Source organism: Schistocerca cancellata, chromosome 2 (assembly GCF_023864275.1).
Source record: "Schistocerca cancellata isolate TAMUIC-IGC-003103 chromosome 2, iqSchCanc2.1, whole genome shotgun sequence".
NCBI lineage: Eukaryota > Metazoa > Arthropoda > Insecta > Orthoptera > Acrididae > Schistocerca > Schistocerca cancellata.
Window position 1 is genome coordinate 558,102,622 of NC_064627.1, and position 144,179 is coordinate 558,246,800.

The following is a 144,179-nucleotide window of genomic DNA, read 5'->3' on the forward strand; positions in this document are numbered from 1 at the left end:
TACAGATATTCGGATTTAGATCATGATATGTTTGATGTGACTGCCATCATTGGCGATGATGTGGGGAAGACGAATAGCAAAATTCTGCATGACCCGCTGAAGTATCTGAATCTCCTGAATGACTATTTACAGCTCAGCTTTAGGGTTATTTATGTACACCTTATCTTTAATATAGCCCCATAAAAACAAATCGCACGTGTTCAGATACGGAGAATATGGCTGCCAATCGAGACCCTTGCCAGTGGCATCTGGATACCACGGAGTAAGCATGCGGTTCCCAAAGTGCTCCTCCAGGATACCAAACATTCTCCTGCTTCGTTGGGGTATAGCTCCGTCTTGCATGAACCACATCTTGTCGAAATCAGGGTCACTTTGGATTATCGGGATGAAATCTTCTTCCAAAACCTTCACGTACCGTTCAGTAATCATCGTGCCATCAAGAGATATCGCATCGACTATTCCGTGACTGGACATTGCACACCACACAGTCACCCGATGAGGGTGAAGAGGCTTATCAATTGCGAAATGCGGATTGTCAGTCCGCAAATGCGCCAATTTTTGTTATTGACGAACCCATCAAAATGAAAGTCGGCTTCGGCGCTAAACCAAACCATACATGCGCATACTAATTCCCATCATACCTCGCGGCCAACCGTGCAGCTTGAACGTCCTAACGCAAACCGTTCAGAAGCTATGACGATTTTATTTCATATAGTTCAATAATAGTCGCCCTGTAAGTTTAATTAATAAATGGCATTTTACGACAACCATAAGCTCGAATTAGCTTCAATTGGTTTTCTGCAAGTAATCCTTATCATGATGCATTCAGGGCCATTAATCACATCCAATGTAATTTTCTTGGTAATGGATAGTTTCCAAACGTCGACTGAAGAATATAAAAATTTATACGCACCGTAATGGGACGTTTGTCTGTCAAAAGAGTCATTTGCGAAAGAAATTACTTTCGTTTAGTGACGATTGTTGTTGTTATTTTCTAATCGGAAACATACACAGACTGACAATCAATTCAGGAAAGTAGGCATTTGTTGAACCTGAATCTTCATGTCGCATATACCAACAACTTCGCAGCCTCCACGGCGCTCGGAATCGCGTGAATGAAATCGTCTTCTGTGCATAATGTTTGACAGATGAACTTCTAAATCCAATTTCTTCGTATTGTCTTTGGATCACTCCATGTCAGATTGTAATACAGTTCAGCTACCTTGATACGTAGAATCCAGGCAGTTGTCATCCACCTGCGGAGTTCTCTCCTACAACAGCTCAAGTCTCGCCCTGTCGGTAGTCACGGTAAGCTTTTTAGGCGGTCTTAGAATGCTCTTCCTGGACCTGTGTTGTTTCGGAGCAGGGTACGTCTGTTCAAAGGGTGGGCACTGTTCTTCTCCTCTTTAAACCTCTAACAGTAGCCTCTTCTCTGTGTACGGATAGAGGGGGTATTGTAGTCGCACCCTCAGACGACGGTCTTCTCGGACTCTGAAGGGGTTATTTTTGTATCCCGCCTGGAAGGAGGCGCTTCAGTCTGCTCCTGTAAACTGAAGGGTAGGCTGAATATAGGAAGCTAGGAGGAGCAGCTGAGGTAGAACTCTCGGCACTGCAGTGTGAAGTCACCTTTACTTAACTTTGCGTACAGATGAGCACGTAGGTGCGAAGCCGTACATCCAGTTCCTAAGTTACAAGTAGTGGTTAGCCCACTGTGAAATAGAAACAATGTTGCTACGGCGTCTCCTCGGAATCAAATGGGGAGAATCTGCAGCGGCGCTCGTAGAGCTGCACAGCGCCGGCTAGAGGCAACACCGACTCAAAGGAAGGCCTCGGCGCTTGTTCGTGACGTCACGTCAGCTAGGCACGGAGAGCGCCAGGTCTGTTGCAGGCATACTCATAATGGTGGTGTCTCCCTCTCTGACACAGGAAAATGTGAAACTATTGGCGGTAGTTGACCAACACACATTGTTCTGAGAGACTTCTTCAATCAATTAATTGTGCAATTCGTTACACTTCTTAACAAATAGTGTGCTCCAAAACTTAAATTTCCACCTGTTTTAAGGATTGACGTACAAAAACATCTTCATGGTCCAGCAGCAACAGAATTCGTGCTTCTTTACCTTATTTGTAAATCTGAGGAAGTTACGTTTGTACTCGGTTCCTTTTACAAGAAACTGTAAACATATTGGTGCTCTTCTTTAGGTATCTTGGTTGACTATAGGGTGAGGAGCACTGAATGTTAATGAAATATTTTGCGATTGTACTCGTTGGGGCACGGGGTGGGGCACAGAAGAAGAGGCAAAAGAGATATGCTTGTTTCATCAAATAAAGTTGTATAATCTTATAAAGTTTGTCCTTTCAGTTGCAAGAGGGGAATATTTATCTTTTCTAAAGTGCGTGTTTAAAAAAGTTTAAGCTCAGCAGTATTTTCGATGTATGAAGCTATTTTGTTTCCTGTTTAGAATTCCTTTCGTTGAAAACGACTGTAATCTAACGACTGGCAACAGTTGGACATTTACACATATAAATTAGTTCACATTTCCGGTGACGATGTCAAACGAAAATAAATAAATAAAATAAACGAGTTCATTGTAAGGGGGTTGGGGTAAGTTTCGATAACAAAATGAATCAAGTAAATATAGTTTCTTGAATGTAAAATTTCCGAATCTTGCAATGGGGCAAAGCATCTTCTCATATTGATCTACGTTTGTTTCGACAGGATTCAGTAACAAAGAACTATGATCTTCATCTGTAGCTTTACGATAGTAAGAAAATCTTTCATCTAAATAAAACTGCAGAATCCAAAACAATACCAAACAGTTTGTCCAAAAATAAGAGATTTATAGTGATAAGCACGCCCAGGCGTTTCTGCCTGCAACAGACCTGGCGTTCGCCGTGCCTAGCTGACGTGACGTCACCAACAAGCGCCAAGGCCTTCCTTTGAGTCGGTGTTGCTAGAGGGCGCTGTCGTCTGTGTCGGTGTCGTAGTGCCAACGTACGAACTTGCACCTACTCCGTGGCATCGTAGCTATCGACACCACAGTTATTCTGTTTGTTGTCCTCCCTCGTGGTACAGCGATCAACCCTCAAGTTTATAGTGCTACCCTCAGGAAGAAACGGCTTCAGCGTGTCCGTCGCCACAAAAATGTAAATGAGCTCCTCCTCCAAGACAAAGCAAGACCGCACACAGGTCTACGCGTCCGAGAGGAGATCACAAAACTTCATTGAACTGTTCTTCCTCATCCACCCGACATCTGGGATCTCGCTCCTTCTGAATTCCATCTACTTGGACCAGTAAAGGATGCCCTCCGCAGGAAACAGTGCGTGGGTGATTTTTTTTTAAATGCCTTTCCTGTGCTAACCTCTTCATCTCAGAGTAGCACTTGCAACCTACGTCCTCGATTATTTGCTTGACGTATTCCAATCTCTGTCTTCCTCTACAGTTTTTGCCCTCTACAGCTCCCTCTAGTATCATGGAAGTCAAGCAGATGTCCTATCATCCTGTCCCTTTTCCGACAGTCCATGTTTCACTACCATACAATGCTGTTCTCCAGACGTACATCCTCAGAAATTTCTTCCTCAAATTAAGGCCGGTATTTGATATTAGTAGACTTCTCTTGGCCAGAAATGCCTCTTTTGCCATAGCGAGTCTGCTTTTGATGTCCTCCTTGCTCCGTCCGTCATTGGTTATTTTGCTGCCTAGGTAGCAGAATTCCTTAACTTCATTGACTTCGTGACCATCAAACCTGATGTTAAGTTTCTCGCTGTTCTCATTTCTACTACTTCTCATTACATTCGTCTTTCTCCGATTTACTCTCAAACCATACTGTGTACTCATTAGACTGTTCATTCCGTTCAGCAGATCATTTAATTCTTCTTCACTTTCACTCAAGATAGCAATGTCATCAGCGAATCGTATCATTGATATCCTTTCACCTCGTATTTTAATTCCATTCCTGAACCTTTCTTTTATTTCCATCATTGCTTCCTCGATGTACAGATTGAAGAGTAGGTGCGAAAGGCTACAGCCTTGTCTTACACCCTTCTTAATACGAGCACTTCGTTCTTGATCGTCCACTCTTATTATTCCCTCTTGGTTGTTGTACATATTGTATATGATCCGTCTCTCCCTATAGCTTACCCCTACTTTTTTCAGAATCTCGAACAGCTTGCACCATTTTCTATTGTCGAACGCTTTTTCCAGTTCGAGAAATCCTACGAAAGTGTCTTGATTTTTCTTTAACCTTGCTTCCATTATTAGACGTAACGTCAGAATTGCCTCACTCGTCCCTTTACTTTTCCTAAAGCCAAACTGATCGTCACCTAGCGCATTCTCAATTTTCTTTTCCATTCTTCTGTATATTATTCTTGTAAGCAGCTTCGATGCATGAGCTGTTAAGCTGATTGTGCGATAATTCTCGCACTTGTCAGCTCTTGCCGTCTTCGGAACTGTGTGGATGATGCTTTTCCGAAAGTCAGATGTTACATCGCCAGACTCATATATTCTACACACCAACGTGAATAGTCGTTTTGTTGCCACTTCCCCCAATGATTTTAGAAATTCTGATGGTATGATATCTATCCCTTCTGCCTTATTTGACCGTAAGACCTCCAAGCTCTTTTAAATTCCGATTCTAATACTGGATCCCCTATCTCTTCTAAATCGACTCCTGTTTCTTCTTCTATCACATCAGACAAATCTTCGCCCTCGTAGAGGCTTTCAATGTATTCTTTCCACCTATCTGCTCTTTCCTCTGCATTTAACAGTGGAATTCCCGTTGCACTCTTAATGTTACCACCGTTGCTTTTAATGTCACCAAATGTTGTTTTTTTTGACTTTCCTGTATGCTGAGTCTGTACTTCCGACAATCATATCTTTTTCGATGTCTTCACATTTTTCCTGCAGCCAATTCGTCTCAGCTTCCCTGCACTTCCTATTGATTTCATTCCTCAGCGACTTGTATTTCTGTATTTCTGATTTTCCCGGAACATGTTTGTACTTCCTCCTTTCATCAATCAACTGAAGTATTTCTTCTGTTACCCATGGTTTCTTCGCAGCTACCTTCTTTGTACCTATGTTTTCCTTCCCAACTTCTGCGATGGCCCTTTTTAGAGATGTCCATTCCTCTTCAACTGTACTGCCTACTGCGCTATTCCTTATTGCTGTATCTATAGCGTTAGAGAACTTCAAACGTATCTCGTCATTCCTTCGTACTTCCATATCCCACTTCTTTGCGTATTGATTCTTCCTGACTAATGTCTTGAACTTCAGCCTACTCTTCATCACTACTATATTGTGATCTGAGTCTATATCTGCTCCTGGGTACGCCTTACAATCCAGTATCTGATTTCGGAATCTCTGTCTGACCATGATGTAATCTAATTGAAATCTTCCCGTATCTCCCGGCCTTTTCCAAGTATACCTCCTCCTCTTGTGATTCTTGAACAGGGTATTCGCTAATACTAGCTGAAATTAGTTAAAGAACTCAATTAGTCTTTCTCCTCTTTCATTCCTTGTCCCAAGCCCATATTCTCCTGTAACCTTTTCTTCTACTCCTTCCCCTACAACTGCATTCCAGTCGCCCATGACTATTAGATTTTCGTCCCCCTTTACATACTGCATTACCCTTTCAATATCCTCTTACACTTTCTCTATCTGTTCATCTTCAGCTTGCGACGTCGGCATGTATACCTGAACTATCGTCGTCGGTGTTGGTCTGCTGTCCATTCTGATTAGAACAATCCGGTCACTGAACTGTTCACAGTAACACACCCTCTGCCCTACCTTCCTATTCATAACGAATCCTACACCTGTTATACCATTTTCTGCTGCTGTTGATATTACCCGATACTCATCTGACCAGAAATCCTTGTCTTCCTTCCACTTCACTTCACTGACCCCTACTATATCTAGATTGAGCCTTTGCATTTCCCTTTTCAGATTTTCTAGTTTCCCTACCACGTTCAAGCTTCTGACATTCCACGCCCCGATTCGTAGAACGTTATCCTTTCGTTGATTATTCAATCTTTTTCTCCTGGTAACCTCCCCCTTGGCAGTCCCCTCCCGGAGATCCGAATGGGGGACTACTCCGGAATCTTTTGCCAATGGAGAGATCATCATGACACTTATTCAATTACCGGCCACATGTCCTGTGGATACACGTTACGTGTCTTTAATGCAGTGGTTTCCATTGCCTTCTGCTTCCTCATGTCGTTGATCATTGCTGATTATTCCGCCTTTAGAGGCAATTTCCCACGCCTAAGACAAGAGAGTGCCCTGAACCTCTATCCGCTCCTCCGCCCTCTTTGACAAGGCCGTTGGCAGAATGAGGCTGACTTCTTATGCCGGAAGTCTTCGGCCGCCAATGCTGATTATTTATCAAAATTTAGGCAGTGGCGGGGATCGAACCCGGGACCGAAGACGTTTTGATTATGAATCAAAGACGCTACCCCTAGACCACGAGTGCGTGGGTGATATTGAGGTTACAAATGCAGCCAGACGTTGGCTCCGATGCGGGCATACAGGACCTCACAGTAAGGTGGCGTAAGGCAGTCGCATTGAACAGAGATTATGATGAAAAATAGGATTTTTCAGATCCTGTGTATGAAATCTTATGGGACTTAACTGCTAAGGTCATCACATCAGTCCCTAAGCTTACACACTACTTAACCTAAATTATCCTAAGGACAAACACACACACATGCCCGAGGGAGGACTCGAACCTCCACCGGGACCAGCCTCACAGCCCATGACTGCAGCCCCTTAGACCGCTCGGCTAATTCCGCGTGGTAATAGGATTTTTTGGACCAAGGAATGGGGAATAATGTGGTGTATGGGAATCGTGTATAGAGCTTTCAGAAAAAAGGTGCTGCTTTACTTTTTGAACCCCCCCTCGTAGGTACAAAAGTAAACCAATACGCTACAACTGGTTACGTGTTCAAATAAATTAAAATTTGATTAAAACTGTGAACCCTACAATTTATTTAAAAATCTAGGTGACAAGTCTCCTCCAGTGGTCAAAGACATCTCATTTCAAGTTCGTTTTCTTTGACCTGAAGACACAAGTTACTTCAGGAGTGTAGTAATTCCGAAATTTAATGCTCTATGCGCAATATTAAACAAAAACTTCTTATGTATGTCGTCTGACCGACGAGATAATCTTCGAAGACGAATCACAAGCTCGGAAAATGGGATCAGCTCTGGTTCTGACCGACACACGAAAATCACCTCCTGCACCTCCCAACTGGGATTCCCTCTGTCTCTTATAGCTCACTTGATGTTGTTGTTGTTGTGGTCTTCAGTCCTGAGACTGGTTTGATGCAGCTCTCCATGCTACTCTATCCTGTGCAAGCTTCTTCATCTCCCAGTACCTACTGCAACCTACATCCTTCTGAATCTGCTTAGTGTATTCATCTCTTGGTCTCCCCCTACGATTTTTACCCTCCACGCTGCCCTCCAATACTAAATTGGTGATCCCTTGATGCCTCAGAACATGTCCTACCAACCGATCCCTTCTTCTGGTCAAGTTGTGCCACAAACTTCTCTTCTCCCCAATCCTATTCAATACTTCCTCATTACTTATGTGATCTACCCATCTAATCTTCAGCATTCTTCTGTAGCACCACATTTCGAAAGCTTCTATTCTCTTCTTGTCCAAACTATTTATCGTCCATGTTTCACTTCCATACATGGCTACACTCCATACAAATACTTTCAGAAATGACTTCCTGACACTTAAATCTATACTCGATGTAAACAAATTTCTCTTCTTCAGAAACGCTTTCCTTGCCATTGCCAGTCTACATTTTATATCCTCTCTACTTCGACCATCATCAGTTATTTTGCTCCCCAAATAGCAAAACTCCTTTATTAATTTAAGTGTCTCATTTCCTAATCTAATACCCTCAACATCACCCGACTTAATTCGACTACATTCCATTATTCTCGTTTTGTTTTTGTTGATGTTCATCTTATATCCTCCCTTCAAGACACCATCCATTCCGTTCAACTGCTCTTCCAAGTCCTTTGCTGTCTCTGAAAGAATTACAATGTCATCGGCGAACCTCAAAGTTTTTATTTCTTCTCCATGGATTTTAATACCTACCCCGAATTTTTCTTTTGTCTCCTTTACTGCTTGCTCAATATACAGATTGAACAATATCGGGGAGAGGCTACAACCCTGTCTCACTCCCTTCCCAACCACTGCTTCCCTATCATGCCCCACGACTCTTATAACTGCCATCTGGTTTCTGTACAAATTGTAAATAGCCTTTCGCTCCCTGTATTTTACCCCTGCCACCTTTAGAATTTGAAAGAGAGTATTCCAGTCAACATTGTCAAAAGCTTTCTCTAAGTCTACAAATGCTAGAAACGTAGGTTTGCCTTTCCTTAACCTTTCTTCTAAGATAAGTCGTAAGGTCAGTATTGCATCACAAGTTCCAGTATTTCTACGGAATCCAAACTGATCTTCCCCGAGGTCGGCTTCTTCTAGTTTTTCCGTTCGTCTGTAAAGATTTCGTGTTAGTATTTTGCAGCTGTGGCTTATTAAACTGATTGTTCGGTAATTTTCACATCTGTCAACTCCTGCTTTCTTTGGGATTGGAATTATTATATTCTTCTTGAAGTCTGAGGGTATTTCGCCTGTTTCATACATCTTGCTCACCATATGGTAGAGTTTTGTCAGGACTGGCTCTCCCAAGGCCGTCAGTAGTTCCAATGGAATGTTGTCTACTCCCGGGGCCTTGTTTCGACTCAGGTCTTTCAGTGCTCTGTCAAACTCTTCACGCAGTATCGTATCTCCCATTTCATCTTCATCTACATCCTCTTCCATTTCCATAATATTGTCCTCCAGTGCATCGCCCTTGTATAGACCCTCTATAGACTCCTTCCACCTTTCTGCTTTCCCTTCTTTGCTTAGAACTGGGTTTCCATCTGAGCTCTTGATGTTCATACAAGTGGTTCTCTTATCTCCAAAAGTCTCTTTAATTTTCCTGTAGGCAGTATCTATCTTACCCCTAGTGAGATACGCCTCTACATCCTTACGTTTGTCCTCTAGCCATCCCTGCTTAGCCATTTTGCACTTCCAGTCGATCTCATTTTTGAGACGTTTGTATTCCTTTTTGCCTGCTTCATTTACTGCATTTTTATATTTTCTCCTTTCATCAATTAAATTCAATATTTCTTCTGTTACCCAAGGATTTCTACTAGCCCTCGTCTTTTTACCTACTTGATCCTCTGCTGCCTTCACTACTTCATCCCTCAAAGCTACCCATTCTTCTTCTACTGTATTTCTTTCCCCCATTCCTGTCAATTGTTCCCTTATGCTCTCCCTGAAACTCTGTACAACCTCTGGTTCTTTCAGTTTATCCAGGTCCCATCTCCTTAAGTTCCCATCTTTTTGCAGTTTCTTCAGTTTTAATCTACAGGTCATAACCAATAGATTGTGGTCAGAGTCCACATCTGCCCCTGGAAATGCCTTACAATTTAAAACCTGGTTCCTAAATCTCTGTCTTACCATTATATAATCTATCTGATACCTTTTAGTGTCTCCAGGGTTCTTCCATGTATACAACCTTCTATCATGATTCTTAAACCAAGTGTTAGCTATGATTAAGTTGTGCTCTGTGCAAAATTCTACCAGGCGGCTTCCTCTTTCATTTCTTAGCCCCAATCCATATTCACCTACTACGTTTCCTTCTCTCCCTTTTCCTACACTCGAATTACAGTCACCAATTACTATTAAATTTTCGTCTCCCTTCACTGTCTGAATAATTTCTTTTATTTCATCATACATTTCTTCAATTTCTTCGTCATCTGCAGAGCTAGTTGGCATATAAACTTGTACTACTGTCGTAGGTGTGGGCTTCGTATCTATCTTGGCCACAATAATGCGTTCACTATGCTGTTTGTAGTAGCTTACCCGCATTCCTATTTTCCTATTCATTATTAAACCTACTCCTGCATTACCCCTATTTGACTTTGTGTTTATAACCCTGTAGTCACCTGACCAGAAGTCTTGTTCCTCCTGCCACCGAACTTCACTAATTCCCACTATATCTAACTTTAACCTATCCATTTCCCTTTTTAAATTTTCTAACCTACCTGCCCGATTAAGGGATCTGACATTCCACGCTCCGATCCGTAGAACGCCAGTTTTCTTTCTGCTGATAACGACATCCTCTTGCGTAGTCCCCGCCCGGAGATCCGAATGGGGGACTATTTTACCTCCAGAATATTTTACCCAAGAGGACGCCATCATCATTTAATCATACAGTAAAGCTGCATGCCCTCGGGAAAAATTACGGCCGTAGTTTCCCCTTGCTTTCAGCCGTTCGCAGTACCAGCACAGCAAGGCCGTTTTGGTTATTGTTACAAGGCCAGATCAGTCAATCATCCAGACTGTTGCCCTTGCAACTACTGAAAAGGCTGCTGCCCCTCTGCAGGAACCACACGTTTGTCTGGCCTCTCAACAGATACCCCTCCGTTGTGGTTGTACCTACGGTACGGCTATCTGTATCGCTGAGGCACGCAAGCCTCCCCACCAACGGCAAGGTCCATGGTTCATGGGGGGGAGCTCACTTGATATTTGGTCGAAAAGATCCTCATTCTGCGATGTAGCGGTACTTGCGCCACCAACTGGTAGAAAAAAAAGCATAGTAGCTAAAACGAATGTGAAATAGAACTTTTTATTCTCCTCCCGCTTTCCTAACATTTGAATTTGGAGAAAGAAGTTAGTTTCAGGGATGTTTCAAGTTATGTCAAGTGTTAAAAACTTCTTTTATTCTTTCTTGCCCTTTACCCGATCGAGGAGATGCAGCAATTGACCCACTGCATTCGTATTCTGAAGGTGTAGGATTCAAACCCCTTTTAGCCACACAAGTTAACTTATTTCGTAGTTTCTCCAAACCACTTAAAGTGAATAGTGGGATATTGTTCTTTTGATAAGGACACTCGGTGGGGTTTCCTTTCCAATTTTGTGATCGGTCACTACCTTTTTTCCGACGGATCGTGAAGCACTAATCTTCAATTGCTCCTTTCTTTCTTGCAGTAATAAGCAGCAAATCGAAACAGGATGGAGCGTAATGCAGCTTTTAAGTATCCTGGTTTGCGCACGGAGTTTCTTTTGATGTAATATTGCACATGAAATACTCTTTCCTACACTCCTTCTAGCGGCTTTATGTGTCGCCCTGCTTACAGTTTCCGAAATCTAAGCAAAGGAGACCTTGCTATCTTAAGGCATTTCGATACACCTCGATGCTCGATGAAATAGAGGACAAGCAGCCAGGGTCGAGGGCTCTCGAAGCTCTTGACATACTGTAGTGTACCGAATATCGAGTGTGGGTAGCCTTTTGTCGTTTCACAAAGGCAAGACTCGGAAGTCTGCTGAGATAAGATGTAAGTACCTCACGGCTGTCAGCAGAACGGCATACGTTTTTCTACATGGCTGTGTAAACCATTGATTTCAATTTATTTTTCTAATTCTGAATACTGAATGAATAATATAAATAACACCTGCACTGTGCTAAGTAACCAGAATTATCAACATAATGATAACATTCACACTATCTTTTACGAAGAAATACCGGATTTGGCTATTAGTCCTGTCGACGAAGCAACACAGAACAGACTGCTGGTGGGGGGGGGGGGGGGGGAGGAAGAAACAGTTCATCTGTAGGGGCAGGGAAGAAATCGTCCATGTCGTTTTTTAAGGAACCATCCTACAGTTCGCCTAAATCGTTTTAGGGAAACCAAGAAAAACCAATATGTGACGAGAATTTCAATATCATGCCTCCCAATTCGGGATCTAGTGTCGTAAAAAGTGTAAAAGTGTTTTACCTGACTCGCAGCTTAGACTTCTATGTTATTGATCTTGTTGTCTCCAGTCTGAATGCTGGTTTGATGCAGCTGTCATCTGTACTAGTCTATCCTGTGTCTTGTGCAAGCCTCTTCATCTCTGCATAACTACCGCAACCTGCATCCATTTGAACCTGTTTACTGTATCCAAGTCTTGGTCTACCTCGGCTTCACCTCTTAAACCCTCCCCCTTCCCCACACTTACTTCAATTACCAAACTGGCAATCCTTTAAACCCTCAGTATGTGACCTATCAAAGGATCCCTTCTTTTAGTCAAGTTGTGCCATAAATTCCTTTTCTCCCCAACTCAATTCATTACCTCCTCATTTGTCATTCGATCAACCCCTTTAATCTTCTGCATTTTTCTACAGCATCACATTTCAAAAACTTCTATCGTCTTCTTGTCTGACCCACCTATTGTCCACATTTCGCTTCCATACAAGGCTACATTCCAGATACTTTCAGAAAAGATTTCCTAAGGCTGAAATTGATGTTAGACTTTAATAAATTGCTGTTTTTCCATAAATGCGTTTCATTCTATTGGCATTCTGCATTTTATATCCTCTCTACCTCGACTATCATTAGTTATTTTGTTGCTTAAATAATAAACTCATCTTCTACTTTCAATTTCTCGTTTCCTGATCTGATTCAATCAGTATCGCCTAATTTACGTCGACTGCATTCCATTACCCTTGTTTCACTTTTTTTGGTGTTCTCAAGAATAAAAGCTCTTCTGGTTTTGATGGTGTCTCCAATAGATTACAAAAGATTTGTTCCCATACAATAAGTCCGTTACTGTTCGAAATATGTAATGCATCACTAACTCAAGGCATTTTTCCAGAGAGACTAAAATATGCCACTGCTAAACCCCTCTTTAAAAAAGGTGATAAGAGAGACGTCAGTAACTACCGACCTATTTCACCGCTGACATCATTTTCCAAAATTTTTGAGAAATTGAAGTTTTATGGGATTGATGGTATAGCCAATGGATCATGTCATACCTAACGAAACGAAAGCAGAAAGTTGTACTTAGTAGTATTTAGTAGTAATCCAACCAACAGAATCCAGGGACATAATTCTGACTGGGGAGAAATTACGTATGGGATTCCCCAAGGCTCAATCTCAGGTCCACTACTGTTTCTCATATATGTAAATGGTCTAGCGTCTAACGTACAACATGCAGAATTAGTTCTTTTGCAGATGACACCAGTATTGTAATCACTCCCAGAATACGTACAGAAATGGAAGAAATGGTGAACAAAGTTCTCAAAAGTATCAGTGAATAGTTTTCTGCGAATGGTCTCACCCCGAATTTCACAAAAACACATCATATTCAGTTCTGCACCTCTAGGGGTACTACACCAGTGATAAGTGTAACACATGGCGATGAAACAATACATAGGCTGGAAACTTCAAAATTCTTAGATGTCCATATTGATAACAATTTAAATAGGAGAAAACACATTTTGGAACTCCCCAAACAACTTAGTTCAGCCACATTTGCACTTAGAATCATAGTAAATTTTGGGGAGAGAGAAATCAGTAAGTTTACATATTTGCTTATTTTCATTCAGTAATGTCATATGGAATAATGTTCTGGGGTAAATCATCTTTAAGAAAGAAGGTCTTCATTGCCCAAAAACGTGTTGTATTATATGTGGTGCTCACTCGTGATCATCTTATAGACATCTGATTAAGGAGTTTGGCATTCTGACTACTGTTCCACAGTATATTTATTACCTCATGAAGTTTTCTGTAATAATTCACTACAGTTCAAAAAGAACAATGAGGTACATAATTACAATGCTAGAAGAAGAAAAATGACATTCATTACTCAACATTAAGGTTGTCTTTAGCACAGGAAGGCGTGCATAATGCTGCAACAAAGATATTTGACCACTTACCCAGTGATATAAAATGTCTAACAGACAGGAAGGTACATTTTGAAAATAAATTGAAAAAGTTTCTGCTAGACAACTCCTTATATTCTGTAGAATTGCTATGTATGTAATGTGTGGTGGGTAGGAATTTCTAACTCATTGTTTATATCTTGTTTACATTTCGGGAAAAAGTTATATATGGTGAATTTAGAATACAAATAGATGTAAAAATTAATTTGCAATATGAATTTAAAATGACTCGTTCCACATCATGACGACTTATCGTGCAAACTAATCCATGGAACATGAAATTAACTAACTAACCCCTTATGAAAAGACTGCTCCTTGCGGATGACATAGTAATTCTATTTCCTCTCTCAGAATTTTGATTTCCTTTCCAAATTTCCTCTTGGTTTCCTACACAGTTCGCTCAGTGGATAGAAAGAACAACATCGATGATAAGGCTCAGCCTTGTCTCTCTCCTTTCTCAACCATGGCTTTCCCTTCTTGCTCTCGACTCTTATAACAGCAGTCTGCTTTCTGTGTGAACTCTTAATAACCTTTCGGTGGCAGTATTTTATCCACGTCACCTTCAAAATTTCGAAGACTGTAGTCCAGTCCACGTTGTCAAAAGCTTACTCTGATTCTAAAAAGGCTCTCGTAGCTCTAGATTTCTTCAACCAGTCTTCTAAGATATGTCATATGGTCACTATTGTCGCTCATGTTCCTACATTTCTCGGGAAAACAAAATGATTTCTCGAAGGTCGGCCTCTACAAGCTTTTCCATTCTTCTGTAAGCAACTAGTGCCAATATTTGAAATAATAATTTATTAAACCGATAGTCCGGCAGTTTTCGCACATGTAAACATCTGCCATATTTTCAGTCTGCATTCTGCAGTCTTCTTGAAATCCGAGGGTACTTCGCCCTTCTTGTATACTTCGCACACCAGGTAGAATAATTTTTCGAGGCTGGCCCTCCCAAGGATCTCGATAATTCAGAGAATGTGGTTTACTCCGGGAACTTGTTTCCTCTTAGAGCTTTCAGTGTTCGGTCATACTCCTCTCGTAGTATCATATATCTCATCGCATCTTCCCCTATTCCTTCTTCTCTTCCGGTAATATTATCTTTAGTATTGTTTCCCTTATTATATGGTTACAAAGTTAGACGAAATTTGGGTAAGGAGACTCGTAGTTACGAGAGCGTGTTAGCTGCAAGAAAGGAAGAATAACTAAAGCTTAACGTCACATTTAAGACATGTACATCCATACATATACTCCTAAAAACACCTTAAGCCCCCCCTACCATCTTTAATTTGTCTGAATTTGTTGTGGTCATTTCGCGAGAAGCATTTGGGACGCTGTGGTCCGTAGAGGCGGAACATTTGCTTGGTCTGGGTAACACCAGGTCATGAAGCTAGCCATTACCTTTTTGCCGATCTTAGAAATAAGCTTAAGTAAAGAGAAAAATCAGCGGAAAATAAAAATCTGGATGTCTGAATGGACGTATGAACGTCCTTCTTCCAAGTGAGTCAACAGTGCCTCAATCACAGCATTGCCCTGGTAGGTGGTAACTGCTGTCACGCATCATAGCTGCAGATGGCCAGATTAGGTCTGAAATATTAGGATGTTCCATTAACTTCTTAATCAACTCAAGCCTTTGATTTACTTCGGGCTCAGAGATGATCATGTTTCAGAGACAAATTTCCTAGATATTGATAATAATTAAAACCATGAATCCTTGCGATGTGACACTTTTGAGGAAAATTAATATTAAGGGGAGCCGGAGGTGCCTATGCTGCCCATGTTAAAATCACTAAGTTTGAGGAACATTTATGAATAAACTACCAAATAGAAAAATTTGAATTTTTTTTACATATAGAGTGGTTTAGTATTGCAGTTATGACAGAGGGATTTTGGAGTATCTTTTCTAGCTTCCTTCCAATTATTTTTTTATTAATGACCCAAATTTTTTTACAAATAATTGCTTTATAATTAAACTGAAATGAAACTACTGAACATATTGCCAAATGGCTGTGTTACAATGTAAGTTTGACCACTAGGAGTACTGTATAAAAATTTCATCTTTCTAGCTTGAGTGGATTTTGAGAAAATGTTCTTTATATTCGAAAAATTCTAATTTACGGGAAATGGCTATCAAAGTTTCTCAATACATTCCTGCACTATAGGATGGATTATCAGGGTCTTCTTCTTCATCCTCCAAAAGCTTCCTCTTCTGTTTTCTTTTCTGGTCTGTTGTTCCATCATACTTCATATGCCTTTCTCTTCTTTCTGCTCCTCTTATCTTTTCTCTGTCAATATTTCTTAGTGCTCGTACAGTGTTCACCCCAGCTAATGCCTTCAGAACTTCACACTTCACACTGTTCCCTTGGTTGTAGGTTGCTATTGCATCATAAATGCCAAATTGCAGTGTTTTTATGCTTACAAACACCCTTTTAGGAATCACTTTCCAAATCAAATTGTTTACACTCTCATTAGGATTCTGCGTCTTTCCGTGTAGACATTTGTGTAACAATTCTGACTGTGCTAAGTCATGAAAAATTGGTTTTATTGCATTTATCACAGCTGCTGGCAAACCATGTTTGTGATCATAGTCCTTTTTTGCATTATATTTGCACCAGGAATCTTTTGGGCACAGGCTGTGTTAAGGGTATCCATTGGAAGAGGCAGTATGAAGGAACAATGCCCACACTGCTTTTCGCATGTCACTAACATTACTAGTATTTTGCCTTGTAGCATACCCATAGTATCTCTGTAGACATTCAATCACCTCATCAGTAAGCCTGCCTCTCCCTCCTATTGTCTTTCCATCACTGAGCTTACTTGAACCCAAAGTTTGTTTGAGCCTTCGAAGCCATGCACCCATACGCTTTTGCACATGCCCAATGCATTCCAACTTTTCAACTACAAATTCATTTCCATATGGTTTCAGTTCCTCCATAGACTTGAAACCTTTGGAGTCACCATTCCCAAGGTAGTATTTGTACCTAACGTTGTATCTGGGAACTGAACGTTCAAAAATTTGTTTCACACCATCCACTTCCATTGCTCCACTTGATCCACTAAAATTTGCCTCACAGGTTCCACTGTGCTCTCCTTTGATTTTATTTTTGCACCTAAAATGTTTTAATAATATTGCAACATCTATCACTTTTGCACTATCACCACAAGTAGCAGTTACAACCCCATTCAGGGATTTATGACTCCTCTTTTGCCAGCAACCATCTAATGCCACTACCAAATCCCTAGAACCACCGTTCATTTCTACAGATTCCTCCACTGCTTCCTTCATGGTTTTCAAAGCCACATCTTCAACAGAGGATCCTACCAGTTCACATTAGTACCCAAATTTGCTTGGAGGTGATGGCAAGTTCGTAATACCACAAAACGGTTTACCAGCAGAAGACTCTTTTCCAATGGATCGAAGACCATACACAAGTCCAACATTCACATCAAACACTCTAGATCGTCCATTTTCACCAAAGAGACTGGCGTGTGAATTGTAGAAAGTCACTTGATACTTGCAACATGCACATATTATCTTCATCTCACAAGCTAAACCAAAGTGCTTTGTTATCTCTAGTCCCACTCCTACACTTGAACAAATTTTGCACCGAACACTTTCTTTCAGCACAGAAGATAATAATCCAATATTCAGTACTTCATTAATATCATCACTGTCACTAACATATTCACGAAATCTGTCACTTCCACCAGTCAGCTTCTTGTTAGAAGATGTCACAGGGCTATGGCTGGCCATGTGTTGCTTAGCAGAAGAACACACTGCTTCAGTAATCGCAACTTGTTATTGGTGTTAATTTTCTTTTCCCTACGTTCTTCCTCTTCTTATATACACGGTTACTAAAACGTGGCATCGTAACCAGAACAACGCTTTACACAGGAAGTATAATACTACCAACAACAGGCGCAACACTGAACTAATTCGAAACGGTAAACAGCAGAGAGACGATGTTCCGCGCTCTTAGCGCTTCATTTGTCACAGATTACAATGTAGCCAACCCTTGCACATTCGCTGTATGCGTAACATAAGGCGCTGTATGCGTAACAGGCCGAGAAAATCCCAAGCAGTTCGCCAGGAAGTCACGAGAGGGTGTTAGATGCATTCAGCGGCCGCCCATTTCCTCTGCAGGCGTGGGGGAAAATGGTAATAACTCCACTTCTAGGGCGAGTAGAACAATAATTCAAAGTTTACATTAAAGAGGAATGTTCCAATTAATTTTCGGTAGCAAAAAAGCTCCCCTTAAAGCATATAATGACTGGCCAGTTTTAGCGCTGTAAGTCATTTTCAGATTAGACATGTGACTTTGAAGAAAGCCATCGCTCCACCAGTCTGTATCTTAAAACAGTTCTTAATCAAGCGATGCTGCTTTGGAGGTTTGCTCATTCTCAAGAACATCTATAATACAGTAGATGTGGATACTCGTCCTTGTCAAACAGAAATCGCATGCCATGCCTAGTTCTGCATAGCACATTCGACATAGTGCTCGATTTTATGATGATTGGTAGTTATTTTGGAAAATTAAAATAAGCTGAACAGAGCTGAAAAAATTTCCTAAAACGCTTTGTCCGAGGTAAAGAACTGTAATGGGATTACCCGAGAAACGTACGTACGCACTGCTCACAGTTTCCTACAACGCAGGGGAAATCCAGACAACAGCAGCGTACGCCGGTGTCGTACACTGTTCGTAACTCATGCAGGTAATGCAAATGAGCTGCCACATGTGGTGTCGCTGGCGCACGAGGTCGTCTGTGACGTAAAGGAAATGGCACGCAGCGTGTCAGTGACGTAGCGAGTGGGGGCAGCTACGTGCTGTGTTCTTCGTGAAAGCTGATCAAATGACGTCTTGTCTTCTCAAAGCTAACTGTGCTGTAGTTCGCTGATGTCAGTAATAGCAGAGGGCACAGTCCGTTTTTTCGTTAACAGCTGTCGTCTGCATCCTTAACAAATGTGTCACGCTCTTCGCTATGTTGAACGCATATTTCTAAATCTTTCCGTGTACTTAGGGCTACAGTACAGTAGACACGTATAAACATACTTTTGATGGAAGTTCCAGTTAACGCATCGTTTTCAGAACGAAGACGGGTATATAATTTTTAAGACAGAACTTTCGGTCTGTATCGTTGGTTCAAATGGTTCAAATGGCTCTGAGCATTATGGGACTTAACTTCTGAGGTCATCAGTTCCCTAGAACTTAGAACTACTTAAACCTAACTAACGTAAGGACACCACACACATCCATGCCCGAGGCAGGATTCGAACCTGCGACGTAGCAGTCGCGCGGTTCAGGACTCAAGCGCCTAGGACCGCTCGGCCGCCAAGGCCAGATATATTGTTGTTTGGATTGAAGAAGAGGCTTTTGAAAACGAGTAACTTGAAACTTCTTGTGATAATCCAATAGACCAAAACGAAAGTGAAATTTAAGACCGATTAGGCGCGGAGATAATCAAAATGTATACAGTGCTTTATACTGAATTCATTGGAGGCTTGTAACCACACATTCGGAATTATCTCGACAACTGTTTGTTCGCGGACCCATGTTTATTAGAACGTTTATGCTTCTGTTATCTAATACTTTTAAAGTGTCAAAAAAATGGTTCAAATGGCTCTGAGCACTATGGGACTTAACTTCTGAGGTCATCAGTCCCCTAGAACTTAGAACTACTTAAACCTAACTAACCTAAGGACATCACACACATCCATGCCCGAGACAGGATTCGAACCTGCGACCGTAGCGGTCGCGCGGCTCCAGACTGTAGCGCCTAGAACCGCTCGGCCACTCCGGCCGGCTTTAAAGTGTCAGTTTTGACTGTTAACTGAAGGGTTACCATGCTGAAGGGACTAAGCAACAGTTTTGCGTAAGCTGTGGTTTCTATTTTGTTAGATGGTATGTGAACAGGACTTTTACATACTAAAAGGGCCATCTGCAGTGATAGCTACTTTAGATGCTACCGAGATCAGTATACTGCATGTGACGTGACTCTTACAAACTTTTCATGCTAAATGGGGGATGTGCAGAATGTGTCACACGAGCTTCTGCTTGTTCCTGGCCTTTTGTAGTCTGTCTCTTGCTAGTCTTCGTTGGTGGTGCAATAGATAGTGGAAACAATATGAATAATTCAGAAGAGGGAAGTAATATAAAAACTGGTAGCTCTTAGAGAGTTCAAATTATTAAAAAAGAGCAAAAGTGAGGAAGCTTTTTGTTCCTGAAGATTTAATGAACACCATAGCAACAAATGCAATAAGCAACCACTTAAAGTTATTCAGAGGAGAGGCAGTTGTTTTGTGGACTTTCAGCAAGAAGCTGATATGATCGTTAGCACAATTAAAGTTAATATAAGTTCTGCCTCATGGATTAAAATGACCGTGCATGGGGTAATTCAGATAAAAAAGACATTTGGTGAAACAGGGGATGGAAATGATAAGTGTGTTGAGAAAGGAAATCGAAGAGGAGATTCCAAAATTATCACATTCAGTGAGGTCGTTGCTGCAAAAGGATTGTCTTCTGAGAAAGAAAGAAAAAAACAAAAAACAAACAAACAGAACTCAAAAGTATCATGGAATACTTATATGAAGTACTAAAATAGTTTTACTGTGAATTATACCAAGACTGAATAGTAAAGTGATTACTAGAGGTAGAAATAGTACAAAAATTGCTTGGTGGACTTAGACCGCTTAGCATTTCATTGCAAATGTATTTAGAAAAGTCAGTGGTTACTTATAATTTTTTGGTCTTTCCAAGTGATTACTTGCTTTCCAAAAGTCAATGGACAAGAGTAAATGTGGATTTAATACATATTTATGTTCAAGTTATTTGTATAACGTTTATTCTGAGTAACCAAGAAAACACATTTTGTTACTCAGTCCCTTTAACATGATCATCCTCAGTTCTGTTCCACACAGTATCTACGACACACAGTATCTATCTCGTACAATAACAATTTTTTCACAACAGCTTTTAGAGACATCATAAATTATCTTAAATATAAGTGAACTGCGGGACGATATAACCGTCATTTGACTGTACAATATAGTACACGATCTAGGTTTCAGCCTCAGGCCATTTTCAAGTGTTGCAACTGGAATAAATGAATACACAATAAAAGCATAAATAGCAGAAAAGTAGGGCAAAAAAAAATTAATATGTCAACGACATGCCTTGTGTTCTTGCTTACATGTCAAAAATTATCGGAGTAAATATTATATGACTGTTGCTCCACATGGAGGAAATGTCTTCAGACGTGAATTGGTTCTTCGCCTAATATTTAGCAGTGGAATAAGACTTGGAATTTATTTCTGTTATAGAACGTGTATATAAGCCTGCTATTTGTTTTAAAATGGAATTCCAAGGGCACTAGATTAAGATTTATTTTTAAAGGTTTATATCAAGAACCCAAGAAAAGGTTACTTATGTCTGGAAGGTTGGGAGGAGGGTGCCAGACGATATGTCACTTGTGGGGAAAAATGTTGTCGAAATGGCCCTGGTTTCACTACCGGATATATTACAGCATTAAAGTATCTCAAGCTTTTGCGCCTTGTTCGAAAGGATTTTTTTTTCTGGACAAAGCAGACGTAGTCTCTGTCAGCGGAGGATGTCTTTGAAGAGGAGAGGTGGAGGGGAAAGGGTCGATCACTGCACACACAGGCAGCAGTAATACACTGCATGTAGTGGGCTACGAACCCCCCTGAAGATGTCCTCCACAGACGGTAACGAAACGTCGCATTGATCTAGAATGTTCATTCCACCACCCCACATAAAGCGACATATTTTAATAATTGTGATACAATGAAGGACATCCATTAGAAAACATCTTTCAAAGCATTTATCTGTAGCCCAGATATCAGATGCTGGCAAGTTACAAAAACACACTATGCACGGATTTCGTGCGTTATGAGTGCCACACTCTTTGACTACACAGCGAAGGTGCGTCTATACTCCATAATTCTGTGGAGTAGCTGTTTGGTTAATCTGGTGTCAGTGTGGTAGCGTTCGAGTAGTGCATCTCCGTAGATGGTCAGACAAATCACACTTGTGTTCGTGGCAGCACTGGGACTAGATGCATTGCGAAGACGCTGTCTGCAAAGTTTCGTTAACTTGGTCCGATGTTTCATTTCGATCACCATTTTCCTTGCTGCAACCTATTGGTTGTGACTTACACACACTCACTGGTGCAATACTTCATTCACGAGTTTTCACCTTTATATATGTAACGTCTTTCTGACCAAGGTTGCAAGCGGTATGCTGTATTGTAAGAATGAGCTACTATCGTGAGTAATTAAGTATAGCCCTGATCTATAAAGCTATACCGTATATGTGAATGTTTATGGCCTTGTATTCAATTAAAAATGCGTTGTAGCTACAAATGATTAACGAAGTAGTCACATGCACAGAGGTAAAGGAGGTAGACCTCTTTCAAAATTTCAAAAAAACTGTTTTTTGTTTGTTTTTGGGAGGTCTACTTCATCGTAGTGTTCATCCTAAAGGCACCTGATACTCCGTTAACTATTTAGAAGCCCATATGTGAAAAAGTGTTCCCGAAAACCATTCATAGCGGAAAATAAGTTGACATGCAATTTCAGCGATGGCCTAACAGGCATTAACATAATTATAAACGTGCTCGAACTCGAGATCGGACCGGTGTGTTACAACTTCCGCACAAAAACGGCGGAAAAGCGTATCGAGCGGCTAAAGTAGCGGATGTCTCAAGCTACCAAAGACGCCCGCAGGACGGTAAAAACAACTTGAGAATGGTAGATACGATTTGAATCGGAATCCTATGCCGACATTCTAAATTAAATACCTTATTAGCGTACACAGCCATTTTGTGATATCTTCAAAGGTCCATTTTCGGTGCACGCTTGTGGCTCGATTTTGAGAGCGAAGAAAATTGCATATGTTTCAAGACGTCACTATTTTGCTAGAACTTAATATATTTCAGTTATCCTAAGTATACGCATAGAAAAATATTGAAAATTACTTATACAAAATTCTTTTGGTACATGTTCAATAGATGGGCTTCAGTAATTCCCGCTGATGGCCATTGTTTCAGCTGCAAGAGTTCTTTCCACCTGTGCAGAGGTTGCACGGAGACTTCCGATGTAGACACAAAAATGATTTCTTCAAGACGAAAGTGTAAGGAATAAAACTATATCATCAGATTTAACATTAATTTCCATTATACTTGAAAAAAGTCACGAAAATCACCTATTTGTCACGTATTCAAAGAGGGCTAACACCTAAATGTACTGTTGCCCCGTTTTCATTTCATTATACCGAGGTTTACTGTATATTTGCATCAGTATACATATCTGTTCTACACGAATTTCCGTTAATGAAAGGTCTAACACAAGTTCATTTCTTAAAAAGTACGTCACACAAATGGCTTTCATCAAAGCGGTGTGTTACTGAAAACGTTCGCGTAAATTCCTCAGTACTTTCTCAATCATTTTTTGAGAAATGGCCTCTGTCTCTTCCCGGATTGTGACTCTCAGTTCATCAATATTGTGGTGTCTCCGTAAAACTTCGTTCTTGAGATGATACCACAGGAAAAATCATCACGGGCTGAAAGATCAGGTGCCTCGCCGGGCATTCTTTGTGTCCGAAAAATATTACATTTTTTTATTAACAAACCCATTCAGATGAAATATGCCTCTCCAGAAATCACAAGATTTCTCTGAAATGCCTCATCCTGGTTATTTCTGACCAGTAAAGTTGTGCGGAAATTGTGCCTAATCACTTTATCTCCCGGTCGTAACTGTTGAGCCACTTGCAGCTTATGAGGATGAAAGTTTAAATCCCGTTTCACAAGCCTCTGTAAAGACCTGTTAGGGATTTGTAATTTTCCGGAACGGCGATTCGGAGAGATCGCTACGGCGTTCGTTGCAGAGCTGCACGAACTCTTTTTCCGGCGTTCGAACTGTCATTTCAGATTCCTTGTGGTTCACACTGGGTACAGAACCTGTCTCGAACCATTGTATTATCCTCCCGGATACTTTCCTTCTGTCTGGAACACGGAAACTACCGTCCTTCAAGGCGCTTTGTGCGTTGGACAGACGCACTATTCTGCACATAACAGAACTCCTCCACTACTTCAATATGCACCTGCATTGGCCAGGTTCTATACCGGATTGAGTAGCATACTGTGTGGGTGTGATCAGATCTGATAGATAGCGTGAGCTTAAGTACTTGTTAGAATGGTTGCCAACTGAAAATGTTCTATTTCCCGTGGGCTGCCGTGAATAAGCGCAACGATAATTAATATCCATAGCTGTGTTCGCTGCCTCTTGATAGCAGAAAAGCACCCACCAAAAACTTTCCAAAACCATATAATGTGTACACTTTCACCTTATAATCAAAACCACTGCAGTGAGGCTATTTCCTAGTGCCTGTAATCACTGAATTTAGGCTCGGCAAAAGTAGATATTTAAATACTTCATTAAACCAATGAGATCGTAACGTAATCTCCACGTACTATTGGAAATAGGGAGCCCCTCACTACATCGTGTTCCACGAAATATCTCACTGTTGTACAGAAACATAATTCGGAGGTGTCATTTGATTTGTTTAACATATCCCTAAGATGCTACAGATCCAATCTCCAGAAGATTATAAAATGGGATACCGTTGCGCTAAATTTCTCTTGAATTGTTTTGATGCCACAGTCATGAAAATGTTTTCCTTTGATGTTTCCACGTGCTCACATATGTTACCTAAATCAGTAGCTAACCCCAACAGAGTTCGCACGTTCAGCCTTCAGCGGAATCGTTTTTCACATAAGCTACCATCACCAGACGTATTTTTAAATTCTTTGCGTGTATTTTACAGCAGGTATAGGGGAGGATTCTGTTGCTGCGAGCTTCGAAGATTCTTGCAGATCCTGAATATTTTCGGAGTGATAACTGTACTGCATATTCATTGTGAATACGTGTTACGTCACACAAAACGAGGGATTAAATCCTTATTTCACGTACCCTTTCTATAAGAAAGGGAACACATATACTTGCAGGTCGTACCAGGAGACCAAAGAGTGCTGACTGTAATGTTGCATTTGCTTGAGAACCTGTTAAGTTCCTCTTAAATCGCTTGTTGCGCTGCAAAAGTCCTCCCTACTTCTCATTATATCACACTGCAATCAAATCGAAGTACTTTCCTTTCAAGAGTCTAAATTTTGCATAAAAGGGAGAACATTTTCAGAGCATTTTCATTTCAGTCATGCCAGTTATGTACTCAGATTTCTTCAAAAAAAAGAAGTGGGAGTCTTTCAACTTTGCTTTCCTTGTTGTTTTGATCGAAACATGTCTGTAATCGGCACATAAGCACACCACTCGATGGCCACACACGCGAGCGACGTATCGCAGCAGCGATCCGTCGCAGAGATACTCCTGCAGTCAGTGGCTCGCCTCGGCCCTACACACACAAGTGATTTGCTGTGCAGTTTCAACCAGTACCGCGAACGCCACTGTCTCGTGAAGTTCTGCTATGCAAATTGTACTGCTGTATTAATAATGTTCTTCCGATTGTTCGACCGAGTTGTTTCCATTTTGTGCACAATACAAGGACGTGCTGAAAAGCAATGCTTCCGAAATTTTCATTCTCTTCTCAATATCGATTGAGGTATTCCATGTCATGCATATTACTTGGTCGACTTTCCTGCTTTGCTGACGCAAGTTGCAACCCTCTACGCTAGAGGGCTCCGAATTCTAACATGGCGATGTGTACCGCAACCATGGAGCTAAAATTTGGGGAGTTGCTATGATGTCACAAACTTGAAGTAAACATCCGCCATTTAGAAGGGCAAAACGCTAGCTTCTGTAGGGAGTGTTTTTATAAAAAAAATGCTACCTTGCATCATTTACAGGTGTATTAGTAGTTCTGATTATAGCCAAAAAGTGTAAGGGAATTCGTTCAAGCGATATGTTCTTTTATATATATGAATCGTAGTTTCGCTAGTTACTTTTACTGTAGCGGTGTTATTTTTGTCATTTCACTTTAAATGTCCTATAAATACAACTGAAAAAGTGCTCTGAACACTATGAGAAGGGCCGGCCGGTGTGGCCTTGCGGTTCTAGGCGCTTCAGTCGGGAACCGCGTGACCGCTACGGTCGGAGGTTCGAATCCTGCCTTAGGTTAGTTCTAAGTTCTACGGGACTGATGACCTCAGATGTTAAGTCCCATAGTGCTCAGAGCCATTTGAGCCATTTGAACTGTGAGAAGGAAGTATCGCGGACCGTTCAGACGTAGCAAAACATGTTCTCAGAATCTACTGGAATGAGGACCAACACAGAACATCAGTTTCGTCATTCCGTTTTAAGGAAAATGCTGGATTACGAAAGCAGCCTTTTCGCATCACATACTTCGCTTCTTGGTTATTTTAAACGCGTAACAAAATTGAAGTTACATTTACGAGAACAAATGTGTCGTATTAGTGGATCAAATATGCCTTTAACACTAGAAAAACGTCTGAAAATGCCATTCTAACACTGTATTGCTGAGGAAAGCAGTTTAATATTTCCTACATAAAACAAATGTTACCTGGACACGATTGAAATAAAAAACAAGAAGCGACTGTAAACAGTAGTCTGCTAATATTTAGGGGCTACTAACATTGCAACACCGGATCCAAAGTAATGTTCACCGTTACGTCCATAGTGCCATCTCCCCTTATTCTACCTCCGTGAAATTAATTACGTCGGTGAGCGAGAAACTGAAGCTGCGACACCTGCAGAGGTACGACGGCTTGGGTTCACTGTCATCGATCACCCTCCATACAGTTGGCCTCATCCGATTTTAATCTGCTTCCAAAACTTACAGAACACCCTCGAGGACTTCACTTGGATAGTGATGAAGCGGTGCAAACAAATGCGAGGTTCTGGCTCCGTCAATAAGATCAAATCGTTGGGAGAAATATGTCCGCCGCCAGGTTCACTATATTGAGAAATAAGTATATTGACATAAGAATAAAGATGCAGACTTTTAGTTAAGTTTATTTTGTTTAAAAATCTCTAAGAGTTTTCACATAAAAAATTTGGAGGCATTACTTTTCAGGACGCCCTCGAATTTCGACGACCGACCAAGCCTTCTTCTTCAGGTGCTACGACTTTTGCTGTTATGTGCACTCGCTGCATGGACTCCAACCACACTGTGAAATATTGTTGTTCTCATGCCACAGTTTATGGCCTAGTTCGGTTCCCGGGCCCTTTATGCCTTCTGATGCACTTTTGATTTCCAGACTTCAATTCTCTCAGGGTTTTCCAGCTCTAGCTGATCGAAGGCCGGCAACATTTTAAATAAGTGCACGACCTCATCCTTTATTTAAATCGCAACCACTGTCCCTGTTTATTAGGTTTTTTGATTTCTTGATTTCAACAGACTCCCTAATTGTGCTGTTCGAGAAACTTGGTGCAGTGGTTAGCACATTGGAGTCGCATTCGGGAGGACGACGGTTCAAACCCGCGTCCGGGCATCCTGATTTAGGTTTTTCGAGATTTTCCTTACTCGCTTAAGGCAAATGCCCGGATGTTTTCCTTCAAAGGGTACGGCCGTCTTCCTTCCCATTCTTCACTAATCCGAAGGGACCGTTGACCTCACGGTTTGGTCCCCTCCCTCAAATCGAACAACCAACCAAACTTGGCGCTTGCACCGCGACACTGGTCTCATCGTATTTAACTTCATGGATATATTCGAGGCAGTGCTTGGCGACAGCTGATCTGTTCCGCTGTCTTTGTTTGGTACGTCGCTTATGTTCCTTGCATCCCTTGTCGACTATTCTGATAGTCTGCCCCACGTAAGACATGACACATTCGCGTGGAATGCTATATACGCCTGGCTTTCGGAGACCTAGATCATCTCTAACGTTACAATGAATACGTTTAATCTTGGTTAAAGGGAGCAAAATATACTGGATGTTGTGTTTTCGTAGGAGTCTACCTTACCGGATAGTGGGATTTTTGGTTTCTGTTCCTCTGTCTCAGTCTCAGCTTCTTTCTCAGGCGTTCTTGATTTTGACTGCATAGCAAAGTGAATGCTCGAACATAACAATTGAGCGAAACGTGGTGCAACCAGTATCGTGGTGCAAACATCAAATTCATGGGGCAGCATAATTAAAAAGTACGTTAGCTCTTCTAACATGTTCATTTAGATAAACAGGAACAACGGCTTCAATTTAAATAACAGTTGGAGTCCTTCACTCAATTTATCAAAATCTCGGCGGCCATCACATCCACCGGTGTTGGAAAACACTGAGAGAACTTGCGTATCATGGAACATCAGTGCAAGTTGTGGAAAACAGAAGAGAATCAGAAGACACAGTAAGCGTCGGGAATCCAACTCGACTGTAAATAGCGGCGCGAGATCAACAAATACTCGTAATTGAGTATGGTTGAAGTGCAGGCAGTGAGTACACATGACAGAAAAACTTGCAGCACCTGAAGCATGGGTCGGACGTCGAAACATTGTACACAAAATGGAAACAACTACTCCGCAGAACACCCGAAAGCACACTATTAATCAATCGCACCGAGAAAATCTAAGAGATCAATGTACTTCTATGTTTAGCAGTAGTTGTAGGTTGTCTCCGTACCTCCACGAACACTCGCAAAAAATAAATTAAAAAAAACAGGAATTTTTTTTTTTACTAAACTTTCTTTGAAACGCTTTTCTTGGGACCTGCAGGTTACTTTACAGAATATATTAGATTACTCAATGACGCCAAGTGGATTGCACACGTCTCTCATGTGTGCTAATTCAATTTGTTTTTCATCCATTAGTCTTATGGTTTACCTGTAAGTATTTACGCAGTTGCTTTTGCAGACTCAATGTGCCTGGATAAACTGAAAGAACCAGAGGTTGTACAGAGTTTCAGGGAGAGCATAAGGGAACAATTGACAGGAATGGGGCAAAGAAATACAGTAGAAGAACAATGGGTAGCTTTGAGGGATGAAGAAGTGAAGGCAGCAGAGGATCAAGTAGGTAAAAAGACGAGGGCTAGTAGAAATCCTTGGGTAACAGAAGAAATATTGAATTTAATTGATGAAAGGAGAAAATATAAAAATGCAGTAAATGAAGCAGGCAAAAAGGAATACAAACGTCTCAAAAATGAGATCGACAGGAAGTGCAAAATGGCTAAGCAGGGATGGCTAGAGGACAAATGTAAGGATGTAGAGGCGTATCTCACTAGGGGTAAGATAGATACTGCCTACAGGAAAATTAAAGAGACTTTTGGAGATAAGAGAACCACTTGTATGAACATCAAGAGCTCAGATGGAAACCCAGTTCTAAGCAAAGAAGGGAAAGCAGAAAGGTGGAAGGAGTATATAGAGGGTCTATACAAGGGCGATGCACTTGAGGACAATATTATGGAAATGGAAGAGGATGTAGATGAAGATGAAATGGGAGATACGATACTGCGTGAAGAGTTTGACAGAGCACTGAAAGCCCTGAGTCGAAAAAAAGACCCCCGGAGTAGACAACATTCCATTGGAACTACTGACGGCCTTGGGAGAGACAGTCCTGACAAAACTCTACCATCTGGTGAGCAAGATGTATGAAACAGGCGAAATACCCTCAGACTTCAAGAAGAATATAATAATTCCAATCCCAAAGAAAGCAGGTGTTGACAGATGTGAAAATTACCGAACAATCAGTTTAATAAGCCACAGCTGCAAAATACTAACACGAATTCTTTACAGACGAATGGAAAAACTAGTAGAAATCGACCTCGGGGAAGATCAGTTTGGATTCCGTAGAAATACTGGAACACGTGAGGCAATACTGACCTTACGACTTATCTTGGAAGAAAGATTAAGGAAAGGCAAACCTACGTTTCTAGCATTTGTAGACTTAGAAAAATCTTTTGACAATGTTGACTGGAATACTCTCTTTCAAATTCTAAAGGTGGCAGGGGTAAAATACAGGGAGCGAAAGGCTATTTACAATTTGTACAGAAACCAGATGGCAGTTATAAGAGTCGAGGGACATGAAAGGGAAGCAGTGGTTGGGAAGGGAGTGAGACAGGGTTGTAGCCTCTCCCCAATGTTATTCAATCTGTATATTGAGCAAGCAGTAAAGGAAACAAAAGAAAAATTCGGGGTAGGTATTAAAATCCATGGAGAAGAAATAAAAACTTTGAGGTTAGCCGATGACATTGTAATTCTTTCAGAGACAGCAAAGGACTTGGAAGAGCAGTTAAACGGAATGGATGGTGTCTTGAAGGGAGGATATAAGATGAACATCAACAAAAACAAAACGAGAATAATGGAATGTAGTCGAATTAAATCGGGTGATTGTGAGGGTATTAGATTAGGAAATGAGACACTTAAAGTAGTAAAGGAGTTTTGCTGTTTGGGGAGCAAAATAACTGATGATGGTCGAAGTAGAGAGGATATAAAATGTAGACTGGCAATGGCAAGGAAAGCGTTTCTGAAGAAGAGAAATTTGTTAACATCGAGTATAGACTTTAATGTCAGGAAGTCATTTCTGAAAGTATTTGTATGGAAGTGAAACATGGACGATAAATAGTTTGGACAAGAAGAGAATAGAAGCTTTCGAAATGTGGTGCTACAGAAGAATGCTAATGATTAGATGGGTAGATCACATAACTAATGAGGAAGTATTGAATAGGATTGGGGAGAAGAGAAGTTTGTGGCACAACTTGACCAGAAGAAGGGATCGGTTGGTAGGACATGTTATGAGGCATCAAGGGATCACCAATTTAGTATTGGAGGGCAGCGTGGAGGGTAAAAATCGTAGGGGGAGACCAAGAGATGAATACACTAAGCAGATTCAGAAGGATGTAGGTTGCAGTAGGTACTGGGAGATGAAGAAGCTTGCACAGGATAGAGTAGCATGGAGAGCTGCATCAAACCAGTCTCAGGACTGAAGACCACAACAACAACAATGTGCCTATAGAAATATTGTCAATAGCAACATTGCTGATCGCCATAACTCTTTATTGTAAATTGTATGAGAGAGAGTTAGCTCGTATGAAATGACTTAGGACTTGATCATAGCTTTATAACAATTTTCCCTGCACGTTAAAATTACGAGAGGCGTTCAGTAAGTAAGACAACATTTTTGTTTTCTGAAAGCAGGTTGATGTTATTCAGGATTCCATATTATTCTGCGCTCTTTCGGCAACAAAGTCCTATTTCTCAACACAATCCCCATTCAATGCGAGGGTCTTCCACCTCCTTATTGGAAGAGTCTGCATGTCGGTATGGTACCACTCTATTGGTCGGCGTCGGAGCCTACGTCTTCATACTTCAGTAACCTTCCCATCATCCACATACTGCTTCCCGCGCAGTGCATCGTTCATTCGGTCAAACGCATGGTCCTTCGTTACTATTTATGATCTTCTGATAGGCAGTGACGAACCCAGCGGCACCTCTGACAAGGGAACCTCCCCATCGCACCCCCCTCAGATTTAGTTATAAGTTGCCACACTGGATAGGCCTTGAAAAACTGAACACAGATCAATCGAGAAAACAGGAAGAAGTTGTGTGGAACTATGAAAAAAAAAAAGGAAAATATACAAACTGAGTAGTCCATGCGCAAGGTAGGCAACACGAATACCGGCTCCGGAGCGCCGTGGTCACGTGATTCGCGTGAGCAGCTGCGGAATGAGAGGTCCTTGGTTCAAGTCTTCCCTCGAGTCAAAAGTTTACTTTCTTTATTTTCGCAAAGTTATGATATGTCCGTTCGTTCATTGACGTCTCTGTTCACTGTAATAAGTTTAGTGTCTGTATTTTGCGACCGCACCGCAAAACCGTGCGATTAGTAGACGAAAGGACGTGCCTCTCCAATGGGAGCCGAAAACATTTGATCACAATATCATAGGTCAACCGATTCCTGCACAGGAAAACACGTCTGATATATTCTATACGACACTGGTGACGGCATGCGCGTCACATGACAGGAATATGTTGTCGACCCACCTAATGGGTAAAAAGATTTTTCTGTCTTTCCCGATTTAGGTTTTCTTGTGGATGTGATAATCACTCCCAAAAAATTGATGAAAACATAAGAGTTTGTCACATAAACTGCAACAAATGAATGCAACAGTTTCACAGTCGCACAGTTTCCCCTGTACTGTGTCAAAACATATGTTTTTAACGTTTGTTTAGGTGTAGCGTCCCCATACTACGACGCAGTTACCTCGCATCGGACGGACGGACAGATAATAATTGTCTGAAAATAAAAAATTAAACTTTTCACTCTAGGGAAGACTTGAACCAAGGACCCCTCGTTCCGCGGCTACGCACGCTAACTACGGACCATGGCGCTCCTGAGATCTCACTGTCCTTGATGTTGCATATCTACCGCATGGATTACTCAGTTTGTATATTTTGCTTATTTTTTTCATAGTTCCACACAACTTCTTCCTATTTTCTCGCTTGATCTGTGTTCAGTTTTTCAAGACCTATCCACTGTGCCAACTTATAACTAAATCTGAGGGGGGTGCGATGGGGAGGTTCCCTTGCGAGTATCCCAATTGGTGGACGGGAGTGTCAGCACTACCAACAGAGACGTCCAGTTGCGTAACGAGCCGTTTGTGATCCGTCGATCAGCTCGAATGAGAGTGTCCGCACGTTCAAACACTGTAGGATTCACAGTTGTGTGCTGCTGGCTGGCACGTGGGGAACACGACAGGTATAAGGCAGCTTGTTGCGATGATGACAGACGCCTCGGCGGACATGTCACTGACTGCGCGGCCCCTCCCGCCGGAGGTTCGAGTTCTCCCTCGGGCGTGGGTGTGTTTGTGTGTGTGTGTGTGTGTGTGTGTGTGTGTGTGTGTGTGTGTGTGTGTGTTTTGTTATTAGCATAGGTTAGTTTAAGTCTAGGGGCTGACGACCTCTGCAGTTTGGTCCCTTAAGAACTCACACAAATTTGAACATTTTGAACGCCACGCCCAACGACTCACCATGCTTTTATCCACTACCAGGTCTCTGCTTGGAACACATCTCCGTTACCGACGCCATTTTGAAGGTCACATATAGCACCGCCACCAGTTGAAACATCACGAAAACATAGGGACAGAGGCGGGAATATTCCTCAGTGCCGCACAACATATTACGCATTTTTTCAACAGAAAGTGTGGGGGAAAAAGAATGTGCTCCACCCTTATTATGCGCCCCTCATGAAACGTCCAATTAATATTTCGCTGCGACGTTCTATTTAGAAGTCAAAAACCTTAATCATATTTGTAGTTGCTTCATAAAATGAGCTTCCCGTCAATTCTACTTTTACAGCAGAGGCTTCACAATGCTTGTGTTTATATTACTTCTGAATATACACTACTGGCCATTAAAATTACTACACCACGAAGATGACGTGCTACAGTCGCGAAATTTAACCGACAGGAAGAAAATGCTGTGATATGCAATTCATTAGCTTTTCAGAGCATTCACACAAGGTTAGCGCCGGTGGCGACACCTACAACGTGCTGACATGAGCAAAGTTTCCAACCCATTTCTCATACACAAACAGCAGTTGACCGGCGTTGCCTGGTGAAACGTTGTGATGCCTCGTGTAAGGAAGAGAAATGCGTACCGTCACGTTTCCGATTTTGATGAACGTCGGATTGTAGCCTATCACGATTGCGGTTTATCGTATCGCGACATTGCTGCTCGAGTTGGTCGAGATCCAATGACTGTTAGCAGAATATGGAATCGGTGGGTTCAGGAGGGTAATACGGAACGCCATGTTGCATCCCAACGGCCTCGTATCACTAGCAGTCGAGATGACAGGCTTCTTATCCATATGGCTGTAACGGATCGTGCAGCCACGTCTCGATCCCTGAGTCAACAGATGGGGACGTTTGCAAGACAACAACCATCTGCACGAACAGTTCGACGACGTTTGCAGCAGCATGGACTATCAGCTCGGACACCAAGGCTGCGGTTACCGTTGACGCTGCGTCACAGACAGGAGCGCCTGCAGTGGTGTACTCAACGACGAATCTGGGTGCACGAATGGCAAGACGTCATTTTTTCGGATGAATCGAGGTTCTGTTTACAGCATCATGATGGTCACATACGTGTTTGGCGACATCATGGTGAACGCGCAATGGAAGCGTGTATTCGTCATCGCCATACTGGCGTATCACCCGGAGTGATGGTATAGGGTGCCATTGGTTACACGTCTCGGTCACCTCTTCTTCGCATTGACGGCACTTTGAACAGTGGACGTTACATTCCAGATGTGTTACGACCCGTAGCTCTACCGCTCATTCGATCCCTGTGAAACCCTACATTTCAGCAGGATAATGCACGACCGCATGTTGCAGGTCCTGTACTGGACTTTCTGGATACAGAAAATGTTCCACTGCTGCCCTGGCCAGCACATTCTCCAGATCTCTCACCAACTGAAAACGTCTGGTCAATGGTGGCCGAGCAAACTGGCTCGTCACAATACGCCAGTCACTACTCTTGACGTACTGTGGTATCATGTTGAAGCTGCATGGGCAGCTACACCTGTACACGCCATCCAAGCTCTGTTTAACTCAATGCCCAGGCGTATCAAGGCCGTTATTACGGCCAGAGGTCGTCGTTATGGGTACTGATTTTTCAGGATCTATCCACCCAAACTGCGTGAAAATGTAATCACATGTCAGTTCTAGTATAATATGTTTGTCCAATGAATACCCGTTTATCATCTGCATTTCTTCTTGGTGTAGCAATTTTAATGGCCAGTAGAGTAAATTGCCACTCCGGCTTCAACTTTACTTCTCAGAGTGGTTCGTGGTCACTATAAATTTTAAGCGCAATTGTTACTCGAGGAAGCCAAAGTGAAAATAAAAACAACGCAAGCACGCTCAATAAAAGCACAAACGAGCCGCGGCCAGACAGGCACCCTGCTAGGCTGCCACACCATCGCCTGCAGTCCATTAGATAGACTAGAATTTCCAGGCGATCAGCCACCGAACCCCGCGATTTGCAAACACACGTGCGATCGACGAAGTGATCGTGTGCCCATGAGACGGATCGTTGCTATCCGCCGCTCGCGTGTGAAATCCTCTAGACATCAAGCGAGATGCTAGAGAGACTACTTCACTCGACTCGCAGTTGTAGCAGCTGGGTTAAGAACAGCGTGCATGCTGGCTGAAATTTAAACAAACCAGTTTGATGCTCAGATGGTTCCTTCAACAAGGACGCAACCATCTCGTTTTGCCCTGCCGAAGCTAGCGCCCTGAGAGTCTAGTGCTTTCGCCCTCGATGGGACATCGAGTCCTTCCGCTTGCGGAGGTCGCGGTATCGGGCCCTTCCGCTCACGTGCACACGAAACGGTGAACGTGCGCAGCGGCTCGCAGTGCAACCCGATAGGCAGCAGCGACGGCCAGCCTTGTGCCTCGTGGCTCGCGGCTCGTGCATGGCGGTCCTTATCGTGCCTGCCCTCATTAGAGGCTAAGTGCTCCGCTAAGCGAACCGTTTGGCGCGTTCTATCCAATCGCCGCAGCGGCATGCTCAGTCTCTGCCCGTAGCTGTTACAAGCGCTTTTTGCCGCTGCGGTAAAGAACGTCTCGCATTGTACCCCAACCACCTTTCTGTAATCCAGAGGAGCATACATTCTGAGCAGTGATGTGGGAGCTGTGCACTGCAAATCGAGTAAGTGCCTTGTAAAACACCACATCAGTTGCGTGATGTAAAGCGGACCGCAATATTCATGTAACAACGTGTCATTGCAAAGGGTGATAGTATTTGGTGAAGGGTAAAGTGGAAAGAAATCTGTAGTCAGCCTGAAGGTTGTTCTTAACTGACTTTTCCAGAAAGGTACAGAGAGAACTGCAATTTAACGTGGAGTCTGAACAGCAATGGCATTTTTCACACTTACAAATCATTACCACTGGCGAAAGAAGCGATAAGAGCCAAAATTTAGGCACCAACTGAGGATTGAACAAATGGTTCAAATGGCTCTGAGCACTATGCGACTTAACTTCTGAGGTCATCAGTCGCCTAAAATTTAGAACTAATTAAACCTAATTAACCTAAGGACATCACACACATCCATGCCCGAGGCAGGATTCGAACCTGCGACCGTAGCGGTCGCTCGGCTCCAGACTGTAGAGCCTAGAACCGCACGGCCACTCCGGCCGGCGAGGATTGAACACCGGACCTTTGAAACTGAAGCCTGACTTCCCAAGAAACTGTGTGCCGTACAAGAACATGAGCCTGGTACCTTTGTGTTTCGTGGACAAGCACTCTACCGACATTTTTCCTTCTTCTTTTTATCATTTTCTTCGTTGTGTTTTCTTCAGCAGTTCTGTATGGATGTCGCATAAAGTCTTTCATTTTCCATCGACGAAAACTTCACTCACTTTTTTTTTTATTCCACACTGTTGTCGGTCTCCTGAGCGAATACGCTGAGCTTCCACGCCAGCACCGATTGAGCTATACGAGCATGACACACGAGCCGTGCTCACGACTATATTTTCGCCAGTAGTTCTTCTTCTGCCTTCCAAACTTCACAGTATTTCTTTTGCATACCTTGTGAGACCATCACTCCTGGAGGAAACGATTCTACTGAGAAGTGGCTTAGCTACAGCCTAGAGGATTGTTTCCAGAATGCGTTCTCTCTCTGTAGTGCGGTGTGCGCTGATTTGGAACGTCCTGGCGGATTAAAACTGTGCGCCGGACTGAGACTCAAACATCGGGCCTTTATGCGTACTCCGCTGCAGATTGAAAATACAGCTGGAAACAATCCACTAGGTTGTGGCTAACACATTCCTCCAAAATAACCTTTCTTATGAGGGTGTTAGTACCAGAAGGTATGCAGGAAAACTTCGATGAGGTTGCGAAAGTAGTAGAATAGGTAGGGCGGAAGGAAAGCTGTGAGAGAACGTCGTGAGTCGTGCCTGGATAGCTCAGTAGGTAGCAGAGATTCCACGTACGTGTCCCGACTAGACACGCAGGTGAGGCACTGCGGTGTTTTTTAATGGACGCGAGGCCCTACTGACTTGGGGCAGTGAGATAATAACTGAATCAGGCAAAGACAACCAGCCGCGCAGTGGAAAGGCCACCTAAGCACAGCGACCTCCCTGATGAACCGTAGCACATTGAGCTAATGAGAGTATCAATCGCTAGTAGTGAAGAACTAGAAGCTGCAGCTGGTGAAACCGCTTGTCCATCCGTAACTTAGGCGATTGTAACCACACGAAAAGAAGGCCTTCTGCCTCTACATCTACGTGATTACTCTGCTATTCATAATTAAGTACCTGGAAAAGGATTCATTGAACCATCTTCAAGTTATTTCTCTACCGTTTCATTCTCGAGCAGCTCGAGGGAAAAGCGAACACTTTCTCTAACTTTTTTATAATGATCATTTTTCCTAGCGAAAATTTTTACATCCTGAGGGCAAAGTTGGTGATTCAAATTTCACGGCACGATCCTGCTGCAAGGAAGAAAGCCTTTCTTTTAATGATTGCCTCCCCAATTCGTATATCATGTCCGTGTCACCCTCTCCCCTATGTACCTATAATAAAATTACTTCTTTGAACTTTGTCGACGTATTCTGTCAGTCCTATCTGATGCAGATACCAAAAGCACAGACAAGCGTAGTGTAAGCGGTCCCTTTAACAGAGCTTTGCACTTTCTAAGTGTTCTGCCAATAAAGCGGAGCCTTTGGTTTGCTTTGTTATCGTTACAATTTAAGTTATTCGTAGTTGTAATCGCTAAGTACTTAGTTCTATTTACAGGCTCTACGTTTTTGTGTATCGTGTAACAAAAATGTAGCAGAATCCTTTTAGTATTCATATGAATGACTTCACACTTTTCATTATTTAGAGTCAATTGACACTTTTCTTATCATACATATATCTTGTCTAAATAATTTTACAATTCGTTTTGATCATCTGATGACTTTACGAAATGGCAAATGACAGCATCATCTGCAAAAAATCTAGGAGGGCTGCTCAGATTGTCTCCCAAATCGTTTATGTAGCTAAGGAACAGGAGAGGGCCTATAACACTTCCTTGGGCAACGGCAGGAAGTACATCCGTTTTACGCGATGACACTCCGTCAGTTACTACGAACAGTCACCTTTCTGACAGGAAACCATGAATCCAGTCGCACAACTGAAGTCACTTTTGAGGAATGGTATAAAAAATGGCTCAAATGGCTCTGAGCACTATGCGACTCAACTTCTGAGGTCATCAGTCGCCTATAACTTAGAACTAATTAAACCTAACTAACCTAAGGACATCACACACATCCATGCCCGAGGCAGGATTCGAACCTGCGACCGTAACGGTCGCTCGGTTCCAGACTGTAGCGCATAGAACCGCACGGCCACTCCGACCGGCGAAGAATGGTATCAAAAGCTTTTTGCAAATCTAAACATACGGAATCAACATCCCCTGTCGATAGCACTCATTACTTCGTGTGTCTAATTGGGCATGCTCACTGTCATGTAAATCCTTTTTCTGGCGAAAGGGTTCATCAAAGAGCATGCTACTTTTTGGAAGCGGGCATCCACTTTTGCTGTCAGAGCCCTTCATTAATGAGCCTAAAGACTCACCTATTTTAGTTGGCATCACATGGTCAAGCACTTAGTAATAATTCGTAAATTATTTCAGATTTTTTATAACTTATTGGAAAGAAACGCGTAGCTTGCTGATATGACCGGTTATAACACATTAAACTTCATCCTTTTGGAGGTACCTAGAATTTCTACAATTTCTGTGCACTTTCATTTCGTGCATTTCGCAATGTCACTACATTACCTGAGGAGTAGCCCTATGTTCACCATGTCTGTCATTAAGCCGCTGCAAGGTACACGCCGTTATATTGGACTTGTATGGTGATTTGAACACTACACGGCCTCATTAGGCGAGGTTGTACTGGAGGCGGCAAGTAGTTGCTTCCCTCTGACTTCTCAACTGACTCACCCATCCAATTACAAGAGGACCTACTCTGATGAACCAAAATATTGTAACCACCTGCTATTAGCGTGTTTGTCCGTCTTTGTAACGAAATACATCACTGATTCTGTGTATCAGGGATCCGACAGTTTGTTGGTAGGTTTGTGGAGGTATGTGGCATTAGATGTCTACCCACAGGTCATGTAATTCGCGTAAATAACGGTCCGGTGATTTGCGTACACGGTGATGGCCTCCGACAGCTACCCAGATGGGTTCTATAGGATTCACATCAGGCGAATTTGGTCGCCGAGACATCAACGTGAGTTCGCTTTAATGTTCTCAGACCACTGTAGCACTGTCCTGGCTCCGAGATGCACAGTTATGCTGCTGAAAGATGACGTTGCCGTCGGGGAAGACATCAAGTATGGAAGGACGCCGGTAGTTCGCAGCTGTCAGCATGTCTTAGATTACTACCACAGGTCCCGTGCAAGTGCAGGAGAATGTCTCACCCAAAGAGCCTACACGTTTCCATTGATCAACAGTCGAAACCCGATGGTCCCATGCCCGCTGCAGTCCTAATTGACGACGTAGTTGGGTCATCATGTGAACACATAGGGGTGATAAGCTACGGGGCTCCATGTTCAACCATGTACGATGAGCGGTATGCTCCGAAATAACTGTGTGTGCCCCAGCATCGTGCTCTTTCGGCACGTCCACCCGGCCTCCCGCATGCCCACTATACGCCCTCGCTCAAAGTCCGTCAACTGCACATACGGTTCACGTCCACGCTGTCGCGGCATGCTACCAGTGTTAAAGACTGCGATGGAGCTCCGTATGCCACGGCAAACTGGCTGACACTGACGGCGGCGGTGCACAAATGCTGCGCAGCTAGCGCCATTCGACGGCCAACACCGCGGTTCCTGGTGTGTCCGCTGTGCCGTGCGTGTGATCATTGCTTGTACAGCCCTCTCGCAGTGTCCGGAGCAAGTATGGTGGGTCTGACACACCGGTATCAATGTGTTCTTTTTTCCATTTCCAGGAGTGTATGTTCTCGAAGCTTCAACAAAAGCCCGTACCGAGCTACTGAGCGTCTCTCCTGCAGAGTCTTCCACTGGAGTTTATCTATCATCTCCGTAACGCTTTCGCGATTACTAAATGGTCCTGTAACGAAGCGCGCTGCTCTCCGTTGGATCTTCTCTATCTCTTCTATCAACCCTATCTGGTACGGATCCCACACTGCTGAGCAGTATTCAAGCAGTGGGCGAACAAGTGTACTGTAACCTACTTCCTTTGTTTTCGGATTGCATTTCCTTAGGATTCTTCCAATGAATCTCAGTCTGGCATCTACTTTATCTGCGGGCATCTGCGCATCTGGCATCTGCGGGCATCAGATAATTTATGGAATTAACTGCTTCCAGTTGCTGACCTGCTATATTGTAGCTAAATGATAAGGGATCTTTCTTTCTATGTATTCGCAGCACATTACACTTGTCTACATTGATATTCAATTGCCATTCCATGCACCATGCGTCAATTCGCTGCAGATTCTTCTGCATTTCAGCACAATTTTCCATTGTTACAACCTCTCGATATACCACAGCATCATCCGCAAAAAGCCTCAGTAAACTTCCGATGTGATCCACTAGATCATTTATGTATATTGTGAATAGCAACGGTCCTACGACACTCCCCTGCGGCACACCTGAAATCAATCTTACTTCGGAAGACTTCTCTCCATTGAGAAAGACATGCCGCGTTCTGTTATCTAGGAACTCTTCAATCCAATCACACAAATGGTCTGATAGTCCATATGCTCTTACTTTGTTCATTAAACGACTGTGGGGAACTGTATCGAACGCCTTGCGGAAGTCAAGAAACACGGCATCTAACTGGTAACCCGTGTCTACGGCCCTCTGAGTCTCGTGGACGAATAGCGCGAGCTGGGTTTCACACGATCGTCTTTTTCGAAACCCTTGCTGATTCCTACAGAGTAGATTTCTAGTCTCCAGAAAAGCCATAATACTCGACAGTAGCATGTGAACATTCGACCAGCTTCACTGTTTTCTAGCTACTCGTTTACAGGCTCCCCGTAATAATAATCTGCTCTTTGTCAAACTCGCTTATCTTAATGGATTTCCCCATTTGCAGCCTATATTTCCGCTATGGTGATCCCTCGCCCGTGTCTGGTCCTCTTACGTATGTTCGTTGCCGCGTGACGTGCCCGCAGCGCATCCAGGCGGCTTCCAACGTCGCAGTGGGCAGTGATCATAATTTTTCGGCTTATCAGTGTATCGTTTAAAGTATATTTGGAATCTCGGTGTCATGTGGCATTGTCGCCTAAAAAAATCATTGCCAGAAATGAAATAAGTAATAAGTGACAAAAAACATACTCGTGATGACTGACGATCAAATCGCGAGTCTTTGGGTTTGTAGCCTGGCACTTACCTGCTACCTAAATATTTTCATAGTGGTATATTTCCCTTTGGGTAGACCAAATATCTTCAAAGGATGTGTCTAGCATCCCGGACACAATAAATGTGTTTGAATGCGGATCTTTAATTCAGTTACACTTGTCTGCTTTCCCAGACAGTATTCCTCACGTGGTGTGACGTTTCCTACTACAAAGCACAATTCTGCTTTCTTATTCCTAGATCACCCTTTTCAAACACCGTGCAATCTAAAGAACAACATCCACAGCGAGTACACGGGAATCTTGACAAACCTTATGGAAAATCACCATCGTGTAGTCACAACGACGTAACAGATGGATGACAGCTCTTTACATCCCTACAACTTACTGTATGAACAAACTACTAAATACTTCCACAAATTAGTATACAGTCTGTTCAGTAACAATAAACACCTAAATCAGCCTCTTTCAGATAAAACTTTGCCATTGTTTCCCTAATTATTTGTTACTGTAACCTAGGTTTCAGATTATTAGTAGCACATTGCCTAGAGTCACTGGTAAAGATGTTCTGTGCATAATATCGTTTTTACCAGTAGCGCTAGACTGTGGACTAACAACTGAAAGGTAGGTCACAAAAAAAGTGAAACAGTAAAAAAGTATGTTTTTTCGCTGTGCTCAACTTTCACTGTGCACTCAACAGACACTATCACTCTGTTTCAATGGGCTTATGAATTCTTTACAGTACCAAATGTTTGGACATCCAAATACTATTGTCTTTATATTCGATATTTGAAATCAGTTCTCTTTAAAGCTGCTTACACAGTATGATAACATCTGTTCGCTATCGTCTTATTATTTCTAACTACATACCACATATAAAAATCCAGTTTTCATTGCATATATAAATTCTTATATAATATTATTTTATAAAATATTGTTAATAAAGTTGGTTTCAACTAAAGAAAAACATTTCAAATTAATTTTTTTCATCGTCATGTATTTTACTCTTCACAGAAATGTGCGCAGAATATATACATTTGTTTGAATATTTACCTACGCTAGGAATCGAACGTGTCACCCCCATGTGAGGGGCAAGTACTCTGCTACAGCGCCCTGTTGCCTATCGAAAAGTCGATCTTAATTTAGGGTATTGAAGGTGCTCATGAGAAACTTCAAAGGCAATTTTCTCGTAAATATTTTTATAATAGCATGGTCTTGTTTTGTGCGATTGATCTTTAAGTTCTGAACTTCTCGTACCACAAATACATAAACTTCAAAAGTCCAGTTGTCATGTGGTCTCCTCCTTAGCCACCGAGTTACGTGAAATGTGTTAACTGAGACCTAAACTGAAACTTCCTGACATATTAAAACTCTGTGCAGTAACGAGACACGAACCAGGTCCTTCGCTTTCCGTGGACCAGTGCTCTACCGACGGTTTTTTCCTTTAATGCTTCCTGTTTAGATCACCTGGTTTTATAATTTAACTGCAATTAAGAGCACAGTACCATGTACGTTAATAAGTTCAAGATGCAAGCTTTTGGTTATGCCGCTTGATGAACGCCGTTTTACAGTTTCCACTACCGTTGGAATAAATATTTCAGCTGTATTTTAGTCACAACTAATCAGAGTTATTATTTTATCCACTGTGTTTAGAGGACGCTGCACCTGTTCACGTAAGCCACATTATAGGAAATACTACAACCAGCCACAAGTGTTTTCGAGATGATGTTATTGTACCGTTATTAGTTTTGTGCCTGAGCCCCGATTGCATCCTGAATGATTAACCAGAATTACAAAACCAAATGTACCTTACCTCCAAAATTTGATACAACTCCAATTATTTTAAATGATATAAATAATAATTAATTGACAGAGAGAATATTCTTCGTTGGCCATTCCCAGCAGCTTTCAGATCTAATAATTAAGTGTATATGTATAACACTATCATGGCAGTATCTCCAGAAGTGTGCCATATCTGTACACAAATCATGTTCTTTGGCATATCAGATCAGCAGCTGATGTAAACAAATTTATCCACCACCTTTCGTTTAATTTAGCTCATAGGTCAGCGTGGATCGAAAACTAGAATCAAAAATCTCTCTTATAATATCTAAAGGAGATCGTGACAGAAAATAAGTACAATATATAGAACTTATGTACAATTTAAGACATTTTATAAATTATTTAATGACAAAAACTTTGTAACATATTAGGACAAAAATGTAAAACATTTTGTCAACTACATAAGCACAAAAACTTTGTTATATTTTTAGGACAGAAATATAAAACTTGCCAAGGGATCAACTCCACCATCTCAGACACGAAACTAGTAACCGTACAATAAAATAATTTCTAAAAAACTTGTGGCTGTTTGCAGTATTTTGTACAGTGTAATTTAGTCAGAGCCAATGCATTTCTTTCCTCCGGCTTGCGTATATTTGTCACCGTACTGCTCAGCGTATTCAATGGAATATACATTACCTACCTTCAAAGATAACTTACTAAGTAGATTTACAGGTGATACTCTTTGATCTAGTGGCGACCACATTTCCGCACCGTGGCGTAAAATGACAGCGCCCGTTTTGGTTTTGTAAGATGTATTAATTATGAAAGGGTACAGTACCACCCGACATTGAAAATAGGTACAACATACTTCATTATTTTTGTCAGAACAACACTTTTTTTGTAAAATAACTCAATTTCAATTAATACAGCGAAGCCGGATACCAGTGTGGGAAAGAATGACAATTTATTTATTTAATTGATCACATGTGCACTCCCACAAAATAAATCCCTACATCCAGTTTGGTGATATCTGTGAAATGAATGAATGTATGGTCGTCTGCTAACCACAGATAGTGAATATGAATATATGATCATCTTTGAGACGATCCTTTGGCCACCTTTGGTGGGACCAAAGAGGTGAAATTTACCTGAGCTTTGAGCGTGTGAAATGTGGCTGACCAATACGGTAGCAAGGTGCTCCCCCACTTCGGCAGAGGTGCGAGAGGACCTGAAGAACGGCCATGTTTCAGCACTCTGCCACTGGATCTTGTGCTGTTAAGACCTGTCTTAGGTGTGCTCCGTAAAGACAAAAGAGTGGAGACATGGTATGCATGTGGAATATTTAAGAGCAGTTTGAAATAATAATTTCTCTATTTCAGGAACTTTTGTGGGGAGAATTAAATGTCAGGCAGGTAATATTAATGGGATCGTAGTAATCTTCGGAAGTGACCAATGGTCACAATGAAACCACGTATAGCAATAAGTTGAAATACTTCCGTGTGCTTAAGTTAAGCTGAATTACTAGCGTGTGTACTATAAGTTGAAATATTTAAGGAATGGCGTGTGCAGGACTTGAAATTAGAGACGAGTACTTCCACGTGGTGAGTACTGTGTGAGTCTCAATCTGTGTATGAGACAAAGGATAAAGAGAAGTACTCGTCCATGGTATCAGTTGAGGACTCGCTTGTGTGATGAATATGCTCTTAATATTACTTTGCATGTTATGTTTCCGTGTGACGCTTGATTCAAACTATAATACTCTGAGAGAGAAGCAAGGTGAGTCAGCCGTCTATCCAGCAACGCCACTTGGCTTGCATTGCACAAGAAGACGGGCATATATCTCCAGAGTTCATAGTAGGAAAGAAGAATTACGAAGTGGGGCAGTGTCGTGTGAAACTGGGATAAATACTAATTGAAGTGGGAAAGCTGAAAGTGATAGTGTTGTGACTATTTATTGTGTTGTATTCCATGTTGTAGTGTGGTGTATGTCATGTAATTTGGGTATGTGTGGTTTGCATGGGAGAGTAGCTAGGTAGTTGCAGAGGTAGTGGGTTATGTGTGTTCCTTTTGTACCGCTCGGCCTGGAGGAAAGTTTCGTGATGATGGTTGTGAGAGTCGAAGTGTGAGATATAGCAAAAAGATCCACCATGCTATCCAGAAAGTGCACTGTAGCGTTGAATAATTACGAGACCATAAGATAGAGAATCACCAATGTAAAGCCATGCCCACTGGGCGGAATTTCTCATGTGTCATTGTTGTAGGTTATAGAATTTGTGTGTTTAGGTTATAGAATTTATCAGAATAAATAAGATAGTGAAAAGAAAAAGGTTGGTGGCCTTTTCCTTCGAATTGTATGTTGTCATGATATCCAGAATTTATAATGTGTGCGCCACTCATATTCAGTGCGATGGCCACGTGTTGATAAAAGTCGTTAAATAAAAAAAGAAAATGTGGTATTGCCAGTGCGTAGTGAACAGTCAGAGTTCTGTAAATTACTGATAGTCAGATGTGCGTTTCCGTTGCGCATTATTCATACAGGACGATAATTTGTAACTTTATTGTGAGTACTAGAGTTCATGTTACTCGACAGATGAGAATGAATCCACTCGCTTGGCAGACCACTCATCTTGCAGGCCTGACTGCTTGATGCCACAGTATGAGCAAGGCATGTGGGTGCCTCTCAATTAAAATGTATTCGCCTTTCCTTAGTTACTTTTTAACAGCACCGGCCATTTATTTGACAGATTTAAGATCTCCTTACAGTATTGACAGTCGAGTTTCAGCAGAATATAAGATTTTAATTAGTTACTCCCTTGGGTAACTGTTCTTAAACATTCACAGAATCCATAACATCAGAAGCTGCTGATTTATTTCAATGAAAACGTGATAATAAGTCCTATTGCCCCAAAAACAAAGTTCTATAGAAGACAATGCTTTCACTTTCTAAGTGAAATGGTTACCAGACACGCTGTTTTGTTGTTGTCTTAAATTTATCACTATCGCAGTATATACATACGTCTCACTATGTATCAATTTCTGTGCTACACTAGTACTTTTTGTCAGTATGATAGCTTGCAGGAAGGAATCGTTCCCATAAAAAAAATCATTGTCGTATTTACATTCTTTTTAACTGTTCTCACCCAGGAAAAACCGGCCGTACAACAATTGCTACAGCTCGTCCTACAGAAAACATAATTTTTCGTATAACACATGAGTAACACATTTACACTTTAGATACAGATTTTGTTTTCCTGTCCGCCAAAAATCCGGTAATTAATTTTTCTTTCTCATTTTCATGAGCATTAATGACAATGCGTATTAATACGTATTAATTTATCACGGGCACTAATGACTACACCTGTACTACCCCCGCGGCAACAGCATGAAAAAGTCAAATTAGGTTAATTTCTATTCTATTCGGTTCATTTATTCAGGTAAAATATTATCAAACATAAATTACGAAGCTGAAATAAAGAATAATACTTATACAGTAAGCAGGATCAAATGTTAAAATATACTTAAGAACTAAATTTGGGATTAATTAAAATTTTGTGCCACCTTTCTTTGTTGATGCGCGCCCAGAAATCCATTACTTTTTATAAAACGTTAACTGAAAATTTCTCTTGGTTTCAAAAACCTTATTGATGGCTAGGCCTCCAAATTCATTGATTTTGTAAGGAATATAAAGAGTTACTCCGTAGTAATAGACTGCGTTCAGATATCGTGGGACCTATCCAGATGATGACCCACATGCCTGACGTCCGAAAAACTGCTGCTAACAGATGGTAACTCCGGGAAAATACACAGTATGTTAATACGAGATCGACCTTCCCATGGCATAGCTGACGACGTAGGGAAACGAGAACCAAATTAACTATGAGGAAGCTTTATGCAAGATATGAGTTTCGAATGATTACCATAAGGAAATACGAAAATTCTCGGCAGTGTTGTACCACTTCAAAAAGAAGTAACTACTTACACTGATTCATTACAGTACAAAGGAGAGGATCCATCACTTTCATCGCCAAACGCTGAACAATAATAGAAGCAGTGTATGGGTTCCTGTGGTTCTACATCAGAGAAGGCGAGAATACCCTAAGTTCACTCACTGCAGAAAATGTTTAGTAAATCCAGAATGAATGTTCACTCTGCAGTGAAAGGGCGATGATTTGAAATTTCATGCCAAATTAAAACTTTGTGCCGACCTGGGAATCGAACGTGGTACCTTTGCCTTTCAAGTACGGTTAGTGTTTCCCGGGATGCCAAAGCGTTTGTTACTAATTACCTTATGGTAAATGAGGAAACAATAAACAGAGAGTACTAGGCAAGTATTCTAGGTCAAGTGGATGAAAAAATACCCGAGAGAACACAACAGCAGAAAAAAAAGAAAAAAAAGTTGAAGCCACCAGAAATCGAACGCTAAATCCTAGGAATTGTAATTAATAACACCACCAAAAGAGAAGGAAGCTCGTAATGTAAACATAGGTTGTTGTTTTCGTGCGTTTTAAGAGGAAGTAGTGTTTTGTATGTCATCGCCTATTTCTTTTAAGTATCTTATAAATGCAAATGGGAAATGTACTGATATCTGACTTAAATTCACAGATGAAAGTCTTGTAGAAACTAAATCACTAATGCAGACCTCATAAATATTTTACATCTCCTGAAAATAAGAACCTAAGCAAAACGTTCTTGGACATCCCATCTGCTTTTCCTTTACTTTTTATTAGGAGAACGACATTTTTCGTGGACCTAACTGAAATGCAGTGAGACTACAATCTCAAACGGTTTCTTTTGGAGTACTGAGAATAAACCTTCTTCCCTGCAGAAATGTAGGCTTTTCTGTAGTAAACCCAGATACAATTTACAACAAGATTCTGTAGTTCGTTTCGTATTCCTCTACGAAAATTATGATCCTTTTCGCATAGAGTCAGAGCTTGGGTTACTCACCCGTCCAACTCCATGTAAGAATAACATCTGAGCAATATAGAAGGTGAGCGAAACTGATATGTAATGTTTTATATTGTGCGTCCAAGTTATGTTTAATTTATACATCTTACTGGGTGCTGAGTTCCGAGGCTGTGGATTATATTGCTTAAAGACACACCAACCAGCCACTTCTTATGTATTTTTATTTAAATCTATATGCGTTTCGGGCTTTCGTCTATCTTCAGTTGTCGTAATACGTATTTAAATCTTCAACCAGCACATCGTTCCAAACATCGACTGTAGTTCGGTTGTTGCATCTACGTATCTAATCTGTTCGCTCTTGCTCCAGTTTTCCGCATTTATAAGCATAGAACAAACACTTTTTCTTTGTTTGTTGCAGAAAAACAGCGTAGTAGCTGCCATATTGCCGACACTGGCTGATGTATTTCTTCAAGTAATAGAAGCTGTAAACTAGAGTAGTTAATTTCATGATGACGTTCTCTGGAGTCGAGTAAGCAGGTGGTTGTCAAGTCCTCAGCAGGCTGTGTAAAGTACCAGTGAAGTCAGGTTCCTCTTTGGATACTGATGTAAGGCGAGAAGTTAGCTGCCGTTTCGTCCGAAGCGCCTTGGGTGGCCGAGATTCTGCCTTGCTGCCAGTAAACAAAAAAGAGAAAGGGAAACGAAAGCCGCTGGAGCGTCCAGTCCAGTCCAGTCCAGTTCAGAGAGTCTCGGCGGCAGCGGAAGCGGCTGGAACGCGGTGACTCACTGCTCCAGGCCCAGCCACGCCAAGGCCGACCACAGAACGATGTCAGCCGAAGGGCGACGGAGACACACGAGGCGCTGTCACGAGCGCTCTCCGTGGTGAAACTGTTACTCCCAGGAGCCACGAATGGTTTTTCTTTTTTTTTTCATAAAATGGAATGTCCAGTTATTACTGATATTATTCCACTTCATTTTGGCCTGATGCAGCAACGGTGTTTCAGTGTTCCATAAACAGAAAACAGTCTCTGTTGCAAGTGTTTTATTAATAACGAAGCGTTTCGCGTGGTTAGCAGACTTCAAATTATTTGTAATTAGTAATAACAATCTCGTTACATAACAGCTTATTCGTGAACATAACTAGCACTGATCAGTGGGACAGCTATAGGAGAGCAGTAAAGTGATTCATTTGCCTTGAACAGCGGTGTCACATTTAAAAGCTATTAATACGACGGTGTCAAATAAGAACTTAGGAAAGCCTGAAATGTCAGGTGAAAACCTCTACGTTAAAAGCGTAATATTACAACATTAATAAGAAATTAAATCAGCATGAACGCATGATTAAGAACTAGAAACAAACTCACAAACCATAGCCACATGGGGTAAGAAGATGGGTTAGCGATCACAGCCATGAATCATAGCTGTTAACAAATACTGCTCTAGATAACGTATATGATGAAGCAGGTGGTGCGCACAGTAGATTGACGTGAGAACGAAACTTAGTGGAAGCGCCGACAGGTGGCGCTGATAGTAAAAACGGATGGAAATAGAGTAGATGTTGAAGAGAGTCAGTTAAAACGATGGAATGGAATAAAATACTCGTAACAATTAAAAATAGATGAACTAATGGTGATATACAACATAACTATTTCAGTTAACTGACCGAAATGTCAATAGGAAGGAGGAGGAGAGGATGGCATGTATTAGAAAGTATTAGAAAGGGGGGGGGGGAGAAAAAGTTAAAAACCACAAAGGCCTAAAAATGTTTAGCACTTTGATTCATGGTCGTGATCACTAACCTATCTTCGCACGGCATGTTACCATGGTTTGGTGAATTTCTTTTTTCGTACATGCAGATTTAATTTCCTATTAATGTTGCAATTTTATCTTAAAGGTTTGCACTTGCTGTTTCGGACTCTCCTATGTTCTTCTTTGACGATTGCGGTCTTCGCCTTAACGCCTTCGTATCAATGGCTGACTATTGCGGTCTCCACTGTTCAAGGCGAACGAACCACTGTACTTCTCGCCTTTAATTTAGTAATTCCATTGATCGGTGCTAGATAGATTCACGAATAAACTGTTATGTAACAATATTGTCATAACTACTTACAGATAATCTGAAAATGCACTAGCCCTCCGAAAAGCGTCATTGTTAATAAAACACCTGCAACAGAGACTGTTTTCTATTTTTGGCCCAATAATTAGTTAACTTTACAGAGTTTTGAACAAAAAAAGTTGAGAGGAAGACAATACGAGATAGAAAAGCAGATTAGGTAGAGGGAGAACGAACTTCGTTAGCGTTTGTTCGGCAGACAAAGGCGCATACAAGGCCAAAATTTACAAAACAAAAATCGATACTTCTTCATAATTAGCAGCTAGTGCCATATTTTGTTCATATTTTTTATGCGCTAGCTACATCAAAAACCGTGTAAACAAAGACTCAACATACAACCTTCCTTTACGCAAGCAATATACTTTTACCACTAAGCCCTCCGCGATCCTCAATCGCATCTTCAAATCCGTCAATACGTCTCCGCTTTTCAAAATGTTCAAATGGCTCTGAGCACTATTGGACTTAACTTCTGAGGTCATCAGTCCCCTAGAACTTAGAACTACTTAAACCTAACTAACCTAAGGATCCCGAGGGAGGATTCGAACCTGCGACCGTAGCGGCCGCGCGGGTCCAGACTGTAGCGCCTAGAACCGCTCGGCCACCTCGGCCGGCCGCTTTTCAAACTTTACAGAAACTCTCCAGCACATTTTGATTGACTGGATCTGCTGGAAGAAAGGATATAGGGAAGCAACAGCTCAAACAGCTCAGCAAGAATCTAGACGATTGTTTCCAGAACGAATCTTTCACATTGTAGCGGTGTCCACGCTGTTGTGAAACTTGCTGGCAGATTAAAAATGTACCGTGAATCGTACTCGGATGGACGAAAAAATAAGGCCCCTAGTTCGAAAGCCGGCCTGATTCACATCTTTAAACAGCCAAGAAGTTTCAAAACTGCGCACACTCTGCAGAAGAGCGAAAGATTCATTCTGGATATCGATTCTGTTCTTTCCCGCGGTACTGCTTCTAACAAGGAGCTGATGCAGCGGTAATTATTGACTTATTTGCCAATAAAGACCATTATTCTAATGTCGCATGCTCTAATGCCTTGCGATTCGTAACATTAGTCGTTGACAGAAAGCTATATTTCTTCCAAACGCTCTCCAATTACGCACTGTAATTCCGATATTAGTGCTTTGCTAAATTGACCAGCTGTAGCCACTCTATAGCGCTTGCAGTGTCGCAGGTGACAAACGGTGTAAAGCCAGAAGTGCTGATCTGTCACCCACAAGCTTCAGAAGAGCATTTCTGAATGTTTGTGATGCCACTTTACAAGTGGCTGTTATCTTGAAAATTTCTCGGGTTTTCAGCCAGGTAGCATCGTCCTAAAGGCGCGTTATTTCGCCAAGCCGACTTCTTGCCATCTGAAAGGCGTTCTTGGTGTCTGACATCAAGAACGCCTGAAGATGGCACGAAGTCGGTTTGCCGAAATATCGCGCCTTTAGGACGACGCTACCCGGCTGAATACCCGAGAAATTTTCAAGATTTCTGTACGCTGGGAAAACCTCAGATCACACAAGTCGCTGTTACATTTCTGTATTCGGGTTGCCCAATGCTTACCTTAATTGAGGTATGTTAATGAGTGTCCGATGTAGAAGTTAAACAGCGAAAGAAGTGTGAAATATAAGAAGTTTAACAAATTTTTTGACCATTCGTAGAGTAAGGGCTCACAAATTATTCTATTGCTACATCTCTGTTGAAGCCATATGAACAAAATTATGGCAAATATTCTGGATGCACTATAAAATAATCAAACTTATTTTCTAATGTGTTCTTTCAGTGGGTATTAACTGGTAATGCTACTGTCAAGGCTAAGACTCAAGGAAATGCATTTTAAGTGGCACTCTATATGTACATCTACTTTCGGCGCGTGGCGGAGGATACCCTGTATAAATCACTACTGGTCATTTCCTTTCCTGTTCGACTCGCAAATAGAGCGAGGGAAAAACGACTGTCTGTATGCTTCCGTATGAGCTCTAATTTGTCGTAGTTTACCTTAATGGTCCTTACACGTAATGTATCTTGGCGGCAGTAGAATCGTGTGGCAGTCAGCTTCAGTCACCGGTTTTCTAAACTTTCTCAATAGTGTTTTTCGACAAAAGCGTTGCTTTCCCTCCAGAGATTTCCATTTGAGTTCCCGAATCATCTCCGTAACATTTCGTGTTGTTCGAACCAACCGGTAACAAATCTAGCTGCCTGCTTCTGAATTGATTCGATGGCTTCCTTCAATCTGACCTGGTACGGATCCCAAAACTCGAGCTGTAACCAAGAGTACGTCTTACCAGCGTCCTATATTCGGTCTCCTTTACAGGTGAACCACATATACCCAGAATTCTCTCAATGAAACACAACTCGACCATTCGTCTTCCCTATCACAATTTTCACACGTTCGTTCCATTTCATATCATTTTGCAAAGTTACGCCCAGATATCTAAACGACGATCGTGTCACGCAGGACACTAGTAATACTGTATCCAAATATTACAGGTTTCTTCTTCCTACTCATCCCTATTAACTTACATTTTTACACATTTGGAGCTAGCGGCCATTCATCAAGCCAACTAGAAATTATGCCTAAGCCGTCTTGTATCTTCATAATCACTCAACTTCGACACTTTACCGTACACCATAGCGTTATCAGCAAACAACCGCAGGTTGCTGCCCACCCAGTCTGCCAGATCATTTATGTATATAGAAAACAACAGCGGTCCTATTACTCCTTCCTGGAGCGCTCCTGGCGATACCCTTGTCTCTGAAGGACACTCGCCGTCGAGGACAACATACTGGGTTCTATTGCTTAAGAAGTCTTCGAGCCACATCACATCTCTGTAAACTTATTCCATATCTTCGTACCTTCGTTAAAAGCCTGCAATGGGGCACCTTGTCAAATGCCTTCCGGAAATCTAGAAATGTGGAATCTTCCTGTTGCCCTTCATCCGTAGTTCGCAGTATACCAAGTAAGTAAAGGACAAGCTGAGTTTCGCACGAGCGAAGCTTTCTAAAACAATGCTGATTAGTAGACATAAGTTTCTCAGTCCCAAGAGAGTTTAATATATTCGAATTGAGAATATGTTCAAGGTTTCTGCAGAAAACCTAAATTAGGGATTTTGGTCTGTAATTTTGCAGATCCGTTCTTTTACCCTTCTCAAATACTGCAGTCATCTGCCCTTTTTTCCAGTTACTTGGGACTTTGTACTGAACGAAAGATTCACGATAAATGCGGGCTAGGTAGAGGGTCAAGGTCGTAGAGCACTTTTAATAAAACCAAATTGGGATTCTATCCAGACCTGGTGATTTATTTGCTTTCAAATCTTTCAGTTGTTCCTCTGCACCAGTGATGCTTATTACTGTGTCGTCCATACGGGAGTCCGTCCGATGGTCAGATGAGCGTTTGTTTGTACAATTCTCCTGGGTTACAATTTCTTGAACGTGAAATTTAAAACTTCAGCTTTCGTTTTTTTTTCTTCAACTACCACACCAGACTGATCAACAAGGAACTGAATGGAAGCCTTAGACTCGCTTAGCGATTTTACATAGAACCATTGTTCCTGTCATTGGCCAAATATTGGCTACGTGCATTTGACAGCGCCTATGACTGCAGCTCAGTATTCCGTTACCAAGTGGCTCGTATATGGTAGGTGAAAAAAGAACTGTTAGCTCTCGGAAGCTAGTGTCTTTTGCTTTATTTAATCGCGAATGAAGAAAGCTGTAGGCTGTTTGGGTTTTTATGTTGGTAACGCCACGTAGCGCTCTGTATGAAAATCACTGGCTGTGCTGTGTGCAGTCTGTGGCTGGTTTGCATTGTTGTTGGCTATTGTAGTGTTGGGCTGTTGGGTGTTAACAACGTGTAGCGTTGCACAGTTGGAGGTGAGCCGCCAGCAGTGGTGGATGTGGGGAAGTGAGATGGCGCAATTTTACTGTGATGGATGATCAGGACTGTATTTATGGACTGTGAGAAAATTTTAGCTTTTGACCAACATTGTATCAATAAGTGTGTGCATTTGATTTCTTTGTTATTGTAATTATGAAAAATTTTTTCAAATCTGTATTGGCCACTGCCCAAAACAATTTGTAAAATTTTTTTGTGGGGAGCATGGGGGCTATGTAAGTAGGCTGTTTAGGTTTTTATATTGGTAACGCCACGTAGCGCTCTGTATGAAAATCACTGGCTGTGCTGTGTGCAGTCTGTGGCTGGTTTGCATTGTTGTTGGCTACTGTAGTGTTGGGCTGTTGGCTGTTAACAGCGCGTAGCGTTGCGCAGTTGGAGGTGAGCTGCCAGCAGTGGTGGATGTGGGGAAGTGAGATGGCGCATTTTTGAGAGCGGATGATCTGGACGTGTGTCCATCAGAAACAGTACATTTGTAAGAATGGATGTCATGAACTGTTGTATATATATTAACATTTTTGAACGCTATTGAGCTGGCAGTAGTGGCGCTCGCTGTATTGCAGTAGTTCGAGTAACGAAGATTTTTGTGAGGTAAGTGATTTGTGAAACGTATAGGTTAATGTTAGTCAGGGCCATTCTCTTGTAGGGATTACTGAAAGTCGGATTGCGTTGCGCCAAAAATATTGTGTGTCAGTTTAAGCACAGTCTTGTACAATTTTTCTAAGGGGACGTTTCACATGCAGGCTTTGCCAGTTAACTCTTATAGAACAGGTATAGCAGCGTTGACATTGATTTATGCAAAAGTAAAGCAGTATTTTTGGTATTTGAAGGACTTATTAAAGAATTATCAAAATAAATTTCTGCAAATACTTCATTACATTTATTCGAAAAGGAACACTTCAATAATTGTATTCTCAAAATTTTAATGAAACATCAAATAAAATGGAAATAAATGTGGTACCAATAACGACACTCTACGAAAGATATTCCTACTCACTCAGCGACCACAAATATGCCCGAAAATAAAAAGCAAAAATTGCAAGCCGATGGACTTCAGAGAAGAAACTAATCCACAGTCTGAAGTAATCAATAAACTCTTACTTACAATCAAGAAGCCCCATTTACTCTAGAAAGATAGTGCAAATTACTGTTTTCTCAAATTTCTTAAACAGCTCCAAATAAAAAGAAATGATAATAGTAGCAATGAGGACTCCACAGTAAAAAAATATCTTTATATTTAGCCACTAAACACATATAAGCACAAAAATAAACAAATAAAGTTTTTCCTTGAGTCTCGAATTGTTTACTGTCAGCTCCAGCAAGTGGACAGGTTACTTTAATCCGAGTTCAACTGGCTCTGAGCTCTATGGGACTCAACATCTTAGGTCATAAGTCCCCTAGAACTTAGAACTACTTAAACCTAACTAACCTAAGGACATCACACACACCCATGCCCGAGGCAGGATTCGAACCTGCGACCGTAGCAGTCCAGCGGTTCCAGACTGCAGCGCCAGAACCGCTAGACCACCGCGGCCGGCTTTTAATCCGAGTAGCTGCACTGTGTTTTAGTACAGATGAGTCAAAGGAATTTTGTATTATGTTTTTAAGAGCGTTGTGTTTACATGAACAGTGCATTATGACATGTTTTTAACACATCTTGTGGAGTGGATTACTGAATACAAAATATAGGGTGCTAGCTAAAACAGGAATACTGCAGTTCATATCTTCGTAACGAACAATATTATAAGCTGGTTAATGACCCCCTGGTAGCTAAACAACATTTGCTTGATACATTTTTATTTTGCTTCAGGACAAAAGGTTATTTTGAATGGCCAAGATAAACGGATCCATGGACTATATCGACATGTGTCCACTATTTTACAACGTTTCCTATTCAAAGCAACCTAATGAGCTTCATACAGACCACGTATGGGCTACATACAAGAGCCACAGATTAAGAAAGACATTTTCAGATTGGCTCCGATCTTTTTGTCCGCCTCCATAGCTGAGTGGTCAGAGCGGCTGGTTGCCATGCGGGGGATCGGGGTTCGATTCCCAGTACTCTCCTCTCCAAACAAGTGGGCTCGGAACTCCCAGTCGTACCGATCGGCCGCCGTTTCGTCCTCAACTGATAGGCGTCACTGGATACCGATATGGTGGAGCATGGCTACTCTTCAACCAGGTAGCTCCTCAATTGGCCTTACAAGGTTTGAGAGCAACCCGCTTGCCAATGGCGCTTGACAGACGAAGACGGTCACCCATCAAAGTGCTTGCAAAACTCGACAGCGCTTAACTTTGGTGATCTGACGCCTCTTGAGCAGGCGATCCTGGCTCCAGTCCCGAGTTGGTACAAACTTTTGTTTGTCACTTCAGATTGCATTTACATATTATAGATTTTTGGTACTTAAAAAGGTCTTTGGAACCATATGTTTTCATTTACTTAGTATACTTTGTAAGGATTGCGCTGTAGTATACAGGGTGAGTCACCTAACATTACCGCTGGATATATTTCGTAAACCACATCAAATACTGACGAATCGATTCCACAGACCGAACGTGAGGAGAGGGGCTAGTGTAATTGGTTAATACAAACCATAAAAAAATACACGGAAGTATGTTTTTTAACACAAAACTACGTTTTTTTTTAATGGAACCCCCATAGTTTTGTTAGCACATCTGAACATATAAACAAATACGTAATCCGTGCCGTTTGTTGCTTTGTAAAATGTTAATTTCATCGGGAGATATTGTAACCTAAAGTTGACGCTTGAGTACCACTCCTCCGCTGTTCGATCGTGTGTATCGGAGAGCACCGAATTACGTAGGGATCCAAAGGGAACGGCGATGGACCTTAGGTACAGAAGAGACTGGAACAGCACATTATGTCCACATGCTAACACCTTTTCATTGGTATTTTTCACTGACGCATTTGTACATTACCATGAGGGGTGAGGTACATGTTCGACGGGCGCTTCATAGGACGTGAAGGACGCATAAATTGGCCAGCCCGTTCTCCTGATCGTACACCTCTGGACTTCTTTCTGTGGGGTACGTTAAAGGAGAATGTGTACCGTGATGTGCCTACAACCCCAGTGGACATTAAACAACGTATTATGGCAGCCTGCTGCGACATTACACCAGATGTACTGCGGCGTGTATGACATTCATTACGCCAGAGATTGCAATTGTGTGCAGCAAATGATGGCCACCACATTGAACATCTATTGGCCTGACATGTCGGAACAGACTCTATTCCACTTCGAAATTGAAAACGGAAACCACGCGTGTACGTGTACCGCACCCCTCATGGTAATGTACATGTGCGTCAGTGAAAAAGACTAATAAAAAGGTGTTAGCATGTGGACGTAATGTGCTGTTCCAGTCTCTTCTGTATCTAAGGTCCATCACCGTTCCCTTTGGATCCCTACGTAATTCGGTGCTCTCCGATACACACGATCGAACAGCGGAGGAGTGGTACTCAAGCGTTAACTTTAGGTTACAATATCTCCCGATATAACTAACATTTTACAATGCAACAAACGGCACGGATTACGTATTTGTTTATATGTTCAGATGTGCTAACAAAACTAACGGGGTTCCATTTAAAAAAACGTAGGTTTGTGTTAAAAAACATACTTCCGTGCATTTTTTTATGGTTTGTATTAACCAATTACACTAGCCCCTCTCCTCACGTTAGGTCTGTGGAATCGATTCGTCAGTATTTGATGTGGTTTACGAAATATATCCAGCGGTAACGTTAGGTGACTCACCCTGTATACAGAGGCTTTTGTGGCTGAGGTCAGGTCCCATAAAAATGCTGTTGGGAAGATGACGAGAATACTTGACGCCCATTGATGAATGCCATTTTGCAATAACGGCCGAAAAGTGATGCAGTTGCCTACTATGTGAAATTGTGAGAAACTAGTGTTTTACATAAATGTTTATTAAACGATTTTTTGAAGTCTCAGTGGGACCAAATATGGTACAGTGGAGTAGAGTGCAGATCAAGAAATATACATCTCTACCTGTATTCTTCTTGATTAAGGAAAATCGGCTCCTGACAGAATTGTGAGTTCACAGTGTGAACTGTGTAATGTCTCAATTACTTCCTCAGTGCAATACTGCTGCTCCTCAGCTGCAACTGGTACGAATCGAAATAGGATCAAGCAGTTTTCTTCCATTCTGATGAAGATTTGTTAATCAGATGGACAACGAGGGAACAAGGATAACCAAAGCATTCCAAAAGTGTCCACGCGTATTCAAGTTTTGAATAACAATGGAACACGTGGCTAAGCAGATTATCAATATGCTACTGTGCGCTTAAATCGTTTTCCATCAGTGCGCTTTAAAACAACGAAGGTCCTGCTCTGACCTCCAACGTGACGCTTCGAAACGTCTCAGGCAGAGCACGTGTTAAGCACGCTGAAAGTCGTTGGACTAACTGGAAAGAATCACTGACATATTAGTTGTTTAATTTATACGCTTTGTGTGTGTGTGTGTGTGTGTGTGTGTGTGTGTGTGTGTAGCTTCCCACCTGTCTTTATCCAATGTTTGTGTAGTACCATGTAACGGTGTTTAGGGCTACACGAGTTAATCCCCCACAATCCCAGCCAGGAGAGTGTTTTAGATCATAAATGTTACACAATAACAACAATACCTTAAGCGTAGGACACACGATTCAGAGACAAACATCAGAAGGCCGCTGTGTCACTGGATTAACAAGCTAACAGCGCAAGCAAAACAGACGCGCAGCTCTGAGCCCACATGCCTGACAGTGTTCGTATTATCTCGCGCAACGGACAAGGGCACCACTGAATGCGTAACAGGAACAAAGAGACGTACAAACTGACACAACGGTAGGAGATCCTGCAAAGAAGCAACCGCCTCTCACGAAGGAATCCGCCATAGATCGCTCTTTGATATAGTCTAAATTGTCAGGCTGACAGGATGATATTATAATAAATGACACTTTTTTTTGCTTAGATACCAATATGCAATAGCTTCCGAAGAAATGACGGTCAAAGTTTCGACGCGACTATGGGGGCACTCGCGTAATAGGCAAATGCGGATAATATGTGTACAAGAGCCAAGACGGAGCAATAGGAGTGGAAGACCAAGAACGAGGAGCTCGGACTAAAACGGATGTAAGATAGGGATGTAGTCTTTCGCTCCTTTTGTTCAGTCTATACATCAGAGAAGCAATGACGCAAATGTGAGATTAAAATGCACGACGAAAGGATATCAGTGATTAGATTCGTTGATGATTTTGGTATCCTCAGTGAAAGCGAAGAAGAATTATAGAATAACTTGAACGGTATGAACAGTGTAATGAGTACAAATACGGATTGAGGGTGAACCGGAAAAAGACGAAAGTAATCAGAAGAAGCAGAAATGAGAACAGCGAGAAAGGTATCAAGAAAATTGGTGATCACAAAGTAGACGAAGTTAAGACATTCTGCTGCCTTGGAACCAAAATTACCGATGACGGACGAAGCAAGGAGGACGTAAAAAACAGACTAAACAAAGAGGGCATTCTCGGTCAAGAGAAGTCTATAAGTATCAAACATAGCACTTAGTTTGAGAAAGAAATTTCTGAGAATGTACTTTTGGAGCACTGCGTTGTATGGTAGTAGTTCATGAACAGTGGGAAAACCAGAAGAGAATCGAAGAATTGATATGTGGTGTTACAGAAGAACGTTGAAAATTAGGTTGACTGCTTAGATAAAGAATGCGGAGGTTGTCCACAGAATCGATGAAGAAAGGAACATATGGAAAACACTGACGGTAAGTAGGGACAGTATGATAGGAAATCTATTACGACATCATGGAATAATCTCCTTGAGACTAGAGAGAGCTTTAGATAATGAAAATTGAAGGGAAAGATAGAGATTAGAATACATCCAAAAAATAATTGAGGACGTCGGGCGCAAGGCTACTCGGAGATGAAGATGAGGAATTCGTAACGGGTCGCTTTAAACCAGTCAGAAGACTTATGACACAAAAAAAGTAAGTGAGGAATCTAGGCACATTGCGACCGCCTACATACCGTTGCCGTGGTAATCGCGAATACTTGTTTATACAAATTGTGGCGCTTGATTAGATCAATTGTCGCACGCACAGAGGCATGTAAGCAATCATTTTCCCCGCATTCCATGTGTGAATAACACGAGAAGTAATTCTAATACTTCGACTTCACAGAAGTTTGGAGAGCGTAAGTGTAGATGTAGATTTAAATGTAGATGTAGATGTAGATGACGCAGATGATTCGTTCAGATTCTCTGTCGACTCACAGATTTAATGTCGAACGTGCAACTGAATTATCTAAAAAATTTAAAAAATATTGTTAAACTTTTAGATTACAGTTCAAGCTCATCGAAGCATTGTAGTGGGTCCTTAGGTATACAAAAGGCAAGGGATATTAAAATTGGTCATTTAGGAACAGCTCTTGCTATTTGTTTCCATGCATTTAATGCATCTCTATTGGAAGATGTGATGCCAGGAACCAGTTCCCTCAGCCCTAATGTGTCAGATATAGTTTTAAGCGTTTCCCATCTATTACTTCTTCAGGAGTTCTATATCAATATATTTGTTCCAGAGCGGTCTAAAATGCTAGGAAAAGCTTTGAATGTTGATCACTAACAGTGTGCATATTTGCATTACAATCAGACGTTATTAGTTAAGCTGGTGCAGGAGAGTGGAAAAAAAATAGGCCAGATATCTACTGTTCTGAACAAGATATCCTGAAAAATGTTTACCTCAGGAAGTGGCGCAACTGCAAGTCTTTCCAGCACCTATTGTCCCAGACCTTTACACTGTGTTTTGGTCTAAAAGAAAGAATAACTTAAAGACCTGTTGCGTACCCAGCTATGCGTTGATTGTTTGCAAAAAGGTAGTGCCGAATCGCGATTCATAGATGAACACAGCAGGCCATGCTTTCTGGTCAAGGCACTATACCAAACATAGCCCTTTCTGAGGTGGTATTAATGGCTGCCTACGCATGGAACGACAATTCCGTAGTCTGACTGCTGCTACTCTCCGACCAAGGGTGCGGGATGATACAGAATGTGGCAAAGAGAACATTACATTTTCTAGGATGATAGGCACAAATTGAATGGGTTACGATGCGTTTGATGTGCAATACTGCGATTATCCCATGTAGTGGACAGACTGGTATGCCTGCCCTCATGTTGCTATGGCTTCCAACACGAGGCCATTCCCACATCCGAATGTCCCATAAATCTGTATATTACACAATTCGACCAACATGAAAAATAGAGACCCCAGTGAGGCCAATTTCAAAATCTTTCACGTGCTGATAATGCTGTCTCATTCGAGCACCCGGCATGTGCGTGTGTTTCACAGTGATCACTCAAGGCCTGACGCTATTTATTCCAATTATGTGCCGTACTAGGTCTGATAACAACACTAAACACGAACAGCAGAAATTCCGTCACCAGGGAAGTCGAATGTAATATTCCAGAATTTGAAACACGAACGGCTGCTAGCATGAGTTTCTTAGAAGTAGATACCTTAGGGGTTGCGAAGCAACTCAAATTGCTTGATACGGGCAAGTCTTCAGGTCCAGATTGTATACCGATTAGGTTCCTTTCAGATTACGCTGATACAATAGCTCCCTACTTAGCAATCCTATACAACCGCTCGCTCACCGATAGATCTGTACCTACAGATTGGAAAATTGCGCAGGTCGCACCAGTGTTTAGGAAGGGTAGTAGGAGTAATCCATCGAACTACAGACCTATATCATTGACGTCGGTTTGCAGTAGGGTTTTGGAACATATACTGTATTCAAACATTATGAATCACCTCGAAGGGAACGATCTATTGATACGTAATCAGCATGGTTTCGGAAAACATCGATCTTGTGCAACGCAGCTAGCTCTTTATTCGCACGAAGTAATGGCCGCTATCGACAGGGGATCTCAAGTTGATTCCGTATTTCTAGATTTCCGGAAAGCTTTTGACACCGTTCGTCACAAGCGACTTCTAATCAAGCTGGGGGCCTAAGGGGTATCGTCTCAGTTGTGCGGCTGGATTCGTGATTTCCTGTCAGGAAGGTCGCAGTTCGTAGTAATAGACGGCAAATCATCGAGTAAAACTGAAGTGATATCAGGTGTTCTCCAGGGAAGCGTCCTGGGACCTCGGCTGTTCCTGATCTATATAAATGACCTGGGTGACAATCTGAGCAGTTCTCTTAGGTTGCTCGCAGATGATGCTGTAATTTATCGTCTAGTAAGGTCACCCGAAGACCAGTATCAGTTGCAAAGCGATTTAGAAAAGATTGCTGTATGGTATGGCAGGTGGCAGTTGACGCTAAATAACGAAAAGTGTGAGGTAATCCACATGAGTTCCAAAAGAAATCCGTTGGAATTCGATTACTCGATAAATAGTACAATTCTCAAGGCTGTCAATTCAATTAAGTACCTGGGTGTTAAAATTATGAACAACTTCAGTTGGAAAGACCACATATCTAATATTGTGGGGAAGGCGAGCCAAAGGTTGCGTTTCATTGGCAGGACACTTAGAAGATGCAACAAGTCCACTAAAGAGACAGCTTACACTACACTCGTTCATCCTGTGTTAGAATATTGCTGCGCGGTGTGGGATCCTTACCAGGTGGTATTGACGGAGGACGTCGAAAGGGTGCAAAAAAGGGAAGCTCCTTTTGTATTATCACGTAATAGGGGAGAGAGTGTGTCAGATATGATACGCGAGTTGGGATGGAAGTCATTAAAGCAAAGACGTTTTTCGTCGCGGCGAGATCTATTTACTAAATTTCAGTCACCAACTTTCTCTTCCGAATGCGAAAATATTTTGTTGAGCCCAACCTACATAGGTAGGAATGATCATCAAAATAAAATAAGAGAAATCAGAGCTCGAACAGAAAGGTTTAGGTGTTCGTTTTTCCCGCACGCTGTTCGAGAGTGTAATGGTAGAGAGATAGTATGATTGTGGTTCGATGAACCCTCTGCCAAGAACTTAAATGTGAATTGCAGAGTAATCATGTAGATGTAGATGTATTAATAGCTCATGGTATTGCAGAAAAATGATTTTTTCTCAGATATTTACGAGCTGTGGGGCACTGCCTGCACAAAGTATACTCAACTTAAAAGCCTCCATTACTTATTTGTAACGCCATAAATGATGAATATATGACCTATATTCTCGTACTCTTCATACAGTTGCCATCGATTAGGCATAGCTGCGTATCATTTGTGGAAATAACACCTGAATAAAGAGCTGCTTATTAAAATCATCGAGATAGGAGAAGCTGCATATTAAGCATGTTCTTTAGAACAGTGTTCTACGCTAATATCTTTAAAGATTACAGACAAATCGAACAGAAGAAAGTAAATGACTGTCGTAGGGGAAGGCGATTCAGACAGGTCGAAGGACTGAATGTTCTAGCTAACATGGCGCGTGTTCGTCAGGGAGCCGATGACCCCGCAGATATGAAATGCCGTGACGTCACATCCGGCGCCACGCCGGAAGCGGAAGGCGGTGGCGCAGCGGCCATGAATGTTGACGACCGTGTCTAAGTCCCTGTCTGAATGGGCTACATGGGCCGATGTAGGTACCTGGCGCCTCGCAGCTGCTGCAGATGGAAATGGAAGCCGGCAGTGCGCCGTTAATGGACGCGCAACTCCACTGGGAAAGCAAACTAAGCTTTACCTCCAGGTTACAGATTCGCTTCACACATATGTCAAACTTGACAAGCGTTCAGGATTTGAGAGCACTAGAGCTAATAGGTCCGAAATCTGTCGCAAATTTCACATGTCGATGAGTGGTTTAATAGTACTGTCCAACTTCCCCAAAATCTGCTGCTGAGACAATAACTATCGCTCTACATCACAATAAAGTAACACGTTCCAGATAGTTGGAACACGTAAATTTTCTGGATGGAATTTTCTGGGCACTGTGCTTGAAATTCCTCAAAACTATTGCAGGTTAGTGCATGATATTACTGATTTTCATGAACTTGAGTCCACAGATGCGACAAATTGTTTAAATGATTTCATTCCGCCTGCAACTTTCAGTGTTTTTGTTGTTCGTTTCTAGACAACACATTTGCTAAAAATTTCTTAATAATAGTTCTACCGAGGACACTTCTGAATTGAAAGTGAAGAAACCTTGTAGAAATACTACCAAATAGGTATACATTCGTAGACTTACATAGTTAATCAGTTTGATTAAAATCATAATGGCTATGAGACCGAGTCATTATAACCCGTTAAACACTTACAGAAGTCGAAAAGGTTTCTATTCGGTGGTAAAAGGGGTAATGGACAGAATCATCAGAAAATTTGCACGCAGAAAGAAACTGGAGAATATAATAATCCTCCAGGGAGAAGGAAAAGCGCTCTTGGTGTGAGACAAGGAGTTCAACTACCATCACTCACATCCAGCTGCGCCCTAAAGAAGGCAGTGAGAACTTGCAAAGCGAAAGTAACAGAAGATGAGTACTTAGGGAAAAAGTCAGAAGATAATACTTAGCTGTTGCAGATGGGTTTGAAGTATCTTGAGAAAACAAAAAAATCTACCACACGTCTCTTGGTAAAGATCACAACGCTAACAGGCTCAGAATCACAGCAGCAAGTACTAAATTCGTGACAAACGACAAAAACGGGCAAAAATTGAAATGATGAAATACGTCATGACGTTCAAATACCTTGATGAGACAATACAAGAAACCAGATTTTCAAAAATGCCTCATATGGAGCCAGCTGGAGTGGCTGAGCGGTTCTAGGCACTACAGTCTGGACCGCTACGGTCGCAGGTTCGAATCCTGCCTCGGGCATGGATGTGTGTGATGTCCTTAGGTTAGTTAGGTTTAACTAGTTCTGAGTTCTAAGAGGACTGATGACTTCAGAAGTTAAGTCCATAATGCTCAGAGCCATTTGAACCATTTTTGAACCTCATATGGAAGTTGATTCTTAAAAATGAAAACACCATTCAGACTGAGAAAAAATTCTAAAATAATGCGCGCATCTCCTGGAACACCAAAATAATGCATTGTTGCTCCTGTCCAAACAGTACCTTTGCGAAAGTGAATTTGATTTTGAACGTGTAGGTCTCTTAAATCGCCCTAGAAATGTATATTTCATGGTAACACAACGGCCACAAATTGAAAACCTACAAGGAACCCACTAAAACGAAAATCAACATACATGCAACCTCATGCCATCCAAATAAACCAAAGATTTTGGTTCCCTACAGATCAGTGTTGCAGCGAGCATTCATGACGCCTCTGAACGAGGAAGACAAGCAGCAGTAAGCAGATATTAAGCAGATGCAATAGTAACTGTTACTATGAATCCGTGATAATCAAATTAATAGAGACATTAAAGAATGAATAACTTCAAGTTAATTATGGCATCATACTGTACACGAAATAAACAAAAAAATCACGTAAAATTTGCTCAAATCATGTGGCCTGTAAACAACCTTTCCAAGCGCAGTGATCTGTATATAACAATTGCTTACGCAGAAATAAATTCTCAACATCTGGAGTATGAAAATTAATTGTCCAACTTGCTCAATGTTGCATAATTTTAGGAAAGAAGAGAAAAATCAGAAATAAGAAGTGTTTGAGAATATGGAACTCACAAATAAAGCAAACAATTGAAGAAAAATGGAAATCGTACAAGATAAAAACAAAGCAGGTATGTCCTTTGAGGTATGTAAAGAGAAAGGAACAACTGCCAAGGCAAGAACCAGAAAGGATCTCGAGGAAGCATAGGATAAGTTTGTAATTGAGATAGGGTATTATGTACATGGGAGGAAGTTAACTAGATATAAATGATTAATCACATAAATAAATGAGAAAAACAGTACAATGTTAAACCAAATAGGGGAACAGCAAGGGATAAAACCTAATCAAATACAATCATATTAGTGGAAGAGACTTGGACAACCATTCAGTTGACTGGTGTTTCTCTGCTGCTCTGGCACCTGACAGCAGGCAACACCATGTAAGAGGCGTTTAAGGGGTTGCCCGCCCTCAAGTTCCAGAGCAGCAGAGAAGCACCAGTCAACTGAATCGGTGCTGAACTCTGACAGATACATTTTTAACCTGGTCAACATAGGTGTGAGGGTGGCACCTAGGTTGTTGCCAAACTGCAGGAAACTCTAAGAAGAGGAAACGTTTATCGTTTTATTTACGGATGTGTCAGTGTTGTAGCCACCATAATCACGCCACTGATGGGCGTGAAACAGAAGCGCTGAAAAAGCATGAACACCGATTGTTACCGAGCGGTTCTAGGCGCTTCAATCTGGAACCGCGCGACCGCTACGGTCGCAGGTTCGAATCCTTCCTTGGGCATGGATGTGTGTGATGTCCGTAGGTTAGTTATGTTTAAGTAGTTCTAAGTCCAAGGGGACTGATGACCTCAGATGTTAAGTCCCATAGCGCTCAGAGCCATTTTTGTACCGATTGTTAGTTCGGATCACATTTAAATTAAACGATTTTGAACAGTCCCTAGAGTTCCTCCCTGTATACTAGAGCAAAAATTTCTGTCACGCTTCACTCCAAATGGGTGCGACCACGTTCAATAGGCTTGGTCCCCACGATATCCTTACAATAGGACTGAATCGTCCAGGGGAGGGGCGGAGGGGGGGAGGGGTGAGGGGGGGGAGTGTCAACAGTGTGGAACCTTATCAAGAACATCCTCCTGCTGCTCGTCGCACAGCGAACTGGTTTTCGACCGCAGAATCTGTGGGATCAACACCTCAAGGGAAGGTGTGGTTTCATTGAAGTCCTGAGGCTTTTTGTGTCGATACTGAGCGGAGAAATATCTGAAGTGTTTTCCTCTGCCACCGTAAGAAAACCGTGGGACTTAAATGCTGAATGTCGTGGTTCTGCCATCCATCAAAGAGATATCGAAAGAAGGGGTGCAATGTGAGTAAGAGGGGGTGTGACGATCTTCCCATCGTATGACACGTCCACGTGGGCAGAAATGTTGTGAAACTTGGTGTAAATGTGACATCTTTAACACACGTTACAGAAAAACGTCTGATCTGTGACCTTTCCGGAGGTGTGGACACCTTGTTGTCTGAAGCATCGAAGAGTCCGACGGCGACGTCGCAGGGCGATCTATTTTGCACCGTTAAAGAGGAAGGTTGTAGGCAACTTTGAGCCAAATTAAAAAAAAAAAAGGTTCAACTGGCTATGAGCACTATGGGACTTAACTTCTGAGGTCATCAGTCCCCTATAACTACTTAAACCTAACTAACCTAAGGACATCACACACATCCATACCCGAGGAAGGATTCGAACCTGCGACCGTAGTGGTCGCGCGGTTGCAGACTGTAGCGCCTAGAACCGCTCGGCCACTCCGGCCGGCGCCAAATTTCAAACTTACGCGTAGCAATGGGAGAAAAACTGATCATTTAATTGCGTTTCTCAGCGTATATTCTTCTTCAGAGGGGGAATGGGAATGGGGGATAAAGGGATGATTCAGGACAGGACAATTCCATAGCAGATTCCCAGTGCAGTGAATAGCACTGCTTTCTATAGTGTCGGAAGACAAGGTAATTACCGAACTGTGCGGGCTTGTTTTCCTTCACAATGAAACTAGCTTTATCTGCCACCCTTGATGGATATGAAGTATATCTCTCCGTGCTACGTTAGAAGTTGCTAGAGATTCCCACAAACTTAAGTCCACGCCCGCATCTATCTGGACTTCAGTAACTCGGGTCTGATCATGTGCAAACGCGTCTCATTTCAAGTAGGAGTGCAAAACGAGGAAAGCGCCATCTAGTGAAATATTCAAATTTCTCCCACTGTATCTTACGTTACTGGATGGTCGCCATTACAATCCCAAAATCCACACTTTCATAGTTTTGTTGCAGTGGCCAGAGAAACAGTACGGTCTCGCTTTAAACTCTGAGCAAAGACCACAAACCCTCTGAGCTACCGAAATACAGTATATTGTAGTTCTTTTGTATATGCTCACAAGAAGTCCCAGTCACAGATTTATTTCTGTCCTTATGTGTGACGTAAAATTTCCAAAGTCGCTAGTGACCATTCTCAAGTCACTTCATTTGACGTAACGGACCACTTACGTGCCGCGTCTTACTTTATTTCTGCCATCATACGCGAGAGAATACTTTTCATTTTTGTATTACTATCCCTGCGTACCAGTCGGACACAGAGGAAATTATTTCTTAGTTGTACCTGCCTGGCTCATACAAAACGGTAATGATTGTCCTTAAGGAAAACATAACTTTCGTTTGGTATCCACATCTTTCGGTGCAGAGATCAATGCAAAGAAGGTTAGTAAACGAGACATTCCTTCACGTTATATACTGTCAAAAACTGACACTACGAGACGATGGCTACCTGTCGAATACAGATAAGTGCTTTCTGAAATGAAGACAGACGTTATCAGTTTAGTAATTTCAGTTCTTCAGCCGCCACACACTGTGTACAGCAAACAATACTTCCAAAAAAAACGTTACAGTATTACAAATTCTTAATTTCTGGAAAATATGAAACATGAAATGATTACATGGAATTAAGAGCAGGAATTCAACTGGCAAGAAATAAATAATAACATGAAATAATGGGAAAATCCAGAGCTCTCAGAGCATCATATACCCGTACGTAACAATGGACCATTCTTATTTATTTGGATATTTTGTTTTTGAGTTATACATTTACGTTCGCTAGAATAGAATATTTTGTTGTCAGTGTGCGTATTGTGCTACACATCCAGTTGTTTCAATATCTTTACAGATAAATAAGTTGTAACTATTACCCATACAGCAAACTACTCTCCGCACCGCATGATTTCATTTGCCAAAATATTGCTTAGAAGCCTTGAATTCTTTAAGAAATATCAGAGATATATGCATTATATCGAATAATCTCAATACTAGTTTCGTACATCGAGATTGCGATAGAACAATACAACAGCCTGCGTGTGTGTGTGTGTTCCACTTTATAGTCACCGGCAACGGCGTCGAGAATGCAGAACGAAACTCACCGTTTAATTTTAAACATTAGATTACTGATACTAATATCCGTGTCAGGTGTCCGTCAAAATCACAAGAAAGATATCGCACGTTAAGTATCTTTGAAAGAGAGGCTTGATTAATAGTAACGAGAGTAAGTACAGTTGACTGTAAACCAGACATTCATTATTACTAAGTCATAGGCAGCGTCATAACAACCTTAGTGACGCGTTGCACTAGCCTGTTACAGGTTATGTAACCTCAGTTAGTACCTTCGTACATAAATTTCCTTTATAGAGGTGTTCCTTAAAACACTTTTTTATAGCGACGAACGAGGTCGCCAGCGCGTTACGTTGTTTGCGGCGGCGAAAGCCCAGACCTCATCCTTACGTAATGTCTCCGCTGTCTGCACGCCGCGAAACTGATCCGCAGGGCAGGAGCTTCCGGAATACAATCACCGTTTCGTATCTCCCACCTGAGATTGCTTGCGAACAGAAAGGTACTACGGAAGACAACACAGATTACGTTTCTTCTCTTTATTGTAACAAGCACTTACGTAAACAGTACCGACATATTTAGACACGACGTCTTCTCGCTTGGCAGTCTCATTTACTTCCGTCTCAGAGAAGAAGAGTCGTCACGTAATTCTTTTATGTCTTTATGAATCTTGTTTTCCATTCAGCTGTCCTCTTTTTTTCTGTAATGCGCAAATTTCTTTTGAAATGTCGTGTTGCATTACTACATAGCATTCTAGATTATTTCTTTCCCTATTTCATCAGCTTAGAGTTTTTCTAACTTCGCAAGATCTGCTTTTTTTGTCTACGTCTTCTTGGGGAGGCCAACGGTTTTCACGTTCATGTCTGTTACTCACTGCCATCTCTGTTCAGAACGTCGACGCCGATACTTCCTATGTTGCCCCAGTCTTGTCACGGAGAAGGTACAGCACACAGCACTTGCCTGTACCAATGAAGCTCATCTTGCCTCATTTTCTCTGTCATGGAAACATACAGAGACCATAATAATATTATCTTGGAACTCTTCCATAAAGAGCTTCTCATAATGCTTAGCTTTACGAGACGGGGAGCTCGGATGGAATACACACGGCATAAGGACCGATGGCCCGAATATGACTTGTACGCGGTTTTCCACTCTCATTTAGGGAGATGTTGGGTTAGTTTCCAATCTTCGCCTCAGAAAATACGATATATAAGCAGTTAATATACGTCAATACAAACATTATGATCTGTACCGTATCTGGCACAAGGGGTAATGTACCTTTTCTGGAATGTTGCTACTGGATATATAGCATGTGAAAGTCCATCTCCTACAACACTTTCCCGAGTTCTTGGATCACCATGGCACTGCGCATTGCATTTATCTGTCTATGTTCCTTTGCCGTTAGGATGGGAGTTGATTGCAGGTGCTTAGAGATAGCAAACGCTACATGCTGCATCCCCTTCGCAGACGATCTTCTTCTTACAGTGTCTGCCAGCACAAGGGCTAAATTAGTGGAAACAGAAGTTGGAACATAGAAAACAAACTGATAACAGCAGCACGCAGAATTGCTTATGTGCCACTAAAAGGAACATTATCAAGCTTGAGAAACCTCACAATCCGAATAAATGACCATCCTGTGAAAATAAAAGAAGTATATGGGTACATTGCTGCAAACATAGACGACAAACAAAACTTTCATAAAAAATGTTCAAATGCGTGTGAAATCTTATGGGACTTAACTGCTAAGGTCATCAGTCCCTAAGCTTACACACTACTTAACCTAAATTATCCTAAGGACAGACACACACACCCATGCCTGAGGGAGGACTCGAACCTCCGCCGGGACCAGCCGCACAGTCCATGACTGCAGCAAAACTTTCATACACATATATAAGTCATCGGCTAGAAAAGTATTAAAACCCTGAACAAAGAAGTAACAAATGGTCAAAGAAATTTTCAGCTGCCACTAAGTGCAAAACGAACGTACCAAAATGCAATGTCACTCGTTATTGCTCTCATAAAGCCAGAAAAGTAAGGACAGTACAGGCTGTACGGCGAGCACAGAGGAGTGTGCTCCTTAGAGGTAAGAAAGAGAGGTGCTCAAAACTGGTTCGGAAAGAGCGAATATGACAAGGTAAAGGAAATACTGGGCGCAAGAACTACATGGAATTAGCGAATAAAGGCAAACGTTAATAGGGGATGGCAAGAAATCTGGGACAGGGATGAAACAAGAACGAGAACTTAACAGTTCCTTCCTAAAATAAAAGATAACTGAAGAATATGAGCACAAGAGGCACACCGAATAAGCAAATAAAGGCAGACATTAATAGAGAATGGCAAGAGATTTGGGACAGGGAAGAAACAAGAACGAAAACTTACCAATTCCTTTGTAAAATAAAAGAAAGCTCAAGAATGTCATACATCCTTTTGACCGAGGGAAATGGTCCATATCCCACCAGCTTACTGTAAACGGGAGGAAGTTTCACAGACTTGTGAATGTGGAGCAATCGGCACCTCGAACCACATCTCATCTGAGAAAGTGCCGCTAGACAAGATCTTACAGACCAGGGTGGGAATGAGGAGCTGTGGTACAGTCTGGACTCGCTGACAGGCAAAATACGAGTATTAGCTTATGAACTGTGAGCCTACGTGGCTGAGAGAAAACCAAGAAGAGGCCGTACATCATAATAATGAGACGCCCCACGGCAGAACATCCACCTACAGCGTCCTTCCACAAGCAGCGAGATGAGTCTCAAGGAGCACCAGGAAGAATTTCCTGAGACCCTGACAGCCGTCTGCCAGTCTATACGCCTTGTGTGGCACCTGTGAATCCTGAGTTGTGTCTCAGCGTGCCAGGAGCTGACTACCCAGACAAATGAGGGAATGCAGCTTGATTCTAGTACCAAGTACAGCAGTGTAGTGTAAGTGTGCTGTAATATAGTACTGTGTAGTGTTGTACAGTAGCGTACTCTAGAATCTAGAATTATAAATTCAAATTTGTGTTGTAGCACTGTAGGGTAGTTTGTAGTTTAATAAAATAGTAGCATTTGCCTTCTGCATTCCAGATATATATATATATATATATATATATATATAAGTTGCAAAGAAAACTGTAGGAAAGGAAGGCTAGTGCGAAGAAACCATGGATAACACATGAAATGTTTCGGTTGATCGACGAAGAGAGGAAGTACAAAAATGTTTAGGGAAATTCAGGAACACAGACATTCAAGTCACTTGGGAATAAAATAAACAGAAAGCACAAGGAAGATAAGGCAAAATGGGCGCATGAAAAATATGAAGAGATCGAAAAAGAAATTATATGAGGAAGGACGGACTCAGTATATAGAAAAGTCAAAAAAACGTTCGATGAAATTAAAAGCAAGAGCGGTAACATTAAGAGTGCAATGGGTAGTTCACAGTTAAAGCCAGAGAAGTGCGCGGATAGGTGGAAAGAGTACATTGGAGACCTCTACGAGATGGAAGACTTTTCTAGTGACCTTATAAAGAAGAAACAGGAGTTCACATGGATGTATTAGGTGATTATAAGTTTGGCTTTAGGAAAGGTAAAGGCACCATAGAAGCATTTCTGGCGTTACGGTTGGTAACGGAAGAGAGACCAAAGAAAGATCAAGACACTTTCATTGATTCTGTCGACCTGGAAAAGCGTTCGACAATGTGCTAGAGAAGAAAAATAAGGGTAAGTAATTGGGAAAGACGTCTAAGATATAATGTGTACAAGAATCAAGAGAGAACAATAATACTGAAAGACTAAAACAAAGTGTTCAGATTAAAAACGGTGTAAGACAGGGATGTAGTCTTTCGTCCCTACTGTACAATCTATGCATGTAAAAAGCAATTACGGAAATAAAAAAAGGTTCAGGTATAGTATTAAAATTGAAGGTGAATCGCTGATAACATTTCTATCCTCAGTGAAATAGAAGAAGCGTTACAGTATATGTTGAATGGAATAAATAGTCTGATGAGTAGAGAATGTGGATTGAGAGTGAATCGGATAAAGAAGAAAGTTATGATAAGTAGGAGAAACGAGAACAGCGAGAAATTTAACAACTGAATTTTGGATCACGAAGTATACGAAGTTGAGGAATTCTGCCTCCCAGGCAGCAAAATAACTCATGACACACGAAGAAGAAGGACATGAAAAGCAGACTATCCATCGCAGAAAGGGCATTCTCAGCCAAGAGAATTCTGTTGGTATCATATATAGATCTTAAATTGAGGAAGAAATACTCTGGCAATGTACGTTTGGGGCACGGCATTGTATGGTAGTGAGACATGGACTTCGGGAAATCCTTAACAGAAGATTTGGTGCTGCAGAAGGATGCTGGAAAATCAGGTGAACGATTAAGGTAAGGAATGAAGAGGTTCTCCACAGAATAGCGAGGTAAGTATCATATGGAAAACACTGACAAGCGGAAGAGATACGATAATAGGGCATGTGCTAAGTCATCAGGGAATAACTTCCGTGGTACCAGAGGGACTCGCTGAGGGTAAAACCTGTGGAGGAAGACAGAGGACGTCGGTTGCACTTGCTAGTCTAAGATGAAAAGGTTGGCACAGAAGAGGAGTTTTTGGCTGGCCGCATCAGACCGGTAAGAAGACTGATGACTGAAAAAAAAAAGAAAAACAGCATAGCAGCGAAAAGAAAAAGAGCTAAAATCAGAGACAAACCGAAATGAGTTATAGGAAATTCGTGATGGCTGGTTCGGTCAATTAAACAGGTAACAAATTAATAAATTGTTCTAATGCAGCCAAGTGCCATGAATTTCCTGAAACATACATTCGCTAATGATAGTCGCCTGAAGGAAACATTCCAAACGAGTTAAGTTCGACAGACCGAATGGTTGTTACGAAACATGATTAAAAGATCGTGAGTTGAATTTAGATTACTCGACAACACAAATTACCACCTGTATAACTACACAGTGAAAGAAGAATGTAGGCTGTTGTGTGACTGGTCCTCTCGTACGTCTCAGATGATCCGACAACGTGATATTTGTCTACTTGACCTAACCAAACTATCAGAAAGTTCCCCAGTATTGCTACCGTCGCGCTGCGGTCTTGCCAAACACTCGCACCACGTTCGTGGCGGTAGAGCTGATGTACACCATACATCCACGACTCATCAGCGTAATTCGATAAATCGCAGAACTCCCGATCCAGCGCAGCTGCAGGGTCGGCTCCAGACCAAGCGTAGAATAACAGTGTATTAACAAATAAATCTGAACCGAGAGTATCCTCTCGAATTTTCTTTAACTTCCCTGCTAAACTTCGTTCAGGCCTCCTTGCCACTACGGCCAGTAGCAGGGTACGTTGCGAACGCACCTTGTGAGGTAACGGGCGAGTTTTGGCACCCTGGAAATATTCCGAGTTGGGAGTTGGCGTGGCCGCGCTGGGGCCTCTCGGTGGGCCGCGGCTAGTCAGTGGCCACGCGGTGCCGAACGTTATCTAGGGTCCATGGACCACATGGCTGGGAATTCCATGGTGACGCTGTGTCGATGAAGGGGACATGCTGGGAGTGCCAAAGGTGGTGGACTCTGTGAAACCTTAATGGCAGACATTTCACAGTTCGTATGGAAAGTAATAGTATCCAGATGAATCATCATACCTCAAAAACAAACATGTGCATAACCATTATTTACACAACGATTCTGATGGTGTAATCAGATTTTCAATATCTTTATTAGTTTAAAGTTTAGTATCTGATGATAAATTATACAAGTAACACCCAGCAACGAATTTCCAAAATCTAAACGGTTCATCCGATTTTGTCGATCGACATGTTTTTAGAAAGCTATTAGTGTAAACCTAAATTGGTATGAATTACAAGCATGTAACTTGAATAGTGCTTGAGTTATTAGAGGTTAAAGTGGCCAATTACTACAAATCGCGTCAGGCCATAAGTAGTCCACAATGACACGAAAAAACGGTAGCAGCATGCTTATAAACATAGTTATTCGTCTTTGTCTTTGTTTATATCCGATATATACTATTTCTTGTGACTTGGCAAGACAACCAAGCCACTCTGAGGAAGCCGAAAGGCACGCGTTTAAGCTCACGCAGGCTGGCGTGAGTCCGCCGCTCGTGGTCTCGCGGTAGCGCTCTCGCTTCCCGAGCACGGAGTCCCGAGTTCGGTTTCCGGCGGGGTCAGGGATTTTCACCTGCCTCGAGATGACTGGGTGTTTGTGTTGTCCTCATCATTTCATCATCATCCAGGAAAGTGGCGAAATTGGACTGAGCACAGATTGGGTAATTGTACGGGCGCTGATAACCACGCAGTTGAGCGCCCCACAAACCAAACATCATCATCATCAGGCTGGCGTGAGGTCTGGAACAGGTAAAGTAATTATACTAGCAAAAAAGGTACGGAGCTTCTGAAATACTTAACTTTAATCCATAATTGGTGAACATTGGTCTGACGGTACATGCATCACAAGATAAATAGCAAATGATAATGGCGCCTTGCTAGGTCGTAGCAAATGACGTAGCTGAAGGCTATGCTAACTATCGTCTCGGCAAATGAGAGCGTAATTTGTCAGTGAACCATCGCTAGCAAAGTCGGCTGTACAACTGGGAGAGTGCTAGGAAGTCTCTCTAGACCTGCCGTGTGGCGGAGCTCGGTCTGCAATCACTGACAGTGGCGACACGCGGGTCCGACGTATACTAAAGGACCGCAGCCGATTTAAAGGCTACCAGCTAGCAAGTGTGGTGTCTGGCGGTGACACCACACTATTCATGATGAAATCCGTTAAATATTTACTGTGTTTTAGAAAGCACAGAGACATTAGACTACTGGCCTATCTTTTGCTCTATTCCTTTGATATAAGTTTATTTAATTTGTTTATGTATCTAATAATGTGTGTTAGAGCGTGTTTATGGTCCAGCCGTAGGAATATTAATTTAATTTCAAGTTATTTAAATGAAATCTAATATTTCAAATGTGATTCAAAATGTTTCTGTGTGTGCGTTGGCTTGGAGACATGACAGGAGCACTGTCGCCAATCACAGCCCTCATTACTAAGGGATGCGACTACTGAAGTGAATGGATGGGGAGTTCTGGACGGGGTGGCGTGAGGGACAGTCACACAGGACGGCACAGGACACGGGAGGTACTGGACAGAGTGTCCGGGACAGTATGGCGTGATGGACGCACAGTCGTGACAGGCACTTGGAGAGTGTGGAGCGGTTTACGCGTGGTCGCGGCAGATAGAAACACTTTGGAGTGCGGACTTGTGCACTTGTGAGATTTCCGTAGCTTCTACAGTGAAGACGTAGTGTGTGTTGAGAAGTGAATATCTCACGAGCTATGTTGTTGTTCATAACTAATTATGTGCAGTAGGAATCTATTGTTTCCCTGTTATTAAACTGATATTCAATTTAATTGTTGGACCATCCACACAAATAAGTGTTTCGTAGAAATATACGGCATTCTCAAGAGTACTTCTACTATCGCACTAATCATTTAAAGTCGTTGAGATAGTACCTGCAGATTTTATTTAACTGCAATCTTTCGTTTACAAATTTTTACGGTACATTCACAATTGCCGAGTGATAGGAACCTTTGATCATTCGATTCATGTGTATATTGATATTGCGTACTGTAGACTTGGCTTGTAATGCGGCAACTACGTACCCCAGACCCTAGACAACGAAACCAGCCAAAACTTTTAATATTTCAACTCTGAGTCGGAGGGTATGTAGTTGAGGGCCATACACCCATTCCACATCATTTCATTATTTCGATAGCCCACAACCTCGAATGACAGAAGTATAATACTAACTTTTGCTCCCATCAAGTTTTTAAAATGTGGGCTGTCCAATCCATAGGCTAGTGGAAGTGGAACGAGCTCTTAAACTTCGTTGTCACGTGCTATGGAATTTCCCAAGTGCAGCAAAATAGGTGAGTAAGAAGTGAAGGAAAATTTTTGTTGTGGTTCCCAAGAATGTTCTGAATGTTACTGTCGTAATTTCCAGAATCCGACTTCCCAGTCCAGCAGAAACAGTTCCTGCCTAACGGAACGTCCGGCCAGAGAGCTGTGTTACCCAGAGGCCGGCCAGTGTGGCGGCGCGGTTCTAGGCGCTTCAGTCTGGAACCGAGTGACCTCTACGGTCGCAGGTTCGAATCCTGTTTCGGGCATGAACGCTTGTGATGTCCTTAGGTTAGTAAGGTTTAAGTAGTTCTAAGTTCTAGGGGACTGATGACCTCAGCAGTTAAGTCCCATACTGCTGAGAGCCATTTGAACCATTGTTACCCACAGGCAGTGCATACACTTGTGGTCTTTGAGCCGGCTGATTATTGTCGGTGTTGACCATCACAAAGAGTAGCTTCCAATGTTGGCATAGCCCTGGGCACTCACAGGTTTCTCAAGACGCTTGCGCGTAGAACCCCATCACGCATTTGTCTCCCCAAAGCAGAGTTAAGATATACAGGGTTATTACAAATGATTGAAGCGATTTCACAGTTCTACAATAACTTTATTATTTGAGATATTTTCACAATGCTTTGCACACACATACAAAAACTCAAAAAGTTTTGTTAGTCATTCACAAATGTTGGATATGTGCCCCTTTAGTGATTCGGCAGACATCAAGCCGAAAATCAAGTTCCTCCCACACTCGGCGCAGCATGTCCCCATCAATGAGTTGGAAAGCATCGTTGATGCGAGCTCGCAGTTCTGGCAAGTTTCTTGGTAGAGGAGGTTTAGACACTGAATCTTTCACATAACCCCACAGAAAGAAATCGCATGGGGTTAAGTCGGGAGAGCGTGGAGGCCATGACATGAATTGCTGATCATGATCTCCACCACGACCGATCCATCGGTTTTCCAATCTCCTGTTTAAGAAATGCGGAACATCATGATGGAAGTGCGGTGGAGCACCATCCTGTTGAAAGATGAAGTCAGCGCTGTCGGTCTCCAGTTGTGGCATGAACCAATTTTCCAGCATGTCCAGATACACGTGTTCAACCGTTTCTTCGCTCACTGCAGGCCGACCCGTTGATTCCCCCTTACAGAGGCATCCAGAAGCTTTAAACTGCGCGTACAATCGCCGAATGGAGTTAGCAGTTGGTGGATCTTTGTTGAACTTCGTCCTGAAGTGTCGTTGCACTGTTATGACTGACTGATGTGAGTGCATTTCAAGCACGACATACGCTTTCTCGGCTCCTGTCGCCATTTTGTCTCACTGCGCTCTCGAGCGCTCTGGCGGCAGAAACCTGAAGTGCGGCTTCAGCTGAACAAAACTTTATGAGTTTTTCTACGTATCTGTAGTGTGTCGTGACCATATGTCAATGAATGGAGCTACAGTGAATTTATGAAATCGCTTCAATCATTTGTAATAGCCCTGTATATAACATATAGGTAATGACTGTAGTAAGTCTGATCGTATAATGAGAAAGAAAAGTAAGGAGTCGTTACTCTAAATTCCCCATACGATCATCCTGGTGTCATTGAAGTTGATATTTCGAATGCATTAGAATCTCTCCGATGACCTCGTGAATAAAAAGTGAAATGAGAGATGGCTGGCGAGAACGGCCTGCTGCCTCTCAGCACTAACTCATTCCCACCTCAGTCAGGTGCTGGATGGTGAGCGTCGAACCCACGGACCTTTGTAACGAAGCATTGTTGTGAAGACGCTTGCACCTGCTACGCCCAGCTCAACTGGAAGGCAGGCCGACCTTGAGACCCTAGCATTCCTCGCTGGGCGGCTGAGCTGCGTCACGAGCTGGCACAGTGGACTGGAATGGCTACGCTGAGCGCTGGACGTGCTGGCAGCCTGCCCCAGCCGTGGCGAGTGACTGAAGCACAGGCATCCGGAATGCGTATCCCGGCCAGGCGGTATGGCTGGTGGCGTCTGTCGCCAGTCGCCCGGTGTCTCTGACTACCTTCGACCCATCAGTGCTGCGGCCAGACCCCCAGAATGGCTGTTGAGCAATGGCAGCCTCATTGCGGTAGCCCACACTACGTCAGTCACCGACTCGATATCTCACTGGTTCGACACTCTGACCGGACAGCCAGTTTATACGCCAAAGTGGATTTGTTGTGGAGTGGCCGCCGCCAGTGTCATGTACAACGTATGCCAAAGCACCCCTGTGTACGGTAACTCGTTGGTCGCCGACAGGGAAGGCAGTCTGCCGACGTAATGCTGTACAAGCATATTATGGCAAGTGGCTCTCTTTCAATGACAAGTGCTTGCCTGTAGCTCACGCCTTACAGAAGTAAATGGCGATTATTCGCAAAAGTGAAGCAGGCTTTTAAGAAACTTGCTACGAATCAGCAGTAATGTGACCCCCTGTCAAAAGGCTGAATAATCGCGTTTTACAACGCGGACCTTGCGAGACGTGAAGGAAGAGAGTAGTGAGGTTCTGGAAAGTACCTCTTTCAGAATACTGCTGCGCGGTGTGGGGTCCTTACCAAATAGGACTGACGGAGAACATCGAAAAAGTTCAAAGAAAGGCAGCACGTTTTGTATTATCGCGAAATATGGGGTGAGTGTCACAGAAATGATACAGGATTTGAGATGGAAGTCATTAAAAGAAAGGCGTGTTTCGTTGCGGCGGAATCTTCTCACGAAATTCCAACCACCAACTTTCTCCTCCGAATGCCAAAATATTTTGTTGACACCGACCTATATAGGGAGGAACGATCACCACGAAAAAATAAGGGAGATCAGAGCTCGTACGGAAAGGTATAAGTGTTCATTCTTTCCGCGCGCTATACGAGATTTGGATAATTGAGAATTGTGAAGGTGGTTCGATGAACCCTCTGCCAGTCACTTGAATGTGATTTGCAGAGCCAAGCTTACTCCAGTGCCGTGGCAAACTGCGCTAGCTTTCTCTGCTGAGGATCCATGGTGTCAACAGCACGATCAAAATGGCCCGACTTATCCTCATTTGGGTTTAAACCCGGAGAGTTTGGTGGCCAAGGGAGTACGGTAAAATCATCCTGGTGCTCTTCGAACCACGCACGTATACTGCGAGCAGTCTGACACGTTGCTTTGTCCTGCTGGTTGATGCCGTGCCGAGGAAAAACAAACTGTATGCAGGGTGGCCATCATCGCTAGGATATATGCATATTTGTGTTGATCCATTATGCCCTTCAGAATGACAATATCACCCATGGAATGCCACGAAAAAAATTTCCCAGACGATAAAGCACGTAGGGTGCCTGCTTGCAGACGTTTCACGCCGTACACACCAATTGCCATGTCTGATGGCGTATAAAATGTCATTCATCTGAAAATATCACCTGTTGCCGCTCAGTGGACGTCCACTTGCAAATTCTGGTCTTCGTCGCCGACGAACAGTCAGCACGAGTGCTGCAAAATAGCCGCCGCAGTGGGTGCCTGGTTCATGCAAAGTCCGCTGAACGGTCTTTGCTGTTGGTAGCCCTTGGTTCAACTGCGCGGTCAGTTGCTCAACAGTTACTCGTCTATTCGCCCGTGCACATCCCGTAGCTGCCGCTCGCCCCTGTCATTTTTATATCCTGTGGTGCACCGCAACTGCCTCCCAACGGTTTTGGTTCGTTTGTTGGTTTAACGGTAGGACGGGGGGGGGGGGGGGGGGGGGAGCGAGGAACCAAACGGCTTAGTCATCGGTCAACGGTTTTGGATAGCGCCATTTTGCCAAGCACGGTATACTTTAATCACAGTGGCATTCGAACAGTTTACAAATTTAGCCGTTTAGGACATGCTTCCACCCTTGGCCCGAAAATCACTGATCATGCCCTTTTGGACGTCAGATGAATCGCTCCATTTCTGCATCACGACAAACACTGCACTGTTTTCCACATCCCCCTGACACGCTTTATGTGTCCTGCACTGCTGATGCTGCCACCTTTTGTCTGCCTTGTTGTTGCACGCTGATGTTAAACATAGGTGGTGGCCACTTTAATGTGACTGGACTATGTATAATCTAAACGGAAAAGAAAAGGAATAAGGACAAATGGAAACAATATGTAGACCTTGTGGGTGGAGAAGACTCCTAGTAAAGGCTCTCAGTTATAAATGCAATAGAAGAATAAATGTAGGAAGGCCTTATAAGAAATGGAGTACCATAACAGGCAATTTGTCTAATACATAAAGTGGAAAAGGAGGTTTTTACAATATTTATCAAACACAATTTTTCGTAGACACACAGCAAATACCAGGCACCACGGCAATTAAAATATTTGTCCAAATTACAGCATGTCACCGTATAACCGTGAGGATTGTTTCAACAAAGTTACAATTTGTATTCAACCATAATTATTCTACACTGTCCAGTCATACTAATTTGACCACCGCCTATGTTCTACGTCAACGTGAAAGAACCACTCACAGGTGACAGTTGCAGCATTAAGAGTGGAGGGTATTGAAAAGAAAGTCGAGGGGCCACGAAAAACAGTGCAGACGTTGTCGTAATGCGGAAACTGACTAGTTTATCTGACGTCCATAAGAGCATGATCATTGGCTTTAGAGTCAAGACCGGAACCATTTTCGATATGGCTAAGTTTGTAAACTGTTCGCGTGCCGCCACATTCAAAAGTACGCCATGGATGGCAAAGTGGCACTATACAAAAGCAGGACGGAGGCAACTGTCGTGCACCGCAGGTCATTCATTGATGACAGGTGTGAATAACGGCTGCACAGATGTTTACGGGCGAATAGACATGCAACTGTTGAGCATCTGACTGCCTAGATCAAACAACGGTTTACCGACAGTGTCTAGTCAAGGCCCGTTCAGCGATCGTTGCTGCGTATGGGCCTCCGCAGCAGGCGGCTGGTTCGTGGTCGCATGCTGATCGCGTCGACGACGAAGGCTGGAATTTACACTTCAGTACCGCAAGTGGACGTCCACTGAGTGACGACAGGTACCCTTTTCAGATGAATCACGTTTTACGCTCCTTTGGACAGACGGCCATGGCCTGTACGTCGTGAAACGTCTGAAAACAAACAGTCTGCAACAATAGAAGAGGAGGGACAGTTATAGCCTGGGGAACGCAGTGTCATCTCGTCGTTCTAGAAGGCCCATAGTTCAACACAAATACACTCCTGGAAATTGAAATAAGAACACCGTGAATTCATTGTCCCAGGAAGGGGAAACTTTATTGACACATTCCTGGGGTCAGATACATCACATGATCACACTGACAGAACCACAGGCACATAGACACAGGCAACAGAGCATGCACAATGTCGGCACTAGTACAGTGTATATCCACCTTTCGCAGCAATGCAGGCTGCTATTCTCCCATGGAGACGATCGTAGAGATGCTGGATGTAGTCCTGTGGAACGGCTTGTCATGCCATTTCCACCTGGCGCCTCAGTTGGACCAGCGTTCGTGCTGGACGTGCAGACCGCGTGAGACGACGCTTCATCCAGTCCCAAACATGCTCAATGGGGGACAGATCCGGAGATCTTGCTGGCCAGGGTAGGTGACTTACACCTTCTAGAGCACGTTGGGTGGCACGGGATACATGCGGACGTGCATTGTCCTGTTGGAACAGCAAGTTCCCTTGCCGGTCTAGGAATGGTAGAACGATGGGTTCGATGACGGTTTGGATGTACCGTGCACTATTCAGTGTCCCCTCGACGATCACCAGTGGTGTACGGCCAGTGTAGAGGATCGCTCCCCACACCATGATGCCGGGTATTGGCCCTGTGTGCCTCGGTCGTATGCAGTCCTGATTGTGGCGCTCACCTGCACGGCGCCAAACACGCATAAGACCATCATTGGCACCAAGGCAGAAGCGACTCTCATCGCTGAAGACGACACGTCTCCATTCGTCCCTCCATTCACGCCTGTCGCGACACCACTGGAGGCGGGCTGCACGATGTTGGGGCGTGAGCGGAAGACGGCCTAACGGTGTGCGGGACCGTAGCCCAGCTTCATGGAGACGGTTGCGAATGGTCCTCGCCGATACCCCAGGAGCAACAGTGTCCCTAATTTGCTGGGAAGTGGCGGTGCGGTCCCCTACGGCACTGCGTAGGATCCTACGGTCTTGGCGTGCATCCGTGCGTCGCTGCGGTCCGGTCCCAGGTCGACGGGCACGTGCACCTTCCGCCGACCATTGGCGACAACATCGATGTACTGTGGAGACCTCACGCCCCACGTGTTGAGCAATTCGGCGGTACGTCCACCCGGCCTCCCGCATGCCCACTATATGCCCTCGCTCAAAGTCCGTCAACTGCACATACGGTTCACGTCCACGCTGTCGCGGCATGCTACCAGTGTTAAAGACTGCGATGGAGCTCCGTATGCCACGGCAAACTGGCTGACACTGACGGCGGCGGTGCACAAATGCTGCGCAGCTAACGCCATTCGACGGCCAACACCGCGGTTCCTGGTGTGTCCGCTGTGCCGTGCGTGTGATCATTGCTTGTACAGCCCTCTCGCAGTGTCCGGAGCAAGTATGGTGGGTCTGACACACCGGTGTCAATGTGTTCTTTTTCCATTTCCAGGAGTGTATGTATCTATCCCACACACAGGTTTTTTCCCTCGGTACAGTGGCATCTACCAGCAGCACAATCCAACGTGTCACACAGCTCGCAGTGTACGTGCGTGCACCAGGGTGAGTTTACCGTACTTCGTTGTTCAACAAACTCCCCGGACTTAAACTCAGTCGAGAATCTGTTGGACCACCTCGATCGGGCTGTTGGTGCCATGAATCTTCAATCGAGAACCTAGCGTAGCTGGTCATGCCACTGGAGTCACCATGGCTTCACTCCCCTGTCGGTATCTTCGAGAACTCCACTGACTGTCTTCTTGCACGTCTCCAAGCGGTACGCGCTGCAAGAGGTCGTTATTCAGGTACTTTATAGGTGTCACACTGAAGTGACTCGACAGTGTAATGACACAGCTGTCTCCAAACCCCGTTGGAAGAAGCTTTTCTAGTAAGTACACTCTAACTGGTGACAACACCTGGTACGGGTTGTACAAAACTGTCATGGTGGGCTTTCTAGTCGACCGCCAGGTAAACCTGGTGTCCGTCATCCAGACAATGCTAGCGCGCCGGCCTGGCAGTTGCTGTGCCGTCCAGCTCGGGGGCAAGACTCTTCTATCAATGGAATGTTATAATTTGCACGATTTAAATCTAGTGTTGCAAAAAATTTTGCCCATCCGAATCACGAGAAACGGGAATGGAGGTCCGGTAGTGGAACGGACTGGAGAATTATTTACTTTTTCAGATTTCTATAATCAGGTAATGGCCGAACTTCACCTAACCCGTTCGGCATATACAGGGTGTAAATTTTAAGTTGACAAACCAGAATAACTTGAAAAATAAGCCTCACACGAAAAACTGTGTAGAATCCAAAGTTGATTATTTTCGAGGGGGACATCTGCTTGTGCTGAAATTAGCACCTCTACCACCGCCTCCTGGGGGTAGGGGGAGGCAACTTTACAATTTCAAATTTTTATTGCAGAATCAGGCTCTACAGAAAAAACTAAAAAACTAAAATTCTCCCTCTCTCCCCATAAGGTGGGGTTTGAGAGAGAGGAATGAGAGTTTTACAAATTCTGACCCAAATATTAATTTTTTCCGCAGATTAGGATAAGTTTTGTTTGTTTCGTGGTCATGAGGCCGCACAACTTTTAATTATCAAACAAATCATCTGACTAGCTAACTAACTAACCAAATACCCTACTTACTAAAGAGTGAACTCATTAACTAAAAAGCTAACTGACTCACGAACCTTCAACATTTGTAAAACTCTAATTCTTCTCTCTCAAACCCCACCCTATGGGGAGAGATAGAGAGTTTTAGTTTCAGCGAATCAAAATTTACGAAGTAATAACTATTTTTTATTTATCCATAACCATTTTCCACGCAAAAATGAGAACATGGATTTTCTTGAATTACAGCGCCAACTACCAAGAATCAAAACAAAAGTTTACGACAAAATGTACGTAGTATTTTTATCTAGAATCTGATTTTGCAATAAAAAATGAGGGTTCTCATTTGAAATTTTAAAGTTGTATCCCGCCTCACCCCAAGGGGGCTGGGGTGGCGGGCTAATTTTAGCACCACCAGATGTCCCCCACCGAAAGTAATCAACTTTGGATTCTACACATTCTTTCGTGTGAAGCTTATTTTTCGAGTTATTCTGGTTTGTCAACTTGAAATTTACACCCTGTATATATGGTTTAACTATTCCCTCTTATATCTTCTGATCAGTAACCGACTTAAGCTGTCTTATCGTGGGTACGAGAACAGGTATGACTCACAATGACTATTTGTGGCCTCTGTATTGTGCTTGTGCCGTGAGTCCGTGGCACAGTTGAAGACCCGCCCCTCTCAGCATCGGGTACAAAGGCTTGAGCAATTTTAGCGCATTGCTGAGACTGCAGAAATTACAGCACACACTAATTTACACATTCTATACTCTGTTCTTCCCTGCGTTGCTCGCGTATTTCCAATTCCTTAATATCATTGTATACAGCACGCAACTCGGATCTTGATGCTGCGACCGCAGACGGCACCTGGAGGGGACTATGACTTATGGACCCTCTTTAGCGACTGAACTGGTTAGCACGAATCACTTCGCCCGGTGCGCGTTATGATCAACGGAGATGCCCTTGCCACCGCCACTCCTGGCTACAAGTGAGCGACTGCAGCCAGTGGTCTGCGTAACATCGAAACTGCCAGACGTGGAAGACGAGTTCGAAGACGATTGGCGGCTGCTCGCTGACAACACACAGATAGGTTCAAATGGCTCTGAGCACTATGGGACTTAATTTCTGAGGTCATCAGTCCCCCAGAACGTAGAACTACTTAAACCTAACTAACCTACGAACATCACACACATCCATGCCCGAGGCAGGATTCGAATCTGCGACCGTAGCAGCAGCGCGGTTCCTGACTGAAGCGCCTAGAACCGCTCGGCCATCCCGGCCGGCCCAACACACAGATAGCGTCAAGATTATTCTATAAGGATAGCGGCGACAGATGCACGAAGGAGAGGCTAGCCAATGCCGTCCTGGTGCCCGAGAGGTCTGTTTCTATACCACAGTGAGTGTGCTGTGTGCCCTACCAGTATATAGGACTCCCCAAGGAAAATATCATGCTTTAAGTGTCTGACAACAAACATTTAGTGTTGTTTAGGGTTTCTCTTGCAGTTTCATCAGTATTTGGCTGAAGCCTATGCTTGAAATTCTTCCAGTCTTGGCCCGAAAGCCAGTGATCATGGCCGGCCGTTATGACCGAGCGGTTCTAGGCGCTTCAGTCCGGAACGCGCTGCTGTTACGTTCGCAGGTTCGAATCCTGCCTCGGGCATGGATGTGTGTGATGTTCTTAGGTTATTTAGGTTTAAGCAGTTCTAAGTCTAGGGGACTGATGACCTCAGATGTTAAGTCCCAAAGTGCTTAGAGCCATTTTTGAACCAATGATAATGTCCTTTTCGACCTCAGATAAATTACGCGGTTTCCGAATTACGATTACTGCACTATTTTTCGTGGCCCCACGAGATGCTTTTATTTTGTGACTGCAAGCTATAGTGCTCATTGCTTACTCACAGTAACTATGACAGAAGCTAGTGCTAATAGAATTACATAGCCCACATTGAACAGTCTAGTGGCATCTTGTGTGTTTCAGAAATTCTTTGCCAGATTAGCGCTTAGCTTTTTTGGTTTCTTTATTTATTATGAGTGTCTGCCTGACATTATTCCATAATGTTAGTTAATACATGTCTGTATAACGAAAATGTACTCGAACTTCAATTCTGGTAAGAGTTACTGAGTGTAATAAATTCTGTATGTGTACCTGGTTTATGTACTTGATCTAATTTGTTCAACGTCATTTAAATATGAATTGCTAAGCCAATGTTATGGATTTTTAAGTTATGATTTCGGTTAACATTTTTGCCCTTTTCGAGAAATTATAATGAATTCAGTTATACCAACGATTGTCTGTAATTTAGGATTCCAAACGAAATGTAATTATGTTTTTTGAATTTAAGTTATTGGCTTTTCACATTCATATTTTTTTGCTCTATTCAATAGAATTTGTTAATAAATGCCTCGATTAGGGTTTTTATGATAACTATGCTCCTTTCTAATAGAAAATTTTTCCGTCTGTTTGGAGTTGATTTTTGGAATTTGTGTTGTCAATAAATTGTGTTTGCTACTAAGATGCGTATGTGCCCTCACACCTTCTACTCCACAGCTTATATTGCTGCCAGATCCCCACTGTTTTAAGCTACACCTTTTACGTGACTCCCAACATCGGGAAAGGATAGACACAAATCCCTCAACTATACAGGTTTCTCGGATTTCAAACGTTCAGCTCGAAACCTTCTTTCTTTCCGCTACGCTTAACATCTACAGCCTGAGCTACGATAGTCCTATACACTCACAAAATTTGTGCCTTTTGTTCTTACAAACGATAAGAGAAAAGCTCCACTTCCTCCTGTTAGGTACAAGGTTCTTCATCATCATCATCATTGACATCAACAAGTCGTTGGACTCTTTGTGGATCGTCGTGATCCCATTAACCGAACGCCTCAATCCTGGACGGTTTCTAACTTCTCACAGAGCTTGTGAAGAGGTAGAGTAGAAATCGTCTTGATTTTATTTGTCTACCTTCCCGCTGCCCTTCCCCTCGGTCGCAAGCCCTCGATCTCTTCCTCCATGATCATTTTCTGGATGTCTTCTCACGACATGGCCAAAGAACTGGAGAATTTTTGGCAGACACCAGAAGAAATGCGCCTGAAGATAATGAGTTTTTCAATAATGGACACGTTAGTTCTTCTGTCAGTCTGTTTTACGTGCAGCATCCTTCTACGGAACCAAAGCTCACGTATCAGTGCTCTGCTTGTCTCTAGCCTTAAAAGAAGACGGAAAACTCATTTTAACACTCCGGATCTTTGTGCTGTCAGATCTTGACGAGCTTCTTCAGAGCTACTCGCCTTAGAGTCATCCGTCTTCTTATCTCATCTTCATGACTTCCCGTGTCGCAGATTTTTGACCTAGGATAGACGAAAGAATGCACTACTTCCGTTTCCTATAACCGACCTGTGGTCCTCAACCAGTCAGGCCCATATGTTGCACAAAATGGGAGCCCAGATTAAGTGCACTGCCAAATTACGTGTCAAGATTAAAACCACCAGTATAAGATTTTTCTAACGAAAGTAATGTTTTTATTACCGAACGGACATTAATCGTGTGAAACACAGTTCGTCCTCTTCATCCACAATAAATAGAAAGCAGTAGATACAGGTGTCCAGGCACATGCCGTGTTCATTGACATCCGGAAGGCGTTTGACACAGTTGTGCACTTCCGCCTAATGAACCACTTACGAGCGTAATGTCAGATCATATGTGTGACTGGGCTGATGAGTTTCTGGCAAAGAGAACAAAGGTGGCCATTCTAAATGGAGAGAAGTCTTCAGACCTAAAAGTAACTTCAGGCGTATTAGAGAACCTTTACTTTTCACAATATATGTATAAATGACGTAGCACATAACGTAGGAAGCTCCACGACATTTTTTGTGGATAATGCTTTTGTATGCAGAGAATTACACAAAGAAGTTACAACACAATAAAATTGCAGTGAAATGCGGAAGATTCGCAGAGGATCCACACTTGGGGCAGGGCTTGGCAGTTGACCTTGAAGAGCCAAAGAAACTGGTACACCTGCCTATTATCGTGTAGGGCCCCCGCGAGCACACAGAAGTGCCGCAGCGCGAGGTTACATGGACTCCACTGACGTCTAAAGTAGTTCTGGAGAGAAAGGACACCATGAATTCTGCGGGGCTGTCCATAAATCCTTAAGAGTACGATTGGGTGGAGATCTCTTCTGAACAGCACGTTGCAAGGCATCCCAGATATTTACAATAATGTCCATGTATGGGGACTTTCGTGGCCAGCGAAAGTGTTTAGTTTCACAAGTTTCCTGGAGCCACTCTGTCGCAATTCTGGACGTGTGGGGTGTCGCATTGTCCTGCTGGAATTGCCCAAGTCCGACGCAACACACAACGGACATTAATGGATGAAGGTGATCAGACAGGATGCTTACGTACGTGTCACCTGTCAGAATCATATCTGGACTATGAGGGGTCCCATATCACTCCAACTGCACACGACCCATGCCATTACGGAGCCACTACCAGCTTGAACAGTGCCCGGCTGAATGCAGCGTCCATGGATTCAAGAGGTTGTCGCGGTACCCATACACGTCCATCCGATCGATACAATTTGAAACGAGACTCGGCCGACCAGGCAACATGTTTACAGTCATCAACAGTCCACTATCGGTGCTGGAGGGCACAGGCGACGCGTAAAGCTTTGTGTCGTGCAGTCATACAGGGTACACGAGTGGGTTTTCGACTCCGAAAGCCCAATCTATGATGTTTCGTTGAATGGTTGGCACGCTGAGACTTTTTGGTGGCCCAGCATTGAAACCTGCAGTAATTTTCGGATGGGTAGCACTTCTGTCACGTTGAACGATTCTCTTCAGTCGTCGTTAGTCCCGTTCTTGCAAGATCTTTTTCCGGCCGCAGCGTTGTCAGAGATTTGATGTTTTACCGCATTCCAGATATTCACGGTACACACGTGAAATGGTCGTACAGGAAAATCCCCACTTCATCGCTACCTCGGAGATGCTGTGTCCCATCACCCGTCTGCCGACTAGAACACAACGTTTAAAATCACTTAAATCTGCCATTGTAGCAGCAGTAACCGGTCTAACAACCGCGGCAGACACTTGTTGTCTTACATAGGCGTTGCCGACCGCAGCGCTGTATTCTGCCTGTTTACATATCTCTGTCTTTGAATACCCATGCCTGTACCAGCTTCTTTGGCGCGTCAGTGTAGAAATGTAACGTATTACTAATACACAGACAGAAAGACCCTTTACTGTGTTAAGAAATAGATTGGCTTTCTGTGACTAAACTTTGATGTAAGTCGTTTGTGCCGATCCGGGCATCGGGCCTCATCGCTTATCGCAAGAGGTCGCCTTAACAACTTCTGCTATCCGAGCACTCCTCCAGGACTGATCGGAACTTCCGTACTTTATGTAGTCACAACCCTTATGCTCACACAATTCGTGATTCACGTACAGTCGAAGTGATTAAGGCGACCGCTAGCGACATGCGGGAACTTCTGGTTCGAATCCCCGTCGTGCACAAATTCTCATATGTCGTAAACAGCAGACGTCAATACATAGTCGTAGAGTGCGAATGTATTTCATAGAGTTTACCATAGCTATAATCGTCAGTGACAGTCTCTGTTCGTTCAGACATGCATGCATGTTTCAAGGACGTTGTATCGTGAAGATACAGTCACTGTATAAACACAGTCATTGTAATCATCAATTACCTTTATTGTATGATTACACCACACTTTTGAGTACCTCAGCTGATGGATGAGTGGATGAGTGTGTCAGCACCACCAACAGAGACGTCCAGTTGAGTAGTGAGGTGTTTGATTGTGAACCGTCGATCACCTCGAATGAGATTGTCCACACGTGCCAACACTGCAGGAGTCAGAGCTGTGTGTGGCTAGTCGGCACGCGGGAAATCGGACAGGTTTTGTGCGACCTTGACAAAAGCCTCACCCAACGAGTTACCGTGCTTTTGTTCATTGCCAGGTCTTCGTAGACGCACTGAAAGCGCCTATGAATATCTGCGATGTTCTGGTTTTCCACCAAAAGAAACTCAGCTCCCTGCCGGCCGCGGTGGCCGAGCGGTTCTAGGCGCTTCAGTCCGGAACCGCGCGCCTGCTACGTTCGCAGGTTCGAATCCTGCCTCGGGCATGGATGTGCGTGATGTCCTTAGGTTAGTTAGGTTTAAGTAGTTTCTAAGTCTAGGAGACTGATGACCTCAGATGTTAAGTCCCATAGTGCTTAGAGCCATTTGAACCATTTGAACAGCTCCCTGCTTGGAACACACCTCCTTAGCAGATGCCATTTTGAAGGCTACGTATAGCACCGCCACCTATCGGAATTTCGTGAAACTACAGGGGTTGAAGCGTGAATAGTCCAAATGCCCTATAAAAAATTTCGCATTTTTTCAGCCGAAACTGGCCGATAAAAAAGTGTTGCATTACTTATTGAACTCCCCTTCTAAGAACAACATTTTCACAGCTCTAAAATAATTGTGAATTAAAATGTTACTGTTGGGTTAAGTAACTTACTGTTTTACTGAATATGTACCTAAACCATCGTTTACGTGCAGTTTTATTCTATGTTTCAGCAGCTTGATTCCGCTGGGAAGCGGAAGTTTGGTGATACGACAGTTACACGCCATCAGCGTGCTAGCAAATGTATATCTGCATCCTCTCTCTTAGAACCTGCTGTCGAAATTGTTTGTTATACGAAGTCCAGTTATTCATGCTGAACACTGCTACGAACATAATCCCATTGTTCTGCATTTTGACACGTTTCATTGTAACAGGAAATTTAAAAAAGCACAGAAATAGGTTTAGCGTGGGGTTAGATCCTATCTTAACTGCAAATTAACGTAATCAGTTTCCCTCCTGCTTTACCTTTTGTGGCTCTTTATCACCTGAGAATAATTAGCATGCTTAGGTAAAACGCAATCTAACATTACATCTTTGTTCTCATATTTTTAGGAGCCACACACGTTTCGTTACTGGTTCATTTAACAAGCACGAAAGCACCACGAAGATGCTCAGCAAACTGCAGTGGCAAACGCTGCAAGAGAAACGTTCTACGTCACAGCGTGGTTTACAGTTAAAGTTCCGAGAGCTTACGTTCCTAGAAGAATCAGCCAATACATCGCTTCCTCCTACGTAGGTCTCACGAGAAAACGACGAAGATAAAATTAGATTCGAGTCCACACACAGGCTTTCCGCCAATCTTTGTTTCCGCGAACCATTCGTGATCGGAACAGGAAAGGGCGGGGGGGGGGGGGAGGGGGGGGGGGAGCGTCCACTGCTACCCAAAGTACCCTCCGCCCTCCGCCACATGCGGCGCAGCGGGTTGATCTCTCACTATCCTTAAACAATCAGTCCATCTACCTAGATAGTTGTCTGCCTCTTCACTCTGCCATGGTAGATATTGGTTTAGCCGACAAAAGCAGCGTTGACGAAAATTCGACTAAATACCTACCACGCAAAAGTCACATAACTCCAGTCTACGGGCAGTAACTGAAAGTTAGTTAAACTATCGAGCATTCGGAAGTCTTCCATGACTCATTTGAAAAATGTCTAAAATTTCCTTTAAGTTAGTTTATTGTCTTTAAAACACGTCAAATGGCTATAATATCCGTGTTTAATATCCCTATGTCATTTACGCAATGTTTCTGACTGTCTGTGTTACACGTTTACACCTGAAAGCAGCCGGAAGATATTTAGTCCGGCCCCATATTTTGAAACGTCGTGACAGTCACTGATCCAAGAGTACTTGCGAGTTAACACATTAAGTCGTTCAGTAGACTTCATGTAAACAAGTGCTGTCCATAACGTAATCTGCATGAAACACGCCACGCGGAGTTTACGTACGAAATGAAATGTTCATACACGATTATCTCGTAAAATAAATCACTCACAAAGCTCAAACTTTCACAAAGTATTCAGAACCGTAGTCACTTTTAGTCAACGACATGAAACCGATCAAACGCACGAATTTCTTCATTTTGGTACAAATTAGATCAGCGCGGTTTATCATAGGTGTTTACCAGAAAACAGCTCCGAGCGATATTTCAACTCATAGAACTGAGGCACAAAGCCCTACTTAAACGCGCGGGAAATGCTGAATTGCTATTGGCTAGTATGTTAAATAGCCAATGAGATCAAATGGCTCAAATGGCTCTAAGCACTATGGGACTTAACATCTGAGGTCATCACTCCCCTAGACTTAGAACTTCTTAAACCTAACCAACCTGAGGACATCACACACAACCATGCCCGAGGCAGGATTCGAACCTGCAACCGTAGCAGCAGCGTGGTTATGCACTGAAGCACCTAGAACCGCTCGTCCACGGCGGCCGGCCCAATCAGATCATCTTGCTGTGTTTCTAATGTCGGCCAATCAGATTACCAGAAGTAATTTAGACTAGAAATCTTGTAATTTCGAAACTAAATAAACTTTAATGAAAACAAAGTACGATTCTTTTCTGTAAAAGGAAATATTAAAAAATTTAATACTCCACACTCCTCCTGGCTACCTTTTACAAAATCAATCTCACACGGAAATACGTCACAAATTCCCCTATTGCACAACAACTTTCTCGTGCATTCATTTATACAGTTTTGATAAAATATCACATTCACACTTTACGCACGTCCTCCATTCACTCGATCAGTCTCACCAAAATACTCACAGATCCAAACCACGATGAAATAATAATTTTACAAAGTACTTTTACCTGTGGCAATGAAAATAAAGCAAATTCCACAAAATTAGATTATACGAATCAGTCCTCTTGGTTGTAGTTTCAATTAATACTATAGGTGAGTACATTACAATCCCTAACTTAGTTTTACAATGCCAGCGCGGTTATTATGTGTTTTAGGTAAAAATTTATATCTCCGAAAGTATTGAAGTTACTGATTTGAGATTTTAATAGCATGGTTATGTTATCAATAGAATTTGGTATACAAAGTATGAAAAAGCTCTGTTAATATTTAAGAGTACTTCTCCAGATTCATAGGACTATGTGTAACGTAACTGCACGCAGCGTTTTAGGCAAGTACGGCGCTCGCCCGGCCCAGTAGCATGCGTCTGCTATTCCAGCGTGAGAACCAAAATCAGCTCTCCTCCCGGCTCCGTGGCAAACTACGCTTTCAGTGCAGGATGGCAACACGAAATAAGTTGCTACGTTACACACACAGCCGTACGCTGTGGCCGAGTGTTCTAGGCGCTTAAGTCCGCAACCGCGCTGCTGCTACGGTCGCAGGTTCGAATCCTGCCTCGGGCATGGATGTGTGTGATCTCCATAGGTTAGTTAGGCTTAAGTAGTTCTAATTTCTAGGGGACTGATGGTTCAAATGGCTCTGATCTCTATGGGACCATCTAAGGTCATCAGTCCCCTAGAACGTGAACTACTTAAACCTAACTAACCTAAGGACATCACACACATCCATGCCCGAAGGAGGATTCGAACCTGCGACCGTAGCGGCTCCAGACTGAAGCGCCTAGAACCGCTCGGCCACACCGGCCGGCAGATGTTAAGTCCCATAGTGCTTAGAGCCATTTGAACCATTTGTTACACACACACACACACACACACACACACACACACACACCACGTGTAGAGTATAGATTGTTAGAGGTCCGAGCAGATGTAATTTCGATGTATTGCTCACGCGCTGCCTGCGATATGTAAGGTATAAGAGAATCTCAGACCAGAGAGCAGTGTTGACTGCAGTAGGAACTGAGCAGCAGTAGGAGTAAGTTGTTGCTAGCGAGCGGTCTGGTGTGATCTGGTGTATCGTGTTGGCTGGGCCGGTCGTGGTGCAGCGATGCCGGAGCCTGAGCATTATTGTATAAGGTAAAAACAGCCTCGCGCATATGTAGTATTGTTATCTCAAGTCCCATGTAAATGTTTTAAAAAATGTCCTGATAATAATCTTTCTCATAAAAAGTAACTTTTAACAACCATTCATTTCAATTTAAAGAATTTACTAATTTCTCCAATCCATGATCATCCCGATTATTGCAAAACAAAAATCAGTTGTTTCTTTTCATAAATGACAAATCGATCGGCGAGCATTGCACAGGGCTGTGTCAGAAAAATTTATTGTAAGAGCGGATATACATGCGTTATCCGGCGACTTCATTGAGGTAAAAATGTTTCTTTTTTATTCAGAGTTATCTTTCAGGGCCATGACGCAGCACTGCTGACGTCCACAATTTACCAGGTTAAATTCACAGTTAATTAATGAAAAGTTATAAGTGAGCGATAATTTAATTGAGAGGTTAGTTACATTGTATTATTACCAGGTTACTGAATTTATTTTTTGTTGGGACGTTATACTGAATGTGAACGACATAATTATAATTTTTACTGTTGAGAAGTTTAGGAATTTTTCTGTTTTGAGGTTACACTAAATGTGAATTATTTTGTGGGGAGATTACACTTGTCGACAACCTGCCAGGATCGTATTTTCTTTGTGAATTTCTGAGAAGTAGTTATATATCTGCTCTTATTTACTTAATTTTAAATGTAGTTTGCATGTGGCGCAACGCATTTACTAACTTGTCACTTTTTCTTTCACAGGTCATCGGCAATTTATTGCTCTTTGTTGTAATTGTATTTGTTCCATTTTTGCTTTGACTTTGATTGATTTTGTGCTTAATTTTGATTTGTGAAAAATGCCGCGAAAAACTGTTAACAGTACATCGCGATGTGCAATGAGGGAAATAGTCGATTCGAATAATTTGACCGATAATACTAGCGACACTCTGTGTAATAGTGATAATCCTCTAATTGCAGATAATCAGTGCGTGCCGATCACTAGTATTGATTTTGATCCTATTCATGAGCAAACAAATGCAATTATATGTAGTGTCACCGCCAGACACGACATTTGCTAGGTGGTAGCCTTTAAATCGGCCGCGGTCCGCTAGTATACGACGGACCCGCGTGTCGCCACTGTCAGTGATGGCAGACCGAGCGCCGCCACACGGTAGGTCTAGAGAGACGTCCTAGCACTCGCCCCAGTTGTACAGACGACTTTGCTAGCGATGCTACACTGACAACTACGCTCTCATTTGCCGAGACGATAGTTAGCATAGCCTTCAGCTACGTCATTTGCTACGACCTAGCAAGGCGCCATTACCAGTTAATATTGAGATTGTAAAACCTGTACATTCAAAAGCGATGTACACCAACTATGGATTAAAGTTAAGTATTCCAGCAGCAACGTACCTTATTGGCTATATTAATTACATTGTCATTTTCCAGACCTCACGCCAGCCTGCGTGAGCTTAAAAACGTGCATTTCGGCCTCCTCTAGCAACACGGTGTTGGCTCTTCCGCCAACACAATATTATGCCCAGAGTAAATGTATCAATTGATGACGCGGCACGTTCCGTTACAATGAACGCTGCCCGGCTTGACACACCCGATTTGCAAAATTTACGTAACGAACAGATAATTGTTTCTAACGAAGATAAACAATGTACTCAAAATATGTCAGATTTATTTGATTCCGGTTTAGTGATTAACAGTGCACATCCAATTGGCGAAGAACCTTTTCAAGAATCAGAGAATGACCAAATGGTTACACAAAACGTGACAAATGCACATATACCAACACACAGCATAGAAAATAGAGTCGCTACTTTTGGCATGGATCAAGTTATGGCAGTATTGCTACAACTTAGTGAAAAACAAGACAACCTTAATGAAAATTTCAAACAACTTAATGAACAAAACAAACAACTTAATGAAAAACAAGATAACACTTTCAAACAGTTTAGTGAACAGATTACAGCCGTTGCCGTGCAATGTCATGATACTAAAGAACAATTACGTGAGGAAATTAAGGCTTGTGCTAGGAACTGTAGTGAAGAAATTAGATCTGTTGCACAAGAATTAAGTAATACGCAAGCAGCTACAACGAAATTACTTAGAGATGAAATTAGTGCAGTCGCTAAACAATGTTCTGAAAACGCAACACAGTTACGCGACGAGTTTAAATTAATGTCATCAGAACTTTCACGCACACTGGATGCGAAAGTAGACACGAAATTTGACCAACAGAACAGCCAAATTGACGAACGTTTTGATCACCACCTACAAAACAGTGAAACGCGTTACCGTACAGGAAAAGAATAAAGTAAAGCAACAAGCCATGGAAACAATTACTGCACCGAGACAGGAAGATAAGCGTAAATTGTTTATGAAAGCAAAAACATACGTAGACAACAATATTGCTACAGTATCAGACGAAATTAATACTATCAAACAGTTGAACACTGAATTGTATGATGAAATCTCCACTCTTAAAACAAAAGCAGACACTCACATAGTAGACTTTCCGTCAATGACCAACAGACTTGAAAAGTTGGAACTAATACAGGATCCCGATGCCATCAAAGCAGACGTTAAGAAATTGAACAAAACCACGAGTAAAATACAAAAACAAATTAACGCTTGTGACACTAAAAACGACCATCACGTAAAAGCACTGACAGAAAAATATGATGAATTGGCCAGTCGTATTGACGTTATCGAAAATAACAATGATACCAAATCAGACGATACGTCACCAATTTCTTTCAATGAAACACCCGAATTCCAAAATTACATTACGTAGAAAATTGTCAACTTTACAGCAAGAAGCGACAGAGTGAAAAATGTTTCAGCCTCTAACACGGCACAGCATACGACACATTCGGAACGTTTCTCACACTCACACAGCCAGTATAATTTAGGTAATTTACAGAGAGTACGTGACTTAGATTCCGAACAGTCACAGACAAACAGACTAGCATACAATCCTGAACCTGTTCAGACATTCAGAGAAGACAATTTTGATTACAAGCACTTTCTAAGCGTGAGAAAATTTAAGTTACTTAATAATGACAGAACACAGAGTCACGCTTTTGACTGGATACGACAATTTACTTTTGAATTTTCACCGCCATTGCCTGTAACGCAGAAACTAAAATTTATTTGCAGCGCGTAATAGACCTCAGGGGATTCATTACACTTCGATGAATATGTGCCGTAGCGTGCACAGGGCCCCGAGCCGTAGTAGTGCTATTTCTTCTTTAGTTTTCTGCACTGCTGCCTACTCTTTTACTATCCTTTATATCTATCACAACCACTCTTCAACTATCGATCCATCTAGGATTAAGAATGATTAAATAAAACCTGATATGACAAGTTTTACCGAAAGTGACAGTTTTCATTAGACGCTCCAGGAACGACAACCACCAGAACTTTAATAATAGACAAAATTTTAATTATCAGTGTCGTCAAAATTATCAGCAACAGGAAACACATTTTGGTAACAATAGAGGTTTTTCCCCACAAGAACAACAAAACCAGCCTGTTAGCATACCTAACCAACAACGCAATGTGCAAGGTCAACCAAGCTTTAATGTTTCGCCGCCTACACGTATAGCGTCGGCTCCACCAAATAGTAACGCACCGCAATAAGGAAACCAGTACGTACAGAAAACACATCATTTCAACTCCTAACGCAACGCGCCGTATAGCAACGATTATCATGACAGACGTAAAAGTAGTGAGCACAATTTTCAGCGTACGTTTAAAAACAGTCGGTCTTACCAGCAGCATAATCAACCGCAACAACAGATTATCATGAATGAACCAGACAGTAGATACCATCCCGAACCTAATACGTCAGGACGAAATAACAGAACAGTACAAATAGTTGAAATGCCACAGCGTCCTCCCGCAAATAACAGCACTTCAGAAAGAATTTGACGAGATACAGTACAGGTTGCATCTTCCAGCAACGCAAGCAATACTTTTGACACAGAGAATCATGTTCACGAAAATGTTATTATTTTGGACGACATCCGAGACACACTTTTGCATGAAAAACCAGTTATTCAAAAAACCATTTCCCACCCTGTCATTGAAGTAAAGATTGGATCATCCAAATTTTCAGCAGTAATCGATTCTGGATCACCTATGTCAGTTATAAATGAAGAAACTTTCAACGAATGTAACGAAGAGAATACCTATCCTACGTCACCATTAGGCAAAACTAAAGTAAAAGGAGTAGTATCTAGTAAAGGAGTAGATGTAAAATTACAGACACACTTATCGTTTTGTATTGCAGGTCATACGTTCCACTCAAATTTTTGGATTGTTCCCTTATTGACAACAGACGTTATTTTAGGTACGAGTTTTTTGGTACAACTTGACGCAATTATTGACTTTCAAAATTCCTATTTACTGTTAAAGGATGAAAATGTACAACTGGCATTAGAATTTCAGCACGCTTTATCCGCAGAAGAACAAGCAATTAATCGGACAGAGGTCATTTCTACATCGCGTTACACAGACTGTCATTCCACATTGTTCACAGATACGTATGTTCACAACTACAATACACCAGGCGAAGCCGACTATGACGTTATGCAAATGATTTCTGATAAAGTTAGACAAAGCAGTGCAAATACAGACGACGAACGAACAGAGCTATGCAAAATTCTTTTACAGCAAGCTCTAGTTTTTGACAACATCCCTGGTACTATGTCCGGTTTCATGTACGAATTTCAAGTTAAACAGCACGACACGTTTAAAGCCAAACATTACCCAATTCCGTATATTCACAGGGAACAAGTTAAGAAAGAATTGCGAGCTATGCTTGACCAACGTATTATTGAACCAGCAGTTAGTCCGTACATAAACCCGCTCCATATTGTTAAGAAAAAGGATGGATCACTACGCCTCGTACTTGATTTGCGTCATATCAACGACATTATTATTAATGAAACAGATCGCCCACAGCCACTAGAAGAACTTTTACAGAAATTTCATGGTACTACTGTTTATTCCACATTAGATTTGAAATCGGAATTTCGGCAAATTCAGCTCCATCCGAACTGCAGAAAGTACACAGCTTTTCTCTGCTTTGGTGACTGTTAACAATTTTGCAAATTACCGTTCGGTTTAACTATTTCTTCAGCAGCATTTATTCGCGGTTTGAATACTATACTTCCGACAGAACTTAAAGACAGAATCACAACATATGTAGACGACATTCTTACTGCAGAAGCTAACTGGTCTGAACACAATCTGATTCTTGAGCAACTGTTGCAAACTTTTCGTGCACAAGGACTCACAGTTAATCTTAGCAAATCGCACTTTGGCAAAACTTCTATAAAATTTCTTGGACATGTAATTTCAGCGGAAGGCATTGCGCCTGATCCGGAAAAACTTCAAGCTTTACGTGAGATTACTGTTCCGACGACGAAGAAACAACCACGCAGCTTTTTGGGTTTAATTAACTTTTTCCGTAAATTTATTCATTACTCTGCTTTAGACACCCCTAGATTATGCCAATTGACGGGTAAAAACAATATTTGGTCCTGGGATAGCCAAGCACAGTCTGAATTTACTAATCTGAAACATGCCTTGTTGAATCCACCACTTTTATCTCACACAGATCTAACTAGAAATTTTTCCATTGCCACCGACAGTTCTAACACCGCATTAGGCTACACATTTTTCAGGAAATTGAAGAAGATGGCACTTCAGTAATTAAAAACATCGGCTTTGCAAGTTGCATTTTGTCACCTGCTGAACGCAGTTATTCTGTCAAAGAACTTGAAACATTATGTGTTGTATGGGCATTTACGAGATTCAGGCATTTTCTTTATGGAAGACATACTACCGTTTATACAGACCATAGAGCTACCCAGTTTTTACTTACCGCAAAATTTACACATGACAGGTTAAGCAGATGGAAACTCTATTTGCAGGAATTTAATTTTACAATTTTTCACGTTCCCGGTACACAAAATATTGTAGCAGACGCACTATCCCGTTCTTTCAGCAACAATCAGCAAGACATCGCAACCAACTTCTGCCAAGCAAATTCTAGCGTCATGTATATTCAACAAGTTGCATTCAAAAATTTCATTTCGTCATCATTACGAGACATAGCACAAGAGCAGAGCAAAGACAACGTATGGAAAGAAATTAAACACCTTTGGCAAGATAAAAATAACGTTACCATTAGAAACCATTATACTGTACGTAATAACATTCTGTTTCGCCGCTCTCACCCTGACAGCAACAACTGGTTATTATGTATTCCTGACGAGCTTGTTAACAAATTAATTTGGTATACTCATTTAAGTTACGCACATTATGGAGCCAGAAAATGTTTTCTTGTACTGAGACAGAACTGTTACTTTGCGAACATGGAGAAACGTATTCGACGAGTTTTAACGTCATGTAAAATCTGCCAGAAAGCTAAATCAGACACGACTTCGCATATTCCTCCGTTACATCCCATTGTACCCGTTAAATTGAGACACATGGCCGCTGTAGACATTTTTGGACCGATTCCCAGAACTAATAGAGGTTTTTCCTACATCTTTGTCGCTGTTAAACTCACTTCGAAATTTGTTACCTTCACTCCGTTACGCAAAGCTACTGCTAAATCTGTTTCGAATGCATTTGTAAAACATTTTTTATTTCATGTAGGACATGTATTGAAAGTAATTTCCGACAATGGACCACAATTTCGATCTGATATATGGTCACGTATGTTACGAACAAGAAACATTTCTCCGATCTATATATCCAAGTATCACGCTTCTTCGAACCCTTGTGAACGTCTAATGAAAGAAATTGGTAACCTGTGTAGAAAATACTGCCATAAAAAACATATTGATTGGGATACGCACATACTCTAATTCCAGGATGTAATTAACTCCATACCAAATGAATCTACTATGCTATCTCCGACTGTTATATTGAAAAATGTTGAACCACCCAACAAAATTAAAGAATTAGTATCGTTTCCTACATCTCGTCGACTACGCCACCATGAAATAATTGACATTGCACTCAACAACATCAAACGTGCCGCAGAGCGCCGGAAAAAACCAGCAAAAACAGGTTTGTACACGCCGTGACCTTCACGTTGGACAAAAGATATTAGTATGTACACACTATTTATCCAACAGAGGAAAGAGTAGATGCAGTAAATTTGAGCTTCTATACGCAGGTCCATACAGAATTCCCAGCATTCCTCACCCCAATGTAGTACATGTTGGAACTTTGAGAACCAGAAAAAGCAAGGGCAATCACCATGTCTCCAATATTAAACCCTTTATTGAATGAACATACTTTACGATTTATCACACTGTAATGCCATTTTCTGAATTTTATATGGCCACTTATGAAATTATATTTATGTGACTACTTACTGATAATGATCGTATTTTTTCTTGGCAAGTGCCCGGCAAGGTAAGGTTAGCAGGTTGCTTTTCTTGTCGTTATATATCAGACCGTGCACATTTTCCATTTTTTGTGTATGTATGATTGTTTTCATATCGGAAGTAGAATTTTTGTCTGTATGCACCACGTAATCTTTAAGACATAACAAACACCATTTGACTTTGACATTTTTTCTTATGATATCTCAATATCTTGACTATTCTACATTTTTTGCTACTGCATTATGATACTGTGTATACATTTTTTGCACTTTAAAACTGTCCATGTTTTTGACATAATACGTTTTCTGTCATTCTATGCTATATGCTTAGTTGTATCACTAGAAACTAGTTTTTATCTAATGGGTATATGATTTAAATGCAAGATATTAATCCTTATTCATCATTTTCAGAAAGCAATAACGTGCACAAGAAATAAATTAAACAAACCACAGTGGTTTACTCTGAAATGGAAATTTTACCATCGGAATGAACGAAAGAAAATGCAATATCTTGTCATGAAGAGCAAATGGATCAGAATTAACAAGCATTAACCAGAATACACTATACACATCGTATGATAGCAGTCTTGACTAATTATTTTTCTTTCAGAATACGAGGCGATTGATGCAGGCTGTCAGACAGAACTACACATGTTAATTTTAGTGATGAAATATGCTAGAAATAAGAAACTATACTATGAATAGTTATATGAAGTAAAAGGTAATATGAATAATGAAGTGTCTATTTTTTGCAGATGATAATAAATGATGATGAATAGTTATATGAAGAATATGGTAAAATGAATAATGAAGTTTTTCTTTGCAGGTGATGATAGTGATGAAGTTATGGTAATATGAATAATGAAGTTTTTCTTTGCAGATGAGAGTAATGATGAAGTTTATATATTTACTGTTAGTTAAGAAATGCTATGTAGTTATTCAAGTATTTGCTGCAGTTCCTTTTGACAGTATGTCTTATGTCGCATGGTATAATGACTGAATGTTTTCGAAAAGACAGCTAGAGTACATACATATTGAGTACACGTTTCATTACCTGTTAATTCGAAGTTCACTACTTTTCAGCATAATATGAGTTTCTTCTTTCAGCTCAATAATCCATTTTGTATTTTTTCCAGGAGAAGCTATTCATGAAATTAATGTGCTATAAGCAGTTAGTCATTAAACCTGTTCTAGTACTTGCATTTTTTTTATCCATTTGTGTGTATCATTCATGAATGTGATCACATGTACTCTACTTGTTTCATAACCTTGCTACAGCTGACTCATGACGAATGACGTTATTAATCCTTATTTCCAGCAATAGGCCAATAGCACATATTTTCATGCCCGAGCAACTATTGATCCCAACGCAATGCATTGCTAACACACACACACACAAAAAATTATTACCAGTCCAACTATTACCAGTATACATCCAAATAATGCTACCAGTTTAGGATATATTTCTAGTCCTAAATAACGCAAATTTCTCAGATGTATTGAGTCCATTATATCTATGTATTATTGGACCACAGACCTTGAGTAATAGTTACAGTGTGTTACATTTTAAATATGTCCTATGTCACTTGAATGATGAGTTCTGAGTAATACTGAATGATGTTTTGTAATAATGCATAAATGCTATGCCAATAATTTCTGTAAATAATATTTTTGTTATACTCTATAAATGCTATGCCAATAATTAACTCATTTTGAATGATGAATAATGCATAAAACAATGCTTTGTAACTGGCCAATGAGTGCCAATAATTACTATAGTGAGATGACTTATGAATAATGTTCTGTAATACTCCATACATACTACTTAAATGCTGTGTAAATAGCCAATGAATGCCAATAATTACTCAAATCGGTTGATAGACTAGTGTAATTCTCTATGATGACTAGCATAAGATGTAATGTATCCTTCACCTTCTGACCTAATTACCAGAAATTACTGCAATACCCGTTTGTCCTGTCCATCCTCATGATCATGGAGTACTATATTTGGTTTTTGCACGAATTCTCTGTTGATGTGAGAGTACGGATTCTACAAGAATGTGGTGTTGACATATCAAGCTGTCCACCACCTCGAACGATTGAGATGTTATTATGGTCCTACTGTTTGGTGTACCTAATGTACTATCAAAATGATAACATACAATATTAATACAACATTTCAGTGTCCTGGCTACACTGATAAATACTTCAGGGAAAAGAACTTCAGATTGTCTCACTTGGTGTTGTGCTTCTGCAGAAAGGTATGGACTTTCAGTGCAGCTACGTGCAACCTACTGTGCTACAACCATGATGCAATCCTTCCCATTCCTTTCCTAGTTCTTGAAATATGCTAAAGTCTTTTCAGTGCGTGTGCACTTCATTTCATTTGATAATAAGATCAGTTGTCCTAAAAATGCTAAAGACTTCTACAGTGCATGTGCACTGTATTTCACTCAATGATATGTTGTAAATATGCTAAAGACTTCTACAGTGCGTGTGCACTTTATGTCATTTGTTAATATACTTTGTATTCAGTGCATGTGCACTTTATTTCACTTCATGGTATGTTATGTAAAAATGCTAAAGACTTATACAGTGCGTGTGCACTTTGTCATTTGTTAATATCTTTTGTACACATTGCGTATACTTTTTGTCATTTCTTGATATATTCTGTACTCAGTGCGTGTGCACTCTATTTCATTTTACTATGTTCTGCACTTATCAATAATGTATATACTCTGTGACTGTGGACTTAGTAACTAAATAGATTTTTAAAAAAATTTGTTGCTCGTGGCAAGTCCAATTGACTCACCATCGCTGCCAAATTTTTGCCCCACCACTGGAGGGTTATGTAAGAGGTCCGAGCAGATTTGGATGTATTGCTCACGCGCTGCCTGCGATATGTAAGGTATAAGCGAATCTCAGACCAGAGAGCAGTGCTGACTGCAGTAGGAACTGTGCAGCAGTAGGAGTAAGTTGTTGCTAGCGAGCAGTCTGGTCTGATGTGGTGTATCGTGTTGGCTGGGCCGGTCATGGTGCAGCGATGCCGGAGCCTGAGCATTATTGTATAAGGTAAAAACAGCCTCGCGCGTATGTAGTATTGTTATCTCAAGTCCCATGTAAATGTTTTAAAAAATGTCCTAATAATAATCTTTCTCATAAAAAGTAACTTTTAACAACCATTCATTTCAATTTAAAGAATTTACTAATTTCTCCAATCCATGACCATCCCGATTATTGCAAAAGAAAAATCAGTTGTTTCTTTTCATAAATGACAAATCTATCGGCCAGCATTGCACAGGGCTGTGCCAGAAAAATTTATTGTAAGAGCAGATATATATGCGTTATCCGGCGACTTCATTGAGGTAAGAATTTTTCTTTTTTATTCAGAATTATCTTTCAGGGCCATGACGCAGCACTGCTGACGTCCACAATTTACCCGGTTAAATTCACAGTTAATTATTGAAAAGTTATAAGTGAGCGACAATTTAATTGAGAGGTTAGTTACATTGTATTATTACCAGGTTACTGAATTTATTTTTTGTTGGGACGTTATATTGAATGTGAACGACATAATTATAATTTTTACTGTTGAGAAGTTTAGGAATTTTTCTGTTTTGAGGTTACACTAAATGTGAATTATTTTTGTGGGGAGATTACAAGATATAGCTGCAGACTTTTCGAATTCTCCACGTAGGTTTTCTGTGGTTTCCCTAAGGAGACAACCGATTTCCTTCTCCCAAGGGTGGTCCGTAAATACAATACAAAAACAAAAAACAGGAAGCCCAAGAAGGATCTGTGTGACATAAATAATACTTGGTAGGCGTGTTTCTCCATTTGATGATATTATTCAAATTTCACGCCAACCAAATAAGAGTGTCACTGTGAAAATGCAAAACAAGTCTGCTTTAAACAGACACTGTAACGGTCATGGGTGTTAGTTACCTTTCAGACTGGACTTGGTGAGTTGATGTTAGTCAAAAATGCCTTTAATGCCACAAAGACGCCTTTACCAATACCTCACTGAGTTTGAACGAGGCCGTGTAGTAGGGCTACGAGAAGCTGGATGTTCATACTGCGATACTGCAGAAAGACTAGGCAGGAATCTAGTTCAATTGGTTCAAATTGCTCTAAGCACTATGGGACTAAACATCTGAGGTCATCAGTCCCCTAGACTTAGAACTACTTAAACCTAATTAACCTAAGGACATCACACACATCCAGGCTCGAGGCAGGATTCGAACCTGCGACCGTAGCAGCAGCGCGGTTCCGGACTGAAGTGCCTAGAACCGCTCGGCTACAGCGGCCGGCCCAGGAATGAAGCCACTGTACATGATTAATGGCAGCGGTATTCACGGGAATGTACAGTCCTAGAACACGGGGCTCCGAACGGCCACATAGCACTACCGGGAGAGAAGACGTTCGTGGCCGAATGGCTCTGGCGCATCATAACTGCATATGCAGAAGCAGCAGCAGCAGTTGGCAGCACAGTTAGGAAAAGAACTGTTACAAATCGGCTATCAACAACAGATCCGAGCTGTAGCGCGCATTACACTCACCCCAGACCACCGTCATTTTGTTGGTGTCAGGCGAGAGCTTATTGGAGGGCAGAGGGGAAGTCTGTTGTGTTTTCTGATTAAATCTGGTTCTGTATTGGCGCCAGTGGTGGCTGTGTGTTGGTTAGAAAGATTCCAGTTGAAGTCCTGCAAACAACCTATCTGTCTGCTAGACACACTAGTGACTAGACCTACACCCCGAGTTGTCTGGGGTGCAATTTCGTTGACAGTAGGAACAGTCTCGTGGTTACACCATGCATCCTGACTGCAAATTTGTACATCGATCTGGTAAGTCTATCTGTTGTGCTGCCATTCATGAACAGCATTGCAGAGGGTGTTTTCCGACAGGATAACCCTGGCCCATGTACCCCTGTTGTAACCCACCACGCTCTGCAGAGTGTCACAATGTTGCCTTGGGCCGCTCGATCACCGTACCTGTCTCCAATCGAGCACGTAATGAACGTCATCGGACAACAACTGCAGCGTTAGCCACAAACAGCATTATCGGTCCCTAATTGACTGACCGAGTTAAACGGGCATGGAACTCCATCACTCAAACTGAGATCCGGCACCTGTACAACACAATGTTTTCACGTTGCATGCTTACATTGTAAGGAGTGAGTCAGAACTCTCAATTACATAGATTAAATATTACATTGGTATCGAAAACAATACAGCCAATTTAACACTATGCTTTACATTGTGTAAGATTCTGCGATTGTCTATGGAGATTAATAAGCTCTCAGATATCGATAGCTACAATCAGAGGGCGAAACATGGGAGCGCGATTCTAAACATTGTTATGAGACGAGGCCTGTCTGCGAGAATAAAATTTCAGTAGTGTTGGTCGACAGCTCGGAGACAGAAGACGTGTTACGCTGCCCTCACGTCGATGATGGCAGATCTTAGCACACTCAAGGTCAAATTTCATTTATATGGTCAGGAGAGATTTGAATTGCTTAACTACGCTTGAAGATGCAATTCAAGGTAAAATTCGCAAGCACAGCGTAAAGTGCAATTGCAGGTTTAGGCTCGTGATTGTTAGTCCGAGTTTACAATAATTCCATGTTTTGCTCGTGAGTTAAAGAGACTTCCTTATCCTCGGAATAAAAATAATAATTATCCTCCACATCTAATTCGTAAATATGCTGTGGTTAATGTAACTTTGAAATTGAAATAATTTGTTAATCTGGCACTCAGCCATTATTGATACTTATAAGGTCATTGTCAGGAATTTCGCCATTATTAATACTTGTCAAACTATTATTGGTCATGATGATTTCTGAAGTTTTTAAATAGACTTAATTTATGAAATCCCTTCTTACAAGTTATTTAGTAGTTAACAGGACCCAACCGAACTCCTTTTTTTTTTAAATCATTGTTAGTAACAATAAGTTTTAGCCGATGCTGCTACATGCTGCTGTGAATTGCTGTAAACCACTTGGAAAAAGGCAGTCATCTAAAGAGGCGAGTGCAAGACTTAGGGCCAAAATAGAGTCACTGACGCACCACAACACTTCATGTATTTTAATCCAGTAAATTCCGCTGCACAAGCCAGATTATGTGTCACTTGTAAATTTTTATTCAAATACACAGTCAGATAGCTTAGGTTCAAACATGGTTCAAATGGCTCTGAGCACTATGGGACTTAACTTCTAAGGTCATCAGTCCCCTAGAACTTAGAACTACTTAAACCTAACCAACCGAAGGACATCACATACATCCATGCCCGAGGCAGGATTCGAACCTGCGACCGTAGCGGTCGCGCGGTTCCAGACTGTAGTGCCTAGAACCGATAGCTTAGGTATTCATTGTTACGTATTCCAATGCGCAATCAGACAGCTTATCCAAATGTTAGTTTTAAGTTTTATGTAACGATCTGTTGAGGGCTTAAATAACAGTGCAGCTGACACCCATACAACACGCAGACAGTGTTTTCCAAGTTAGATTCCGATTACTAATAGCTGAGGTTGCTTATCGAGTCCATTTTCACAAACGAACATAGGATTTATTTGTTATAGGTACGTTATAACATTCAACAATTTGGCAGTTACATCATTTATTAATATACCGTACCAGTATTTCACATTTGCAATGGCATATTTCGTACTCACATTAACATGTGATCTTGCGATGTCAATCACTTAAATATGTTACACAGACAAATGCATTCCCAAAATTTCATTGCGCTACATTAATTATCTGCTGGTACTGTGATTTTTTTTTCCGTCAGTGTACTTAGTCGTCGCCGAGTTGGCGGTAGAGCATACTTTCCTTCACTCCGTTTCCTTTAACAAGGCTACAGCGCCGTCCCTTTGCACCCCTGCGATCTTCAAACTTCTCTAATGGACTGCCTGTCGCCGTTAAACTCCTTCCCCGAAGTGACATCTCATCACGATCAACGCAGCAATGTGCAACAACGCTGAGCGGTCACGAGGTTTAGGAGCAGCTGATACCGTGACTCAGACGTGTACCGCAGGCTCGCCGCCACCTGCGTGTTTGGCCGTGCGGCCCGCGAGCCTGCACTCGCCGGGTAGCCGCCTGAATGAAGTGCCGCGTCCGGAGGTCGCCCGGCAGCAACTACTCAGCGCGTTGGCCGCGGTCCAGGCGCGGTGCAACACGTAGCAGCTCTCGGCACGCGGTCAGCCGGAGCAATTTCCTCGGGCGGAGTAAAGGACTGCTCGCAAGGAGCGAGCGGCTATCAAGCGCCGGAAGTGGCCCGCTAACAGGCAATCTCTGTCTCGCTGCCAGACAAAGCGTGTTCGCGTACTGGCACTGTTCTGAGCAAATTCCGTAATGGAGCGTCTGTAAGTCATTATGCCACAACAGACTCCTTGTGAGCAAGAAGCGTAGGAAACGAGAGGCAGTGAGCACATTTCGCTGAGTGGTTGGCGCAGCTTCCTGTTCGTACTTACACAGCTATCCTAGTTTCTGCATTTTTCCCCTTGATACAATGACATGATCGAAAGCTATTCGTTTAACGGCTGTATTTACTTCAATCTCACTAGCGATAAGATAGATACAGCCTACAGGAAAATTAAAGAGACCTTTGGAGAAAAGAGAACCACTTGTATGAATATCAAGAGCTCAGATGGAATCCCAGTTCTAAGCAAAGTAGGGAAAGCAGAAACGTGGAAGGCGTTCGATACAGTTCCGCACTGTCGTCTGATAAACAAAGTAAGAGCCTACGGAATATCAGACCAGCTGTGTGGCTGGATTGAAGAGTTTTTAGCAAACAGAACACAGCATGTTGTTATCAACGGAGAGACGTCTACAGACGTTAAAGTAACCTCTGGCGTGCCACAGGGGAGTGTTATGGTACCATTGCTTTTCACAATATATATAAATGACCTAGTAGATAGTGTCGGAAGTTCCATGCGGCTTTTCGCGGATGATGCTGTAGTATACAGAGAAGTTGCAGCATTAGAAAATTGTAGCGAAATGCAGGAAGATCTGCAGCGGATAGGCACTTGGTGCAGGGAATGGCAACTGACCCTTAATATAGACAAATGTAATGTATTGCGAATACATAGAAAGAAGGATCCTTTATTGTATGATTATATGATAGCGGAACAAACACTGGTCAGTTACTTCTGTAAAATATCTGGGAGTATGCGTGCGGAACGATTTGAAGTGGAATGATCATATAAAATTAATTGTTGGTAAGGCGGGTACTAGGTTAAGATTCATTGGGAGAGTCCTTAGAAAATGTAGTCCATCAACAAAGGAGGTGGCTTACAAAACACTCGTTCGACCTATACTTGAGTATTGCTCATCAGTGTGGGATCCGTACCAGATCGGGTTGACGGAGGAGATAGAGAAGATCCAAAGAAGAGCGGCGCGTTTCGTCACAGGGTTATTTGGTAACCGTGATAGCGTTACGGAGATGTTTAACAAACTCAAGTGGCAGACTCTGCAAGAGAGGCGCTCTGCATCGCGGTGTAGCTTGCTCGCCAGGTTTCGAGAGGGTGCGTTTCTGGATGAGGTATCGAATATATTGCTTCCCCCTACTTATACCTCCCGAGGAGATCACGAATGTAAAATTAGAGAGATTAGAGCGCGCACAGAGGCTTTCAGACAGTCGTTCTTCCCGCGAACCATACGCGACTGGAACAGGAAAGGGAGATAATGACAGTGGCACGTAAAGTGCCCTCCGCCACACACCGTTGGGTGGCTTGCGGAGTATAAATGTAGATGTAGATGTAGATGTGCAGGGTCTATACAAGGGCGATGTACTTGAGGACAATGTTATGGAAATGGAAGGGGATATCGATGAAGATGAAATAGGAAATATGATACTGCGTGAAGAGTTTGACAGAGCACTGAAAGACCTGAATCGAAACAAGGCCCCGGGAGTAGGCAACATTCCATTAGAATTACTGACAGCCGTGGGAGAGCCGGCCCTGACAAAACTCTACCATCTGGTTCAAATGTTCAAATGTATGTGAAATCTTATGGGACTTATCTGCTAAAGCCATCAGTCTCTAAGCTTACACACTACTTAACCTAAATTATCTTAAGGACAAACACACACACCCATGCCCGAGGGAGGACTCGAACCTCCGCCGGGACCAGCCGCACAATCCATGACTGCAGCGCCTTACACCGCTCGGGTAATCCTGCGCGGCTCTACCATCTGGTGAGCAAATGTATGAGAGAGGCGAAATACCCTCAGACTTCAAGAAGAATATAATAATTCCAATACCAAAGAAAGCAGATGTTGACAGACGTGAAAATTACCGAACTACAAGTTTAATAAGTCACGACTGCAAAATACTAACGCGAATTCTTTACAGACGAACGAAAAAACTAGTAGAAGCAGACCTCGGGGAAGATCAGTTTGGATTCCGTAGAAATATTGGAACACGTGAGGCAATACTGACCCTACGATTTATCTTAGAAAATAGATTAACGAAAGGCAAACCTAAGTTTATAGCATTTGTAGACTTAGAGAAAGCTTTTGACAATGTTGAGTGGAATACTCTCTTTCTAATTCTAAAGGTGGCAGGGGTAAAATACAGGGAGCGAAAGGCTATTTACAATTTGTAAAGAAACCAGATGGCAGTTATAAGAGTCGAGGGACATGAAAGGGAAGCAGTGGTTGGGAAGGGAGTAAGACAGGGTTGTAGCCTATCCCCAATGTTATTCAATCTGTATATTGAGCAATCAGTAAAGGGAACAAAAGAAAAATTTGGATTAGGAATTAAAATCCATGGAGAAGAAATAAAAATTTGAGGTTTGCCAATGACATTGTAATTCTGTCAGAGACAGCAAGGTACTTGGAAGAGCAGTTGAACTGAATGGACAGTGTCTTGAAAGGAGGATATAAGATGAACATCAACAAAAGCAAAACGAGGATAATGGAATGTAGTCCAATTAAGTCGGGTGATGCTGAGGGAATTGGATTAGGAAATGAGACACTTAAAGTGGTAAAGGAGTTTTGCTACTTGGGGAGCAGAATAACTTATGATGGTCGAAGTAGAGAGAATATAAAATGTAGACTGGCAATGGAAAGGAAAGCGTTTCTGAAGAAGAAAAATTTGTTAACATCGAGTATAGATTTAAATGTCAGGAAGTCGTTTCTGAAAGTATTTGTATGGAGTGCAGCCATGTATGGAAGTGAAACGTGGAAAATAAATAGTTTAGACAAGAAGAGAATAGAAGCTTTCGAAATGTGGTGCTACAGAAGAATGCTGAAGATTAGATGGGTAGATCACATAACTAATGAGGAGGTATTGAATAGAACTGGGGAGAAGAGGAGTATGCCGCGCGGGATTAGCGGAGGGGTCTCAGGCGCTGCAGTCATGGACTGTGCGGCTGATTCCGGCGGACTTTCGAGTCCTCCCTCGGGCATGGGTGTGTATGTTTGTCCTTAGGGTAATTTAGGTTAAGTAGTGTGTAAGCTTAGGGACTGACGACCTTAGCAGTTAAGTCCCATAGTATTTCACACACATTTGAACATTTAGAAGAGGAGTATGTAGCACAACTTGACTAGAAGAAGGAATCGGTTGGTAGGGAATATTCTGAGGCATCAAGGGATCACCAATTTAGTATTGGAGGGCAGCGTGGAGGGCAAAAATCGTAGAGGGAGACCAAGAGATGAATACACTAAACAGATTCAGAAGGATGTAGGTTGCGGTAGGTACTGGAAGATAAAGAGCCTTGCACGGGATAGAGTAGCATGGAGAGCTGCATCAAATCAGTCTCTGGACTGAAGACCACAACAACAACATTTCGACCCTTCGAAAGCTGCCCAAGTCGACTGTTGCCGAAGTGTCTGAAAGTTGCTGTAAATACATAGGAACAGGACAGCTAAACCAAGACTACACAGACCTCATGTACTGAAGGACATGGACCGTCGACCACCGCAGAAGACGATTGTAAAAACTCACATAAAATTAGTGAATATAATCACTCGTGAGTTCCAAATTCCCACTATCAGTCCAGCTAGCACAACAGCTGTGCAAAAGAATTGCAAAGAATGGGGAACAGCGGTCAAGCCTTCCTCATAAGCTACACATTTCTGTAGTCAACAATAAGCGACACTTGAAGTGGAAGAGAGGGCGACCCCACTGGAGGTCGGATATCTGAAAAGGAGTGATTTGGAGTGCCGATCCGCGGTAAAGCGTGTAGCAATAAGATGGAAGGGTTTTGGTGTTGGGAATGCCTGGAGAATGGTACCTGGCATCATATACAGTGGCAACAGTGGCGATAGCGTTACTGTATCAAGGGCGCCTATACCCGGGGACAAGGAGGAGCATCCTCCACCCTCCCTCCCCCACCCCCCACCCCCTCCCGCACGGTTGTAAGGGAGACTGAAAAATATAGTGTAGTCAGATATTACAGAAACTTTTCACAGGGTCGAAACTGGAGCTTTTTATGGAATCTTACAAGTTGTCAATCGTCTCCCGAAATATTAAAGACATTACATACCTCCAGGTCTAGGTTCTCCCTACAAACTGCCGTATGGGCGGCTTTGTACGGTATGGAGCTGTTTCTCATTATGATCACTTTAGTATACTAGGAAAAATTCTAAATGCAGAAGCACGTGGAGCGATTTTAGAGCATTGTGTAGTGCGTACAACAGAGGATCAGTTTGGAGACGATGGTTGTATCAGCATGGCAATGCATAACGCAGCGTCTGGGAGGTAATGGTTTGTGGACAAAAACTTCCTTGAAATGGACTGATCTGCCCAGGGGCCCGACCTGAACACTAAGGAACACCTTCTGGATGAGTTAGAACGTCGACTTCGCTCGAGAACCTTGGTCTAACATCAGAACCTTCTTTGATTTCGGCTCTTGATGAAAATGGGCTTCCATTCCTCCACAAACATTCAGACACCTCGTTGAGAGTCCCACCAGAATACAGACTCGTCATAAAGGCGAAGGTTAGACACGTCCCACGTTAATGTCCATTAATAGACGTATGGATAGTTTTGATCAGTGGTGTAATTTTCAACTGCTTTCTCCACTAGATATCATACTGATCTTGGAATAAGAGATCAGTAGTTTGCCATTGGCCGTTGTCCGGTTTCGTTTCCTATTTTGTAAATTACACGCTTTTTCGCTGTTGTGGTGATATTTTCACAAAAACATTCACCGATAGACGTCTTCTCTTCTGGGGGGTTGGGGGGGACGGCGGAGGGGGGGGGGGGAGTGGGGGCTCACTTGAACAACCTAGTTTGCCAGACTTCTGTCAGTAATCATATGGGCACTGTTTTAGTATTGCCACAGTAGCCAAACTCCTGGATTTTGGAACGTGTAAGACAGTCTATAGTGCTTCGCTGTACGTTGTCCGGTGATCATGGTGGTCAACATTTTGAGCAATACCCATAAGGGTATGTACTGTACTGTATTCTTGCAGAAGAGACTGAATACACAATTTTTTAAAAAAGGTTTTTGTTTCGTCTAAGGTTTATCGCGTTTTTCCGTGCTTTTTTTATGTTTGAGTTCAGATGGTTCAAATGGTTCTAAGCACTATGGGTCATCAGTCCCGTAGACTTAGAACTAATTAAACTTAACTAACCCAAGGACATCACACTCATCCATGCCCGAGGCAGGATTCGAACCTGCGACCATAGCAGCAGCGCGGTTCCGGACTGAAGCGCCTAGAACCGCTCGGGCACAGCGGCCAGCTACGTTGAAAGGTCTCTGTTGGATTCCTTTCATGTTAATTTCTTAAATCTGTTGTCATTTACGGCATAAATTCCTCTTCTAAATTTACTGTGGTGTTTCTGACTATCTGGGAGGAGACTGAGCAGTGAAACGTGTTACTTTCACACATAAACAAGAACGATCTGTCACACTACTATACTTTAAAACATAGTTTATATGTAATTCATATCACACAGTCTCATACGGAACCTACATCCGCTTTCTTTTATATACTGTATATGATAAGATACTGTCATCCCCCTTCCCTTCTGTGTGAGAGGATGAATGAGCAAATGTATTTCTAGTTGCATGCTTGATAGTAGCAGACAAGTCTGTCTGCTAGAGAACAGTAGGACCAACGTCGGAACAGGTAGCTACGCTTTCTAAAAGCAGAGAGGTTTCTATTCTTAGTATGGTCCTGTCCGTCCCTTGTCATGTTGGTATAGGAAGCTACCTCTCTGGTCACTTCCGTTTGTTCTGTTAAGCACGCTCGGTAGGGGCCCAGGTCAGTCTGTCTGCGGCGAGCGTCTGAAGTAGTAAGATCTCCGGGTAAGTGCGTGTCTGCTAAGTCCGTAGGACAATGGATTTCTTAAGTTCAGCTTAACTGAAAATTTAATCACCTTTATTTCAGGTTTAACTCTAAAATATCTATTGTTATCTTAAATTGCAACGCAGTGTAATTCGAGTGTGAAGTTCAGAATATCTTCCGGTAGTTGCTTTGTCACTACTTTGCGAGTAAAGTGGAACCACGTGTTGATCAGTAACTCTAACTAAGATCATCAATCTTAAATGCGAATGTGCGTGAGATTATAACGTCTCATCTTGACAATATTTTTCAATATAGCAACTTTTCTTTATGTTCAACCCACGTGGGCTGTACTTTGTGAGACCAGTACCACGTGCTTTTACAATTGTTTGACACATCAGGTTAATAGTAAGACGATAGTAACCAGTTCGAGGTTTTTCTTTTGTAAATTGCGTTTCGATGTAATTTATTTTAATTATTAAAATTATTGTGGAGTTACACTCTTTGTGTAAACCAAGTTGACCACGTGAAGCATGTGGTGTAAGCATCAAAGTACCCCTCAGCTATTCTTTTCGGGAAGATTTCACAGAGAGTTAGTATGAATTTAGTATACCAGTCTGTGGTAATTTCATGACGGACAGGATTGCGCTACGAACGTAACTTCTTTGGGTGAAAATTGAATCGGCTGGTTGTGGCTAATTTCCTCTTGGATATGTTGCAACGTTCTTCGTGTGTTATTTTATGAATGCAGTGTTGTATGTAGTCTCCCAATCTTACCTCCCTATTTGATGTGTTCCGTAAGATTACAAACTCACATTTACACAATCCTAAATAAGGCACCAGTTTAATTATGAATCAAGTTTGATATGCTGAAATTTTAACGGAACAATGATCAAATTTAAAATAAATGTCCAAATATAAACTGATTTATTTCTTTTTATTTAAATTGTCTTTTTATATATACAGGGTGTTACAAAAAGGTACGGCCAAACTTTCAGGAAACATTCCTCACGCACAAATAAAGAAACGATGATATGTAGACATGTGTCCAGCAACGCTTAATTTCCATGTTAGAGCTCATTTTAGTTTCGTCGCCCACCTACGCTCAATGGAGCTCGTTATCATGATTTCATACGGGATACTCTACCTGTGCTGCTAGAACATGTGCCTTTACAAGTACGACACAACATGTGGTTCATGCACGATGGAGCTCCTGCACATTGCAGTCGAAGTGCTCGTACGCTTCTCAACAACAGATTCGGTGACAGATGGATTGGTAGAGGCGGACCAATTCCATGACCTCCACGCTCTCCTGACCTCAACCTTCTTTACTTTCATTTATGGGGGCATTCGAAAGCTCTTGTCTACGCAACCCGGGTACCAAATATAGAGACTCTTCGTGTTCGTATTGTGGACGGCTGTGATACAATACGCCATTCTCCAGGGCTGCATCAGCGCATCAGGGATTCCATGCGACGGAGGGTGGATGCATGTATCCTCGCTAACGGAGGACATTTTGAACATTTCCTGTAACAAAGTGTTTGAAGTGACGCTGGTACGTTCTGTTGCTGTGTGTTTCCATTCCATGATTAATGTGATTTGAAGAGAAGTAATAAAATGAGCTCTAACATGTAAAGTAAGCGTTTCCGGACACATGTCCACATAACATATTTTCTTTCTTTGTGTGTGAGGAATGTTTCCTGAAAGTTTGGCCGTACCTTTTTGTAACACCCTGTATATCACTGGTTATCGTAAGATGAGTACTAAAAGATTATAATTAATGTTAGTCTGGTTGGGAATTTGGTAAGCTAGACTGGATACCTGGTGAAACAGTTGCGCAGTAATGCAAGGTTAACTTCCTCAGATAGCTCACAGCTTTTAACCCACTTTTATGGTCTTGAATATCAGCATCGCTTTCAGAACAAATTAATGCAACAACATTACAACGTTTGAGTGATGGCACTTAAGAGGCTTTTCCAATGTTGTGATTTCAGAGAAACAAAAGGAATAAACAAACTGAGTAGTTCATAGTTACGTTGTCATTCCGTAACGAGCCACGGGCAACAAAACCAGAGGTAGTGTTAGATGCAGTCTGTATATCGTTCGAAAATTGTCCACTAAGCGACAGTGAGGAACTTTTGAAAATCTTTTTCGGAATTCGAGGAACCCTACCACAACCTGCGACCCGTTATCTAGTTCCTTGTGAATCTCATGAACGAAAAGAGTGAGCTGAATGTCGCAATATTGTGGTATCCATGTTCCTAGAGAGGACGCATCCGGTTGCCAAAAAGGCCATAATACTAGAGCATAACTCACATTCCTTAATTCTGCAACAGTTCGACGTTAATAATATAGGCCTATAGTAATGTGTTCGACGAATCTTCTAGTAAACGAGAATAACGTGCACGCTTTTCCCAACTGCTTGAAGAGCGTCGTCTCTCCAGCGACATGCGATTAATTGCTGTTAAGAGAGCAGCGATTTCCATCTTATAACCAACATAAAATCTATAGTCAGAAGTTCCAACTGCCTTTCTTCTCTTGGACAGTTTCTTTGATTTCGTATTTTATGATTAGTTACCTGAATAAGTTTTTCATTTAGGCGTCCGTGCGGTGATTGAAAGGAGGAACCGTATTGAAATCTTCCAAAGACGAGATTCGGTGCGTATTTTGGTCTTTTATGTTTCATCCTCCGCTTGGGTGCAATTAAGCTGGCTGAGTGGCTGTGTAGACGATTTTTTAACATTTTTGCAGATCGGTGGTCAACAATTTACTTCCGAATTCTATTGCCGCTATTGCTGATGCCGACAAACCATTGCAGTTGTAGCTGAGTTTTTCGACGACTTCCAGCGTATTGTGATTACGTTCCTGCCTTTTTTTTAGAAATGTACTTCATGGGTTCTGAATATATTCGAAGATCATTTGAAAAAATAAATACGTTTTGTTTAATGTCGGTGACCTTGCTGGAAGGATTTATTGTGAGTAAAGAGGAATTTTCGGACACTGAGCATGATTTTGCATTTTTGGTTGGTTGAGTCACAGCCATGACACTGGACTTGATAAAAAAATTAACAACTTCTGTTCCTACAGAGCAAGGTGAAGCAGTTGATATGAGCAAGGTGAAAGAGTCCATATTTCAGTCCAGATATTACAGATATAGGGCTATTTGTTTGCATATAGTTATTCTGTCAAGGCATTTACAAAGAAGTTTTAAGTTTTTCCTGGTTTCCCGAAGTCAGTTCAAGCAATACCACAATGCCGTCCCAGACAAGTCCCCATTGTTGTTCAACTGCGGTAGTCTAATTAATGAAATATAAAGTGATAATGGGTGTATGGCAATGGACACAACCAAATAGAGCAACTTCTCCCAATCAGATACCGCATAAGGAACGTTCTGTACTGACTAAAACCCATATAAAAATCGTTAGGTAACCTACATAGCTGTGAGGGAAGATTCGCAACTAGCATCACAAAAACAGCCAGAAGCTCAAAATCCATCGTTGTAAAGGAAGTGGAGCATCAGCGCCCGACATTTCACCTCGTATATAATTTCCGCTAACAGCTCTCTGTAATGGATGTACTCACAATGTTACCGAGTACCATGAGTACGCCGGTATTTACTCGTATGTGTGATCCTAACACAAGTACAACCGAGTGCTACAGTCTCACACCCTAAGACATGTATGCAAATTACGTCTATTTTGTCGATGATAGCAATAAAAATAGTATCACACCTCTTCAACCATTTCGTTATTTATCTTTTCAGTAAAACATTAACACGTGGTTCTTGATACACGTGTTATCACTAAATTTCCTCAGCGTCAGCACGCGCAACAGCAGCAGTACGTCTTATAGAACTCAATACCCAACAAAAATAATCTGTTCAGTGAAAAAATACAAAGTAGGTTTTATTAAGTTTTCATATAGATAGAACGTAACGTTAATTCGTTAAGCCATGTCCTATAATTAATAAAGGGCATTAGTTCAGTTACATCTGCAGTAAGCATGATTAAAGCTGCAAGTGATTTAAAAGCGAAGAAATCTGCTTAGCCCGCATATTTCCATTCACTAACGAATTACGGGATTTCTTTCGAGAAACAAATTTTCTTACTGGGATAATATTTTAAAATACAGAACCTGTGTTACATCAATTATCAATTACATTGAAGAGCCAAAGAAACAGCTACACTGCGTAATATCGTGTACCTCCCGCTGTCCCCCCCCCCTCCCCTTCCCGCGAGTACGCCGAAGTGCCGCAGTATGATGTGGCATGGAACCGACTAATGTCTGAAGTAGTGCTGAAGGGAATTGACACCATGAACCCTGCATGGCTGTCCATAATGCCATAAGAGTACGAACGGGTGGAGATCTATTCTGAACAGCACGTTGCAAGACGTCCCAGATATGCTGAATAACGTTCGTGGCTGGGGCGTTTGGTGGACAGCGGAAGTGTTTAAAATCAGAAGAGTGTTCCTAAAACCACTCTGTAGCAATTCTGGACGTGTGGGATGTCGCATTGTCCTGCTGGAATTGCCCAAGTCCGTCGGAATGCACAATGGACATCAGTGGATGCAGGTGATAAGACAGGATGCTTACGCACAGATCACCTGTTAGAGTCGTCCCACATCACTCCAGCTGCACACGCCCCACACCATTACAGAGCCTCCACCAGCTTGAACAGTCCCTGCTGACATGCAGGGTCCATGGATTCATAATGTTGTCTCTAACCCCTACGCGTCCATCCGCTCGATATAGTTTGAAAGGAGACTCGTCCAACCAGGCAACATGTTTCCAGTCATCAACAGTCCAGTGTCGGTGTTGACGAACCGTGGCGAAGTGTAAAGCTTTGTGTCGTGCAGCCATCAAGTGTACACGAGTGGGCCTTCGACTACGAAAGCCCATATCGTGGTTTTTCGTTGAATGGTTCGCTCGTTGACACTTGTTGATGGCCCAACAATTAAATATGCAGAAATTTGCGGAAGGGTTGTATTTCTGTCACGTTAAACGAGTCTCTTCAGTCGTCGCTGGTCCCGTTCTTGCAGAATCTTTCTCCGGCCACAGCGACGTCGGAGATTTAACGTTTTACCGAATTCCTGGTATTCGAGGTACACTCGTGAAATGGTCGTACAGGAAAATACCCACTTCATCGCTACCTCGGCGATGCTGTGTCCCACCGCTCGTGTGCCGACTATAACACCACGCCCAAACTCACTAAATCTCCACAACCTTCCATTGCAGCAGCAGTAGCCAATCTAACAACTGCTCCAAACACTTGTTGAATTATATAGGCATTATCAACCGCAGCGCCGTATTCTGCCCGTTTACATAACTCTGGATTTGAATACGCATGGCCATACCAGTTTCTTTGGCGCTTCAACGTATATTTGGTTTTAGTTTTGAAACATACCGCAAATATCTTCTAAAAGGCCTTGAATTTTTTTGACAACTGTTTCACGATAGAGTAATTATTCATGTCCTTTGCAACCTGTGGCTGTACAGGTATGAGCAGCCCATAGAGGCCCGCCTTCATTCATTATTATAAAAAAATGTATCTAAAGCCCTTCTGACCTATTATTTATTTTATACGTGACATGTAAGTACTGTGACATGTAAGTATTGTTTGTCAGTACTTACATTTTTATATAAAAATTTCCTTTCCCATAAATTTGTAATTACGTTATAGGCCACTTTAAACGTTTAAATTCTGATGAAGGCACTCTTAGAAGTGTCAAAACCTGGTTAATAAGACTAAAAATTGTGACCGAGGGCTCATTTGTTTCTATTTTAATTATTCGTGTCCTTTAGAGTTACCGATGTTAATCATGTTTTTGTTTGCCATGAAATAACAGTTCTTGCTGCCAGTCATGATTTTCCTTTAATTATTTCCTGCACAGCGCGATTCGTGAAATAATTATTGAGAACCGGGCAGCAGCTCACTCGTCAGAAATATCAGGCTTAAAAGTGTCGTAATACATAAAAAGACGCACTTGTGAGTGAAAATTAATTCCCGAGGCGAACCGTGCAGAAAGTAAACATAGGTAAATAGCCACTGGCAATAACAGAATGTTATTTTGTAATGAAAATTTCAATTTGTTTTTACAGTCGCAAGCTTACACCTCTAATAGATAAAACAGAAGAAGATATTAATTTTCTTTCAGAAAATATTGCAAACCACGAATACAGTACTAGGGCCACAATCAATCCCTACAAAAATTTCATGGCAACATAACAACGGTACGCAGGTATTCAACAATCAGAACATACGAAATGTCTTTTGCATAATGGAATGGAGTAAAAAACTAATTTAAAGACGTTAGTGATGAGCAACTCCTTTCTCTCAGTTACAGACAGACTATCTTCATGTAAACCTTGAAATTAATGTAGTATGTTGTAATTTAACTGATATTCGCACTGTTGTTATTTAAATCAGTCCACTAAATAAAATTTAAACCTTTGACTCCTTTCCACATCTCAGAGTTCCTCTGAGTAGTATGTATGTAATATTATGTGTTCGCTGGTATTAATAAAAATTACTACAGCGGAACTGGAGCTAAAGTATAGCTGAGTGAATTACATGAATCTCATTTCAGAATAAATTTCGACACTACTTAAACTACCTTATGCTAAGAACAACACGCACACCCATGCCCGAGGGAAGATTCGAACCTCCGGCACGAGGGCCGCGCAATCCGTGACATGGCGCCTCTAACCGCGCGGCCACTCAGCGTGGCTATAGGTTTCATATCAACACACGTATATATCTAATTCTTTCCCTGACAGTCTTTTAAATATTTAGATTTGTTTGCTGCCACAAACCATTTCTTTCCTATATGCTGACAATCTTTCCATTTTAGCGTAGCTGCTAGGCTTAAATGCAAAATCATCACCAATACGGCTTACATATATTACCACTATGCAACATTTTCACTAATACCCCTTCCAAAAACCAAAGCGAATCTTACTAGATGCCTCAGCACACAGCCCATTAACCTGTCCCATATGTTAATACAACTTGCATTCCTTGCCTGTTATGTCTGGAACATTTTCATTTCATGCTTTAAGTTACTTTTGTAACACTTCTCTTACAAATTTCTTTTGCTGCACCTCACGTCTCATCCTATCCTTGTAAATGCTATGCTCCAAACAAGCAGTTGTTAGCAATGCTGTTTCATTAAAGTTTTTTTTTTTTTTTTTTTTTTTTTTTTTTTTTTTTTTGCCTCGGCAGTCATCTGCTGCTGCTGTGTTTCTTGGGTGACCATAGTGTGTGATCCTATTTGCTAGACATCAGTGTTCTTTGAATGCTTATACTTTATGCTTTCTCTCCCCCATCTCTTTATGTAACCGACCTACATCACTTACGACTTTCGTTCTTTATATCCTCGAGCCAAAATCTGTGCTAAGTAGCCTCTTCAATCATATTATTCTGGAAAATAATTTAGAAGCGCAAGGTGTCAGACTGCTCGTCCAAAAGTTCTCATTATAACTCTCAGGTAATTTTTTCGGTACCAAATGCAGATTGCCTATCTATGGGCTTCCAGAGGCAACAAAACTTCGTTAAATTTAAAAATGTCAACTACTACCATGATCTACTCGTTGAGATGTATAATTTTATGTTGAAAGTTGAACACAGCAAGACGAGTGCTACAGGTAGAAACCGTGTGTCAAACTGTGTATTTGTCTCGAGGTAGCGTAATTGACGGCGTGTAAATGCACGAACGTCATTCATCCAGTATTTGAGAAGGAGAGCACTTAGCGACTTCCAACAAAGTTTTCACATAATTTCAAACCTTTACGAAACGTTTTCTTGCTGACAACCCCCACAAAATAATGAAAGGAAAAATGTTCACCTTTTACTACATTTTCACTGTGATTTTAAGCATAATTTCAGAGCTTTTCTAAACGTTTTCCCACTACGTGCTTAACGTTAACATTTATTTTAAGTCATTTGTAAAGTAAGCAATAGTTTGAAGCTGTTTTATCATTGGGGCTGCGATTCTTTAAAGAGTGGAGGGTTTAGTGGTATTCAGCTCAAACCTTCCATTATCGTTACTATTCAGTTCGTCAATATGTACTCTCACCGAGAACAGCATTTGTTTTTAGTATCTTACAAAACACTGTCTTGAGAAAACGACCAGCACGTAGCAGGTTATGGACTGTGCGGACAACACATCATGTTACCGAGAACAGCATTTTTTTAATATCACTGTCTTCAGAAAACGACTAGCACATAGCAGGATATGGACTGTACGGACAACACGTCATATTACCGAATGTTCTCTCTCTGCGTTTTATAGTATCTAAAACAGTAATTGCAACTGCAAGAATTACCCACAACCTGAACCATACCAGTATCTAGCACTACAACTACTGATGCTCTTTACAAAGCACCCGACAGTTTCGTGGTGTCGTTTGACATGACGGCCTGTGTGTGGATTGCTGTGGGTTAATAGCCTGTGCATTAAGCTCTGGCCTGTGTATTAAGCTCTGGCTGTGGTTGTTGTCAGACAGACCTAATATTCTCAGAATGACTTCCATCTTTTGAGACGGTGTGTGCATTCGTGAAATTATACTTCGTGACACTTCACTGATAGCAGGTACCTCACGCTGCGGCTCACTAACTTCGCTGTCACAAGCGGCCCACCACGCCACGCATTCCAGTGAATCAGCTGCTGTGATAATTGCTCGAGCGTTGCGGCATCGAAAGAATTCCGGTAGTTTCTGGACGCTAAGGTCTTAGAGACTCTCCACTTATGAGTCATGTCTGTAGATGACATGTCTAGACCCGAAGTCAGTGTCATTCCTCCTTCCGAAGCGATACGGAACATTTCCATTCCGGACCGTCTGGAACAAGGAATGCTTGACGGAGTGAATCGTCGTATTTCGTCTGACCTGCTGATTACTTTTATTCGTTTATTTTATTACAATTTTTGTTTAATGCTTATGAATATACATATCTTTGATAGAAAATCTTTATAACACTGTTCAGGTATTACGTTGTATAACATAAGTATCGACGACACACATACTTGATACGTGTTTACGACACTGTCTTACGTGGCTGTAGCTTCTGCGACAGCCAAGCGTATCGTCCTGCTGCGCCAACACGGCGCAGTCTCTTCCACTAGAGCAGAGGTTTCCAAACTTTTCCCTTGCGAACACTTTCAGAATCATGATACTTTGACGGGATATCTTGCTCATTTTCAAAGTCAAGAAAATTTTAAAACGTGAGGAAAACTTGTTTTACTCAGCGTCTACTTCAATTTTAAATCGTACCTACTAACGCAAAAATCATAATAAAATTAAAAAGAATTAATATCTTCAAAAGTCGGAAAAAATTGCCATGCAAGAAATAGTTTTACGCGGAACACTTCCTCACTTCCCGTGGGACACCAGTGTTCCACGGACCACAGTTTGGGATATCCTGTACAACAACAACCGGTCTGTGAAATTCCTTTGCTCGACGTCTTTTCTTTCTGCGTCGCTTCATCATTCCAGAAAACCAGTTCACTGGCTCGAATAGGAAACAGTCCACTGATCTATCACAGCCAAGCAGTTGTGCTGAAACCGAACGTTGTTTTCGCGTGGCACGTTTCAGACAACTCAAAGGTCATCCGAAGTCGCTATTAAGGGCCCGATACAATTAGAAATAAATGACTGTCGTAAGAACGGTTGCAGTATTCTGATAAGTCAAAGCAGTGTCTGGCAATTTATAAGCAATGGTGGAGTCTGCATTGTACTTGTTAACAACACAGGCAATGCAATATCGTATTTAGCCGGCCGAAGTGGCCGTGCGGTTCTAGGCGCTGCAGTCTGGAGCCGCGAGACCGCTACGGTCGCAGGTTCGAGTCCTGCCTCGGGCATGGATGTGTGTGTGATGTCCTTAGGTTAGTTAGGTTTAAGTAGTTCTAAGTTCTAGGGGACTAATGACCTGAGAAGTTGAGTCCCATAGTGCTCAGAGCCATTTGAACCAATATCGTATTTATCCGCCGATACTAGGCAGCGGGTCAGATGTGTGTGTGTGTGTGTGTGTGTGTGTGTGTGTGTGTCCCTCCCCCCTCCCTTTCCTGTTCAGGAATTACGTAATGTGTACGACTGCAGATTGTGACGTATGAAACGACGACATGACGAAGTTTGGATCTGGCCGTGAGTCGTGCACGAATAGCCAACGCAGTTAAGTTGACCGCTCACGTGAAGCAGGAAATTCGAGTTCGAGTCCAAGCCCAGCACAAATTTTCATTGACGTCATTCCATTATACAGCTGACGGTTGTCAATATTCGCAACTGCAGATATATTTAATGTGTTAAAGCAGATGCATCAACTTTTCTCAGTTGTTACATAGAATCAAATTATTATGGATTTCGTGTGTGCTTTCTACTTTTAATTGTTAAATTTCATGAGTGTTTGTGTGTTTACAAAGAAACTGCTTAATGCTACACTTAACGATTGTTGGTCCGAGGAGGGGATGAAATCCAGGGCCGGCTCACTGTTCCTCTCCCCCTCCACCTCTCACGGTAACAAGTTAGCTACTAGATCAAGTGATAAGATTTTTAAAGAAATTTGTAGCACATTATAGAACCAGTGATTATAATGATGAGCTACAGAAAATAACAGGTTTCATGGTCGTGTCGAACATTTCGAAACTCGTCAGTCAAACAGATATCAACTAATATTACCGTCGTCGAAATGAAATGTGGTTGTGACTAGGGCCTCCCGTCGTCTGGTGCAAGTCTTTTTAGGTGCACTTGGGCGACATGCGTGTCGATGAGGATGAAGTGAGGGGGACAACACAACACCCAGTCCCCGAGCAGATCTCCATTCTAGCCGGGAATCGACACCGGGCCCCTCGCATGGCATTTTGCCTCGCTGACCACTCAGCTACGGAGGTGGACATTACCATCGTTGTCAACTCATGAGCAGTTTAAATAGAGCCCTCGACCTAGTAGCATCAGCAACCGCTTCGCCCTAGTGCTGACGCGACGTTTCGTTGCTTGGTCCCATGAGAGAGCGAATGCATAGACGAGCCTCAATAGATTTCCATACGCGTACATGTCGCAAGTGCTCATTAGGAATAAGACACACAAACACCATAATGTCGGCGCAGTGTTCCTGAAACAATACTGACACAATTATGAAGCGATGAAGTGGTCTGTTGTTTTGCTGAAGGTGCATGAGATGTACAGGATGCTGTGAACAGTAGAAGTATAAGATAAAACAGTACACAAGTATCAGGGCTCAATTTTCCCCAGTATAAACATACATTTTGGGAAGTAGGATGCATCACTTCAAATTGTTTTCGACGTGCTCGTAGTATGTCATTGTAGTGCTTCAAAGAAGACCGAGAAGGCTCATCTTTTCTACATCTACATCTACATCTATACTCCGCGAGCCACCTTACGGTGTGTGGCGGAGGGTACTTATTGTACCACTATCTGGTCCCCCCTTCCCTGTTCCATTCACGAATTGTGCGTGGGAAGAACGACTGCTTGTAAGTCTCCGTATTTGCTCTAATTTCTCGGATCTTTTCGTTGTGATCATTACGCGAGATATATGTGGGCGGTAGTAATATGTTGCCCATCTCTTCCCGGAATGTGCTCTCTCGTAATTTCGATAATAAACCTCTCCGTATTGCGTAACGCCTTTCTTGAAGTGTCCGCCACTGGAGCTTGTTCAGCATCTCCGTAACGCTCTCGCGCTGACTAAATGTCCCCATGACGAATCGCGCTGCTTTTCGCTGGATCATGTCTATCTCTTCTATTAATCCAACCTGGTAAGGGTCCCATACTGATGAGCAATACTCAAGAATCGGACGAACAAGCGTTTTGTAAGCTACTTCTTTCGTCGATGAGTCACATTTTCTTAGAATTCTTCCTATGAATCTCAACCTGGCGCCTGCTTTTCCCACTATTTGTTTTATGTGATCATTCCACTTCAGATCGCTCCGGATAGTAACTCCTAAGTATTTTACGGTCGTTACCGCTTCCAATGATTTACCACCTATGGCATAATCGTACTGGAATGGATTTCTGCCCCTATGTATGCGCATTATATTACATTTATCTACGTTTAGGGAAAGCTGCCAGCTGTCGCACCATGCATTAATCCTCTGCAGGTCTTCCTGGAGTACGTACGAGTCTTCTGATGTTGCTACTTTCTTGTAGACAACCGTGTCATCTGCAAATAGCCTCACGGAGCTACCGATGTTGTCAACTAAGTCATTTATGTATATTGTAAACAATAAAGGTCCTATCACGCTTCCTTGCGGTACTCCCGAAATTACCTCTACATCTGCAGATTTTGAACCGTTAAGAATGACATGTTGAGTTCTTTCTTCTAGGAAATCCTGAATCCAATCACAAACCTGGTCCGATATTCCGTAAGCTCGTATTTTTTTCATTAAACGTAAGTGCGGAACCGTATCAAATGCCTTCCTGAAGTCCAGGAATACGGCATCAATCTGCTCGCCAGTGTCTACGGCACTGTGAATTTCTTGGGCAAATAGGGCGAGCTGAGTTTCACATGATCTCTGTTTGCGGAATCCATGTTGGTTATGATGAAGGAGATTTGTATTATCTAAGAACGTCATAATACGAGAACACAAAACATGTTCCATTATTCTACAACAGATTGACGTAAGCGAAATAGGCCTATAATTATTCGCATCTGATTTATGACCCTTCTTGAAAATGGGAACGACCTGCGCTTTCTTCCAGTCGCTAGGTACTTTACGTTCTTCCAGCGATCTACGATAAATTGCTGATAGAAAGGGGGCAAGTTCTTTAGCATAATCACTGTAGAATCTTAAGGGTATCTCGTCTGGTCCGGATGCTTTTCCGCTACTAAGTGATAGCAGTTGTTTTTCAATTCCGATATCGTTTATTTCAATATTTTCCATTTTGGCGTCCGTGCGACGGCTGAAGTCAGGGACCGTGTTACGATTTTCCGCAGTGAAACAGTTTCGGAACACTGAATTCAGTATTTCTGCCTTTCTTCGGTCGTCCTCTGTTTCGGTGCCATCGTGGTCAACGAGTGACTGAATAGGGGATTTAGATCCGCTTACCGATTTTACATATGACCAAAACTTTTTAGGGTTCTTGTTTAGATTGTTTGCCAATGTTTTATGTTCGAATTCGTTGAATGCTTCTCTCATTGCTCTCTTTACGCTCTTTTTCGCTTCGTTCAGCTTTTCCTTATCAGCTATGATTCGACTACTCTTAAACCTATGATGAAGCTTTCTTTGTTTCCGTAGTACCTTTCGTACATGATTGTTATACCACGGTGGATCTTTCCCCTCGCTTTGGACCTTAGTCGGTACGAACTTATCTAAGGCGTACTGGACGATGTTTCTGAATTTTTTCCATTTTTGTTCCACATCCTCTTCCTCAGAAATGAACGTTTGATGGTGGTCACTCAGATATTCTGCGATTTGTGCCCTATCACTCTTGTTAAGCAAATATATTTTCCTTCCTTTCTTGGCATTTCTTATTACACTTGTAGTCATTGATGCAACCACTGACTTATGATCACTGATACCCTCTTCTACATTCACGGAGTCGAAAAGTTCCGGTCTATTTGTTGCTATGAGGTCTAAAACGTTAGCTTCACGAGTTGGTTCTCTAACTATCTGCTCGAAGTAATTCTCGGACAAGGCAGTCAGGATAATGTCACAAGAGTCTCTGTCCCTGGCTCCAGTTCTGATTGTGTGACTATCCCATTCTATACCTGGTAGATTGAAGTCTCCCCCTATTACAATAGTATGATCACGAAACTTCTTCACGACGTTCTGCAGGTTCTCTCTGAGGCGCTCAACTACTACGGTTGCTGATGCAGGTGGTCTATAGAAGCATCCGACTATCATATCTGACCCACCTTTGATACTTAGCTTAACCCAGATTATTTCACATTCGCATTCGCTAATAACTTCACTGGATATTATTGAATTCTTTACTGCTATAAATACTCCTCCACCATTGGCGTTTATCCTATCCTTGCGGTATATATTCCATTCTGTGTCTAGGATTTCGTTACTGTTCACTTCCGGTTTTAACCAACTTTCCGTTCCTAATACTATATGCGCACTATTTCCTTCAATAAGAGATACTAATTCAGGAACCTTGCCCTGGATACTCCTGCAGTTTACCAATATTACGTTAACTTTTCCTGATTTTGGTCTCTGAGGACGGACGTACTTTATCAACGATGATAATGTCCTCTCTGGTAAGCCGTCAGGTATTTTATCGTTTCGCCCAAGGGGGGGTCCCTCTAACCTAAAAAACCCCCGTGTGCACGCCACACGTACTCTGCTACCCTAGTAGCTGCTTCCGGTGTGTAGTGCACGCCTGACCTGTCTAGGGGGGCCCTACAGTTCTCCACCCAATAACGGAGGTCGATGAATTTGCAACCATTATAGTCGCAGAGTCGTCTGAGCCTCTGGTTTAGACCCTCCACACGGCTCCAAACCAGAGGACCGCGATCGACTCTGGGCACTATGCTGCAGATATTAAGCTCAGCTTGCACTCCGCGTGCGATGCTGGTTGTCTTCACCAAATCAGCGAGCCGCCGGAAGGAACCAAGGATGGCCTCAGAACCCAAGCGGCAGGCGTCATTCGTTCCGACATGTGCTACTATCTGCAGCCGGTCACACCCAGTGCGTTCAATAGCTGCCGGAAGGGCCTCCTCCACATTACGGACGAGACCCCCCGGCAAGCACACCGAGTGCACACTGGCATTCTTCCCCGACCTACCCGCTATTTTACCCGCTTTTTCCATGCTTCGAGCATCTTGTGCCGGTGTTCCAGCGGCTTTGTTAATCTCTGTGCTTTTTGACGTGCGGTGAGCAGATTTCTGTCAAGTTGTTGCTAATGCTGGTTGACACTGAGGTGTCCGATACGTTGGGAATCCGTGATATTGCGCGTCTTCTTTTTCCTGAGGTCTTTACCGTAGATGTGACTCTGTTACTGTAAGTTATCAATAGGTGTTTAAAATAATCACATACAGTATGTACATTTCTGCACATTCCATGGTATTATGCTTTTATGAATAAAACATTGACGTTTGCTGAACCAGTACTAAGCTTCTGAAGATGACAAATTAATTCGTTGAAACCAGTAAAGCGTAATAAAATTTATTTGCAACTTATGACTGAATTTTATCCTGAAACCGTTTACGCATTCGGTGAACACTGTGTGGTAACAGGCGAGTGTGGCGCCCTGAAAATATTCGAAGTTCGAAGTTTGCGCTGGCCGCACGGCCGCTCAGCAAGCCGGGGCCCGGCAGCGGCCACGTGGTGCCGAACGTTGGCTGAGCAAAAGGGGTGGCCGCAGCGTATGGCCCAGGCCAATCGCGTGGCTGGGAATTCCATGCTGACGCTGCGCTGTGACGAGGATGGTGCTTTGTGTCGATGAAGGAGATTTCTATGCCGGGAGTGCCAAAGATGGCAGACATTTCACAGTTCGTATAGAAATTAATAGTAGCCAGATGAATCATGATATCTCAAAATGAAACATCTACATTACTATTATTTACACAACGATTCTGATGGTGTAATCATATTTTCAATATCTTTATTAGTTTAAAGTTTAGTATCTGACGGTAAATTATACAAGTAACACCCAGCAACGAGTTCCCAAAATTTAAACGCTTCATCCGATTTCGTCGATCGACGTGTCTTTAGAAAGCTATTGGTATAAACCTAAATTGGTATAAATTACAGGCAAGTGACTTGAATAGTACATGAGTTATTGGAGGTCAAAGTAGCTGATTACTATCGATCGCGTCAGGCCATAGGTACTCCACAGTTACACGAAAAAACGGTAGCAGCATGCGTATAAGTATATTTATTCACCTATGTCATTGTTTATATCCGATATACATTATTCAAGAAGAAATTGGTCAATTATTTACTGTGTTTTAGAAAGTACAGAGACATTAGGTTACTGGCCTACTTTTGCTTGCTATTCCTTTGATATATGAGCGTGTTGATGGTCCAGCCGTAGGAATATTTATTTAATTTGAAGTTAATTAAATGTAAATCCAGTATTTCGAAAGTGTTTTATGTTTGTGAGTGTGTATTGGCTTGAAAAAATGGCGGGAGCGCTCTATCCAATCACAGCGCTCGTGAATGGATCGAAGTGGGAGGAGAGCATCGTTTTCGAGAGAGGACACGGGGAGTTCTGAGCAGTGCGGCGCGAGGGACAGTCGCACAGGACACGGAAAGTGCTGGACGTGAAGGCGTGACGTACAGTCGCGGGAAAGACTTGGAGAGTGTGGAGCAGTTTGCGCTTGATCGCGAGAGATAGAAATACTTCGGAGTGCCGACTTGTGAGATTTCCGTGGTTTCTACAGTGAAGACGTAGTGTGCGTTTAGAAGTGAATATCTCACGAGCTATGTTGTCGTTCATAGCTAATTATGTGCAGTAGGAATCCATTGCTTCCCTGTTATTCAGCCGGCCGGGGTGGCCGAGCGGTTCTTGGCGCTACAGTCTGGAACCGCGCGACCGCTACTGTCGCAGGTTCGAATCCTGCCTCGGGCATGGATGTGTGTGATGTCCTTAGGTTAGTTAGGTTTAAGTAGTTCTAAGTTCTAGGGGATTGATGACCTCAGAAGTTAAGTCCCATAGTGCTCAGAGCCATTTGAAAAAAAGCACACCGTGGAGGAATTAAGCGAATGGGACGGAAATCGGTTGATGTGATGTACACGAACCAACAAACAAATGATTACAATTTCAGAAAAGATGGATGGATTATTCAAGAGAAAGAGCTTCCCAAATTGAGGAAATCAGTAACTCGTTGGTTCACCTTATGCAAGTAGTTATTCGACTTGACACTGATTGACAGATTTGTTGAATCTCCTCCTGACGGATATTGTATCAAATTTTGTTCAGCTGCAGTGTTAGATCGTCAAAATCCCAAGCTGGTGGGAGAGCCCTGCCCGCAACGCTCAAAACCTTCTCAACTGCGGACAGATCCGATGACCTTGCTGCCCAAAATGGGGTTTAGCAAACACAAAGAAAAGCAGTAGAAACTCTCGACGTGTGCGGGCGGGCATTATCTTGCTGACATGTGAACCCAGGTTGTCTTTCCATGAAGGGTAACAAAATGGGGGGAAGAATATCGCCGACGTACCGCTGTACTGTAAGGGTGCCGCAGATGACAACCAAAGTAATGACAACCGCTGATGGCTCCCCGGACCGTTACTCCTTGTTATTATTGGGCCGTATGGTCAGGTTGATACCCCGTGGCTGTCCAGGGCGTCTCCAGACACGTCTCCGCTGATCATCGGGGCTCAGTTGGAAGCGGGACTCATCACTGAAGACAATTCTACTCTAGTGAGTGAGATTTCAGACCGAAGACGTGTCTCAAGAGGCACTTCAACCAGAAATGGGGTCTGGGGTGTCCATTCTTTTCATAGTAGGACCCCCTTGACTATGACCCGCGTCAACCTTACAGCGCAGTGGTAAGTCAATGATATTCTACGCCCCGTTTTGTTGCCCTCGTGCTGGACTTAAATTCCTTCGTGATGCGCCGTGTCTTTTTTTGTGTGTACTTCCGTCGAGCCCACTTTTTTTCAATCCCTTCTTGTTATCAACAGCTGTTATAGTAGCAGCGTGACAGTCAATGTGTGATCCTTCGCCAAAGTCTCGCATCCACCATTTATACCATCTTCATCGCGGTGTGCCGGGTGTAGTAATAAAGTTTTGATTACCATAACAAGAAAATGTAGCTGCGACTTTTAAATTTGGTGATGGGGTCAGCCCTTCTCTACACATTCACGCTTCAGTGCGACAGTTTTTGCTCAACGATGGATGTCTTAACGAAGACCTCTTTTGTACAAGTCTGCGATTTGGCTGCTGTACAAACGTTCCAACGCAGAAATTACCTCGTCGTCGTTCTGAAAATCTCTGACAATGATTGGTTTCTTTACCCGAAGGTAGAGGAAGAAGTCAATGTTCTTTGCCGAATGAGGAAGGAAATTGTCGCGGAGCAAAACAGCTTCCCGCGACGTAGCTCCGTCAGAAGATTACAGTAGTTGCCTCCTGTGATGATTTGCCCCTGACAAGCATAGCGTGTTAGCACACACCGTGGCAATCCCAAAAATCAGTTAGCAACACCTTGTCCGATGATGACCATAAGCGGCGGTAGTGAATCCATATGTTTCCACTGCTTGTTTTGCTACTATATGGCGGGGTGTGACTTGCCTCACACAGCTGCCACAATTTCATTGCTGCCTCATCTCGGCGAGATTTTCTTGGACAGGTCTCAGTAGTCGCAGAACCCAGCGGGTGGCGAAATTTGTCATGATCAAAATATCGTTTTAGATGTTAAAAGCTGATCGATATCTAATTTTCCTTTTTTTTCACTATCACATTTTTTGTGAAGCGCCGTTCGTCAAGCAGCCAAGCCCTCCACTTTAGATTTCTGGTTTCCAACAGAGAGACGTTTCACCACTTCATTCTTCGTCAGTCAGAATTGTCTGAACTCACTGAAAGCATCTGCACCAATAGTCATTGGCCGGCCGGAGTGGCCGTGCGGTTCTGGGCGCTACACTCTGGAGCCGAGCGACCGCAACGGTCGCAGGTTCGAATCCTGCCTCGGGCATGAATGTGTGTGATGTCCTTAGGTTAGTTAGGTTTAATTAGTTCTAAGTTCTATGCGACTGATGATCTTAGAAGTTAAGTCGCATAGTGCTCAGAGCCATTTGAACCATTTTGAACCAATAGTCATTGTGTAATACGGTGGTGCATTTTTTGCTGTGCACAGTTTCAGCCTATGCAATGCACTGCGTGACTTCAGAATTTCTGAGAAGCTAGTGAAATCATCAAGGACAGTAATGCATTTCCGAGGGGTCACACCAGAAATTTTCGACACTGAGATAAGTCTGAGGCAAAGGGATGCTCTCTCTTGTGATCTGTTACGTTATCTTACAGAAATTAAGCAGGAATTGTAGGCAACAGAAATGGGCCGGAGTACAAATGGATGGTAATTTTAGTTGTCCCGCGTATGCAAATGATGTAGTACTGCTAAGTGAACAAGTCATGACTTGAAAGAAATGTAACAGAAAGTGGGCAACTATGCACAGAAGGTTAAGGTAAAAGTGAATCAAGACAAAACGGTATTCATGCATTAGGAAGAAGAAAAGAGCAACAAGAATTTCTTGAGACAGATGGCAGGAGGTTCAAGAGAATTCACCACTTCAGACACTTTGGATCTTGGTTTACCAGCTACAGGAGCATACAAACGGCCACCAAGAAGGAATAGCAGTGGGAATGAAATGCATGTATTCCTTCGTAGAGATGTTCAGCTCAGAAACAATATCAGCAAATACTAAGATACCCAGGACTCATGTACTGTTCAGAAGCCTGGAAAATAACTAAACGGGATAAGAAGAAACTATTAATATTTGATAGAAAAGTAATCAGAAGGATATGGGGACAAATCTTACGTAAAGGAGAATGGAGGAGAAGGAAGAACGAGTAGATTTACCTCCTGATGCAACAAACACCAGTCCTACAGAAGCTGTAGTGCAAAATAGTCGAATGGACGGACCATGTAGGCAGCATGCCATAAGAAAGACAGGTGAAGAAGGCACTTGAGGGGAAACCAGACACCCCAAAGGACGATCAAGGCAGTGCTGGACGGACATGGACAAGCTGGCAAAGGAGGAACGGAGTACAAAATAGAAGGAAGTGGTGGCAGTTTGTGGATGCAGAGCGTAGTCTGCACGGCCTGTGACCCATCGATATGTATGTACGTACCTATGTAAGTACGTATGTATCTATCTACCTACTTCCACCAACTGAGCTCGGATTGTTACAGTGTTGTTTCCCTTTAAAAGCAGAAAACAGATTACTACACGATAAATTACATTTTCAATGGGCAGCACCTTTCTTTTATGGTGTTCTAGTACTGTGCTACTGTACTATAGGGTGGGGATTTCAGTGTGTACCAGGACTGCAGACGTGTACCAGAAAACAAACATCTAATTACGTTATTTTATTTTTTCGACTGACAAATAAAACCTTATCACTAGCGCTCATAACCACAAAGTATATGTTGTTGCTAGCAGCTCCTGGAACTTTCCTGGTCGGAGACCGCAAACTAGTTGGAAAACTGATAGAGGGACTCTTTCTCACACCACAGAACGGAAACTGTAGGCCACTGAATGCAATAGGCGTTAAACTAGTGCTGTAGGACACTGAATGCAATAGGCGATAAACTAGTGCTGTAGGAGTTGTGACTAATTAATGTTGTCTCGCATGTCAAAGAGAAAATGGAGACCTTTATTAAAACAATTTAACAATCATAGGAGTCATACAGCAGATCAGGCCCCATCAATAAAACGATTTTGTTTCCCGATCGCGGGCTATTTTACAACGTAGCGAAACCGCGAGTGTCGCATTTCACAAAGAGAATGTGGTCAGTGGGAGAGGTGGAGCAGATACTGGCAAGGAAATATCACCAACCCGACCTCGTATTTTGAGGAAAAAAAGGACACCTGCAACAAATCAGACACGGCAATCGATCCCGCGCAAAAATTTAGGCCATAATTCTGATAGCATGCAGTTATGACATTCTCAAATTACAGCATTTAAACATTCGCGCTTATCAGATGTCAGCCGCTTCGCGCTACAGCAACCGCGTAATGCCGGAGCGCGAAGTACTGCACAACTGAATAAGAAAGAGGTTCGTATTCATAATTGCGGTGAAACAAGAAGCGATAGTGCTTTTCTCGTGTCAAAGTGAGTGGTTTTTCATCTGTTTTTTTTTTCACGGCATGCTATACGGAACAATTGAAACGTCCCCTTAGAACAATTTTACATGTGAAACGTCCACTTAGAACAATTATACAAGCCTGTGCTTAACCTGACACACAATATTATTTAGCGCAACGCAATCTGACTTTCAATAACCCCTACAAAACAATGGCCCTGACTAACTTTAACCTATACCTTTTACAAATCACTTACCTCACAAAAATCTTCGCTACTCAAGCTACTGCAAAACAGCGAGCGCCACTACTGCCAGCTAAATAAAAGATTCAAACCACTGAAGGTACTAACTACTGATAGGGATAGTTAGCAAATGAAAGATATTAATAGAGAACAAACAATGTATTTACCTTAATATTCATAATTGACATTCAGTCTTACAGATTATCAAAACTCCGCCATCTCTCGCCCCACGTCCACCACTGCTGGCGGCTCACCTCCAACTGCGCAACGCAATCTGCTGTTCACATCCAGCTATAGCAGTTCATGACAACAATGGCAGGCAACAATGCAAACTAGCCACATACTGCACACAGCACAGCCAGTGATTTTCATACAGAGTGCTATGTAACGTTGCCAATAAAAAACATAAACAGCAAACTTACATAAAGAAAACATAAACAGCCTACTTACATAGCCCCCATGCTCCCCACAAAAAATTTTACAAATGTTTTTGGCCAGTGGCCAATAATGATTTGATAAAATTTTTCATAATTACACTAACAAAGATATCCAATGCACACACTTATTGATACAATGTTGGTCAAAAGCTAAAATTTTCTCACAGTCCATAAAGACAGTCCTGATCATTCATCATAATAGTAATTACAGTTTTTTTCACAAAGTCTCATTAGTAAAAGAAATTGCACACAGAAGTAGTGGATTTCCATGCAGTCTTGAAGAAGTAGTGTTGTCCTTCCAACGGAAAGACAGTGCTGACTCGTGACATGCTGACAGGTAATGGGCCACAACAGAGCAAACCCACAGCAGAGTCAGTCGACGTTTCGAAGAATATTGGTAGGTAGGTCATCACTGAGCAGACCCACTGCAGTCCTGGTAGAGATTGTGGTATTTGTGGGCCACCAGAGGTGTAGACCCACTGTAGTCCTTGTAGAGATGGCCAGCAGCCATCTGTTGCGACTGTGCAGGTGCACAATCACCATTGAAGAGTCTTGCGGATAATAGAGCAAGTCCATAACCACCACTTGTGCACTCACAAAGTTTGTGGAATTGTCCTTAGAACCAGCAATGCTGTTATCCAGTCCCTTGCTGAATTAGTAACACACGTGCAAACACTAACAGTCCCTACTTCTCACATATTGTCCATATACTATGACCAACAGAAATGTGTGCAGTGAAATGAATGCTTACAAGTTACTTAATTTGAGTAACTGGTGTCAATTACAATTATATAACATAAGAAAACAATTACAAAGGTACAAAATACAACATTAAAGACATAACAATACAGATAATATTTGTAGTAATAGGGGCTTTACAAAAGAATAGAAATAAACATATACATCAGTGTTACAGGAATGATGACATGAGTACATACATAAAAGATCAGAATCACTTTTGAAACGTCAACTTCACACATGAGCATGAAAACAACACAGAATAAATAATGTCTAAGCATCTTTACAAAGAAAATAACAGAATATTAGAAAAATTCTACAACATAGCTCTCATCAGCTAAACACATAAAGACAGGAAAAAAACACAAATACACAAGGGTACACAAACACATAGTGGGATAACACCAAAAGGAAAGGACAACACACAATTACATATTTGGAAAAGGCAGCAAAGAGGAAAGGACAGGGTTTGGTTTACTGCAGTATTTTGCTTGGAGATCTCCCTTCATTCCATAGATCGTTCGTCTTATTTCAACCTTTGCTTCCACCAAAAAAATCCTATCCAAGCATGCTTTCTGTATTTATGTGTTCACATATTTCTTACCTCATTATTTATTTCCAAGATAATCCTACCTATACCTCCTTCCTGTATTCTATTCATATTTCTTTCAAAATAATTATTTCTGATTGTACAATACTCATTGGGGCCCAAATCTTTCTTCGCAATGCATTCTTTACCTATACTCCATAGTCAGTTTCTTATATAGTCTACCCCCTCTTAAGCTAACTTAAATCTACTGAGCTCAGATATATATACCAAGGGACGAGGCAATGCAGCATGACAACAAATCAACACAAACAGAAATGACAAAAAAAATGCAAATTGGCAAAGCTAGCAGCATAAATTAGCAAAGCAAGTGCAATATTACAACTAATATAAGGCAATGCAGGAAACAAGAAAAACTAGCTTAGAAGAGTAACACAAAGTCAAATTCAGTAACACTATGCCTGACAAACAGCAGCAACTTATACCTAAACATGACATAGCTCAAGCAGAAAAAATATTACAGGAAACAACAATGCAGACAAGGGAAATGCATATTCACATCTTAATGTCTATGTAATTAAAGTGGTGCACCATAACAACTGATTGTAAAAAAATATTACCATGTACCTGAAAAGAAAATTAAGTGTTACTGTTACTAGTTACTTCTTATTGTTCTTTCCTTTCCAAGTGCTCCTTTTTTAAAGAATGTGGATTACAAAATTATCATTTAATAGATCTGTTGACAGAAAGAGTTCACATTAGCAAATGCATCTCATTTTATAAAAGCAATGCTGCAACACAGCTGGAAACCAGATATCAAATGAAATAAGCAATTACACAAACCAAAGCATAAAAATATCATTCAGTAGTCATGTGACATTTCATTTCATAAGTTAATGGCTCTCAACTCTCGTAGAAAGACACTTGTCATAATCAGGTGTGCAGATGTAAAAATATTTCTTGTCATTTTGTTAGGCATTTCAGTAAATATCATAAATTTTTAAGTAACGAGGGTGTCGCATTAGCGATGAAAGGCACATCCTAATGGCTTATTCTCCAGGTGTTTGACACAGCTGTGTGCCCACAACGCATTACAAAAATCATATGTTTTCAAGTAACGAGCGTGTCGCATTAGCGATGCCCTCTACAAAGGAATGTCATTAACAGAGTCTAGGCCTCTCTTTGTCCTTCTCTTCCACCTGTGCCTCTGGCACACCCTAATGGCTTTCTTTTCTACCTGAGCATCTGAAAAGGCTTGTTCTCCAGGTGTCTGACACACCTGGGTGCCCACGTCGCATTATGTGCAGGTGGTCACTTAACTTTCTTACGGAAATATTTACGACAGCAGTTTCCGCTACAGTGACAGTCTCATATAAAAATATTTCACAGGTCAAGAATTTGCGTTACAAATCTGTAGAGACAAAATCCAATTGACATAACAGAGTCCAAAAAATTTTCGTCGGCATTGTAATACATTCACGCATTTACATACATTTCATAACTCTTAAAGTACGATTCTTGGTTTCCAACAACCTTTTTCACAAACCAGAGTCCCTAACCACTACTCATTATTCCTTACCTTATTCGTCGACACTTCTTCAATATTTCATCATAACAGATACATAGCATACTCAAATAACTCATATAGCATCAGCTTATTGATCATAAACATACCGCAACAGCATAATACACATAGTCATCGTAAAAATAACACCATAACACCTCAGTCAAATCTCAAAAACGTCGTAGCTTTCTGCAATTGTCTCAAAATCTAAAGAAAATTCTCTGCTCATTTCAGTAGTGTCATCTACCTCAAACGTACTTTAAAAATCATGATCTCACACCAAATACATCATTCAAAGCTTTCATAGTATCACAATGGTACCAAAAAATATGAACAGTTCACACAGTACAGACAAAATACAATTTCGTAAGTGTGAAGTTACCCAACTGTGCAATTGCGTAAACATCTGTCACTGACGTAGTAAAAAAGATTTGTCTCTCTCAGTTAAATGATCAGATAGCTGTGTAATTTATGTGTTAGAGAAATATGGTACCGATGTGTAAAGTTGTATAAGCAAATACCATATTAGCTAGGGCTCCTTGTGCTTGCCAAACACATGATACACAAAGTAGGCGTGTACCCCCCTGAGGATTATTGTAATTATACCCTCAGGTGTTACAGATTTCAGCAATGGAATGAAATGTATTGCGAAAAACTTTCTTTGTAATTCAAAAATCTTTAAAAATAAATGTTTTAAGTACAAAATTAATCACTCAAATACGTGTCCTGTAGCGCTAAATGTGCGTCTTGCTGTAAGATAATCTCTGGGAAGTGTCGTAGTTATTGTCCTCCGAAAGCTAAGTTCTGCAGAAGTCAATGTACTTACCTCATGATAAACAAAGTGAAATGCTTTGCGTATAGATAACTTAGTTATTACGCTTATTGCCGCGATGAAGGAATTATTGTGCTGTAAAGTATTGTTGTGCTATGGAAAAGGCTGTCTCATTGTAGCTATACCACAAAAGTTACTACTAAAACATGTCTCACTTTATAGAAGAATTCAGAAAAAACTGTGCAGATATCAAACAGATACACCGCAAAAGCAACATTGTAAATTGTCACTCATTAGTAACGTCGTGATATAATCGTGTAGCTGTCACACAAACCAACCACTGTGTCATCTGGCATTTCACAGAAAGCACCTCAAATCCAGAATCCACTCGTAAGCAAACCAAAATGTTGCATGAAAATTTCATTAGCAGTGCTGGTATATGTTCTAAGTATGTAAGCCGTATATTCGTTATGTAATCGTGCAACTAACAAGGAAGAATGTATAAATAACAACACTGTGTCGTCTGTTCGCAATAACAATGCATTCGCAATTACTTGTCTAAGTTACCTATGTTCTTGACTGGATGGTTAGTTAACTTTAAAAACATAGTTGCTAGCGTGAAGTGACAATTGCAAAGACTAAGTTAAAAAGCAGATTATCTGTCAATAAATGGTTTTACATGAGAAATGTGGTGTAAACCTTTACTCTTCCTAGTACGCAGAGTTTCAACTTCAACGCAATTATCATGTGGTATACGTCGGATTCTGTAAGGTCCATTGTAAACTAGAAAGAATTTGTGACTCAAGTGTTTCTTCTTATGTGACAATGAATGAGCTTTAATGAGAACTTTCTGACCAATATATAATTTCTTTGCATTTGCTTTACCGTGTAGTTTTCTCCTTTTGTCTGCTGCAGATTTTATATTTTTTAGAGCCAAATCAATTATGTCTTTGTGTCGAAGTTTACGTGTATTCGGGAAAGGTACAAGCTCTCTGATTCTGTTCGGAGGTTCTTCATTCTTCAGTACAAGAGTAGGTGGTAAAGCAGTGGAATCATGAGGCATTTCATTCAGCACATTTTGAAATAAGTGTAAATATCTGTCCCAATGCTGATGCTTTCTGTGACAATAAAGTCTGCAAAGCTTATTGATTTCTTTCATAATCCGTTCAGACGGGTTACAATGTGGTGAATACAATGAAATAAAAACAGGTTTGATTCTATGATTCCGAAGCATGCGTGACCAAACAGCAGATCTGAATTGCGGTCCGTTATCTGAAATGACTTTCCTAACGTGTCCAACTTCACGTAAAAAATTTTTAACAAAGGCGTTGGATACAGACCGTCCAGTGGCTTTACGTAACGGAGTGAAAGAAACAAATTTTGAAGTAAGTTCAACAGCGACTAGAACGTACGAAAATCCATTCGATGTTCTGACAAGGGGTCCCAAGAGATCAACAGCAGCAAATTCTTTTAATTTAGAAGGAATAATAGGAAATAACGGAGCACGATGTGAGATAGTAGATGGTTTCGCCTTTTGACAAAGTTTACAAATAGACAAGACTCTTCGAATTCGCTTTTCCATATTGTTAAAATAACAAGTCGTTCGAAGAATATGATAACATTTTCGTGGACCAAAATGTGCGTAGCTGAAATGAATGTACCAAATGAGCTTATTAACAAAATCGTCTGGAATGCAAAGTACCCATAGCTTGTCATCAACAGTGCAGCGTTTGAAGAGTATGTTGTTTCTAACCAGGTAATAATGCCGAATCTGAGTGTGTGTCTTTTCATGCCATTTACTTTTGATATCTTTCCAAATCGGATCTTTATCTTGTTCATGAGCAATGTCCTTTAAAGATGTGGTGATGAAGTTTTCAAAGGCGACTTTCTGAATGTAAAGAATACTGAAATTTTTCTCGAGGTTGCCTTCTGTGTTACTTTTCTCAAGCCCAGCCGGTGCGCGTGACAGCGCGTCCGCAACAATGTTCTCCTTGCCGGGAATGTAGACTATTGTGAAGCGGAATTCTTGCAGAAACAATGCCCAACGTTTTAACCTATCATGATTTAATTTTGAAGACATAAGAAATTGTAATGCACGGTGATCACTGTATACTTTTACGTGCTTACCAGAAAGAAAGAAACGGAATTTGTTAAATGCCCAAACGATAGCTAAAGCTTCTAATTCAGTAACGGAATAATTTTTTTCAGATTTTGTTAGCACTCGGCTAGCAAAAGCAATGGTTTTCTGAACAGTAATGTCATCTTCTATGGCTTCTTGAAATAAATGGGCACCAAGACCAACTTTGGAAGAATCAGTGCTAAGGCAGAAATCTTGTGACAGATCTGGATGAGCTAGTATTGGCGCGTGAAGTAACGCTTCTTTCAAAGAATTGAATTCCAACTGTGCTTGTTCGTCCCAGTTCCAAATAGTATTTTTTCCAGTGAGAGAACAAAGTTTAGGTGTAACTAGAATTTGCATATTCAGAAAACGACGGTAAAAATTTACGAGACCTAGAAAACTGCGGACTTGTTTTTTTGTGGATGGAACTGGAATGGCTCTAATTGCTTCTAACTTTTCAGGATCCGGCTGAATGCCTTCAGAAGAAATAATATGTCCCAAAAACTTCACCTTTGACCTACCGAATTCAGACTTTTCCAAGTTAACTGTAATTCCAGATTCTGCAAAAATACGTAACAAACTGTTGAGGATGCGGTTATGTTGTTCCCATGAAGCTTCTGCTATTAAAATATCGTCCACATATAAAGTGATGTGACGTTTTAAGAACTCAGGTAATATGGAATTTAACCCACGAATGAATGCTGCTGAAGAAATGTTCAAACCAAAAGGAAGTTTCCGAAACTGATAACAAACGCCGAAACAAAGGAAAGCTGTGTATTTTCTGCATTCTGGATGAAGTTCGATCTGATAAAAGCTGGATCTGAGATCAATGGAAGACAACACTTTTACACCATTAAAATTTTGAAGAAGTTCTTCCATCGTCTGCGGCCTGTCTGTTTCAGGAATGATGATAGTATTGATTTGTCTCGAATCTAAAACAAGCCTGATCGATCCATTCTTCTTCTCAACAACATGTAATGGGTTGTTGTATGAGCTTACTGCAGGCTCAATAATGCCCTCGACAAGCATAGATTGTATTTCTGTTCTAACACGGTCCCTATAATGCACCGGAATTACGTATGGTCTAACACAAAATTTAGTATGCTCACGAACACGAAATTGGTATTGAAACCCCTTGATTGTTCCTGTTTTGTGAGTAAAAACTGTGGAATGTGCTTGTAAAATCTCAAAAAGGTCCTGCCTATCAGTGTCATTACAATTCTCAATTGTCTGAATTTTATTCTGAATTAACTCATTAATTTCAAATATGCCGTCGATGTCAACCCTGTCAGTACTCGCAGAGTGATTGTTGGTGTCTACTTCCGTAGAAAATTCCGAACTGTTGTCTAACAGAACGTAAAGCCGATTAATTTCCTCATCATGGTTTGAGAGCCAGTCTTCAAATTTCAAAGCTATTGACTTACCTTCTTTCTCTAAACTTATTTCAGCATCGTGAAAGCTTAAGATTGCTTTATATTCATTCAAAAAGTCTACTCCCAGTATAATTTCCGTCGACAATAATGGAACAATAAGGAAGTTCATAGAGAAGCTGTGGCTTTGACAAAAGAATTCTAAATTGGTTTGTTGGCGTACATCTACACTTTTTCCAAAGATTGTTTTTTTATATTTTTAAACTGCGCAACGCAATCTGACTTTCAATAACCCCTACAAAACAATGGCCCTGACTAACTTTAACCTATACCTTTTACAAATCACTTACCTCACAAAAATCTTCGCTACTCAAGCTACTGCAAAACAGCGAGCGCCACTACTGCCAGCTAAATAAAAGATTCAAACCACTGAAGGTACTAACTACTGATAGGGATAGTTAGCAAATGAAAGATATTAATAGAGAACAAACAATGTATTTACCTTAATATTCATAATTGACATTCAGTCTTACAGATTATCAAAACTCCGCCATCTCTCTCCCCACGTCCACCACTGCTGGCGGCTCACCTCCAACTGCGCAACGCAATCTGCTGTTCACATCCAGCTATAGCAGTTCATGACAACAATGGCAGGCAACAATGCAAACTAGCCACATACTGCACACAGCACAGCCAGTGATTTTCATACAGAGTGCTATGTAACGTTGCCAATAAAAAACATAAACAGCAAACTTACATAAAGAAAACATAAACAGCCTACTTACACAATTAATAGAGCACTGAGAAATAAAGTGAGAAAATACACAAAGATAAAATTTCATAAGGTAACGGCTGCCCTAGCTTGCTATATGGAAGTGAAACTTTGACAACTGCTAAGTAAGCAAGTAAGTAGAATCCAGGCAG